This window comes from Buteo buteo, chromosome 6 (assembly GCF_964188355.1).
Source record: "Buteo buteo chromosome 6, bButBut1.hap1.1, whole genome shotgun sequence".
Classification (NCBI taxonomy): Eukaryota; Metazoa; Chordata; class Aves; order Accipitriformes; family Accipitridae; genus Buteo; species Buteo buteo.
In genome coordinates, this window is record NC_134176.1 from 4912534 (window position 1) to 5053629 (window position 141096).

The 141096-nt window shown below is 43.9% G+C and overlaps 6 protein-coding genes and 1 non-coding gene across 19 annotated transcripts; 4 read left to right on the forward strand and 3 right to left on the reverse strand.

The window, feature by feature from the left end:
• The first annotated feature begins 724 nt into the window (after positions 1 to 724).
• On the forward strand, positions 725 to 13619 carry MAPK1IP1L (mitogen-activated protein kinase 1 interacting protein 1 like). Its single transcript, XM_075029514.1, has 4 exons — positions 725 to 836; positions 9227 to 9254; positions 9798 to 10511; positions 10972 to 13619. Exons 2-4 carry the CDS (start codon positions 9231 to 9233, stop codon positions 10981 to 10983), a joined length of 750 nt encoding a protein of 249 aa, XP_074885615.1. The 5' UTR covers positions 725 to 836; positions 9227 to 9230; the 3' UTR covers positions 10984 to 13619.
• Positions 13620 to 22074: 8455 nt separating this feature from the next.
• Positions 22075 to 28600, forward strand: LGALS3 (galectin 3). Its single transcript, XM_075029513.1, has 8 exons — positions 22075 to 22128; positions 22867 to 23436; positions 26026 to 26079; positions 26175 to 26197; positions 26533 to 26862; positions 27058 to 27146; positions 27466 to 27634; positions 28317 to 28600. Exons 4-8 carry the CDS (start codon positions 26180 to 26182, stop codon positions 28470 to 28472), a joined length of 762 nt encoding a protein of 253 aa, XP_074885614.1. The 5' UTR covers positions 22075 to 22128; positions 22867 to 23436; positions 26026 to 26079; positions 26175 to 26179; the 3' UTR covers positions 28473 to 28600.
• A 113-nt stretch (positions 28601 to 28713) lies between these two features.
• On the reverse strand, positions 28714 to 53977 carry DLGAP5 (DLG associated protein 5). 6 transcript variants are annotated; one of them, XM_075029508.1, is made up of 20 exons: positions 53904 to 53965; positions 52045 to 52163; positions 50687 to 50937; positions 49149 to 49357; positions 48586 to 48678; positions 47514 to 47598; positions 44732 to 44839; positions 43494 to 43564; positions 41514 to 41809; positions 40980 to 41101; positions 40767 to 40896; positions 40287 to 40372; positions 39509 to 39669; positions 37870 to 37962; positions 36444 to 36663; positions 35040 to 35289; positions 34633 to 34690; positions 33136 to 33304; positions 32669 to 32718; positions 28714 to 31032 (listed from the first exon to the last, which is right to left on the reverse strand). In XM_075029508.1, the coding sequence occupies exons 3-20, from the start codon at positions 50925 to 50927 to the stop codon at positions 30910 to 30912; spliced, it is 2565 nt and encodes an 854-aa protein (XP_074885609.1). In that variant the 5' UTR covers positions 50928 to 50937; positions 52045 to 52163; positions 53904 to 53965; the 3' UTR covers positions 28714 to 30909. The 6 variants fall into 6 exon arrangements, with proteins under 6 accessions (XP_074885609.1, XP_074885610.1, XP_074885611.1 ...); XM_075029509.1 differs by having other exon boundaries at positions 52033 to 52163; positions 53904 to 53954; XM_075029510.1 differs by lacking the exon at positions 53904 to 53965 and adding an exon at positions 52651 to 52787.
• A 6162-nt stretch (positions 53978 to 60139) lies between these two features.
• FBXO34 (F-box protein 34) lies at positions 60140 to 100289 on the forward strand. 8 transcript variants are annotated; one of them, XM_075029515.1, is made up of 5 exons: positions 60140 to 60256; positions 74822 to 74900; positions 85861 to 85965; positions 88466 to 88662; positions 97503 to 100289. In XM_075029515.1, the coding sequence occupies exons 4-5, from the start codon at positions 88586 to 88588 to the stop codon at positions 99691 to 99693; spliced, it is 2268 nt and encodes a 755-aa protein (XP_074885616.1). In that variant the 5' UTR covers positions 60140 to 60256; positions 74822 to 74900; positions 85861 to 85965; positions 88466 to 88585; the 3' UTR covers positions 99694 to 100289. The 8 variants fall into 8 exon arrangements, with proteins under 8 accessions (XP_074885616.1, XP_074885618.1, XP_074885619.1 ...); XM_075029517.1 differs by lacking the exon at positions 85861 to 85965; XM_075029519.1 differs by lacking the exon at positions 74822 to 74900 and having other exon boundaries at positions 60172 to 60256.
• Positions 100290 to 103731: 3442 nt separating this feature from the next.
• Positions 103732 to 123575, reverse strand: ATG14 (autophagy related 14). The gene is made up of 10 exons (XM_075029523.1): positions 123292 to 123575; positions 117741 to 117803; positions 117559 to 117601; positions 117067 to 117148; positions 112318 to 112555; positions 111675 to 111904; positions 111101 to 111218; positions 109904 to 109994; positions 109708 to 109793; positions 103732 to 106882 (listed from the first exon to the last, which is right to left on the reverse strand). The coding sequence occupies exons 1-10, from the start codon at positions 123573 to 123575 to the stop codon at positions 106576 to 106578; spliced, it is 1542 nt and encodes a 513-aa protein (XP_074885624.1). The 3' UTR covers positions 103732 to 106575.
• A 2767-nt stretch (positions 123576 to 126342) lies between these two features.
• Positions 126343 to 137053, reverse strand: TBPL2 (TATA-box binding protein like 2). Its single transcript, XM_075031025.1, has 7 exons — positions 137003 to 137053; positions 133626 to 134029; positions 132526 to 132613; positions 131751 to 131842; positions 130708 to 130875; positions 129008 to 129102; positions 126343 to 126422 (listed from the first exon to the last, which is right to left on the reverse strand). The coding sequence occupies exons 1-7, from the start codon at positions 137051 to 137053 to the stop codon at positions 126343 to 126345; spliced, it is 978 nt and encodes a 325-aa protein (XP_074887126.1).
• On the forward strand, positions 136895 to 136966 carry TRNAG-UCC (transfer RNA glycine (anticodon UCC)). Its single transcript has one exon. It is a non-coding gene; the product is annotated as a tRNA-Gly (tRNA).
• Positions 137054 to 141096: the final 4043 nt, after the last annotated feature.

Genomic DNA, 141096 nt, shown 5'->3' on the forward strand with positions numbered 1-141096 from the left:
GCCATGCCCGCGTTTCTGCTGAGTTTAACGGAATTATCTGTGTATGCAAATGCTTGCAGGATTAGTGTCATAGCTCGGAGGGGCAGGGCAGGCAAACGATGCGATGTATTTAGTCCTCCTCACCACGAGGCTCTGAGGATATGAAGGTAGGCAGGGAGAGGTCATTATCTCGTGTGAGAAAACCTGCCAAGCGTTCAGGTGCGCCGTCCATCCTTTAGGTCCGAAATGTGCAAAGCAGACGTTTTGGCTAAGTTTAGGTACAATCCGGTGGGATTTTGTGCTAACTGAGGGGAAACCCGTCAGCCGAGACGGCAAAGGGCTACAGATCACCCTCCGCGCCGCTGAAAACACCCTTCGGCGGGCGGCGGAACGAACGTGGCCGAGTACTCCCGCCTCTGGGTGGGAGGCCTGGGCTCCGAGGCCGGGGAGAAAAGCCGCCCGTCCCGGTGGGGACCCCGACCCACGGCGGCCGGCAGCCGCCGGCCGAATCCTGTCAGCGCCTCAGCCGCCCCTGGGCGCGCGGGAGTCAGTGGGCGGGAAGGGACCACGTGACCGCGCGGCGGCGGCGGCGGCGGCGGCGGCGGGGAGGACGGGGGGGGGGGGGATTGTCACGTGCCCCGCAGCCGTGTGGGCGGGGAGTGGGCGCGACGCTCCTCGGGGGTGGGTGGGGCTAAGCGCGTGACCTTCCGGGCGTTGGGGAGGCGGGGTGCGTGACGCAGTTCCGCTTCCGCCTGGGCGTCGGGGGTGGCGGTGGTGCTGCGGGCCGCCGCCTGCTGCCTGGCTCCTGGCCTGCGCCGCGCTCCCGTTCCCGCTCCTGCTCCGCTCCTCCCGCCCAGGTACCCGCCGCCTGTAGGGCGGCCGGCGGGCCGGAACGGCGCTCTGCCGCCCGGCCGGCCCGTTAGCCAGCCAGCGGGAGGGAGGGAGGGCGGGCCTGACCGGGGTGGGGAGGGAAGGGAAGGGAGGGGGTTTCCACCCCACACCGCCCCCGGCGACCGCCGGGCCGCAGGTGGCTCTTCCCCCTTCAAACCCCCGGGAGAGGCGGGCCGGGAGGTGCCGCCGACTCGCTCAGCCTCGGCGAGCTGCGGAGGGGTGGTACCGGGGGTCGCTGGCCTCGAGTGAGTGGCAGAAACCGGCCTCCCCCCCCCCCCCGCCCGGAGACCCGCCGCCGGGGGAGGGCGTATTGGTTGGGGGTGCCGGTGGCGGCCTAATGGCTGCTGCCGCTTTCGGTTACGTGGGGCCGGCTTTGCTGATGTCGGCACAGCGAAGGAGGTTCGTTTGTAGCGGATCCCGGTTTACTTTGTGTAACGGTGGTAGCTGTTCATGTCTTGGTCGGGTAGAATGCTCTCTCGGCTCGTGTTTATGCTATATGGTCGTAATCTGTAAATGACTATATAAATGCTTGTGGATCGCGTGTCAGTGACTCTTTAACTCAAAGGTTCTTCGCCAAAGAAGGGCTCGGGCAAGTCAATTTCTTGCAGTTTATGATAAATTGATTCATTTTATCAAATGTTAACGAGGTAGCTGACTTACTGGGAAAGCTAGCACTGTGTGGTATCAAAGGGCACATTGCTTGGAGAGAGAACTACTTATCTGACAGGTTTCATCTCTGAGAGAGAACTTGCTTCTAGGTGATTTCTATGGAAAACAGCGTTGATCTGATGCTGTTCATTGTCAGTGGATGTTAGAACAAAGGTAGCTTTTTTTTTTTTAAGCAAAAATGACACACCCTGAAACTACCTTCCCCAAAACCTGTGGAGGCCAGTGGCTGATGCAAAAATTTGTGGTAAATATCAAGCCAGTCCTGGAAAGCACTTTTGATATTCCTGAAACTCGAGTTCATTCAAGTACGTTTTAACAGTGCCAAATCAAGATGTGAAAGATGCCAGCTGTATCCATGCAGCGAGATTGTATCCTGAAAAGCAGTTGTCCTGGAAAAGAGCTTATGTTAAGGAGCAGAAGGGTGTGTGGTTTGTTACTGTTGAGGCTAGAACTGGAATATGACACACAGTTTTGATTTTTGGGGGGGGGAGCAACGGGGACAACGCACCAAAAACCCTGCAGTGAAGAGATTTGATAATCACTCACACTCGGGGTGAGTATGTTTATTTCATCCAAAACAGACAAAAATAATTAAGCTGATAATTCCTGAGTATATAACTTTGGTAGGAGGAGAACACAGGTATTCTTTAAATAGCTTTTACAGCTAGTTTGGGAAGACTTCTGAAGAATTGATAATTGGAAGCTAAAGCTATAAATGGGAAATAAAGCACACTTTAAAAAATGAGGATAACATGCTGAGAATGGGCTCCACAGCTCTCAAGAAAGTTGAGAGGCGACTGTGGAAGATACGTTTTAATTATTTGGAGCTGCTGGACTAATACATCTTTTGAAGATTCACAGGATAGGATGGTGTGGACAGGAGTAATCTTTGGCAATGGAGACTCGCTGTTCTCCACTGATTTTGTATCACAGCTGGCACACAAACAAGCCACCTCAGAAGTGATAGATGTCTGCTGGTTTGGAACCATCTGCCTGTGATGTGGTTACCATCTGAAGTGATTAGGTCTGGTCTTGGTGGGGAGGCAGCTGTGAAAGTAAATGGCCTGTCATGGGTGGAAGACTGGAACAGAATACAGTTCCTTATGGCTTTATATTTTACAGGTTTTGGAAACTGGTAAGACCTCTATTTTGAAGAATTATTTTTTTCTGGTAGTTGATAATTTATAGCAAATGCAACATTTTGGTTGTCACTCTTAATTCAATCTGTCCGGAAAATCTGAAAACTAAAAGTCTGACTTCTCTCCTTTTTGTCAGTCAAAATGGATGTGGGAAGGGGCAGAAAGATTACCAAATCTCACGTAGCTACTAGTGATGTAACTGTTGTTTTTTTCCCTTCAGTCTGTTTACCAATTGTCTTTGTTCTCCCAATGAATAAACATGCAGGTCAGACTAAATGATTGCATGGTACATAAGTGCATCAGTGCAGCTGCTGAGAAGGCATTAAAGATAGGGAAAGGCCAGCTATAAAATGTTGACGCTTAATGCCTGAAGGTGGAAGCTGCAGAAATTTGCATATTTTAGAAAACATTTAGAAGCTGTCAAAGATTTGGTCTCTCTTCCATTTTATCGGTATAGCTATGTTGGGTAGTTATACTTATGTGGGCAGAAATCTTGTTGTAGATGAGGTTATGCTGGTAGGTATTAGTCATGTTACAGTGACAAAAGAACTTCTTTGCTGAGAGAGCCATGCCACCCAGTGGAAATGCAGCAGAGCCTGTTGCGTCTAGAAAGCATTTTTCTGTGTTTGAAAGATGATCTTGGAGACAGGAACTAAATCGGGCACATCAAGTGTTCGAAAAATGTCATACAACTCGAAAAAAAACCCAAAACAAAAAAAAACCACAACAGGCAGTTGATGCTTAGTTTTGGATAGCTTTAGTAAAAGAGAGAAAAACTGTTTTGGACAGCTCCTTCTAATGAGGGTCCCTGAGGACTGATGATGGATAAAAGCCAGGAAAGGCAAGAGCATGGGAAAAAATGCTGCTGCATCCATCAGTTTCAGTTGGGCTGGATGTGATCAGAGAGGGTTTAGAGCTTAAAAAACACTGTGGAAGCTGTTTAGTAGGACAGATTTAGTATGCCACATGTAGCATCACGCTTCCAGAAATGGGATTTTCACAGACCTCTCTGAAAATCGCCAGCTGGTCTTGAACGCTGTTGGTAGACCTAGCCTGCCAGTACCATGTCGGAGGAGTGCTTCCCAACCTTTCTCCAGCCTGTGGCACAGAGCCCAGCAGGCTTGCTTGTCTCGTCTACCTGCTGTTAATTTTTGGGAGCAGCTCATGGGTGTCCAGGAGGGCTTGGACTGTGGTCTGAAGATTTGGCTGTGTATCGTTTCTGGGTAGGTGCAGTGGAAGTCCTTCATGCCATCTCATCGCTCTTCAGGGTAAAAGATGAGGGAGATTCTGCTCTTAGATGCCTTTTTTGCAGATGTCAGTCTCTCTTTCCCTCACATCTGGCCAAATGTGTTCTCAGAGGTGGCTGAGAAATGGTGCCCTGACCAGCCGATCTGGAGCTGGCAGGCTCTGCGCTTCTGGAAAGCAGGGGATGTTTCCAGGGGCGGCGGCCTTCAGAAAACAAAGGAAATCTTATCTTACAGCACACTGGATGTGAGCAGGCCTTCAGTTTGAATGCTGCCAGTTCTGTAGTCTTTCTACTCCCTGCCAAATTACTTAAACTCCTGAATGCTCTTTCCACTCGCTCTTTCTTCCCCCCAAGTCCAGGAAAGAGTAGTTGGAAGTAGAGTTTAAATGTGGCAAACGGACGGCTATTACATGAATCGGCTTTTCTCTGCTCATGTCAGTGCTTGCGCAGTGCTCTTCTAGGAAAGCTTCAAGAGAAAATGAGAATCCATTTGTTAACTCTATCGACTCTAGAAATCTAGTCAAGGCACCATGCAGTACATTCTTCTAAAATCTTGAGCCCACACGTGACCAGTGGGGACTTTAAAATGGAGTTACGTGGAGGTCTTCTGTCTGACAGTGTCTCTGAGTCCAATTTGTGAGCATGTGAATGCCTTGGGCAATACAAATATAATTGATATTTCTGTAAGGTTTTGATTGAAGTGCTTTATGTGTTGAATGACTTGAATGGAATATGGGTTCTAGGTTTAAGTACAAATTAGTTCATATGTTCTCTGAATGCATCTAATGGTAATTTCAGTTTCTTTTTTATTAAATGAAGGTGGCAATACCCAGATTAAATGTATGTTTAAAAAATGTCCCTGAAGTAGGCCATCCTGTCTGCGAGAGGATCCTTGACATGCTTGGCATTGACTCAGTTATGCTAAATGTTGCCAACAAATGTTGCTCTTGTCTGCTTGCCAAAGTAAAAAAGCCACTAAATCTCATTATAAGCTATGCTTAACTACACTTTTTTATAAGTCATGCAGTAGAATTGTTTCCTTAATTTTCATGTCACAGAAGTATTTTGAAATTACCTACTGACAAATATTGGGGGTATTTGTTGATATTTTGTAAGCAGGCCTGTTTCAACTGTATTCATCCACTGCTTTGACTTGAATTTACTACTCTCTGTCGCTTTTGTGACAGATCATGGGATTTTCTTCTGAGTTCTCCTTCAGGTTTGTTTCCTTTCTTCCTTCTCTCCCTTGCGGCATATGTTCGAACTTCTTCTGTGAGCTTTTTTTCAGTCTCTTGTAGATCTGTTTTTCAGTTGGTCTTATTCCATCTCTCCATCTGCCTAAAAAAAGGATGATTCTTTTGGCCTGTTTTGGTGTTGCTTTTTGTTAACCTGGTTTTGTTTGGTTTTTTTTCTTATGAATACATTTACATGTGCACTTACGTAAAAAGTTATTTTTGTACTTGTCTGTACATTAATGATTGATTTCCTATATTTTACGGGTTATATTAAATAGCTTCTATGTCTATATAGGTAAATTGAACTACAATGCCAGTAAAAAGCACATATCAACCTCTGATTATTATTGAGCATGGTACATTGCAAAAAACTAATGAACTCTTTTAACATTAGGGGTATTTATTGAAGAGAAATTGAGCTTTTTCTGGTAGATGTCTCTTGAACAGCTCAGCTGTTAATAATGGGAGCAGAAACCACTTTCCTGATGTAATTCAGTTGGTTTCTCAACTTTAAACAAATAGTCATCTATCTGAACAGTCTACCTCATCTGATACAGATATTTGTACTTACTTGAAGGAACTACTGCTGTGTATTGGGTTTGTGTGGCAAGGTTTTGGTAGCGGGGGGGGCTAGAGGGGTGGCTTCTGTGGGAAGCTGCTAGAAGCTTCCCCCATGTCCAACAGAGCCAATGCCAGCCGGCTCTAAGGTGGACCCGCCCGTGGTCAAGGCCAAGCCCATCAGTGACAGTGGTAGCACCTCTAAGATAACAGATTTAAGAAAGGGGAAAAGTTGCTGTGCAACAGCAATTGCAGCCAGAGAGAGGAGTGAGAACATGTGAGAGCAACAACCCTTGGTGCAGACCCCCAGGTCAGTGCAGAAGGAGGGGAGGAGATGCTCCAGGTGCCGGAGCAAGGATTCCCCTGCAGCCCGTGGGGAAGACCATGGTGAGGCAGGCTGTCCCCTGCAGCCCAGGGAGGTCCACGGTGGAACAGATCTCCACCTGCAGCCTGTGGAGGACCCCACGCTGGAGCAGGGGGATGCCCAAAGGAGGCTGTGACCCCGTGGGAAGCCTGCACTGGAGCAGGCTCCTGGCAGGACCTGCAGACCCATGGAGGGAGGAACCCATGTTGGAGCAGGTTTTCTGGCAGGACTTGTGACCCCGTGGGGGACCCACGCTGGAGCAGTCTGTGCCTGAAGGACTGCAGCCTGTGGAAGGGACCCATGCTGGAGCAGTTCGTGAAGAACTGCAGCCTGTGGGAAGGACCCACGTTGGAGAAGTTTGTGGAGGACTGTCTCCCATGGGAGGGACCCCACGCTGGAGCAGGGGAAGAGTGTGAGGAGTCCTGCCCCTGAAGAGGACAAAGCGGCAGAGACAACGTGCAATGAACTGACCGTAACCCCCATCCCTGTCCCCTGTGCTGCGGGGCGGGTAGGTAGAGAATCTGGGAGTGAAGCTGTGCCCAGGAAGAAGGGAGGGGTGGAGGGAAGGTATTCTGAGATTTGGTTTTATTTCTTATTACCCTACTCTTGTTGATTGGTAATAAATTAAGTTAATTTTCCCCAAGTTGAGTCTGTTTTGCCTGTGATGGTAATTGCTTGAGTGATCTCTCCCTGTCCTTATCTTGACCCATGAGCCCTTTGTTATATTTTCTCTCCCCTGTTCAGGGGGGGGGGGGGGGGGGGGCGGGAATAGAACAGCTTTGGTGGGCACCTGGCGTTCAGCCAGGGATAACCCACCACATGCTGTTATAAGCTAATGCTGGAGCTTTAACAAACCTTTGGATTCATGCAATTAGGCACTGACTTCCAGGGTGCTAACTTTGTAGGTAGGTATTTCTTAAAAGGTTTATTTAAATTATGAGGTATTTCTTAAAAGGTTTATTTAAATTATTAGGTGTAACCCGAGAAGTTCACTGTGTTTCCACAGGGGTCTGGGTTGCTCAGAGTGGTCATAAATAACTTGGGAAATGAGATGAGCAGTGTCTTGTTGATATGAAACCATTCAGGAAAGAAAGGATTAGGTAATAAAATGGCAGATATAATTCAATGTTGATAAATCTGATGTAATTCAGAGTAGATAAATGTAGACTGGTGCACATAATTTCATATATAAAATGATGGGCTGACCCTTAACACTGAGGAATGAAATATTGCCACAATAGTGTCAGTTCCGTAGTGATCAAAAAGCAGATGAAACATTAAGAAGTATTAGGAAGGAAATAGAAGACAAACCAGAACATAATTATGAAACTGTATAAATCAATGGTTATCTCACATCTTGAATTCTGTGTGGTTCTTTCTTGTCATTCATCTCAAAAGATACAAAAGAATTGGAAAAGCCTCAAAGAGAAGCAGAGAGCGTAATCAAAGGTATGGAATAGCTGCTGCACAAGGGTCAATGAAATAAGCTAGAGCTCGCAGCCTGGAGAAGGAACAGCTACAAGAAAATGGTAAAAATCTGTAGAATAATGATCAGCATGGGTAGGGTGGATAAGAATAGACTTGCTGTTTTCCTCAGCTGCAAGAATGAAGGAGCAACAACTGAAACTAGTAAGATCCAGGTTTAGAACAAAAAAGAAGGGGCCTTTTTGTGTAACAAATAGCAGCCCTGTGGAGTTCCTTGCCAATGGATGTTGTAGGTACAAGCAGGGAAACCAGACGTGTTTGTGGAAAAGAAGTTATTTGAGGGCTGTTATTCCATAGAAATTGCCTACAACTTAGGAAGTCTCTGAGCTTGGTATCACTGAAGTATTGGGGTGAGTGTCATCCCTGTTCTTATTCTTCCCTGCTGGTCATTGTTGAAGATAAAATGGGATGCTGAGCTGAATGGCCCCTTGTTCTGATCCAGTACTGTTCTAAGATTAGGAATAGATAGTAATAAACTCACAATACAGTTTCAGAGATTACTCTAGTTTATATGAACATTATGTAGTTTATAATCTAATGGAGCATATAAAGCTATTTGTTACAGGCTCTCTGTACAGACCTCCATCCCTGAGACCAGTCTCTGTGTTAAAAGTCAGGTCTTCACCATCAACAAGGAAAACCAAGGATTGTTTTTCATGAGGGTCAACTTGGCAGTAGTATTTGTGCTCTTCACTTATATTTTGCATTTTTCCTCCTCTTATGTTCCTCTCTATCTCCTACAGTCTCCCCTAAAACCTTCTGGCTGTCCTGGGGCACATCTACCTATTTCACCAGCTTTTGGTCATCTTTTTAACAGTTATTCACCTCTAGTCTGTATTTGTTGTCAGTTAGTCAAACTGAGTGTAACTCAGCTGCCCTTTTGCATGGCTAATAAAGATTGACAAAGCCAGTTGGTGTTCATTGTGGTGAAGTTCTGGAAAGCTTTAAGTGCAGTAGTTGCCTTCATGAAAAGATAGCACATGACTCATTGGTCCCTGTTTTCAGTGCTTCTTGTAAGTGTTGAGAGGTTAGAAGTTAGATATGCATTAATGACACCTTTGCCATGTCTACATTCAGTTAAGGCTAGCTAGCTTAGAGTCAGTGAACATAAATAAGATCATCCACTACCTTTAGTGTGTTTTGAAATAATTGGGGGATAAAGCATCAGCAAACTGCAGTTCCTGTATTTCTGACAGTAAGATTTGCACGGGGATTTAATCTTGTTTTGGTTTAGATGCATTAACTTTACCTGCAAGCAGCCTGCCATACCTTTTCCGAGTCCTGGTTTAGAAAAGACCTTGAATACTTTACAGGCATTGCTGTCTGGGTAGGCTGCGTCCTCGGTATGAATACTTGAAATTTTTTTTTTCTTAGTGTAATGTGACACATTTAACCTTATGTGTCAGTCCTGTCTGAGATGAGACAGGTAGAGGCTGAAGACTTTCCTTTTCATGAGAACTTTCTCAAGAGGAAAGTATTTGGGTAGCGCGTATCTGTGTGGGCCAGAGTCATTAAAACAAAGCCAATGCTAAGAGGTGCTGCCAGTTCAACACTTACTGTGGTTTGAATGAGACAAATGTAGAGTTTGTCTCATGAACTCTTGCTTGAAATACTTTTATTATTTTCAACAAATTTCACTTTATCTTACCTTACTTTTCAGCAAAATGTCTGGAACTGATGATTTTTCGGTAAGTAACAGTTTTTCTTTCCTGAAGATCAGCCAGTTGTGTTACTTCATTCTAAAAGTTGACATACTTTTTCAAGAAGAAGGGGAGCTTACAGTTGAGAGGCGATTTCCTCTGTATTGCAGTTGTGGTGTTTTCCTTTTGGGTAGATGTAGCAATCTGTGGACTAAACATGAAGCTGCTAGGTGCCTTGTGGGTTCTCTTCTGCTGTGATATTAACAAGGGAGTTGTGCTTTAATAGTGTCAGAATAGCTGTAATGGAAACCTATGAAAATCTTTTCTTTTCGGATTTGTGCTGAAATTGCTTATTGCTATGTGTGGTAGGTCACCTTTTATCTTTGGTTTTCTAACTGCAGCATGTCAGAATGCCTCTTCTCCCTTAATGATAGAAGCTGCACAAAAATGAATGTAATCCTCTCTGTGCAGCAACAAAGAGCTCTTCTCCTCCTGTTTTGGCAACTGAAACGTATACACATAGTGGGTGAATGTCTGCAACCAGTAAGTCCAGTAGGCATTTTATGTTCTTACTGATGCTTTATCTTTTAGTTGGCAGATGCTTTACCAGATCAGTCGCCTGCTAAAACCTCCAAAGTGAGCAGTACAAAACCTGGTCAACAGCCTGGTCAGCCACCGCAGGGTTGGCCAACTTCGAATCCTTGGAACAACCCAAGTGCTCCCCCTACGGCGCCAGCCGGACTGCCACCAAATACGTCCGCTTCCAGCGTGCCATTCGGACCTCCACCAACAGGAATGTATCCTTCAATGCCCCCTGGACCGCCTGCTCCATTTCCTCCTCCTCCTACTGGACCCTCTTGCCCTCCTCCTGGTGGTCCATATCCACCCCCAACTGTGCCAGGTCCTGTCCCACCAGGGCAATATCCTCCACCAAATATGCCCTTTCCAGAGCTTCCAAGACCTTATGGTGGTCCAACAGAGCCAGCTGCACCTCCTGCTCCCGTTGGGCCATGGGGATCCATGCCCTCTGGAGCATGGGGACCAACAATGGGAGGGCAGTATCCTGCACCTAGCATGCCATATCCACCCCCAGGGCCATATTCCGCTCCTACCCAGACTCCAGGGGCTGCGCCAACAGTACCATGGGGTACGGTCCCACCTGGAACATGGGGACCTTCACCGCCAGGTCCATTTCCTCCACCCACAGGATCATATCCAGCTCCAGGACTATATCCTACGCCCCCTAATCCTTTTCAAGTGCCATCTGGTCCTGCTGGTGCTCCATCAATGCCTGGTGGTCCCCATGTGAGTATTTAATTTTGGTCTTGAATTACTCTAAAATGTTACACTTTTAAGCATGGAAATTGTGTTGCATAAGACCTGTTAGTGCAGGTAAGGAATTTCAGCACATCTGTCTTATTTCTGTAGTCAGCGGAATAATAGCCAACTTCTTAAACACTTAACTAAATATGCTAGGACAGTGAAATTATATCAAGTTGGAGTGCATTTAAGCATCACATTACAGTGGTCTTCTACTACTTGGAAAGCCTTCTCTAAAAGGCAAAAAAGGGGGGAAAGCCTTCTAATAATTTCTAAAAGAGAAAATATTCTAGTCTCTGTAATCTAGAGAGATTGCTTCTAGGGCACAGAGGGAGGGAATAACAAATTGTAAGGATGAATTTGTTTTTAATTAAGAATTTTTGTAACTGTGAATTAACTGCTTTGTGAAAAGCCTGTATTGACCATGAATTATTGTCTCTTGCAGCCTTACCGTTGAATACGTTCTGGGCAACAAAATACTGTAGCTTTCCACCTTCATCCACTACTTACAGAGATTTTTACGGTTTTTGTTTCAGTAATGTTTGGGGCTATGAAGAATACTTGCCTCTTGTACATGCATTTGAGGTATGAAGGAGCAGTTTGCATAAATTTACCTTGCTCGTATGCTGGCATAATTGATTTAATGAATTTCGAAGAGCAGAAATAAAACTAACATCTGTGGTTCTTATGTTGGCAAGTATTCCTTGGGAAAATGGGAGTTGCCAAGTAAGGATTATAAAGATTCAGGCCCAAGGACTTAAAAAAAAAAAAGTTAATTCTTAAATTTCCATGAATGCTTTAAGTCTTGTTGCCAGACTTGTGCTGGTCACCGAATGGATGGATAGTCATATTTTGTCGCTTTTCAGGTTATTCTAAAATGTCAATAAAAAGTGTTTCAAGATTTTTGTCAAGAAATCAAATTTTTGAACATGCTACAGTAATTCAAACTAAAGAGACAGAGCATGTGAACTTGAAGGTTTTCTCAGCATTTTGTATATACTCAAAACAATTGCTCAGTCTGGGACTACGGAAGAGAAGATGCGCATTCGAAATACTTGGTCTGACTTGTCAGCACACTGTTCGTGTTCACAAACAGGCATTTATGTGCAAATTAAATAACCTGGATGTGCAGTTAACTTTGAATCAACAAATGTGAGTTTTATGCATGCAAATGAGGACATCATTTTGCCAGTTCTCATTCTGTGGTGGTTGGAAGTTTGGCTTGGTCTATGTAAAGAGAAACTGATTCCCACTTAGGTAAGGTACTTCCCTATTTCTAACCTGGGTTCTAGTCATTTAAAATTTGACCTTGCTGCTGGGTTGTGTAGACTCGGCAGACTTTTTCAGAGTCCCTGAAACTGAACTTGAGCTTAAAAGATCAAAAAACTCAACCTGACAATTCCCTTCCCGGCAGTTCTTGGCTTGGCGTTTAGTTCTGTCAGCTACAGAGATCCTTATTGCCACAGTTGAGAACGAGGAGGTCTCATCGGGCCTCTGCCGAATATTGTAATGGGGCAAGTCCTCTGTTCTCAGCTCGGTGTCTGCATACCTCACTGAGTAAGTGTAATTTAGGAGTAATTGAATGTCTAGAAGCCTGTGCACTGCTGCGTAGCTGTCCCCCCTCTGAAGGGGCACTGCAGTAAGTTTTCATATTCCTGCCATATCTGTGCAAAGAGCATGCAAGGGGTTTGCTGCAATGCTAGTTTAGCATTACCAAGACACACAGCCATGTGTCAGTGAGGAGTTCTGGCACTCTTTGTGGTACTTCATAGCCTAGACTTTGACCATGGACAGTTTGTTTCATCCCCAGCTGGGGATATCCTAACTTAGCCTCTGTAGGTAGAATTAGGAACAAATTTTGCTTAACATGGTAGCTCATTAGGGAGTCTTTGTATCACAGAACTGTGAAAGCAAGTTAATTCTCTTCCAGTACCTTATCGTGGCTTCCTGCATGCATGTGATGGACTACTTAAAAAAACAAATGGGGTGACCTGGTGGTGATGCTTGTTAGTAGTCTTAGCCTTTATGGCAAAATCCTGCAATGTTTTTGCAGAAACAGTCAGCTCGGCTGTGGCTGTTTTAATCTAATGTCATGAAAGCTAATAGCAAAGGTATGTGTCTTTTTTGTTTTAGGAAGACAATACTGGAGCTGAACAAAAAACACTTAACATTTCAGCTTAAAACCTAGCATCTGTAAGCCTAGAATAGGAACCAAAAGTACAAGTCTTCACTAACCTTAAACAAGCCCCAGTTGTCCCCCAAACCAACTTGGCTTAGATCTTGGCAAGACTCATCAAAAACGTAAGAGAACACTGACTACATTTGCTCAAGTGCTTTTTTGATACCTGCAGCCTTAGATTATAAATCAATGTAATGAAAAAACATTTATTCCAAATGAATGGATCATGCAGTAGCAGCACTCCAGTTTGAAATTGCACTGGCCATATGTCTTTGCAGGGAATGGGAAGAGGTAGGAAAGGATGAAGCAAACGTAGCGAGTAATGATTTTTGGAAAGGGGATTTGTAAAAGTAACTAGACTTCTAGGTTCTTCCTGAAATAGGCAGGATTTATTACTGGAACATTTAGGCTAAAATTCAGTATATATGGGATGTTTTTCAATGTATATTCGTATTTCTTGAGGTCATGAAAACTGTTTCATAACCCCTTTGTTTTTGTGAGCAAAGTTCTTTGCATAGCAGTGAAAAGGGTATACCTGTTAATCTATTGTGTAAAAACTCAAGTTGTCACTATATACCGTGTAGTAACTTTATCACATGTTATGTCAAGTGTGAGCAACTTCTGGCCTGAAGCTTTTGCAATGGAATTTGTACATTTCTATGCATCATTTGAGTTAAATTGCTGAGAAGTTCGTTTTGACTTGTGCTTTGAGATTGACATACTGCATTTGTTTACAATATGAAATATAAGCAATCACATCTTTAAAGTATAGATTATCACCTGCTGCTGTATTTTCTTTAGATGAAACAAATATTGCTGTATGATAGTGAGAAGCTATAAATACAGGATTTGATATTTTTTTGAAAATGCTGTCACTTTTGTATAAGATTAGACATTAAACGTATTTTCAAGACTGTTGTGTTTACTGTTTTTCAATTACTGCTTTTGACATGCTTGTGTAGACTTTTGCCTTGATTGAATAGTAAAAATAGGACATCCTTGATTTGCAAAGACTGAATATAAAATCAGAATTACTTGACTTCTGTGAGTGTTTTTCCTCTTCCTTTTGTGATTTTTGCAGCCTGTGCATAAGGCATATTAAATGTGGATGTGACTATTGCTCTATTGTAGCATGTCAGCCTCAGGTATCGCTTGTTCACAAACTGCCTTGTTAATCAAGAGAAAAAAAGATCTGATCTTGTTCTAGAGGAGGAATGTGACTTATTTTTTTACCTGCGAAGAGAGTGTGGTGTGGATTTTTTCCTGGCTCTGAACAGTTCCTGTGCTAGATTGACAGATGTGGATGTGGTAAGTGGCCTGCAAACCAATGTTTTTATATGCTTCTCAGGAGTTTGGTAGGATAGGGTGGATAGTAATGTTTGAGAAACTCCAGGGCTTGGCAGTGGTGTGAACTACAAAGTCTGGGCATCACTCATCACTATGTTTACATTCTTCGTATATGGTGGCCCGCAGAATGGTTCACGCTGAGCTGGCCAATGCTGCTCCCTTTGTCCACACCTTCACCCTTTCAGGAAGGTAAAAATGGCAGCAGTGAGCAGTAAAGAGTGGAAAAAAAATATTTATCCACTTTAAGGCTTAGAAAACAAGCTCTTCTTAGACCGTGCACCGAGTGTAATCCTTACATCTGTTAACAGAACAACACAATGGGTGGCTAATGCTTCATTTTAAGAGTGTTTAGCTGTGGGATTGTCTGCTGCTCTGGATTCCTCAAATGAATTGTCTCTTGCAACTCTCTTGCACTGGTAGAGGTGAAGACGTGAGCATGATGATCCAATTATGTTAATTGCTTACTGCCCTGCAGGCCCCAAAAAATTTAATCAAAGTTTTGGGGAGCATCTGACAAGTGATACTTATCTACATAATTCTTAGGGGAGTAGTTAGTTTTGAAAAAAACTGTTCCAGGGGTCTTGCAAAGCGGTGAGTTTGTGCATGGTTAGATCCACAACGTAGGGTGCGTTAGTTCTGGTCTGGGGTTGTGAAGGCAGATGCCTGAACTCTCTCCAGGTGTTGATCCACTGACCAGCCTGTTGGAAACTGCCTCCACGCTGTCCAAAGGGTGGGACGTTGATAGGAAGGTTGTCCTTAACCTCTGTGTAGTAAGAGCCCTTAGGCACCTAAGTAAGGACAAAACTTTTCATACATATTTTTCTTAATAGAAGAATTTGTGAAGTTAAGAGCAAAATTCCAATTACTAGAATGCAGTTCTATACACTTCAAAGAGCCGTTACTCACCGGGCACATAATAGATTAGTATGTCAAGTGTCATCTGGCAAATCAAGAAATACAAGTTTTAACTTGCACTACAAGCTTCTAATCAACTAGTCCACACTGCATGATTAACTGTCACTGCATTGCACAGTGTAGTGTGCTTACCCCCGAGACATCTGGAGAAAGACCTCGAGTGGACTTGGATCTGGCCGGGCTCTGTGGCTGGATATTGGGATTCGTGACGCTGGGAGTCGTGCGCTCTGCGCTCGCTGTCTGGGCTGTGCCGGGGAGTCACCGATACCCGGGTGTGTGGGCGGCTGGTGCACGGGCAGGGCTTGCAGGACCGAAGGTTGTGGTCTGAAGAGGGATAAGGGCTATATAGACGTGACGTTTGCATACGTCACTTCGTATTGGCCCGGTTTGCCCAAATACATTTTCAAGGTAGTCATAGTGGGAGGATCAACTATAACTTTTCCTCTGCTCTCACAACTCAGCGGAATTTGAGTTAACTTGATCTAAAAATGTGCATGCGTGCACACACCCATTAAGCTGTTAATGGCAAGATAAAAGGTGGGTTTTTTTTGGTCACTCTTGCCTGCAGAATTTCTCGGGTATGTGGGAAATCCAACGTTAAAAGCTGTGTGCACCAAGGCAGTATGCTGTTGAAAGCAGGTACTTCTGTTCCAGTTGACTCATTTGATGGCAGTGAAGACAGAAGAGTGGGGACTTTGTATCCCCTGTGCAGCAGATCATAGAGCAGGGTAAAGTTAAATTACAAGTTACACCTAGATAAGTAAAAAGGGATAGTCAGTGTAAGAGTACAAGCACTTCAGTTCTGCGGTATCACTTTCCAAAGGTACCCTCCCTGTTAAATGAGAGAGAGGGAGAGATGAAATAGCAATACTTCTGTTTCTGTCGTCTTTCCAGCTTTCTCATGGCAGGGAAGGGCTGTGCTGAGAAGTCGCTTGGCACACCTTTGGGTTTAATCTCAGGTCCTGGTTCTGTTGTCTGCACAAGATCTTACCTGCTCTTGCAGATTCATATTCTTGTGATTAGGGGAGGGAATTCTTGTAGCAGTTAACCCTTAAACTCTTGCAACAAGCTGTGCCATCAATCACTGAATTTATTTCACTTGGCAGTAACGATGGCTTAATATACATCTCCCCATCTCTTCCCCCTCCGCCACCCCCCCAGTTATCTTTAACCCAGCTAACTTCTCTGATGCAGCCCCGCGTACATCCCACGAAGTGTTCTGCTGAATGGGGCAGAGTAAAAAGCCGGCGCTGCTGCAGAGGGCGGTGGAAATGGGACCGTGGCCTTGGTGAGGAGACACGCTTGTCTTAGGCTGTTTGTCCGTGGCAGGAAGCTCAGCCAGAAGAGGAGCTGGAGCATGTGTCTACCATAAGCATTTCAGTTCATGCTCTGCAGAGAAACTCGTTTCTCTGAGCTCTAGAGGGATCCTGGGGAGGGTGAGATACTTAATTAAAGCTTCAATCCTGGAGGGGAGGTTGGGTAGAAGTTGGATACCCTGCTGTGCCTTATCCTGTTCTAGCTGTTTCCGAGTGATGTTTAGGCTGGAGCTGGCATCCTCGGTGTGAAATGGGGGGAATTATTTATAGTTTAGGTTTAAAGAGGAAAAATTCCTGCTGGCACCAGCTTGTATGGCTGCAAAACTGGATGATGGCGTGAGTTTAAGTAAGAGAGTCAGACCAGCAACAAGGAGAAACTTTTACCATGCGGACAGCAGTTAGGCATTGGAGAGGGTTGCCCAAAGAGGTTGTGCAGTCTCCGTTCTTGGAGGTTTTGAAGGCTGGCCTGGGTAAAGCCCTGAGCAGCCCGGCTGACCTCGGAGCTCGCCCGGCTCCGAGTGGGGATTAGGAACCTCCCGATGTCCCTTCCCACCAGAATCACCCTATGACTCTCAAGAAATTCACACTGTTCCATGTCGGGTTAAAAGCAAACGTGGAATTTACCCGTTCCTGAACCAAACTCAGACGGTGACAAATGACTGCAGATTTTCTTTGTGACTTCTTGGGCTTACTCTGGCTAATTAACGCAGTGGTGTTCTGGGGTAGATCTATGGCTTCTGGTGGGGAGCCAGTGTGCTAACAAGGGGTGATCTGTCAGGATACTCCATTTTCCTAAGTTGTTAAAGGATAATGAAAAGTAAAACTGTATTATGGTGCCTTTTCACAAGAATGTACTTAATTTGCATGATGTGAAAAGCTTTATATAGTGCTTTGTACGATAGAAATTGTTCAAAGGGGTTTTCAATCCTGTGCTTTCGAATTTGCCTGTGTTCCCTTCAGGTATAGGGCAACACCCTCCAGCACAGAGAAGGTGGCAGAATATCCTATTTTTAAATTTGCTTAGAAGTGGGAAGAATTAATGCTTTAATACCCTGGAGCTTGTTCTCACGGCCTGTTGGGCTGTGCAAAGCTGGAGTTCGTTGGCGTTCCTCAAGGAGACACCGTCGGAGTTGATTATCTTGAAAGCTTTTTAATACAGGCACTTCGAAGTCTTAGCAGCTTCCACTTCACGCTTTCATGTTTGCGTTTCAACCTTGAGGCTGTCCCCGTTTTCCCGCTGGGAAAGCCGAGCGGGAGCAACACCGCGTCACCTGGGACACGGGGATGAAGGCACCAGTAGGTCGGAGCTGCCGCTGCCATCCTCTTCGTCTGGATGCTCTTCTCTTGGTCTGTACTGGCTGTCAGGGTAAGCAGTCGCTAAAAAGAGAGCGACACTGAGCCAAAAGTGCTCTGAGTGGTTCGGAGCAAAATCAGATGCTGGAAAAATGAGCTCATGATTTTTTTTTTTTTTTGCTCTCAGAGCTGGTAGCTGCGCATCCACCGTGCTGCTGCCATCAGCAGATGGCAGTGCTGGCCTGTCCTTGGCAAATCCTCCCTGGCAGAGAAGGCTGTACCTGATATCAATTATTTTTAACGTTGAACTTGATAACAAATGGGGAAAACCTAACAACATCCTAGTGACTTATAGTGCTGGTTGGGAGATGTCGTTGTAACTTGCATCTTTGCACAGATTTGTATTGCACTGCGTTAGGTTTGACTTCTCCAGGAAGAACACAGACACGCTGTATGTGAGATTTAAATCTGAGCCCTGTTTAGTGTAAGGTTTCATAGGAGAATGAATTTCTGTGCTCTGCAAAAATCTAGTATCAGAAGTGCAGCGAAGAAGTCTGCTAGCCTGCCAGGGACTCTTGCAAAGCTCTTCCCTTTCCCATCTCTTCTGGTTTCCTGAGCTATGGTAAAAGCTACCCATAGCGGTCGGACTCGATCTTCAAGATCTTTTCCAACCTAAATGATTCTATGGTTGCTGTTGTAATAAAGTTATTTTGAGGTAAACTCTTCAGCGTGGTTGGTGTTGCAGCTGCCTTTCTGCTGGCTCAGGCTGAACTCTCCTGTCTTTCCTTGGCCTTCGCGTTTTCTTTCCAACCCCTTATGTTCAGTGGGGTATCACACGGGGCTTTTACTCTCCTTATGGAGCATCTTGCCCATGGCAAAGCTGTGTCTGGGCCACCTGGAGGCAAGAAGCCCTCAGGACCAGGCTGACTGTGTGAGCCTGCCACCTGCCTCCTGGTTCTCCAGCTTCTGCCCCCCGAGGAGACACCGGGGGCTCACCCTGGCTTTGGTGGGGTAGGCTTGTACCGATTCCACCCCCTCTTGCATCACAGCACTGTTCCTTTCGGTATTTTAGGCTGGATTTGTTTTCTGTGAGGTTGAATGAGTTGGCAGCGTGTTTGGGCAAGCACAGAGCATGGCCAAGAAAAGCATCAGGACCTGGTCTTTTTGGTGGCAACAAGCCATGGGGGTCTTTCACCCCATCTGCACAGGCATTTGGGATCACTGTAGGGATTTCTCATCCAGTTATTTAATAACGTTAGGACGAAGGACCTTCCTTAAGGGCCAGCAGAGCCTGGTGCAGCAGAGGAGGAGTTGGTAGTGACTATTAAGTTTGAACCCGGCGGGGGATTTGAGGACTTCTGTAAATCTCTGTTGACATAAATTGCTACAAGACTCGTTTAACACTTGGAAGGCAACTTAGTGCTCAGATCGGCGTGTCAAGTGCAAAATGCTTCTCATTTATTCATCTTTAATAATATAAAAGCTTCAACCTGTTTTGCTCATCTACAGCATCCGCGTTAGAGACTGTGCGAAGCTTTCTGGGGGTGGACTTGCCATTCGCCTGGTGCTGTCAGAGCAAGAGGGAACTGGATGAGCTGCAGTTTTGCCCCGGTACTGTTTTCTGGGAGGAGGAAGCTGCAAAGGCAGGAGTTTTGCTTTGTGCTTTATAAAGAGAGGAAAAAAAAAGGGAGCTGCTACAGGAAAGAGAGCAAGTCCAGACTTGCTCGTACATGTGAGCAGCAGGGATGGTGCTGCGAGCATCGATGCTCTTTATCAGCTGCTTTTGCTTTCTTGGCCATCAAACTTGAGTTATTGAAGTTCTCAACCTTCCTCTGCGCTGAATTTTTCACTACACTAGAGCAAGGCGAAGTTTGGGGCGGGGGGGTGAGTAATGCAGCCGGGGAAGCTCTCGAATGAGCCATCTCCCCCCAAAAAGGGCTGTATGAGGAGGAACGGGGCTGTTCGATTCTCTGCAGGAGGCTGTTTTCAGAAGTCCTGGGAGGATCTCGCATAAGCCGGGCAAGCCACGGAGGAGAGTCTCGTTGCCCGCTTTTGCTGCAATGTCTTTTTTTTTTTTAATCGAGGCGGAGAGTCGGAGGCGACTCAGCCGCTGGCACGCAGGGCTGAAACTGAAGTGACGCCTCGGGGAGGTGCGGCGTGGGGCTCAGAACCTCATTCCCCTGCCTGAGAAAGGAGGCGACGTTGTCGCCCTTGTCCCGTTCCCCAGCCTGGGAGGTTGCGCGCGGGGAGGAAGGAGAGGTGAGGGTTGGATTTGGTACCTCGGGATTGCGCCGAGCGCGGCCTCGGTGGTAGATCCGCAGCCCAAATGTTGGCGCGTGACGGTCGCTGCCGACCCCACGCGCGAGTCAAGCCACAGAAATCACGAGATTTTATCAACCACGTGGACGTGCGTTGTTCTGCTCTGTAAAGGGGAGTGGATCTCGTGCCTTCGAGCTTCTTGCCCTCTAGGTTGATTTCCTGCCCCTTAATTTGTCATCAAGAAGACAAAAGAGAAGCAGCTTTCTGTTTATTAATTTCCGATAAGCAGTTTGAAATTCCTGCTTTAAAGTTATTTAACTTTACAGAGATAGATCGCCCATTGGGGTGGGATCTTTTGCCTCTGGGAGCCTCGGTGTCCACAAGAAGAGAAGATGCAGAAGACAGTAACTCCTGACATAAGTCAGTGTAGAGTAAAGGGTACTGTGACCAAGTTAAGGCTTGATAATTCTGAGTTGTAATTGCAAATTGTCATATATATATATTTTTTAATGTGTGTATGTATGCATTTTATGTATAAAAATTATAGGGGTTTTTTGGTTATTTTTCCCACAAGTCTCCTCCGGTCCCTGCCCCTGTGGTGGCACGAAGTGGCTGCTGCTCCAGCCCCCTGCTCACCTACCACCTCTGCTCCTGGCTTCTAGCATCCAGTCTCCTTTAATTTTTTTTTTTTGTCTATCATCTACTCAGTCTTGTGCAGTTCTTCAGCTTAAATGGCTTCTTTTAAACTACCATAGTATGTAGTTAATTAACCCAATGGTAAACCGCTGTGACGAGATGACAGGCAAGCCCACCAGTAAACAGCACTCAATAGACGGTGGCACTTTGCAACTATTGCAGAGCAGCCTGTGGAAGGTTATTGCTAGAGAAAGAGGTTTAATAATGTATGCTGCTGTATAGTGTAATGGTTCCTGAGTGTCTTGGGAACCCAGAGTTGGTGGGTGAGTTACTCCCAGTCCTGCACTGACCCTGAGCCCGTTCTCAATTGAGCTAATTAGCTCATCTCTAGCCTGGTTGCTGGACGGCCATTAAATATCACTTGGCTCTTGCGTGCTATCAGATAAATGCTGGGCATTTTAAAATGGGGAAAGTAAATTGTGTTTAGAGAATACGTTTGGCTGCAGCGAAGGGCACATCAGAGAGTACATCCCTAAGAAATGGTGCGATCTGACAGCCGAGCCGCCTGCCTGGGTCCCTCGTCTCTCCCACCCCTTGGGTTTGCAATTCGGGACTTTAAATTGTACATGGTGCCAAGCAGGGTTACATTTTACATTAAGAGTCTCTAAAGCAAACAGGATACCTATCCACGCCTTAAAAAAAAAAAAAAAACAACAAAAAAACCAAAAAAAACCCCAAGTATATGTCTACTTTTGAGAAACGACTATTTTTTTTAATCCACTTTTGCAAAGCAGCCAGCCCTGGGTTGCAAGGCCGTGCATCCCAAGGCGTCGCAACGCTGCGAGCGAGAGACGCGACCGCTCTGACTTACGTCTCCTGCGGAGCCGGTGCGTTTGTGCGCTGCCTTGCCTTGCTTAGTGCTCTGGCAATAAACCCAGCTGCTCTCTTTTCTCCATCCCGGGAGGCAAAGCTTGAACACCGCAGTCGCCGTACCTCCGTGTCCGACGACGTGAGTCACGGCGGGATGACTCAGAGGATGGGGAGCAAAGCGAAATGCGGATGTTTCATAGCTTTGCACGCAAATTGCTCTCAGCACCCACCCCGTGAATGGTGAAGGGATGCTCGCTCGTCCTCGCTGCTGCTTGGTTTATTTAAGCGAAGGAATTAGCTTCAGATTATGATTTGTGTTTTCACTTTTGGTCAAACATTTTTTTAACACTGTGTAGCTGGTGCATAACTGGAAGCACAAAGCTTATGGCATTGGAACTGGAAAAAACCAGGCAAACCTTTCTGGTAAATGTTTGGAGCCTTTGAGTGAAATCCTGAAAATAGCAATACGAATTTTTCATGAAAATATTTCTTGCCAAAGACATTTGAGGTGGTCTTAGGGAGGAAGGGGAAAAAAGCTGTGCACTAACGAGTTAATGCAGCCTTATCCAGCTAAGGAAGGCAAAAGTCACTAGTACGTGCTTAAAAACACTTGGTGCATGTCACTTTAATCAACTTTATGAACATGTGCTCTGCACATGTGCAACTCTTGATTACTGTACTCTCAGAAAGGCTGTGTTTTACACAGATGCTGGAGCAAGGACTTGAAGAGTTCTTCTGAACAGCAGTGATCTCCTTCTGCTTGTGTTACAGGTTCAGGAAGCTCCAGGTACTCATGCAACGTATCCGGGATCCTTCAACATTACTGGTTTAACTCCTCTCCAGGTCCCTTTGCCCTAAAACATTCCCAGAGATATCGCAGTGTCTATTTACTGCTGTGAGGTTTGGGTGCAAGTGAAGCAGCACTCCCTGTTTAATATTTCCCCGAGTGGAGCATCCCATTCCCACGGGCATCCCTGGCATCTCTCATCAGCCTACAGCATTTTTGCACGCTTAAGTTCGGCCTGAATCCCTGTGACAAGTATTATACAAAGCTGAAGGATGCTAAAATCCAGGCTGATGCCCCAGTAGAGAAGAGGCTGCCCTCTTTTAAAGCCCAATCTTTTAGAGGAGTCGAGGTGAACTAGAAGTTATACTAAAATTCATTAATGCCAAATGCAACAGGCTTTTGCCTTTTTTTTTTTTTTTTGGTGTCAGCTGCAGTATCAGCTAAGCCGTTTAGTTCAGCCACTGCCTTAAGGAAGTAGTTTCTATGTCTTTAATGACACCAGTTAAAGTGTGTGTCCCTTAATAACCTTTGGTCAGCCCTGAAGTGGTCAGGCAGTTGGACTAGATGATCACTGTAGGTCCCTTACAACTAAAATCTTCTCTTCTCCTTCCCTTCCCTTTCCTTTCCCTTTCCCTTCCCTTTCCCCACCCTTCCCTTCCCTCTTTCTCCCAGCAGTACCGTGCAGCAGATCAGAATTTCAGCATGAAAACATGCCTTTTTCTCTTCTATTGCTTTCAGCTGTGAAGCCCGTTGAACAAACCCGAGATGATTCACCCTCAACATGCAGTAAAATTGCGTTTGCTCAAATCATAGCTGCTGCTGACAGCTTTCCAGCGCCCGTCCTCTGCCGGTCTTGCTGCAGCGGCTGACAACTAAGGCTTTTTCTGCTTTTTTTCTTGGCCATCTCCAGAAAGAAACAGCAAACGCTCACAATTTAAGAGCAAATTTGTGTTTTACTGAGCTTTGGAGGAAAATGAAAACCTCAGAGGCGTGGAAATAGACCCACTCGAGACATAAAACACGAGAAAACCCGAATTTTGCCCCGTATAGTTTCGCCCCGTGGCGGTGTCCCCGCTTAATAAAGGGGAAATACGAAGATGTTCTGCTGCTGCCCGTGACTTTCCCAGCGTGGGGAGGGGACACGCGGGGGGGGGGGGGATGCTCCGCGAGCCCCGTGGGCGAGTCCCCGGGGTCCCCGCCCCGTCCCCGCCCCGAGCAGGCGGGGTCCCCACGGCCGTGCCCAGGGCCACCCAGTTACCCCAGTGATTCCCAGTCTGGGAGCCGGCACCGAGACCCATCGCACCGCAGGTGAGGGGATGCAACCACCCACGGGGGGTCCCGAGTGGGAGCCGGGGGGGGGGGGGCACCTATTGCCTTGCAAAGAAAGGGTTAAGGGTGTTTTTGTCCCCGTGGGAGTGGGGACACGCTGCCCCGGGTGCGGCTCTGCGGTTTAATAACAGCGGCCGGAGCGTATAGAAAGCACTCGTTGGCTTTAGGGGATGCTTGGGATAACTGTGGGGTGGTGAATATTAAGGGGCTGTAAAGCTGTCTGCAACCCTGGCCGTATCCCAAAAAACACAGGGAGGGGTGGGAGCGAGCGGCGGTGCGGGAGAGGCTGGAGAGATCCCGGAAAGACAGCCCAGAAAAATCCCTGTAGAAATAGCACTGAAAGGAAGAAAACTTCTGTTTCTTTCCCAAATAGAAGTTTTTCCGCTTCGCATGAATATAGGGTTGGGGTCCTTTATAGGTGTCTGCCCTGGGACGTTCCCCGCAGCCGAACCTCCGTCGGGTCGGTGAGAGCTCAGAGAGCTGCTGGGGAGAAATGGAGAGAGTTCAAGCTCGGCACCCCAAATAAATAGTGTTGGAAATTCACCTTTGAGGCACTGCCCGGTGCTGTGGGTGGAAGAAAAACCCCTTCCCACGCCTGCGACAGCCCCGCAGCGGGCAAATAACCCACTGGACCGTTTCCAGAGAAAGATATGTCCAAGAGCTACAAGGCTGCAGTGACAGAGAGAAGAGGGTGCCTGCCAGGCTCCGAGCTCGGCAGCACCGTTTGGTGGCAGAGGAATAGTGGGGTTTTTCAAGATTTTGGTTACAAATCGCAAATCAGCCATCCCAGTCCCGGTGGGGAGCCACGAGATTCCCGCTACGCCGTCCCACCGGGGCCGAAGCAATAAGAAATCAGTGCAAGGGAGCAAAATTGCTTCTCCCCGAGGTATTGTAGGGAGAAAAGGGGGGGGGAGGAAAGCAGGCGGGACCCCTTACCGGAGCAGCCCAAACCACCGGCAGCCACGTACCTGCGGTTCGACCAAATTCGACCCGGCTGGATGCGGCCCCTGGGCAGTCTGCAGGAGCTGTGTGTGCAACCTCGGCGTCACCCCGCGAACAAACGGCAAACCCAAGGGCTCAAAAACAAAACCCAGAAGGCAAACAAAAGCTTTGCAACGTAGGAGCTGTTCCAACGGTCCAGTCTTCTGGTTGAAAGGCTGGCTTAAAAAATCACACGGGCTCAGGGGTATGAATGTTTTAGCAGGGAAAGGGGTTATTTGTTGGTTGTGAAAGCTTGGGGGGGTTTGTTATTCCTAAGGCGGCCCAGCCAAATTTGCTGTGCCCTTCTTTCGAAGAGAATTTTCCTTCTCTGTTTTCAACCTGGAATTTTCCTTTTCTTTCCCCATTTCCTCCTCTCCCTTTCCTCCCCCCTCCCCTCCCTCTTCTTTTATGAATGCGCCCTTTGACGGGCGGAATCCAGCTCAGGCCACGGCTATTCCTGCACGCAGGCAGGTACGCGTTTGGCATTGCCACGGCAGAGCGGCTCGGCACGGACTCATAAAACTCGTAAAGCAGCTTTTATCCGCTGGCCCGGAGCGGCCGGTGGCACGTGTGTCCCTCCCGCGGTGCCCTGCGGCCGGCACGGGGATGCTTGGAGGGGGGGGAAAGGGGACCCCCACCCATGGGTGCCTGCTCTCCTCTCGCCTTTCCAGGCTTGCTGCAAGCGTCCGTCCCGCGTGTCGTGGGGTGGCTGCGTGTCCCCCGACACCCTGCGATGGTTTTGTAGCCCCCACCTCCCCATGCAGCTCATGTTTGCTGCTGCAGCCCCCCGCCTCAGGGACATTTGGGGTTTTTTTTTGTTTTTTTTTTATTTGTTTGGGGTTTTTTTTTGAGTAACACTGCGTGCAGGTGCCTTTGCCGGGGGGCAGAGAGTTGTCACCGGGCACCTTCCCCTCGTGCCGAGCCTGCGTGGGTGTAAGTGTCACCCAGAGTCCCCGCACAGACAACCGTGTCCCCCCCGTGCTGCCGTCACCCCCCCAGAAAAGGGTCTTTGCTGGCAGGGCCCTGCCTGCCTCCGGTGCTGCCGAACTAGCCGGGGTGGCAGCGGAGGGCTGGCTGCAGAATGGGTTTGCTGGAGGCAGAAAGAACAGCTCACCGCACTGCCCTTCTGGGGTTTGGGTTGTTTTGGGGTTTGTTTTTTTTTTCCCCTTTATAAAAAGTGTTTTGAGGCTGGAATAAATCTTCCTGACCTCCGAGCACAGCAGACCTGGCACGGGTATTTTTTTGGGTGGATCAAAATGCAGAGGTCCGCGTTGACCCGCGGTTCTCGGAGGAGGAGGGTGCTCACGGTTTGCGATGCCACACGATGCTTCCCGGTGAGCAAAAAGCCGGTGAAAAACCCATCGAGAGGCTGAAGGGAGCTGAGAACTCTCGGGACAGAGCAGCACCAGGTCCCCGTGGTCCGGTGTCCCCTCTCCGCTTGACACCGGCAGCGTTCGAAGGTCAACGATGGCGTTGCATTAACATCAACCCCGCAGCGGCCGATTTCATCCAGGGGGTGTTTGGGCTGGATTCAGCCCCGGAGCCGTTCAGGCTGCTCATGGTGGTGACCCTCGATTTTTCCCGCAGGTATCAGACGAGGGTTTGTTCTGCGGTACCGGAGCTGTGGGCTCTGCCTGGCAGGTATGCGACGGGGACTTACTCGTCTCAAAAATCTCTATTTTTTTGGATGGTGTATGTTAAAAATGACTTAAGCGTCCTTTGTCTTTTTGTTTTAGGAAAAATGTCAGACGGTTTCTCTGTAAGTATGGCTTGCTTTAAAAAAAAAAAAAAAAAGCAGGGGCTGTCATTTGTTTAATTGCCTTGAAGTGGGGACCTTCAGCAGGGGGTGGGAGCGCGGCTTTGCTAACCCAGCGTAACTCCCCAAATCCGCCCCCGTTACATCGGCATTTACTGGTTTTCTGGAAACCTCAGCCCAGACACTCAATTCCCCCCCCCTCCACACTTTTTGGGAGCAGTTGAGCGCTTGCCCTCGGCGCACGCTGTAGGCTACCAAAGCTGGGTGTCGGAAGACTCAACAAGACCCCAGGATTATCGTCCCCCGCCTAACCCTCCTCGTCTCCCCTCCGTCCCCAGTTATCCGACGCTTTGTCCACCGGCAACAACCCGACCCCCAGTGCCCCCCCACCCCAAGGCTGGCCCTCCTGGGGGAACCAGCCGCCGGCTCCTGGGGGGTTCCCGGCGTACCCCGGCTCTCCCGCCACCTATCCCGGAGCACCGGGAGCATATCCAGGAGCACCGGGACCGTATCCAGGAGGACCAGCAGGACAAGGACCATATCCAGGAGCACCTGGAGCATTCCCTGGAGCGCCAGCAGGACCAGGGCCGTATCCTGCCCCAGGACAACCGCCCAGTGGCCCTGGATTTGGACCCCCTCCTCCGCAGGGAGGACCGGCTCCTCCGATGGTAACGGTTCCGTCATATTATAAGGGTTTCTGTGTCTTCGCTGCTTGATTTTGCTCGGCCACGGGAGGGGTGGGATGGGTTGTCACTGTCACAGGGCTGCCCTGGTGTGTCGTCACACCGGGAGCCAGCCCGTGCCCGAGCATTTGGCTTTGGACCTGGTTTTCTGCTAACACCAAATCCCCGTTTTTCTCCCAGAAAGTCCCCTTTGAGCTGGCCCTGCAGGCAGGACTCGTCCCTCGGATGCTCATAACCATCACGGGGACCGTCAACCCCAACCCAAACAGGTACCGGGGGTGGGGGGTTTTCCATGGGGTGCTGCCGGACGGAGCAGGGGGGGGGCTGGAATTTGCTTTCCGTTCCTGAATAACACCTGCCTGGTGTAAAATCAAATATTACACAAAATAAATGTGTAAATGCCCCCTTATTGCCTAACAGGGTCTGTGGGGTGGTGTTTTTTGTTGGGTGTGGGTTTCTTTTTGTTTGTTTTTGTTTTGGTGTTTTGGGGGTTTTTTTTGTGCCCACTTGCTGCTTCTTTTGGCAAGCCCTGGAACAGAGCCCAGGGCTTTCGTAGAAAAAGCAGCAAATTTGTTATTGTCTTTGCAGGTTTTCACTGGATTTCAAGAGAGGGAATGACATTGCCTTCCACTTTAATCCCCGCTTCAAGGAAGACAACACGAAAGTCATCGTCTGTAATTCAATGTTCCAGAATAACTGGGGAAAGGAAGAGAGAACAGCTCCTAGGTTTCCATTTGAAGCCGGAAGACCCTTCAAGGTAACAAAAAACAGCCCCAAAACTCAGTCTCAGTGTGCCGACAGTGTGGGAGGGTTTCGTCAGGGCTGTGTAATGAGACTCACTGCAAGGATCTTGATGCTTTTGCAGAGGAATCAGCTCTCAGAGGTGCTTTTGGGGCAGCCGCCGGTGTTCTTCCCTGGCTGTCCCCCCACTCCTTACCCCCTCCTGCAGGTCCAGGTGCCCATAACTTCTCCCCACTTCTGTTATTCCCATTAATTATTAAATCCTCCTTAATTACACTGTCGTTCTGCAGCAGTTGTTGGGCAGGTTTCTATAAAGCGTTTTCCCCGCTAGCAACCAAGCTCTCTTCACGCGCTTCTTTGCTCCTGCAAAATAAGTTCACATTTGGTGAGAAGGCAGCTCTCACTGTGCGAATCGTAGGGTAGCGCTTCTTGAAAACACTGTTATAGTCATGAGGAGACAGAAACCGTGGGCTAAAACATGGAAGAGGAAGAGTACAGCCGGGTTTTGGGGAAGGCAAAGGTCAGCGGTGTTTTTGCAGCCGAGAGTTGCTGCACCAGCTCATCCACATGCCACCGGGCTGGACTCAGCTGGCAGCAGCCTTGAGCCGGTGCCAGCCTGCTCCAGTCCGTGGCTTAAAACTTCTTCCTAGAACAAATCCGATGGTTATCTTTTGGCTGATTTGGGGGTTTTATTTCAGCTCCAGATCCTTTGCGAGGTGGATCACTTCAAGGTAGCGGTCAACGATGCTCACTTGCTGCAGTACAGCTTCCGTGAGAAGAGGCTGAACGAGATCACCAAGCTCTGCATCGCTGGGGACATCACCCTCACGAGCGTCACGCCGACCATGATATAAGTACCGTGTCTAATTTCAATGCAAACTTAGTGCTCTTAATACGGCTGTAACAGAAGCGCCTTCTTACATGAATATTTTGAGGTAATAAAACATACTTTCACAAGTAAAATTTGTTTTCACTAAGATCTCAGATGACACGACATCCTCCAGCAAGCGGAGTTCAAATGTGGAAGTATCTGAATTCTGCTGTAGAGACAGAGAATCTCTTTGACAAAGGGTGACGACTAGGAGCAGTTTGATTTGTATGGAGAGGAGTACTTGGGAAAGCAACCTGTGGCGTACTGCCCCTGGTCCTGTGAACGAGGGCAGCAGTCTTCAACCCCATCTTCTCCAAGTACCAGACACCAGTCAGTAACTTGGTATTTTTAGCCTGTTTCTCTGCTAGGTAGAGCAGTTACTCCTTTTCCACTAAAGGAATCAAAACAGCCCAGCGAAGGATTTAAGTTCCCCCCCCCAGGGGAGGACGAGGTGCGTGATCAGGCTGCGAATGGGTTGCGTGTAATTCACAGAAGTGTTGCCTCACTGAGGTTTTCCACTAGGAAACACTGGAAAACGTGGAGAACTCGTAAGCCTCTGATCCTGACTAGAATGAGGTATTTCAGGAGGGGGTGCAGAGCTGGAGGAGGCAAAATCTCTCTCCTAGACAGCGGCTAGAAAAGTTACCCCTTTCCATTTCAAAGGCCCATTCTGTGGCCCAAATCAGCGTGTCCTGAACACGCGTCCCTCCCAGGGGAGCTCCAGTTTATGCAAGCGTTACATACTCCATGGAATGGGTCATGAGCCTTGTGCTTCTCTCCCCTCATCACTTGTGGGTGAGTCAGGGCCGGTTTTAAGGGTGGGGAAGTTTATTTGCAAATTCACCTCATGAGTCAGGCTGGTAAAAAAAAAAAAAAAAGTATGTTCCCTTTGCTGTGAGTCATTCTCCCGGTCTTGTCTGCAAAACAAGAACAGCACAATAGCCACTATGGAAGTTTTCAAGGATCTCTGACACGTCTCATACTCTTTTATAACAGTTGCTTCATTTGTACTTGGGAGATGCCAAGTTACAACCACTGTGTTGAAATTTTCAGTAGATGCAGTAGCCTAGACCAGCACACTGCTAACATCAGCTTATGGGTATATGTCAGATGTCAGAAATCCCCTGTCACCACTATTCATTGCACAGTGTTGATGACCGAACAGAGCAGGCAAGTCATTAAGAGCTATCTGTTCGAAACTATCTGTATAATTGGAGTTTAGTAACAATGAAAGTTGATGCCAGCACAGTAACACCAAGTCATGCTAGCTTCCTCTATTTATTTCAGTGTAATCAGTATACAGCTTCAGGTAAAACTTAAATCAGACAAGCTGCCCCAGCAGCACTGACAATGCTTTCTGCTGAGGGATTGTTTTTTAATAACAAAGAATGTGTGTATTACACTAAGGTCACCATTACAAGAAGAAGCCCAGTCAGATATTTGTTAAAAATAGAGTAACTGGAGGTACTTATATATACTGTATATTTGAGTAGTAGTATTAAACTGGCATGCTCCTTATGCATAAATACATTACAGTCTAGATAACAATACATAAGGAACAAGAGGCGAGAAGAGGCTGAGGTTAACATGTCAAGTGTTCAGAGAAAGAGGTTAAGAGATTTTCACATGAAAAAGTAAAGACAGAATATAGTTTGGCTTGACGGTACTTAAGCTACTCAATAGATAACAGTGTCCTTAAAAGAAATAATCATCAATGCCTATTTTAATACATTGCCAGGAAAAGATAGTGTCTGATTCTGAAATCCTTGCTCTGACATAATTTCTACTATTACAAAACAAGTGGTTGTTAACCACCAGGAAAACTCCCACAGGAAAGAATTACATGCAGCAAACCCTGCCACAGCTGCTGATCAGGCAGAGTTGTAAATGCACAGAATACCAGAGCCTAAGGGTGCAACAGCAGCCTCACAACAGCGACTGAGTATGAAACAATGCTTTGGGGGAGGCAGCAGGCTGAGTCTTACCCCCAGAAGATGCCCTCGCATCAGAAACAGGGCACAGGTACAGCTAGTCTGGTAGGCGTCTTATAAAAATAATTCATGAGGTATGTAAGGTCAGGACAGAAAAGCTTAAAGATGAATAGTTTTACAACTTAAAGTAGAGAGGAAATACATGAAATTACACAAAAATAAAAGTATTTTAGACTGTAATTAGAATATGCAATCATTGGATAGAGCAGGCATAACCAGAAAATGCCCCACTACTAATACACAGCAGTACTTACAGTGCATAATGACTGTACCATAAAATGTTACAAAGTATTTTAGTAAGTTCCACCACAAAATACAACATATTCATTCCCTCAGAATACAGTTCAAGGGTAGCAGACTGTATTCCAGGTATCTTCTGTGGTTTTTTTTATTAATATAATTTATATATTTTCAATTTCAAGTCAGTCTTCATTTCTCCCCAGAGGGAGGAAGGGGAGAAAATACAATAAGGTCACTGAGTGCTTCGGCTGTTGAAGACTTCTGGGCTTTGATCTTGACTGGAGTGAAGGGAAGCTCAGCATCCAGCATTGGCTGTGGGAGAAATCAGTGTGAAGTAAGTGTTCAAGGAACAGTTAGTTATCTGCTGTGCAAAACAGCACTGCAATGACACACAAAATAAGCCAATAGCAAATTCCCCTTTCTCTAATGACATCTGTATAAACACCAGACCAACCGTAATTAGTCAGGCAACTGCTTATCTATGTTAGGTACCTGCCTACTTCAGAGGCCACTTAAACCTCGTGGGACAAAAACTAGCAGAAAACACTTTTGACAAGGTGTCCTGGTTTTGGCTGGGATAGAGTTAATTTTCTTTCTAGTAGCTGGTACAGTGTTATGTTTTGGGTTCAGTATGAGAAGAATGTTGATAACACACTGATGTTTTCAGTTGTTGCTAAGCAGTGTTCATGCTAAGTCAAGGATTTTTCAGCTTCTGATGCCCAGCCAGCAAGAAGGCTGGAGGGGCACAAGAAGTTGGGAGGAGACACAGCCGGGACAGCTGAGCCAAACTGGCCAAAGGGGTATTCCATACTGTGTGAGGTCACATCCAGTATATAAACTGGGGGAGTTGGCCTGGGGGGGATCGCTGCTCGGGAACTGACTAAGTCAGCAAGTGGTGAGCAATTGCATTGTGCATCACTTGTTTTGTATATTCCAAATCTTTTATTATTATTGTCATTATTATCATTATTAGTTTCTTCCTTTAAGTTCTATTAAACTGTTCTTATCTTAACCCATGAATTTTACCTTCTTCCTTCTGATTCTCTCCCCCATCCCGCTGGCTGGCGGGTGAGTGAGTGAGTGAGCAGCTGCGTGGTGCTTAAGTTGCTGGCTGGGGTTAAACCACGACACAAGGGGACAGGAGAAGGATGCAGTTCTCTTGCCCCTCACTCAGTACTGTGGACACATTGCAGCTTTAGAATAAGCAAAGTGCCAATCTGTCAGGCAGAGCTGAAACTTGCAGCGATTCAGTAGATGTACTAAGTATACTAAAATGTGCTTGCTTATATATGATACTGTTTCAAAGCAACAGCCACAGTTCAAAAATCAGGTACCGCTGTAAGTACCATGACTTTCCTAAGAGAAATTTTGCAAGCTTACTTCCAAACATAAAATAAGAAGGGAATGTGGTCCACTTCAAGCAATAATCCAATTTTTAAAGAGGACTTGTCACATGAGACCAAGGAAACTGTACAGCCAATTTCTTCTAACAATTTGAAAGTTTTTGCACACCTGGTTTTTTTCCTGTTGAATCTTACTTCCAGCTCTAAAAGATAAAGCTACAAGAAAAAAGGGATGGGACAGACCTGGAAAACTCCAAGAAGAAACTGTAAGGAGAAGGCTAGGCCATTCATTATGTTAGTAAATATTTACAAGGAAATCCACAAGAAATATAATTTAAAGGCTCAATGTGATAAGAATCAGACATTCTTCTGTGACAAATGTCTCGATTCATCCTACACTCATCATGTGCAATAAGGAATAACAGCCTGAGTCCGAGCAGAGAGACAGGAATCGTGGCTTATATTTAGAGTAAGTTATATGCATTGGCTTGACAACGTCTTACAGAGTTTAATTTACTTTGTGCTGTAACTGGTTCCGTAGGAAAGGCTAACAGTACTGTAACATACAGATTGTCTTAGTCAAATAAACCTGAAGGTCAACTTACCATATCAAAAAGACTTCTGCCAATGAAAGTCAAATCACTACATGGAACATCTGAAAAATAAGAATATTTCATTTTTTTTTTTAACATTAGTCTGATGCTGCCAAGGCTGAAAAAACAGTATTGTTTTCTACATTTACTGAAAAAAAACCAAAAAAACCCCCCAAAAACCCAAACCAAACCATAAACAGCCTGTATTGACATCTACTTCAAGCCTCTTATATTAGCTTTCTCCTTCACGTATCACATGGAAACTATACAAAAGTCTGAGCGGCCCTGTTTGCTCACGTGCAATGCATGTATAAGTCATACTACCTAAAGGAGGTTGTGCTAACAGAATGCATAGATTAACCAAGCTACAGTGATGGTGATTTCAAAGAGTAATATTTAGACTATCATAAAACTTTAGAATAAGCGTAAGGCCCCAGCAATGCCACACAAACTATACTAAGCAGCTTTAGGATATACACCTGTTTGATGTGGTTTTGGTTCTCCAGACTGAGAAAAGTTAGTCTCTCTGCAGGTCTCCTTCTCTGGACTGCACATGACAATATCTTGTCCTTGTTGTTCTGCAGCAGATAGTTCCATCTCTTCCGTGTCATCCATTACTTTTAATTCACCGCTAGAATTTTCCAGCATCTGAAAGAGGAATTTTAACTGTTCCTCACCCTCTAAGAGGCTAAGATGTCTGCAGTAGCTATATTTGCTTCCCAGATTGCTGAAAGGAAAGCATCAGTGAAATCAGGCAGACAAGAGGCAGCACCTATGACACCAGGAAGCTTTCTTATTTTCTGTTTTGTCTGCAATAAAAGGAAGTTTGTCAGCTTTTGATGCCGAAAGCACAAAGGTGAAAAGGTAGCTAGGACATTCACGGGAGGCGCATTTACAGAAACCAGCATGTCCCTGTTATGTCAAACCAAGTCCATACATTTAATCTGCAGTTTTTAAGGACAATTCAGGAGAGACTAGGTTTTAACTCCAGACACTGTACAAAGCACAGGCAGGACAAGACTCACAGCTTAACACTGCGATCCATTTCACATGAACTATTTCCCAAACACCTTTGTAAGCTTGATAATCTCTTAGAGAGTGTAAAGGAAAGATATCATTCTTCCACATGAAAGAAGATTTTGACCTTCAACTGCCAAAAACATTCTGAGGATGTTCTCTCATGAGACTTTACCTCAAGAAAACCTATCAGCAATACTGAAAGTTAAAGATTACTACAGTTTTCCCCCAAAAGCGACATCACCAACAAGCAATTTCTCATTTGACAGGGAAAGGATGAAGTAAAAGGCCTGAGAACAAATTAGTAACCAAGTTTTGAGTTTGTTTTTTTTTTTTTTAAGTATATATTATATATACAGGAGGGTAACAACTGCTGTAGTGATGAACAGATCCAAGCAGTAACAAATAACAGTATCATCTAAACTATGGAGGCCATATTCCTATTTTCTTAAGGCTACTCAAACGTAGGCAAGTCACCAAGTTTTCAGACATTTCAGGGCACGGATTTCTGAACTCTGATACTTGTAACACTGCTCTTGCTATACCTTTAAACAGCGTTAACAGTCCAATGCTCTGCTATGGCAGCATGAGGACCCAGAGAGCTAAATACTTCTGTTGCCTGTAGTCATGGTCCCCAAATGCAAAAGCATTTAAAAAAATTCACACCAGAAAACAGGTAGCGGACTTTAAGGAACGTTGCTTGCCCAAGCAACAAGTGTCATCATATAGCAGCCAACAAAAGATAGCTCCCAAGGAGCTAGACAAGGTCCCCAAACTGCAGCACTTCCTATCTATGTCCACACTGAGAAAGAAAAAGCATGAGCCTGAGGAATACAGAAGATATCTTGATGAGGATTTGATCAGAAAACCAAGTGTCTGGGGCTATTAAAAAAAACCTTTTTTTTTTCCTAAAAATAATAAAATATTTAAACCACTTACCTGAACTATGCATGACTTACCTTAGTTGTCTCTGCTGTGCCAGCAACAGGACAGAGATCTTCCGCAACTATGGAAAAGCTAAAAGAGAAACCAAAATGTCTTCATTCTTACCAATCATCTTAATCAATCACCTTCAGTCACCTTTTGACATACCCAACTGATCTTACGATTTGCTCTGCAATTATGCTTGCTTGCTTGGCACTGGTCAGCTATCAAATTTTCTGGGCAAAAAATAAACTTCTACCCCAGCAGCAAAATTACATTTGGACAAAGCTCTTAATATTTGCTTGAGGGAAGGAAAAGACAAGGACTCTGCAACATTTATCACTGCCAAATTGAAAGGTAACATCCAATGGATATCAATTCTTTCTGTTAAAACTATAAAATTATTTGTACAGTTAATTAAAAGCTGCCCTAACATGTCTACCTGTGTTCAAGAACACCACCAAGGAGTTCTTCCAGTGGGGAAGTTTTTCCAGTGGGAAATTCGTGCATTTTCAGATTTTGTGCTGGGTGGAAGCCTTTGAGCACTGGTGGCGTTTGTTTTGTAGTTATATCCTCAGGGTTACCAAGAACAGAAGGAATGCTCTGAAACAAAGCTCTGCTGGGTGATCTTGGAGTTGCCAGTTCTTCAGAAGTCCGATGGGAAGATCTGCGAGGTGTCTTTGAAAGCAAGCCTGAAAAAGTGTGTTTAATGTTTCATTACTACAGCAGTTTGAGAAGATGAAATTAACTGTTTCCTTCGATTCTAGCTTGGAACACTATTGTTTTCTGCTTGCTGAATTGTCTTATACAAATATTATATTGAAATCTTATATACACTGCAAGGAGAAATTGAAAAAAGATGACAAGAGTAGGTCAATAAGTTACAAAACTACCTTAACACCAGCTAAGCAACTTAGTAATGACTTTCTCTTCACAAAGAACCTAAAATAACGAGACTTGCTGTTCTTATTAAAAAGTCCATCTGGTGAAAGCTGTCATCAATTTCCATCTTTCACATTAGATAATTTTAATAGAATTAAAGAGACACAGATTGAGAATTTATTCTTATAACAGATTCTTTGCTAGAGCTTGCTTAAACCCAGTGTTGCTCCAAACTTTTCACAATGTCCTAACAAGAGGCATATGAAAAAATTGCTAGTCTTGTGATGAGGAAAAAGATGTACACAAAAAATAAACTGTGAAATTCCAAGCAACTTATGAACTAGAAATGGGAGAGAAGCAGAATGACTCCTGAAGAATCAAGGATTACTGAAAATACTGGCTTCACATAGTATCAATAAGATAGATACTGAAAATAAAGTTATATTTTGAGCATCTGCTCAAAAACCCCTATTAAACAGGTTTTATAACAGACTGGAATATGTTACAATCTTGTTGAACATGAATACAGATTATAGCTATAATTTATTTGCAGCTTTGAAGACAGCACTGCAAGAGATTTAGTTAAAAAAAAAATCCAATTCTTGTCTTACAAATAGAGGACATTAGCCTGCATTGACTTTGATGAACAGGTTCGTCAGCTAAGTCTGGGAACACTCACATTAAAACTTCATTGTTAAATACATGCTGAAAAAACATGAACCAGCTGCTTTTACCTCTCTGCCTAAGCAGAGATTCCATGTTGCCATAATCACTCAAATCAGTACATTCATGTAGAACAGTTTACTTTGGATCCCTGATGTAATTAACCACTAGCTGAAATATTAACCGTGTCCAGTACTGGAGTTGTATCCATCAAAACAGCATAATTCCTCTTCCCAATGAGATTGGTTAAACTCTCTTCAGTACTTTCAGGTCACAGAAATCATAATTAAGCTTCACCCACCTGGAAAGGTTTTCACAGGGCTTTCAATTCTGAAAAATCCCGCTTCAAAAACCACTTTTTCTACTTCTGGTAGTTTCTCCTGATGCGTATGATCAACAGCTCCATCATGCTTCATTTTATCCCTCATAGCTGCTTTTACAGCAGCAAGCCGGTTTTGGGCAGCAGTTCTTGCAGCTGCTCCCAGCTTTGGTTTAGACACTCTATTTGGAATAGTCTTCTTCTGAAATGGTAAGAAAGTCTAGGTCACGTCTGGAAGCTTCGGACAGAAGCAATTGCACAAGAACATTTACGTAGCTGCTGGCCACACATAGAGACGGCAATAAGCAAGAGACATGCTGGAGACAAGGTCTCCATTCATCTCCAGAATGTCTTTGACTGCCATTCATCTATTAAGGTTAGTTTGCGATGACCATATTAAGGATTTTTCATATTGAGTCTGCGGTTCAGAAATACTCAGTACAACTGTTTTTTAACAACTCCAGTTAACATTTTTGATCACAGTGGGATACAGGGACTCCTAGTGGCAAGGAGATAAAGTGACCACAGGGCAGACACCAGTCAAGCCAGTGAAGTCTCTCCTGGCATTCAATTTTTCAAAGGAAGTTGTGCGTCTTGTACAATCTGTAGGGTTCTGACATTTATGGGCAGCTCATGCAGACTACATTCCCTCCAGTCTCCTGTGCCTGGAGTTTCTTATCAACCTTCATATCATTTTTATGATTAGTTGAGCAGTCTCAAGGAACTGGATGGAGTTCAGGCAATGTGAATATGACTTGATGTTCAGTCATTAGAAGCAATTATGTATTCCAAACCAAAGAGCAGATAAAATAGCTTACATTAAAGCTTATTTTGCAATAAGCAATAACTTACTTTGGATAGTGTCAGATCCATTTGTGCGTAGAGAACTAGTAGTTTAATGCTACCCATGGTGCTCTCTTAATGGGACACCATTATAATTTAGCACTCACTGCTCAAAACTGGCGGTCACTGCCAAATTCCTGTGTGGTTTCCTTTTCAGTTAAGTCCATGCCAACGCCAGTGGCCCAGATAAAGCGTTCTACATCTGAAGGGTAAATTTCTATTCTAAATTTAATAGATTTGTCTTACTAGCAAAGAGTCCAATGACTCCTAAAGAGTCATCGTTAATTCTTAGTTCTAATCTTCCCAGCCAAAAGAGGTAACTAGCATTACGAACACCAACTGATACAAGTGCACCTGGGAGATGCAAGGGAGAATGGTGCATCTTGAGACGAATTTCACTGAATTTTTAAACGTTAACATCTAAAGAAGCCAGATGAGTAGGGCTTTAGAAGGAACTTCCATTTAAGAAGAGTATTCATTACTGCAATAGCAGCTTACTAGTTATTTTAGATAACACAGTTGCATCTTCATGCCTTAGGAGTCATGCTTTAGGGGCTACTCATACCTTGACAATTACTTTGCTTGGGACATCAAGTGGTTGCCACTCATTGTCTTGAAGCTTCTTCAGATTATCAAATTTTTTATTCACATCTTCGATCTATTGGAAAGCCCAGAAAAGTCCAGGTTTAATTTACAAGATTATCAGATTCACAATAGAACAGTGTTTCATAAAATCAGATAATAAATTTAAGCACAGTTATGCATTTAAGTACTTTTGCTTTAAATGGAAAAGCAAATTAAACCACCAACCGATTATAATAAAGTATTAAATGTTCTCATACAGTTGACATGAAGGTTACATTAACATACACAAACTTCAGATTAGATGACAAGACTGGTCTCATTTCTGTAGTTTAAAGGTTAGTGGGGGAAGTATAGAATTGTTCAATAAGATCTAACATCCAAAATGAAGGAGCTGGTTTACAACCTGTTCTACTGAACTTAAGCACTTTGACAATGGTCGCATTTAAGGAATGCAAAAGAACACATTGCATAATTGTCTTTATCCAAACAAGCAAGAGCCTTCCATTATGTAGGAAACACGCCATGCAAGCTTGTTAGCTCTTTTAAACTGCTGGCCTGAATATCTTCCTGATGCAATCTGTGCTTGTTTGTGACGAACTAGCTCTGCAGCATTACCTCCTCCCTGACTGATACTCAATGCAACTGCCTTGTTCTCCTTAGGCTTTGTAATGAGACACTTGCCTCATTTGCTAGAAAGGCCATACAAGGCTTGTTTATGTCAGCAGACCAGTCACTGAAGTGACAAGTCCTTGACATCCTCCCTGAAACTCAGAAGACACAAATAAAAAAAGAATGCAAAAAGGGACAGAGCTAGCAATTCTGTTACTCCAAGTTTATCTATGGGAAAAGGTGAGGAGGCTCAGGAGAAACTTCAGCTGCTCCCAGATACATAGTAAGCATAGGTAAAATGCTGAACTGGTAAAAGTTACCGGTCCTAGCAAAGTTCCCCTCAAATATCTCTGAAGCAGCAGATCAAACCCTTACACTTTCTGGATGGATTTCAAGACCTATGATTTGGACCTTAACAATAAATCCATTTTTGCATTTAACTTAACTAGTTACAAGTTCCTTTGTTGAATCCTGATTACAAATACTGTTGAGAGCCCTTTTGATAATTTAGAATATTATATTTCATTCTGAAACTAAGGGAAGCAACAACAGAGAAAGAGAGATGAATGTTTTCTACCACCTAAGCTCACTCCTAAATAAGGTTATTGTAGTTTCTGCACTATTCTCATACTGAAGCATGGAACCCTACTTTTCAGGTGAGCTCCAGGAATTTTCCAAAAGCTCCCAGCTTTTGGTCCAGGTAGACATCATGACTGTATCCTCACTCCAAACCAGAATAAGACTTGGCTACACACCTTAATTCCAGAGAAAAACAAGATACACGGGCCACAAGAAGACACAACAAATGAACTGGTCCATGAATTAAAAATCATAGTATACCAATTGGTACTATTCACTATCAGAAAGTGTTAAAAAAGGACCTGCATTTTTTACATTAAAAAAAATAAATCAGAATCTGAATATTCAAAAACAAAAAATATAGTTTCAATCCATTGTTTGTAAATAACACCATCAACTTTACTCTAGTAGGTTAACATGCAAGTACATACCTGAAAATTAACCATATCCCAAAATCCATCTAAGTCTGTACACGTTGTTTCTTTTTCACCTCGTTTAAATTCACAATTATCCACCAGTCCTTCAAACTGTTTAAACCTTTCTGCTATCAGCAGTCTTGTCTGACCAATTGTGGTGCGAATAAGATCTTTAGCTGATAGCAACAAGAAAACAATAAAGAAAGTACAGCTTGGAATAATCCATCATTTCACAACTGATTTAAATAAGTATTTGAAAAGTCCGGAATTTGTTTATTGTTTGAACTACGTTCATCTATTGCAGACCTGCAATACAATTCAGATGGAGCATACCTATCCATTGAACTGCTCTAACCTTGCTTCTTTCAAAAAAAATGTTACTATCTCTTTAAGTCTTTAAGATTAGCATTGATGAGCCATCTTCATTTTCCCAGATAAGAACACTTACTCTACATTAAAACCTAATTTTATTTAAAAAAATCAACTTGGTTAAAGTTCATACATTTAAATACACTTAAAACTGACAAGAGAAAAACTATTTCAATATGCACTTTGTTCACTTTAGTGTCAACCACTGTCGCGTCAAGTATTACGCTTAAATTTTAGTATTGGGAAATAAAGCATGCCTTTTTTTTTTTTGAGGCAGATACAACTCTAAACTTTATCTAAGACAACTTTTACTAAATGCTGTAGACAGTGCTATTTTGTGAATATATTCGGATACATTTACTTCCCTCTGTCCCCTTCAGTTACCATAACAACCCTTCTAGTGCCTATTACAGATTAGTCTTACCATCCTCTGGAATATCCAACTCAAGTTTTCCATCCCACTGGAGGCACTGAGACATCAGCCTCTCTGTCTCAGACTGAAGAATGTTTCTAAAAATAAAAGGGACAGTGAAAAAATAAGGTTTTGGAGAATTTTCTAACTGCTGTCACTGCTTGTGACTGTTAATGGTCACTATCCTTTTGCTTCCAGAGAAGCTACACTGACTTTGAGCAGAAGCCATTAGATGGTTTTAGTTTGCTGACTGGCTGAGATGCAATTTCCTTTCTACTGCTTTTCAAGCTGGTGCTCCTTAGGACAAGGTCTCCAGAATTTTATATTCATTACTAGCACTAACAATACAAAAGGGAAGATAGGACTGTGTGCCTACTCAGGTCACTGCTGACAGATACCAACCACCATAAGCTAATCTTTACAAGATGTCTCGTTACTCATGCAAGGGACCTCTGAACGGACAACAGGGAAGTGAAACAAATGAACACAAACCTGAAATAGGGCACATCATGCCCTTGCTCTCTTATATCATCTGACTTCATTTCAAGCGCTGTTATATCTGTAGAGACAGGAATTGTTTCATTTGACCTTTGAATGGAAGTTTTCTCATCTGATTCACTTGCTAGAAAAATAGGAAAGGCATGTGTTCAGAATCCAGTGAAAACTAAAAACATTAGAACAATAAACTAAATGTGAACTTCCTACCTTTTTCTTCTTTCAAACTTGTAGCGGTTTGCTGTTCTTGAATGCCTTTACCAGTAGGTGAAACTTGACTTTTTAAATCAGGCTCTTGTACCTTAGTTTCACTGGATTTTTCAACTATATTACTGGAAACAAACAAAAAGTACATTTAGAGTTAAGACACATTGAGGAACTGACATTAAATATGGCCAAATACACAGAAATGCACAATTTAGAAGGCAATCCTACACACAACCCTAGAGAACTCAAGCAAATACTATTAAAATGAATAAATCTGTGCAGAGAGATATACGGCACAGTCCTCCGATATATGGAGCTGCTGTACTTCTAAAGCATAGACAGAATTATGGATTATATCACTTTCTTTGCTGTTGTATTAAGTCCACATTTAAGCAATGATAGCAACCACAATGATCAGGTGTTTCAACATCACAACAGTTTGTTACACAGGCAATCTCTCTATAGAAAGGTGATGTTGTCTCTATCATCACAGAGAAGTTCACTTGCATTTTAGGCCATTAGAAGAAAGAATCTTACACTGGAGATTTGGAAAAATCCCAGAAGGCATTAGGTGTCAAAAATGCATTTGCCCTAGAAGGAGTCATGGGTGTAACTTTGTAGGTCGCTAATCCATTTAATGGCTGAAACACAAAGTTTTGAGGTGCAAAAGAGCGTGTCCTGGGTCTCCCTGGAGCAGAATTGTTTTTGTTTCCTGCTGTGGTTTCTTCCTGTTGAAGTTCTACTGACACTGAATGTTTAGAATCAGCTGCAGAACCTTTAACTGCTGGATCCAGTTGAGCATTTTTATCCACTTCATGTTTAGAAGAAATTACCTATAACAGCACAAACAGACAAAGCGAATGCTACATTATCAAATCAATGAAGTGTTTACTATAGGCATGGGCTGAATCATAACATGGCTGGCTGAAAGCCATCGGGAAGGGAACAGTTTCAGGTAAGTTGCTTTCTACATTAGCATACGTGTACAGAAGTCATGATTTACCAATAGGCCCAAGTGGTTTTGACACCTGCAAATCATTCTAGCAACAGGGGTAGCACTTCCCTATGAGGAATGCAACAATCCACTGAAGGGGCTAAAGCAGAACACCTCACCTACCAAACCAGTAATTAAAATCAGCAAACGCTTGCTCCCACTGCTAGGAAAAAAAAAAAAGAAAAAGCTTTATTTAAGGTGATAAGCTCCTCAAGAGCAGAATTACTGGCTCCAAATCCAACTAGGCCTGTTGAATAATCACAATTTATAAACATACTCTAATTCAAAGACTGAAGAATGTGCTAAAATAAGCTGGTAGCTGAGGAATGCAGCCCAAGACAAGTGCAGTTAGGACCACAGAATGTCATTTAAAGAGGAGAAAAAGTTAGTCAATAAGTTGAATCCACATTCCTATGAGATGAGTGACCAGATAGTCATACAGAACGCATTTTTGAGATACCTATATTGAGATATTATTAGCTCAAACCAGCCAAAAGAGCTTAGATTGTTTTTCAAGAAAATATGCATCTTCAATCCACCAAAAGTCTTGTTATACTTTAGATAGCCCTGCTTGGAATGTAAGCCTTGAATTCAACTTTTAACACACTTCTTGTAACGAGATGACTGAGGTTACAGCAAGAGTTTACCAACTGGCAGCACAAAGCAACTCCTGCCTATGAAGAGGTACTTATCTAAGTGAAGATATAAGTGCCTCTTACCTCCTGTCAGTGTTTGTGTGTGATTGAACCAGTTTCAAGGCAATAGTAGAGCACAGCTGCAGTTATGGAAACAGGAGTGGAGGTGGGAGGCATGAGGGAGACACGAGGTGAGAGGGAATAGTGGAGTGCAAAGAAAGAGAAAAATCTCGCACAGGACTGTCAGCGCATGAATGCATATGCAAATTGTTTGAGGACCTGGGCTGGATGGCTATGATGAATTCATATACTGCTGTCTCTCTGTAGAGGCTGAAAAGCTTTGTTATAGCAGTGACACTAAACACCACAATGACTGCCTTTAATTATGATAAATCATGTATATCTTGCAGAGAATAACATTTCCAGCTTTATTTTTTGGTGGTTCAAAACCTAAAAATGCATTTATTTCTTAGCTTCTAGAGTCTCATATTATTACCTGAGCAGGAAAAGGATACATTCAGAGTATGTTTCAAAAAGTAATGAACTGCACAAAATTTACAAATGCTAAATAAAACCAGCAAAGCAGGCCCCCCCCCTTTTTTTTTAATAGTTAAAACATCAGACATGAGATGTGTCATGTAAGAACTTCTTTTCTAATTTAAATCATTGTCCAGATCTTGATTAGTGATCGTCATCCATATAAGCACTAAATTTGATCTTAATTTTATAAATATGACAACATAAATACAGCTTCTTCCCAAAATCTAGCTTATTATTGAACTTATTACTTCTATACTTGAGCTCAAGTATTTTTGAGCTACAATTACACTGTTATTGGCTCTTAAATCAGTTTTACTGGGTTTCCATTTCAAATATTAAATGTCCTACCTCCATGATGTCAGGTTTGACTGCTTTCTTCTGCTTTCCTACGTTTGCTGTCTTTCTCTGTGACTGGCTACCTAGAATGAGAGAAATTCCCAAAGGTCAAAAAGGCATCTGATTAAGATAACCTTTCACCAAAAGATTGCCATAAAAGTCCAGTGGCTAAAGACAGGGAGTGTTTTGTTTCTTGAGTGGGAGGTGGCTAGAGGGCAGACACCTAACTGCAAAAGTTCATTCAAAAGAAAACCTGGCCTAGGATTTAACAGCCTATTAAGAGATGTATCACCTAGAAAGGAAAACAGATCCATTAAGTTATTAGTCTTTCGATGTTGTCATATACTAAAAATAAAAGTCACCTTATTTCCTTAAAGGCTGAAGAGATAGAGTCAAGCCAATTCCAGTTCAGATTTTTAATTTCTATATGGCATAGGATTTCTGTTGGTGAATTGAAACTGATACTATCAAAGCTGTGCTTTCAGCCTAGGGGTTAACTCGTGTCATAATACAAGAGACACCGCAAAACATTTTAGACAATATCCCGAGAACAAGAATATATACTAAAAATTTCCCCTTCAGTAACCATTACGTTCCCCTATTCTAGTAAAAAGACAAACATGGACAAGGAGAAGTTCCTGACCTGAAGAACACAGGCTCTCATCTCTTCCAGAGGTATCTGCTCCTGATCACAGACTTACTAATCATATGTCCTTTAAACAGCGATACATCAAACTGGCAAATTTTTACCAGTTCTGGTTTGGTTCTTTCAGTTTGTAATTACCATATGATATTGATCCTCCACACTGATGGATTTTATGGGAAACTGTCCAATGTTGGTTTCAACATCTTGATTTAAATATTGCAATAGAGTTCCAGATGAAAGTCTAAGTGATACAGTATTTGGTCCTTTTCTTACATGACAATTTGGCATGATTTACATACAGTCTGTCTATTCAAAGGAGATAGTTACACAGCAGAACGTAGTGTGCTAAGACAGTTCAGAACAAGCTGACACATATCTCTACAGCACAGAGTGCCTGAGACATGAGCAAGATCCTAAAGACAACAGAGCTGTCTTAGCATATCATTTGACAATGAGTCTAACAGCAGCATATAAACGTACTTATGTTGTTTCCAGTGCTCGCTTATACAGTACTAGATGGTATCTCTTTACAGCACACTATTCCAAATACTTACATACCAGGTTTGAGCTACACAAGCAGGACTAGATTTGCTGCCTCACTTACCAGTAGTAGCAGCAGCAGCAGCGGTTGTTTTCAGCACCTGCCTAGCTGCAGAGGCGGCTGCTCTGGTGATTCTCACATTTGAGGCTGTCTGGACTGCGGTCTGCAACACTGTAAGAAACATTAATTCCAGAGATTTCAAGCTTAATAAGGAGCTGCACTCAAGTAATATAAATGAAAGTTTATGTTTTGTAGAAATCAGAAAAGTGCACTAGCAATTATCAGTTGCGTTAGTTTGCCAGAATCAACAGGGTTGGGGTGGTTTTTCAGTTCAGTGCAAGCAGCGCTAAACATGGAGAGCACAGCTCAGCCTTGGCATCAAGGCAATGCTCTGAAGGAACTTGAGTGAAAATGTTTTTGCTGTACAGTAGTACCTGCAGGACCATCAAGGTACCAGTGTGCTAGATGCCATGTACAAAGCTTAAGGAACCCTCCTCAATGTTCTCTGCAATCAGAGTCAACATCATCCCCATTTTACAGATTAAGCCTTCTAGAGTAATAACTTGCCATGGTTATTTGCGCAGCTGGAAGCTTAAGCAAACCATCTGTGTAACAAAGTGATGCCCTGATCATTATATGAAAGTATTCTAAGGTCTGAATTTAATGTAATCTAACAAAGTATTCTTAAGACTAATTGCCCCTGAAATATTTTATAAAATATGACAAATTCATGCACTGTATTACCCATCTTAATAATTTTCATCTTTGTATTTTACTACTGTTTCTAATATCCTTCAAAAATGACAGAATTCTCCTGCACAGAAAAAAAGGAGCTCTTTATTTCTTATCCTCCCTTTCCACATCTGTCTGAAATCTAGTAGCCCCACTTGGTTACTATTAATACTATTTGTGTTTTTAATGTTAAGCTGCAGTTCTGTGGAAGCTAGAATGACAAGTTGGGAAAAAAATTACTAGATAAATAACTATAACATTTGATTTATCCAAACATTCCCTACCCTAACATTTTTATACTAGTGTTTAAATACATATAATGCTTATTCTTGATTCAGCACAAAAGAAATAATCAAGTCTAGTGGATGACAATTTTTCAAAAATTACATGTTTTAATTGTTATATCAAACACTGATAATAGATCTTTTCAGCATTCACTGAAGGCAATATGAAAATTTATTTCAATAAAGGTCTGCTGCTTTCTGATTTAATTAAACTAGTGATGCGAAAGTCATTTCACTCTGAATTACTGAATAGCTTCCATTAACGTCAATATTCCACATGACTTAGCCTTATCTACTTAAGGCATGGACATCACTGTGCTATCAAGAAAAATTTCTAATCAAAAGTATTCTACTTACTTAAAGGTGGCATGGGATGGTTTTTGTTGTTGTTTTCTTAACAAATGTATGTAATTGTCACATAGAAAGTGACAGAAGGGGCTGCTGTAAAATATGAAAACGTAAGATTGTACTTGTCTTTTATTGAAAAAAGACAATTGCACATTTACTCAGTTGCACTAGTGTGCATCAGAAGTTTGGGCTCCTGTCTCCAACATTATATGCTGTCCCAGTTTCATCTGGGATAGAGTTAATTTTCTTTCTAGTAGCTGGTATAGTGTTATGTTTTGGGTTCAGTATGAGAAGAATGTTGATAACACACTGATGTTTTCAGTTGTTGCTAAGCAGTGTTCATACTAAGTCAAGGATTTTTCAGCTTCTGATGCCCAGCCAGCAAGAAGGCTGGAGGGGCACAAGAAGTTGGGAGGAGACACAGCCGGGACAGCTGAGCCAAACTGGCCAAAGGGGTATTCCATACTGTGTGACATCATGGCCAGTATATAAACTGGGGGGAGCTGGCCAGGAGGGGCAGACCACTGCTAGGGAACTGACTGGGCATCAGTCAGCGAGTGGTGAGCAATTGCATTGTGCATCACTTGTTTTGTATATTCCAATCCTTTTATTATTATTGTTATAATCATTATTAGTTTCTTCCTTTCTGTTCTATTAAACTGCTCTTATCTCAACCCACAAGTTTTAACCTCCCCCTCCGCTTCTCTCCCCCATCCCACTGGCTGGGGGGGGGGGGAAGTGAGTGAGCAGCTGCATGGTGCTTATTTGCTGGCTGGGTTTAAACGATGACATATGCTCATGTGCTTTACCAGTACACTATCCTTTTCCAAACCTTCTTCAATGCTGAGTTACACAAGCAGTTTAATTTAGAGACCACAGACAACAAATTATCTGCTGTATATACAGAAGAAAGACTTCGCTGAAAATATTTACAGCTCATTCAATCAGCTATTTTTCAGGCTACCCACAATACCAAGGAAAATTCATATTTTACTTATGTCAGTTATCCTTCATCTTTCCAGGTGAAGTTGCTTGCTCTTCTGTAATAGCAGCAGCTACTACATGTGATATTCTTAGAGACAAACAGAAAGCTCTGCACAACTCCAGATGCTACAGCAGCTAGCAGTCATGCAATTCTGCCTACTGACCTTTTTCTTTTCCCTCTCCTAGGGTGAATAATCAGTAATCAGGACAGCTAGTATCCTGCATTCCATTTCCCCCAGCCCACAGAGGCAACAAGTACATGCAATACCTAGAGCCACATGCTTGATAATCCACCAGCTGCTTGTCATAGTTGGTAGGAACAGCTGTCCTAAAAACTTCTCCTTATTTCCTACCCAAAAATGTGCCACCAATCTCTCCCAAAGATGTTCCTGGCCTCCCTCCCATAATGTCACAACTACTAACTCAGGAAAAAGAACCCCAAACAAAACAGCAGCATCCTTTCAGATTCAGATGTAGGGATCATACTATTTTCATACCTTTCTCTTTTTCAGCTGCTTTGTCTATACTTATCTGTTTACGTCCTGATTGTGTAGGGTGCGCACTATGCTCGCTGGCACAGACCTACAAGAAAAGATCATTTTTTGTGAAGTATCAGATTTCCAGAAATTAAGCAACCTAATGTTTTTTCTCATCTTTCTATCATAGGCTCCAGTAAAACAAATGGTCAAATAATTTGGCACAAAGGGTTTTAAAAAGTAAAGAGAAATTAAGGATAACTAAAATAGCTCGATTTAGACATGGGTTAACATGCATTATCGAACTAATCAAGAATTTGCCAGAAAAGAATGAAGAAAAATATTTAAAAAATAGTTTCAATTTACTATTAAGCTAGGTGCCAGTTAGTGCCACATCTTATACACATTACATGTTTTAAAAACCAGTTTTCAGAAAAAAAACCCAAACCCCAATATTAACTCAGTTGTCCCTTTGCAAAGTTATGATTGGAAATCCTTCAAATGCATTCAAGTTTTATAAGACAAGATTGCTAGATTCAAAATATATTTTTTTTTTTTAATACGGATTACTGCTGGTGAAATTCTTCAACAAAACCTACTTTTTTGTACAAGTAACAGCAGAAGGGACTGCCAAGATTCACAGTAATAATATGCCAACACTGAAGTGATTTTTGAGTGAAGAATGAACTGACTCTTTATAATCTGTATTCATGACAGTCTTTCTGCATTCAAGGGAGATGCACTGGCTCTCCAAGCCAAAACCAAAGTATGTAACTTCAGTCTCACTACTACCTCTACAGATATTTGCAGTCCTTGCTGACTACAATATTTTGTATTCAAAAACTGATTCAGAAGATCTGTGCACTTTTCTCTGTTTGTACTGACCTAATCAAACTCTCTGTAGTTCAGTTCAGCCCAATGCTGCCTACCAGCTCGCTGAAAGCTTTTCTGATCTAATTTGTCTTTCTCGCCAGGAAAACCTCCTTAGAGACAGCACTCAACTTGTAAGCATACAACCCTGAGTTATGGTCTGAAGGACAATTGCATCCTTTTCTCTAAATTTATTCACTGAAGTTTATATAAAAAAACAAACCGTAGAGTGCTTAGATGCAGTTGGTATCACAGTTTTTTCTTCCTGGTTCTTGGCCTTTGATCGAGTAATCCTCCCGGAGAAAGCAGGAGCTGCCTGGAAACATCCCCAAGGAAACAAGAGTTAACATACTCCTTTCCCGCCCCCTGTCACTGTTAAAGTGGACAAGAAGTCTAAGTGTGAAAAGCAACATGCCCATGCAAAATGGGTCAAGTGTGTAATTTGAAAAACTTTCAAAGTCAAGTGGACTAAATAGGAACAAGTTACCAGTTCTAAAATAACTTAGCTGTTTCACTTGTGGATAAATCATTCCAGTTTTTGAACTGAGAACATAGGCATAAATACAAAAATCAACACATCACTAGTACTATTTCCAGCTTTGTTTTAAAAAACATGAGCCAAATTACTCCCTTATTGTTCCTTATTATAAAATAAGTATTTATAAAGTATTCACAAAATAAACTGTTTATTTGGCATAACATACACATAATTTTGTATACAAATAGAAATTTTAATATAGTATACGACATATAATTCATTTAGATATTTAATAGTACTCTTACTACCTTCTCTCTTGGCTTCACTATCACTTGATCTTCAGGTACAAATGAAAGAAATCCAGGCGCAGGTGGTCTATATAAGCCAACTTTAAACACACCCTTTTTTGCTTTCTCTCTCTGCTCTTTCAGTTTTCGAAGTTCCTTTTCTTCTTTATAACGCTGGAGCATTTCCTTACGTTCATTAATCTTCTTGGTGGCTGCATTTGTAGATTCTTCTGAAGCAAAGATGGAAGATGGACATGTTACAAAATCTTGAAGACATTTTTGAGCCAACAATAAGCAAGTCAGAAAATTTCAAAAAACTTTTCCAAGATAGAAGAAGAACATACTAAGTCAAAGAGCAGAAGACTGTCTGGAATCTGTGCCTGCAAGTTTCAATTAAAGTCTTAAAATGCAAATACTTGTGATCTATTAGCTTGCTAAAAACTTAAATTCTCTTAATTGTTTTAACCCTTCCCACTAAAAGAGTATTCAATGTAATTGAATATTACATTGAATTTCAGGTTACAAATATACCTCCCCAAATCTGCACCTGAGGAATACTATAAATTCATATCCATTTTACAGTGTACAGGCTGTTCCTGCAAGGTTACTAGTATTAAAGTTAACACTTTAACTACTTGTTTAGTTTATTTGTATCAGTTTCTCTATTCAGACACTTGTAATCTCATTGAAAGCAGAAGTTTAGGTCAGCTTTAGATATCAAAGTCTGCCTCAGGCTGAGAATAAATGAGGCAGATGTTATAAGTAAGAATAAAACCTTGAGATTATGCCAAACTTGAAATACATGTCTATCTGAAAAATTAATATCTACTTAAAGTTAAAATTTATTGAAGATAATCAGGATACAAATTTCTTAAATTTCATATTTGACATGATTACACAGGGACCGCACTCTTTCCTCCAATAAACCTCTGCTATCAAAATACTGAAGGTGAAAATATCTCTAAAGAAATCTGTTAACATTTTTAAAGATTAACTTAATTCCTTAGACCATAAGCATCCAGGAGAGCCAGGGAGGCAGAATTCAGTATATATGCAGGCCCTATTTTCTCAGAGGAAAGATAAGTCATCAAAAACTAGCAAATTTTAAAATAAAATTATACTACACATTTATCCATTTATAATTATATATACCCAATTATAATATACAATTACCCATTTCTAAGCATACTTTAAGCACAGACATCTCTTAGATGAGATTTTAGATCGGGATTTTCACTTCCTGAACGACAAAGCAATCATTAAGAGACTTCCCATTGAATATTAATAGCAAAATGCATTCTTCTTTTAGCTGCTGCAGACAAATCAGAGCAAAGCTCCATTTATACGACCAGAGCAGTCAGGAGAATAAAGCTGTATTAAGACTTCATTTTCTTAATTTTCTTAACAGTTAGAAGAACTGGTAGTTGTCGGTTTTAAAATCTTAAACCTTTTCTTCAAATTAAAATGTTGACCACAACTAGGTTCCTGTGATAATGTTACTAAATCCACTTAAAGACATTTTACAATTTAAAAAAGCTTTAAAACAAGTCCTTACTTACTCTGTTTTACACTGCGGTTCTCTTGAAAGCATGTTTCACTTGTTTCATTTAGTTGAGAAATTCCCCTCTCTTTTGAGAGCTGAACATTGACATCTGCCAATCCAAACTGTCGGCCCTTTTCAAACAACTTGTGTCTGTTCTCCTTTTGAAGCATTGATTTTCTGCGTGCAACTTTTGTTCTGAGCGTTTCTGTACTCAAATCCCTCTTGTATTGACTGGCAAACCGGGAGGTAGCAGCCATCTTGATGACCCTAGACAAAAATCATAATGATTAGGGTAAAAGCTGTCATGTTTTGTTTTGCCCTTTTCATTAGAGTTTGCACGTTAGGAACAAAGCCCTAGGTTTTCGTTTCTGTATGTGTACCAGAGAAAAGGCAAAGGACAATTTCAGTAATGACTCCTCATTATTTCTCTTTATGCATTCAAGGGGCCAGTTTGTTTGTGAAGCAGTCAACAAGTCTGACACAGAATCAGTAAGGGACACTGCATCACTGCCAGGGGTTGGCCTGCCGGTCTGTTTTCAACACAGATGTTTTTCACGTTAAGGAGACAAGCAAGTAAATGACAAGGTTGTAGGACAATACTTGGAAGCAACGTTGCCACTGAGCATTTAGATTATACCCTATCTGATGGCAAGGCATTTTTGTCATGCATCAGAGTACTTGGCACCATTTCCCAACTGAGTTTCCAGGATGCAACTGCAATACAATAGCGTTTATTTCAAGCAGGATTCCTCCCTACTTTAACCTGAGGAAGACTTAATGCAAACTTCGGTTGGTCTGTACATGCTGTGCTAACAGCAATGTAAAAAGCTCCATCCCCTGCATCCCACTGAAGCCCGTCTTGTTGAGGGTTTTCATGCTTTCTTCCTGGAGAGAGGTCAGGATCAGTTCTCACAATTGGCCTTACTCTGCCACCTCAACCAGGGTCTTTCAGAAATCTCATCTTCTATTACTTATAGAAAACAGCTTTACAGTAAGGCGGGTGATAACAGCTAAACGAAATAGCCAACAGTTATTCATTTACCAGTAAATTGGTCATTTACTGAGGTTCTTCATTTCATGACAGCAAGCTTTGATCAAGCTAAAGGAATCATCAGTGAACTGGACTGAAAAGATTAGCCTTGACTATAGGTGTACAGGATTTCTTAAAGTCAATCCCCTCCCCCTCCATTTGCTACCAAAAGGCAAAAAAAACCATAAGCAGCCTAACTGAAAAACCCAAATGTCAAAAGAAAAAGAGTACCAAAATAAACAGAAAGAGTACAGAAATAAACTGCATATATTTATGGAAAAAGCAAGCAAGGAGAGAATCTGAGCTATTGTAAGAAGGAACACAGACAAAACCTGTTCAGATACCGTCACTGTTGGCAGTGGTAGCTCCTTGTGCTCCACTTCATGGCAATATTCACGTACCGAGCAACTTACATAGCACCAACAGTACCTGCACAACCATCTGGAAGTGCCTGGAATAGATACTGGAGATAACGTAGGAGTCAGAAATCTAAATGGGTATATTTTGCTTCTTTTTTTCCCCCCAATATGTTCAGTGCTGTAGGACACCAAAACGATCAATGGAAGTTAAATGAGCAAAGGGGAATAAAAATCAAAACTCAGCTTAAAGCACTCAAATCAGAGACTGGATTTCTTCCACATAATCCTGGAAGGGCTGGTGCATGTCAGTGCCACCTGATTTGTGAATATCATATGTTTTATCCTGCCTTTTACATTCCAACTTTCAGGAATTGATTAAAGATGCTAGTTAATTAATAATGATTGCAAATGATCAGACTAACTCTACTGTAGTTGATAGGTTGCATTTGCCTTGCTTTACATTTAAGTGATTAAGGAAGGTTAATTCATGAGCATCTCCAATAATCATCTCTGAACTGATCTTGTTAGTAATTCCCATGGTATTACAGAAAGCCATGAAGAAAACAGTGGGAATATATCTCTACTACCTACCTCCTAGAAGAAGCAGGCTTTTTGAGTCCAGTGGATGAAAATCATTCCTAAAAGCAGCAGCTAGCATCAAGTCTCTACACCCATCTTTTGTGGGCTTTCAGGACAAATTCCCTAAATTTACCTTAAACATGTTCTTTAACTACAACAACAGTCCCCCAAAGTGCATGCACAATTTTAAATTCGGTGCCCGGATGGAAGGTAACATAATCTATATCCACAGAATATGTACACTGTTATGTATCAGGAAAGCTTACAAAAAGCTGCATATGCCTTAAACACTGATAAACAGTTAATGCATTTAAAGGATTTTTATGTTCTACCTTCTACTTTGAACAATATTTTCCTAGTTATTGTAGTATAAGTCCACTTAAGGCCTTCTCCCATAAATAAGCCTCAAAACCAAGTGATCTGCGTTTCAGTAAGTAATCCTGCAGAACAATTCATCTGAAACTTGAAGAAGGCAAATACAATACACGCAGAAATACACAGAGATCTTCCCACAAACGTATTAACAACTCACATCCCAGGTCAGCAAAAGCACTACAAGAGATTACCCGTGATCTTTTTGGGCTCATAAAAAAACGTGTTGCATGCTCAATGTCCAAAACATATCTTTAGGACAAAAATACCTGTCTCCTTTTCTTTCCAGATTACAGCTTCTGAGTAGTATCTTGCCCAAACAAGAGTCTGGAAGATTAATTGGAATTTAAATGGGCATAAATTAAAGACTAGTAGCAGGAAAGGGACAAAGGGTTTATACAAAAGAAAAGATTTGTGACTGGCAAGCATATACTACCAAAATTAAAGTTGAAAATTTAGAGGGTTGATTTTTATAAAAAACAACCTGATGGAAAAGAACCACTTTTGACCTGCAACACCACAAGACCCAAAGGAGCAATACGGACATGAAAAACATTTCGGTGCACAGTTAGCGGTTTTAGCCTGAGCCGCGACAAAGCAGAGCAGGAAGAGCAAACATCGCTACTTTTAAAGCGGGAACCCGGCAAGTTTAGGGACCGAATAAGGTCTAGACTCAATGCTTGCGAGACGGGGCCCGGGGGTCACGATGAACTGAACGCCATCTTCCAGCCCCCTGCTTCCCACCGCGGCTCCGAAGGGTCGCCGCAGGGTTTTCCCCTCAGCCCCTGCTCCGTCACCGCCTCGCCGTGCTTTCAGGCCGGCTCAGAGAGGAGGCACGGCTGCCCCGGGACCCACTACAAGGCCCGCTCCCCCCCGCCCCGGCGCCGCCATACCTGTGCCGACCCCCGACACTACACTCCCCACAGCGCGGCCCGCCTCGGCTCACTTTCAAATCTCACCTGACAACGCTCATTGGCCGATCCCGGCCCGCCCGCAGGCTCTCATTGGCCCGCTCGCCGCCGTCCGTTGACGGGCTGAGCCGAACTCCCGGAGCGGGCTGCTTATTGGTCGCTACGCTTGATCCTCATTGGTTGCGCTGAGCATTTCCCCCCCCGCCCTTGCCGCTCATTGGCCGGCGCGGCGCGGGAGGCGAGGCTTGCCGTGAGGGGGCGAGCCCTTCCCCTGGCGTCCCGCCCGCCGCGGGGTCGCCGTTCTAAGATGGCGGAGGGGGTTAGCTGGCGGCCCAGGGAGTAGCGGCAGCAGCAGCTGAGGCCGCGGCGCGGGGTGCGGTGCCCTCCCGCCCCACGGGGACGCGGGGGCAGGGTGAGGGGCCCGCGGGCCTCGTAACCGCCCTCCCGGCGGCCAGGCAGGCCTGTGTCCGTACCTCAGTGCTGCCTCCTGAGGAACCGAAAGCCGGGTTTACACAGGCTTGAAAGGGCCTGGGGTTGTGCCGAGCCTTTGCTGCCCCTGTATTCTCTCCTGTATTTGCATCGTACCGGTCCTCCTGGGGTGGGCTGTGTTTAATGCGATTCGCAGCTGCAAGGCAATTTGTTCTGGGTTCGTTCATAAAAATCGGCAAAATCGAAATGCAGAAATGCTAATGAAGAGACCAGCCACTTGGTGGCACTGCAAAAATGTGGACGGCATTTGAGAAAAGTGTTGCTAACGAGGAAACCGCTGAGCCACAGGCGTGAGGGTAAACGACGGAGGACAACCATACCTTGCAAACGGCCTAAAAATGCAGGACCTCCATACGGCATGACAGTAAAACGTCAGTAAATTTTTATAGAAACGCGATTAGAGTGAAAAAAGACAGCAGTAAATGGATTAAAGACCATTCGGTCTGAGCGCAGAGCTGTTCACCACAGTAGCGATCGGTCTTGGCATCACTGGAGAGTTGGGTTGGAGTAGTCAGAGAAGTGTCACCCCCAGTTCCCTCTATGGACTGCCAGGGGTTACAGCAAAGATTCACAGACTTCAAACATCTGGACTTAATCCTACAATCATTGATTTACTATAGGAAAAAAAAGATTAGTATGAAGGTTATTGACTGCTGCCAGGTTCCCCAATGGTATGTAAAAGATCCAATTAAACAACAACTACAGGAGTTCATATTTGTAGACTCTGCCCACAGAGTCCAATCCGATGCAGTCTTTGGTGTTTGCTGATTTTTGTTACTCCCCTTTTTCTCCCAAATAGTGGAATTTGAAGGCATTCAGCAGTTCCACCTTATGATATCAGGATATAGTCCAATGATGTCAGCCATGCTGAACCACAAGTTTTAGGGAAAAAATTAGGAGTGTCTTCCTTCCAACCAAAAATCATTTTTTCTCACTGCATACCTGCATCTGAAGGATTCCTTCATGCTGAAACAATACTTGTTTGCTCCTCGGAGCACCTAAACCGGCACATTTGCTAATTTCCACTCATGGATGTTGATACTGAATTTAGGAAGCGTGGCTGCGCTACAGCTGGGGCTTTAATCTCACTAACTCAAATAACAACATCAGCGATAATGCAGCGGTACGCACTTCAAGGCAGACTGGTAACCCAAGTACCTAACTTGGGTCCTTGGCAGGCTCAGGCTCTGCCGTGCAGCTTTGCTGGTTGTTACCTGAGCTAGCTAGGTTAAAGCCAGAATGGGTTTCCTTAACACGCTGCAGTGACGCCTTCCACTGACAGCATCTAGGTCACCACAAGGGTCTTGATGTATTTGAATAATGCCATGATTTTAAAGTATTGCAGTGTCACTTTAAGACAAAACACGGTAATCACGTGTTTGTCAACCAAATTCCTGATTGCTACTGATTTTATTGTGTTAAGAGCAATAAACATATTACCATTTAATAGAGATAAGCAATATGAATATATAAACTCATGATACTGTACAGATATTATATGTGCCTGAAAGGTTAAACCTGCCATTCTCATACAGTCCTGATGATTTTACGATAATGTGCCTACATTTTAGCCATTGAAGCTTTGAGAACCAATTTGAATTTATCTATTTCTTGATAATATAACTGTCGTTATTAGATACATATTGTACTGAGGAGATCATTATGTGGAAATCTGCTAACTTGCTCTTTCTACTCTTCATTCATTCACATGGGGTATTGTTCTTTGTGAGGGTGATTCTTCCCAGCCTTGCATAAATGCACCTTACTGAAGAGCAATATGGAGCATGTAGGGAAACCATCTCCAAATTTAGCCCTGAAATAATTCCAATTTCTAAACATATTTTTGGTGAAAGTTCAGGCAAATGGAATTATAAAGCCGTAGCCCACAGCGCCACATACTTGCCACTTGCGTGGAGTCAAAGAAAAGCCTCTGTAGGCAAACTACTGTACGTGGAGCACAGCACAATGCTGCAGAGGGCACAGAATAGTCCTCCTGCCAAATTTAATTGATAACCTCTTAATCAAGTGTTGTGCAGCAAAACCATTACGGTGCATTGGCTGTTCCCATTTCTGCTTATGCTTTTCATCTGAAGTGGTTGGTAGTTTAAAAACCAGAACAAATTCTAGGAGCAGCAAACAGAAGCTAAATTCCTGTCTTACAACAACTAGGAAACACAGTTAAGCCTTCTGCTGCATTTTCTTGCTCTGTTCTTTGGGTTTCATTTTGCAAAGTAGCACGTTTTCAACAGGAGTGTGAGATAGCTACCCACCAAACCCCTAATGCCTCAGCCTGTAGCCTGGGAGGAGGGTATGGTCCAAGCAGGTAGGAGAGAGAGACATTTGGACTCTCACCAGGATGAGCTTGGAGAGCGTCTTGCCTTTCCTGGGTATTTGCTCTATCAACTAGATTAGCACATAAAACAAACGACATGAAATGCAACCCCTACAGCCCACAGTGTTAAAAAGAAACCGGTAACCTTGCTCTGTTCCTTCAAAGAGCACTTGCAGACTCCTGAACCCCAGATGCATGGGCCCAGGATCCCGAGCTGATGGAAATGCCTACACGCTGGCTATGTAAAGCAAGTCTAATACATCCCTGGTTTGATCTTTCCTGCAACCAGGTCTCTGCTTGGGAGGTGGGAGTTTCCACTCGCCCTTGGGAGGTGTCTAACACTCTCCAGGCTATAAATAGAAAGATGAGGTACCCAACTCTGGGTATTATATTGCACTCTGGCAGCCTGATACCTAATAGCTAGATGTTGTAGCACATTTATAAGCTCCCAGCTTTCACTGGAGCTAGCCTAAAACGCAAACTAGCAATCTTACAATGCAAAGTAGAGTTGGAAACAAAGCCTGGGTAGTTTTTATCTCAGCATATCTTTACATCCTCTGTTAATTTACGGTGCGTTTACACCGAATGTTCCCTGCTGTTACAGGTTTTGGTCAAAAACCCGCTCTAGCATTACAGGTGAAAGCATCCTGCAGCTGGTTTCATCCTCCAAGGCCTAAAGCCACATTCTTAAGGAAATCACATTTCTTTCCAAACAGGCTTGAACCTTCTTGGTATTCTTCCATGGGGAAGAGAGGAGCTGGAATTAACCAAAGAAAAAATGCTGTATTCAACCATAGGCCACTGCTGAGTTGAGACCAAACTTTTTGTCATTTCCACTTTCATTGGAGTGGGTTACTTTGGATGAATTGTACTTTTATCCCCTTTAGCAAAGGCAGATAAAGAAACCGCTTAGTGCGGTGGTATTAGATGATGTTTCAACAGCGTGAAGTAGGTTTCTAATTGAGTTAGGCCAAGACCATTGAGTTTTCATTTGAAAAGAACATCTTTTTCCCTAGCTTAGACAAGACTTCTAGGTTTTTTTTTTTATTTTGGCTTAAAACCTCTATGTATTTTTTCTCAGCACACGCCGCCTCTGTGTCTCCATTGCCCAGAAACAGAACATCTCGTATGGAAGCTGGATGCGACTGCTGGAGTTACAAAGGCGGTAAGGAACAGCTTGGTTTAGAGAGTACAACAACACAAAGCTTTGAGGAATATGACCGTTAATTAAGATGGAAACAATAAGAGAGCTGTAATGACTTGGTTAGTCCTATGTACTCTGACAGAGTTAAACTTCTCCAGGTCTCCGATAAGATAGGACTGGTTTTCTTTATCTATTGTTTTTTTAATGTTCAAGGCTACTGAAATGCAAAAGTGCCAGATGGCCATGTAAGCTAAACAATGTGCAAAATCTTTCTTATATTATCACTAAATGCCCCGGGGGGGGGGTGGGAGAAAGTTTATTTAATCATTAGAAGTCACTTAGCAGCAAATGGCATTTAGCTGTCTTTATCAACTTACAACAAAAGATTGGCTCTGTACTGTTGGGGGGCCTTTTTCTAATATGACAGGGCACATATTTCATTCTCCTTTAAGTCATCTGGTGATATCTTGTGTGTCAGTGTATGTCACTGAACTATGGCACCGTGCTAGTAAATAGTTTTTTTTCCATGTGCACAAACAAATCACCATGGTCCTATACCAAAATACAGAATCTTCCCCTGGAACACATGAAGCTACTGTGTCAGCAGCAGCTAAATCCCGTTGTTGTTCTGGGGTTTTGTTACAGTTCAGAGGAGAAAGTACTGGAGGGATGAGGAACTGTAGGTTCTGTTTTCCGTACTGTCACTGATCTAATATTTGACTTTCAGCAACTCATTTTACCTCTATCTTCCCTCCCATCCTCACTTTGTATATAGCGGCCGTAGTCAACAGGGACTCCAGAGACTTTGGGAGATTCATCTCAGCCATCTGAGATGCCATGTTAATGTGATCCTGTGCCTTGGCTAATTAGCTCTGCCCCTCGTCAGGACTACTGTGGCACAGTGCTGTGCTGACACACTTACACTGCTTTTTAGCTTAAGAACGGTCTCAAGGATCTTTTCACAGTATTGCATTACACAGAATAAGTAGTGTCTCCATGGCTGCTCTCCTGCAGGTCAGAGAAACCAGGCCTTTTAGGTTTGCTTAGCCATGCTCTCACCCTGGGTCATCTGTGGTCCTCCACAGGGACCTGCCTCCCTCCCCGCTTCCCTCTAAGCAGAAACAAACTGCTGAAATCTTCTTTTGAAGAGGGGGAAGGCTCCTTCTTGCAGGAACCCCTTTAGGCTCAAGCTACCATCTGGTGCCACCGCTTAATTCCCCTTTTCCCAATGCCTTCCCTTTGCATTTCACTCTTGTTTTCAATACCTTTGGTTTTGGAGGATTTCTCTGGTGCCTGTCTCTTTCTCCCTGCAGGCTGAGGGCTTTGCGAGGATGGCATAGAGAAGATGGCTGGAGTGATGCTTGCGTGAAGAACCGCTGCCTGGTGTCTGTGCAGCCATGCCTCCTAGGACACATCTACACCAAGTGGAGCAGCTCATGTTTTTCCTCTGCTGAGGGCAGCAACCGCACAAATGACAGCGAAGGGTATTTAGTGATTGTGCCGGGGAGGCAACGTTGGCAAAATACGCTGGCTGGCAAGATGCTGGTGGGGTTCCAGTACCCTGAAGGAGCTTCACGCTCCCAGTGACCTCTTAGCAGCTCTTTTGGCTTTGCAGTCAGGAGTTAAGTAGATTTTAAAGCCGAAAAGGTCTACCAAACGAGTTTCTTTGGCCTCTTGCAGAGGACTATACCGATTTTTAGCCTGTTATCCCCATACTAAACCCACTCGTAGGCTGCCGGTGCCACGCAGGGGGGGTGGGAGCTGGCACCCCCATCGCCTTCAGTGCCACGTTGGTCGCTGAACCTCACGGCACACGGGCAGCAAGGGTCCGAGCCTGGAGACACCAGGACGAGCAAGGCTGCGGGGGCCCCACGCCTGCCAGCGCTAGGGACTCCGGCAAGGCCTCGACCAGTTCGGGGTCTGCCCTGAAAACGTCCCTGGCCCTTGGGCCCGGCCCTGCTCTGAGGAGACCGCTGCGGCCCTTTGAGGCGAGCTCCGGGCCCGCCAAAGGGCCGCGGCGGAGAGCCTGGGCGCCGTGACGAGACCCCGAGGGAGGGAGACCCGAGAGGCCCCGAGTCGCCCCCCCCGGTCGGCGCTGCCCGCCCCGACGGGTGCCTGGCGCGGCGGGACGGCCGGTGCCTGGCACGACGCGGGGGCGGTCGGCGGGGCCGCGGCCCTCCCCGGCGGGTCCGGGCCCGTCCCGGTGCCGCCCCGCCCCGGGCGCGGATTGGCGCGGCCGTGCGCGGCCCCTCCCGCCGCCGCGGCTGGGAGCGGGGGGGGGGGGGGGAAGAATCCGACCGCGCCGAGCCCAGCCTGGCGGTTCCGCGCAGCTTCGCCGCCGCCGGGACGTTCCCTTCCTCCCCGTTCCGGGTAGGCTTCTGGCGGTGCGGTGCGGCGGGGCCGGGAGCGGGGGGGGGCCGGCGGTTCGGCTCGGTTCGGGGCCGCGGGCCGGGGCGGGCAGGTGGGCGGCGAGCAGGCCCCGCACGCACCGCCCGTTCTCCCGGCCGGCCATGGCGGCTTCGGGGGCCGCCGAGGGGCCGCTGGCCGCTCGCCGGACGGAGCTGCGCGGCGCCGGGCCCCGTGGAGAGGGTACCGGGCCTCCTCGTTCCTCCGGTGCGGCGAGACGGCCGCCCCCCTCTCGGGTTTATTTGATTTGATTTGATTCCCGGTGCTCCCCTCGGCGCCGGCACCCTTCTGCCGTGCCGGGGGCACCGCGCTGTCGGAGGCGGCCGCCTTCCCGGGAGGGGGTTTTATTACGGTTTCCCCGTTGTGCCCCTTCCCCGGCTCCGCTGGCAGCGCTCCCGTGGCCTTCCCGCCTGACAGCGTGAGCCCGCGGCGGCGGTGGGAGGGAGGGAGGGAGGGGGGGGGCCTCGGGGAAAAGATCCCTCCGTGGGTGCCGGGTCCCGTTTCCTCCTCACGGCTGGGGTCAGGCGTGGGGGTCGCAGAGCATCTCTCCTTCCCAGCGGTTGCATAACGCGGCCGACCCACGCGTGACTGCGGGCAGCGCGACGGGGTCGTGGGGGGTGTCCGGAGCTGCCCTGCTTTCTTGCAGGTCGCGGTCTCTTCGCGGGCTTGCAGGCAAGCATGCAGGGTTTTTCTTTATTAAAAAAACCCAACCAAACAAAAAACCAGCAAGCCAAAAAAAATCTGTGTATTTTTCCCCAAATTTTGATCTTCTGAGTACTGTCACTTCCTGATCGTGTTTTTCTGTACGGCTTACCCCGTGCTTCATACATCTATCAGCCTTTTAGGGGGAAGGATTGTGAAGCTCAGTAAACATAAACAGTGATCCAAAAAGAAAGCCTTAATTGTTACGAGATATTGTAGATAACATTTCTAATAATGCGTTCACGTGGGGATGGTGTAAGAACCTAAGGAAAGGTTAAAAGTACAATTACAGTGGAAGTGATTTCTTCTCAAAATTACTTCCTCCAAGGCCTTACTTGAAACAATAAGAGTAGCTTTTAATTTCTTCAGTAAACTGAGGTTATTGAGTTGCACCATGTGGCTTCCAGTTGGAAAATATCACCCTTTATCAGCCAGAGAAGTGGGTCTAACGCTTGTCCTGCGAGGTGCTTTGTACAACGCCCAACAGCAGTGTACGTCTCTCTGCTCTGCTTTTAAATAACCGGCTTGGATGGGGCTGTAAAGCACAGCCGCAGCGGCTCGGGGTTCGTTGTGGGCTGTAGAACCCGCCTGCGAAGCTGTGTAAATACTCAAGCGGTTAACCCTGCTGCGCTGCATGCTATCTTGGCTATGCCATTGCTCTCGGTATCCAGTTTTGGTAGCTTGAGATATCCAGGCTAGCTTTGAACCGGCTAAGCGCCCAGCGCAGACTCGAGTCGCGAGTCTTAATGAGTGTTTGCGTAGTGCTTCGTGTTTTCTCGGATGAAAGGTTTTACATAATTGGCCATTATAATTGTCTGTCACCCCTAGAGAAGAGCCAAAAAATAAAAAAAAGCATGGAGGTAGGCAGTTGTTTTGGAAGTCCAAAGTCTAAATCTGTAGATGCCTGTAGGTTGTTAATGTTGTTATTGCTTAACGCGGAGGCAGCAGAATGACTGACTAAAAAAAATAATCTAGTTCTGTTCTCCTTTTGAGCCATTTCATCAGCATTGTCCAGACAAATGACATCCTGCTTACGTTTGAGCTACTTGTTCTTCAGTGCCCAGAAGAATTTCTAATGCCACTCCACTTGCACCAGTGTTGCATTTTTTTTGTTTGTTGTTTTTTTTTTTTTCTTTCTTGAAATCTTAACTGGAAGCTTTTTACAGTGTTTTGATTCCTTTTTAATAAATGGCTAATCCCTTGCTGCAGGGGATGGGAGTGTTTTGAATGCAGCGTTTTTGGGTCCTGCAGGGAGGGGGAAGGGAGTGCCTTGTATTGCTTTCCAGCAGCCACCCTCCTTCCCTGGGCCTGAGTGAAAGAGCCTTATTGACTGGTTTTGAAGGTAATATGCCCAATTCTCCTCTTACATGCTAAAAACCATAAATTTGCTGTAGCACAGACCCTTTGAGGGAAAGAAATGGAATGTCAAGGAGCCTGGGCTTCATCACGAGCAGCCTGGTAACAAAGGCGGTGTCTGTTAATTGCATTGCGCTTATCAAAATCCCCCCTTCTAATGACAAAGTTCCATTTTAATAGGTGTGAAAAGTTGTGGGATTTGATTTAATAGCAGTGTCTTAAAATCATCTTGCACGCTCCGTATGACTAAGTTGTCTCTTTCATACTTAATTGGAGAATGAGCAGAGGTTGAGGAGGAAGCTCTGTACATTTCACTTGCACTAAATGCTCTCTCGAATCTTTTCTCCATTTAGGTAAGGATCGTGAAGAAGCATGAATGACTTGTCAAGCACTAAGCTGCAACTAATTTTCTTATAGGCATATAAAACATCTTTCTGTGTCCCTTAAAATTGGAAGCTCGTCTTGTAGCGTGCTGTGGACGTGCACCACGGCATTGGTGAGCTCTCTGCTAGCTTGAATAGCAGCTAGCAGCGAGAGTGTGTGCTCATAGAGACTGGCCTGTAGTTCCCATGCCAGGAGGGGCTGTGGTTTTGGGGCACAGAGGTGCCAAGGTGGATTTCTGGTGCTGTGAAGTTGAATACTGTGTTGTAGACGCACAATGCTACCTAGGTACTAACTGTCCCTGAGGTTCCAGGTGTCAACACATTCATCATAATGTGTTATTTTCACTTCTTGCTGCCCTGTAGCATAACAAAACAAGCAATTCAATATAATCCTCAAACACCGGTTGCTTTATTACCAGCAGATAGGGTATATTTCAGTATTCCCATTGCAGGTTTGATACCTGGTTTCAGAGAAGATAGCAGCTTATCTTGTACCCAGTAGTTGAGTCTGTAAGGAAAACATAGGACTGGTCCTAAGCCTATGATTAAAGATAATGTAGCTTTGGAAGCATGCATGTCTGTCATCCCTGTATGCTGCTTTTTTTTGGCTTTTGTGGATTATTGGGTCATTGGATGTATTACTAGATGTTCCTATCCATCCATATAAGCTTTTGAAGGAGGTCTTAGTTTAGTGAAAGTTGCTGGTTAGAGATCAACTTCCCAGCTTTGTAAGCTCTGCAGTAAGGAGGGCACAGGAATGCTGCTTTGGTATGTGTGGCTGCTCGTTTTTTAATTTGTACCATATTTTACTGGTTTTGTTTCCTAAGCTATTTTGAATCTATTAATTTATTAAAGTAGAATCTATTAAAGCCAGTGTGACAAACTTTTTTTTTATTAATGTCATTTTTTCCCCCACTTGTATGAATCGGGATAATTGCTCATAGTGCAGAGTCTGGGTATAGTTGTCGGATTTGTATTTGGAATTTGTGTTGATTCCCCAAATAACTTTTCCTTTTTGTCTTGTGGAAGGGGAGTATCTGCTGTATCACTTGCTAATCCTGCTGTTGCTGTCTCATGCCTAGAGCATAACTGGAGATGTATTTACCACTGTAGGCATGGTGGTTGGTTTTAATCTAGCTATTTTGGGTATCAAACACAGAGAAACCACAGCAGGACTGGCTGGTATAGGTATGGGGTGGGCTTGTGCAACTCACATTAATGGTACTTGCTTGGACAGCCAGTTCAGGGTAAAAGCTAGGTGTCTGCAGTGTCATTGCAATGGGTATCAGAGGCAGATAGATTAAATATATCTCAGGTATGCCTAAACATGTTGCAGTTGCATGTCTTGCTGTAGTACAGAGGTAATATGAATGTTTACATAGATCACCTTCCTACACATTGGAGGTTGAACTACCTCTTTTGTAGTGAGTTGCTGCTGGGCAGCCACATGACTACATAATGCTGTTTTGAGAGTAAAAATACACTACGGAGGGATGCATGAATGGCTGGTAAGAAAATGTCTGTCAGCTGTTTAAAAAAAAATTACTCAGAAATGGCTGACTGGTATCTTGGGGTGCAGAAAATAGTGCTCTTTTCCATGTGATTAAAAAAAAAAAAGCTCCTTTAGAAGCTGCTATGTTTGCAGTTCATAGCAAAGTAATGGCATTTAGGTAGCACAGAGGCTGAATTTCTGCCAGTTAAAATCTTGCTGTCCTAATGTGCCATTCTGTACAGTGCTTGGAAGCTAATATACAATGTTCTTCTGCCTTGCAGCAAAACAACTAGTGATTAAAAATTCAGCAGATGTTGTGGTTCACTTAACTACTTGTTCTTGCATCATTCAGGTCATATCACACAATTAATGTTGCTAATGTTCAATCTAGCTTTTTTTTGTTCTAAGAATGGAAATTATCTGAACTACCATGGGATTTACAGAACTGTTTTGGCAGGAACTGGGCTATGCAAAGTAAATTATTCAGAACTGTTTTCATTCTTCCCCTAACTTGGAGAATCTCCTTTTGATTTCTCAACTATTACTTGTTCGTGCCAGACAGGGCTTTCATTTCTGCAGCTTTTCTCACTTTAAAAATCGAAGTGTTTTCTTTTGATTGCTCTGAGATAAATGAGACTCCCTAGTTGAGAAGGGGGGGGAGGGGGGTGGGGAAGAGCACGATAGGTGTGAGTGCTTGCTTTCTTACTTAAACTCAGTATTTCATTTGGCCATAGAAATATTTTTGTATGAGAATTCTCATTGTGTTTCGGGCAGGGTTTCTACTGCTTTCAGTATATCTACTTTTAATTTGCACAATTTTCATTAATAGTATTCAATCAAGTGTGTCATTTACTTGACTTTTAAATGAGAGTTAAACTTTACTTTCCCTTCCCTATGTTCCTTTAATTATGTAAGTTTGGGGTTCTTTTTGTAGCACACACAGGTTCTAGAAACCTTTCCTGGGCTACCTGGAGCTACAAAGCAATGTTTGTGTAGTGAAACTTGTAGCTTGTTTTCACTTCTTTCACCACTTTTCTGTTTGGAAGCTGGTGCCCGTACTGCACAAGAAGCAGCCTGTCCTTTCTCTTCACAATCAGTGCAGTAACCGTGCTTTTGGTTGACCTCCCTGCACCTTCTCAAGACTTATCTGCTGATACTAGCAGTAGGAGACGGAATGGTCCTAGGTGGGTGCCCCCTAAACTAGATGCACGCGTTGACATACATCTTTATGGATCACACTTCTTCTATAAGCACAATATAAATATCAAGGTTAAGGCAGGCAAACAACTGAGAAAAGCTGCCGGGTCTTTCAATGTCTTTGAGAGTAACTTGCTATACTGGGGCAGCTCTTGGCTCGAGTGCTTAAGAAAAACTAAATTCAGAATGTGGAACGCAGGTGGAGTATTTTGGTCAAGGGCACATGTGAGGTTCAGCCATTGCTCAGCGCATTGCTGCAGGTAGCTTGAGAATTGCAGGGCTTGGGAGAAGACTATATCTTTTTAAGCATGAAGTAAGTGTCAAATCAGTAATAGGAATGGAAAAAGTGGATTTGTGCGTTACAGTATACAATACACAATGTATGATGTATACGCCTGTAAACCAGGGTTTGGAGGAGTAATGGGCAAAAACTGGAGACTTTCAGTTTGTGCACATTGTTTGAACTTGCAATTTGGATGACTTTTTGTAATCTTGTCAATTAGCACATCAAGAGGATGTATTTTCAGTCAAGGCAGACATTTTTCTTTGGAAAAACCTGTTTGGACTATTAACGCTAATGTACTTTGAGAGAACTTGTTTCAGCTAAATTGTCGGCAGATAGTCGATAGGTTTGAAAAATGGAGTCTTAAATGTGTACCCCTCCCCCCAGCCTCATTAATGTCCTATTTAGAATGATGGAAAAGAAGGATTTGGATTGGGTTTTGCATATTCCTGATACCTTGTATGCATGTATCCAATATGCTATATTTGCAGAATTGATATTCAGGATAATATGTTTAATCTCTGATTGCAAAAAATAACTTTACACACAGCTAGTTCCATCTGCTGGAAAAATAAGAGCGAGACTAACTTCATCACTTACTTGGGACCTGCTTTTTGCTGTGCTAATTACTATGTATGAACTTTGGAAATTTGCATAATTTTTTGGCAAACCTAAGCGGCAGCCATTTAATTTAGGATTTTATTAACTTTAAACATCCCTAGCAATTCCTAAGCTACTTCTAGTTAATTTTGTTGTTTTGGTCTTTTACAAGCTTTGATTTAGTAAGCTTCAGTAACATTTTTTTTTTTCCTCCTTGCAATGACTTTATATATATATGTATAAACAGGAGCTTGCTGCCATTTCCAATAACTTTCAACCTACAATCTAACAGAAAATTCCTTCTGTCATTCAAATAAAAAAGTGTTGAAATTGACTTCTGGTAAAATGAATGCTAAAACAGTAAAGTTAGAAGTTAGCTTTTGGTTGCTCTTCTGCAGTGTGAGAAGAGCACTTGAAATATTTTAAGTGTAGATGGTTTTCAGAAAGTAACCTTGGGGAAACTGGGGCATGTCAAGTCTGGTCCTAGTTCTGCTAAAAGCTGGTCTCATGATGTGAATTCATAAGCTCCAAAGAGTTTGGATATAAAATCATCATTGCAGATAGCTGCTAAATGTTCTCCCTTACTAAAAGGCTGGGTTTTGACATATTTTCAGCTTCTTGAGGTGTCTAGCAATGTCTTTTCCACTTGGTTTGCTTTTGTTCTTGTGACCTCCTCCCTTTACTGATTTCGCTGGTTGGCAGTCAGTGAAGACGTATAATCTGTAAAATATTATAACAGTTGGAATTTTACAGTAAAAAAATACTGTCTGCTTTATTGGAATGCTGTTATTTACTGGCTAATTTTCTTTTGGATGCAATAGACTGGATTAATTTTAAAATCTGAACTATTCTTTCTGCATTACAGTCTTAGCCCGCTTTCTGTCTCGGTACCATCAGAAACTTCCTATCTTGGTACGTGCAACTGCAGTCCTATGTCTTTGTCCCTCTTTCCTCCTCCCTCTTATTCCGTTGATCACTTAAGAATGCAGTTTCTTCCTTGGGATGAACGGGGTTATATTGCTAGGCTCTTTAATTCCTCTCTAATTGGCAGAAAGCCAAGCATAAAATCTTGTTCATAAGTCACTCTAGAGATTTCTTTGTACATGCTATTATTTTCTTTGCATGCTAACATCACTGAAAAGATTCCCCCCCGCGCCTCCCCCCCCAAGTCTAGACCAGGCATAATTATGTTCATGTGTATGTGTAGGCTTGGGTGTTGCCACTCTGCAGCCCAGCAAGCAATTAGAAGTGTTTGGGCAGTTTAAGACCAAAATTTCTTGTAGCATCAAAGGCAGCAGCTATCCCTCTGCATCTAGGTAGGTGAAATAATTTTCTGTTGTATCTAAACTTCAAAGACTAACTCATGGCTTGTGCCTGTGGTTTGGCTTTCTGCAATGTGTCATACTGGAGGCTATATTTTAAAGAAGAGTTTGGACATTGAGTTCAAACAGGACTTGCTGTGTATCGAGTGATAGAAGCTAGTGTTGAATTGGGGTTTGTGTTCACCAGCTCACGTGCTTCCAGAGGCAACCCAGTTCCCTTTTGATTTATAAAGCTCTTCATTGAGGTTTTTGTTCTGAACTTTGCCTTACCTAAGTCTTTAATGCAAAGCATAAAAAGCCTTTCCACCGTGAATCCTCCACTCTGGGAGTGCGGGACTGCGGTCTTAATGTATTTATGTTTTCAAACCTTTTGTGCTTCTGCCTGTCCTGACTCCTGAGGTTGAGAGAAGCTCTCTGTAAACATATATGCAAAACTGCCCCTTATTCTCCTGCCGTTAGGCTGTTCTTGGTTTGGTATCGTGCTGCCTGTCACTCTCACTGCGGTGTTCTCATTCATTTGCCTGCCTGACTGCCTGCACATGTCCTCGTCCTGGGGAGAGGAGGGCTGTCCCTGCACAGGGTGTTTGCACCCTGGGCAATCCACTGCTGAACAGTCAGGGCGTGCAAGGCATGGTAGCTTGAGACGAATGTCAGGGTACGTGAACTCTAAAAAAAAAAACCAACCCCCCCCCCCCCCAAAAAAAAAAAAAAACCAACAAAACAAAAAACCAAAAACCTTTAAGGAAAGCCTGTCCTCTGGAAATGGGTTTCTAGACCTCGATTTAACCATCAGCTCACCAGAGCTTGCTATCGAGTGTGGGACAGACTGTTGGTTTCTTGCCTTTTTTTTCCCTTTTAATTTCCTTTCTAAAGAAGGATGGCACTCTACTGTCTTTTTTTAAATGAGGTAACTTTATATTGATAAACACATGAATGAAGTGATGCAAAGAGTGCTTGTTTATGCGTCTGAAATCTAAGTAAATCTGCTACCACTTCTGAGATTTGGGCTGTGGGAGGATTACTGATAGCAATGAATCCATCTTCCATGGTGTTAGAAAAAAATCCCTGTGTTTCTCTTAGAATGCTTATGGATTTTTTTAGATGCAGTAGGACTGCAGATGTAGTCATCTTAAAATGTATAATAACTTGCTTTGAATAGGTCTTGCAGCAGAAGCAGTTGGAGACATCGCTTTGGTACAAGTTACTGAGAATTCTCTTTTAATGCAGCTTTACAGCCTGTGCTGCAAACGGGAGCTCAGAGCAGTTTGAGTCATGCTCCCTCCACGGATGGTGCATGGGATGCCACCAACAGTGGACTAAACCAGTTTTCCTAATGATTGCTTTGTTAGGCTTTAACAGCTTATGGGATTGTTAAAATGGTGTCCGCTGATGTGTCAGCTGTAGGGTTTAGGGTAAATTGTAGGATAAATAGTAGTAGTTTGCATACCTTTGTAGCAAATGTTTCTGCAGCATTCTGCATACTCTTCTCACCTTAAAAGTTTGGGGTTTTTTTTTCCCCTTTTTTCCTCTTTTGGATGAGTAGATGAAGCCAGCAGGGAAAGGGTTGTGTATGTATTTTGTCAAGTTAACACAGCTTCATCCCTGGCCTCACTGAATCCAAGGAAGTGAATGCACCAGAGTGTCCTGCAGGGATGGCCCAGTCATCTTTGGGAAAACATTTTTAAGAGGTTGGGAAGAACTTAACTTGGAAAAAAGTCAAGGAACATAATCTGAGTGTAAAATTGCTGCATCCGTAATGGAGCTATACAGAGCAAGTTCATTGATGTTGCTAGTTGCATTAATAATGGTTGTACGGTTTTTGTTGTTTTTTTTTTTTTTTTTTAAATTCTTTTTTTTAGGGCTGAACTAGTCCCCCCTGTCCCCCAGCCCTCCTCCCTTGTGTTACTTGGGTCATAGCAGACCAGCAAGGAATTATTTTTCATCAGGTGGCTGTCCAGGCTGAACAAAGGTAGTTAAGGACTGAGGAGTCTGTCAGGCTGCTTTCCATATGAAGAAGCCCAGAGATCTTAAAAAACAAAACAAACAAACATACAAAAGGTAAATGTAGAAGTTGGTGATCACAGGTAGAGAAACTTTACTGGGGTATACGTGAGGCAGAGGCTGTTGGGGGAAGGCATGTCTTTAATTAGACCAACTGCTATCGTTGGGGTGGAGGGGAGGATGAGTGAGCTTTTGAGCATGAATAAATGTCAACATGTATTTTATCAGAATTGCAGTTTGGAAGCAGGGATGCACTGTGAGTTGCCCTTCGGCTTTGGGGTGTCTGGGGCCTTTCTGCGTCTTCCATACATTAGCTGCAGTTATGGAAGGAGCTGTGTATACCACTTTACAAACATAAAGCACAACTCTTTAAGGGAAGGTAGGGTGCCAATTGTTAAGGTAAAATGAGCCAGCGTTTTCAGGCTGGAGTCAGTAAAGCTAGACAGAGCGCCAGCAAGTGATACCTGTGTCCTCAGTTTAATATATTCACTTCACAGTGGTGGTGCCCAGGAGGATTGGAGGATTAGTGAGAGATGCTTTAACTGAAAGCTAGTAGGAACAGCAGTGCTTTTTTCCTCTGAAAAGTGGTGTGCTTTTACTGGAATAGCTAAATGCAGGCATGTTAAGCTTAATATATGCATGTGTGGGTACCTGAGAAAACATCCCATTAAGTAAACCAGTAACTTTCTTCTCGGGAAATGCTGAGAATATCACCTTTGCTGCCAGTCAGGGCCAAGCCAGGCTTGTTAGCAGCTTGTAAGTGACAGCCCTACTTTGCTTTGTAGGTATTTTAAGTGATGAGGGTAGCAGAGCTAGAGATAGAGGTGATAACGTCTGTGCTGTGTGGGGTTTTTTTTGGTGGTTTGTTTTTTTTTTTTTTTTTCTTTTTGAGGAGGGGAGGAGGAGGAGATGGGACTAATTGCATACCTTCCAATTCCAGTTACTTCATTACTGGATAATCATTGGAGCAGCCCTGCAATCTGCTCTGATAGCAGATAAGTGGCACGGCTTGCAGCACTTTAATCTAAACAAAACTTAAGTGCTTTTTCCTTTTTCCCTGGAGTGAAACTGTAATTTCATTATGTGAATGTTAGCCAGGACAAAGTTGTTTTTGCAGCTGTCATGATGCTTCTCTGGGCTTTGTGCATGTTAGAGGTGTGTCCCCAGTGTATGTAGCAAAAATATCCTAAAATACTGCATTCCCTTACCTGGCAGCTTCAGCTGAAGGCTCTCCAAGTAGTTTGCCAGGTGAAGATCTGTTTAGCTTTGACGTTAGAAGTCTCAAAGGGTTTAGATATAAACCAATGAACATTTAGATTATATTTCCTTCCCATAGTGATACGTGTTAATTAGTTTCTCTGTCTGCATTAGGCCCTGAATAGTCAAGTAAAACAGCCTGAGCATCCTCTGCTACCAAGCTTGCTGCTTCAGAATATGAGTCCCTCCGGTGAGAGTGGTCATGTTGATGAGGCTGTAGCAGAACTGTGTGTTTCGGTTCCCCAGTGTAGAAATGGCGTTGTATGCAACCTGTATGATGCAAAAGAGAATTATTGGGCAGAGCTTTGGAGAGGGTTTTTGTCTTTCTTTGAAATGGGATAAAAGTGCATTTGTGCATCAGGCTGAATCCTGATAAAATACCTTCTTGGAACTGATGTTGATCATGATAATGATTTTTGAGGTACCGGCTTAAGGCCGTGAGAGCACCGCAGACGAGTGCCTGGATTTTGCATAGTGTAGTACTCGGCAAAGCTTGAACTCTTGTCAGGCTAACTTTTTCTGGACTGCCATAGAACTGTTAAATCTAATCTATTCCTAAAAAGACAGCTAGCTGACTGTGCAGTCTGAGCTACATACAATTCTTTGTCTCTGCTTTTGACTTGAATGGAAAAGTAGTTTGTTTTTGCATTAAATGGAACTCAACTGCTGCTGCCCCAAAGGGGGTCTGTTCTTGCAAGCTCTGCTTGGACTCCAGGCAGAGTGCTTTTGGCTCTCGCTGCTTTTTGCTGTAAGCAGGGTAACTCAAGTCAGGGTGATGGGAGGATGGTAACCCACGAAGGCAGATACTTGTTGACAGGTAAAACATCTTGGGGAAAGAAAATACAATATGCTTTTTTAATGTTTATAGTTTTTGTAAGTTTGGGCTTGGTTGTAACTGGGCTGATGGGGTTCATCATGTAGAGTGACTCAGTATGGATCCAACTGCAGTATTAAGCTCTGGGAATAACTTAAGGTGAAGTGATGGTGAATTTCAAAGAATTAAGGAGTACAAAGCCCCTTAGCTGGGTCTTGCATTTATAGAGTGGCTTTCAGAGGGAAAGACCCAAACATGCTTTGCAGGCTGGCCTGTGCATTGTGTCCTGGAATGGATCCATGCTTTGATAAGAACAATATAGGTTCTTCTAATGAGATGAACTGCATCACCTTTTTTTTAAGAAGGTATTTATTTATTTGTATAGGGGGAAAATATTATTTATTTTTTTTTTTCCCTGTGAAAATCTGTAGCCGATCAGATTCCTGCATCTGTTTTTAGCCACTGATACTGCAGGGACAGGAGGCTGGCAGGCTGGATTGGGTATTGCCTAAGTAAAAACTAGGTTCAAGCCTGTTATCTGGCAGCAGGGCTGCCTGAACCCTAGCCCGCTGGGCAAGTTGACCCACCATGTTCTTTGCCACAGTTTCCTCGGCAGAAGGTTGTAGGCCATGTGAGTCTTGTGTGGTAAGCCGGGTGCCCAGCTGCCTTTTAAAAAGAGGTCAGGGACCTTGCATTTGTAGGGAAAAGAAGCTAAAGGATGGGCTGCAATAACTTTCTCTCATGCTGCCAACCTGCTCTGAGGGTAATGTAGGTGGAAAGGGACTCACCTATGGACAGGAGGTTCGGCTGGGTAGTGAGGAAGGGTCCACAAAGCACAGCTCCTTCCTATGAGTGGGTGAAGGTCCTCCACCTGTATGCTTATAATGAGGGTAAACACCATTGCTTAGAGCAAGAGCTTGGCATCTTTTGTGCTGAGGTGGACTGCTGGCTGATGAAATGGTGTCTCTCACAGATGTCTCAAACCCACAGTGCTGGATTCTGCTTTGCTGTTGAACGGTTGTATGCAGTTGTGTTCCCTTCCTCTAGTAAAAAAGCTAATTCTGCGTCTCAAAATGGTCTGTTTGCCTACCCAGTGCTGTGCTTAGTATTTTTGGCATTGCCCTTGGGTCTGTGCAAGTTGACAAGGCTCTTGTGACCATTTGGATGGTGAGTCGCCTTCCCCATGCTCCGCTTTTCTTGAAGTTTGCTAATGAAGCTTCCACGGCAGCCACCCAGCCTTGGCTCTTCTCCGACCTTTGTTTACCGCTGAATGGTTGAGTGTGCCTCGGTACTTCCTTCCTCTTTCTTGTGTTTGGCTTGGGTGTTTGATCGCTCCTCTGAAGCAATGTATGGTTGCTTGAATCAACACATGTGACTGGGAGGGTAGGTGATGAGTGTCCACAGGTTTTTGCATTTGTGTGTTCATGAGCTGGGATGGGTGCACTGGGGCTACTTGTGTGCTTCAATATCCAGTACTTAGTTATGATCCATCTTGACTGCAGAAAATCAATTGGAGGCAAATTATCCAGTACTGGAGACTTTTCTGGGGGAAAAGTTTAATGAGTACCTGAAGGGCTGCAGTCCTGTAGATTGTGTGTGGTGTCATGTAGCTGTGAGCAAGTTTTCCTTCTTACGGAAGCTGGATTGATTTGGATAGCATCTGTTCTTTATGCGAGGTCCGCATAAAGCTGTCTGACTTTAATCTGAATTTACTAGGCCGTTAATAAGAATGACCTCTGCCCTGAGTAACTTGTTCAGCCTATGTTATGTTGCAGGAGCACCATGGAGATGAAGCCTGCTGGCTTTATTTTCCTCCGAAATCCATTTGGCTTAAAGTTGCCTTCAGAATCTCAGCCTCCATGGTACTTCAGACTTGCAACTGGGTAACCTGCCAGGTGTTTAAGTAGACTGAGGTTGGGGCAAAGCCTGGATGTTTTGGTGGCTGAGCGGTGACATTGGCATGTGGAACTTGTCATTCAGGTGTCCTCATGCTGAGAGCAGTGTGCCTCTTGCCTGTCTCTTCTTCCCTTTATAATTTGCAATTTGTATTTAAAAGTAGAGGGATTTAAATTTTGTTTTCTCTGCAGTTGTGGTCTATAGGAGCAATTAGCTGTCGTGATGTTTGGCACTGGAACTGCCTATGGTGGCTGATTGCGTAAGCGAGCAGGGAGCAAGTGAAGGTATTTGCACCAGTCCTTTAGAAACTGGTGTAATTCAGGCCTGAATCAAGTTCAGGCTCAAACAGGTTGTGGAATTTATTTATACAACACCACTGGGGTGTGTGGCATTGCAGAGACAAATAAACAATGGTTCCCAGCCCCGAGGCATGTGTTCGGTATTAGATAATGAGGCATGGGGTAATTATAGTCAAGGACCTGGGAGGAGGGGTTAGGAGAGGGTGAGGGTTACATGTAGAGAGCATGAAATGTTCCTTGTTGCGCCTGCAACTTCTTAATGTCACTGTTAAGAAATTGTGGGTGCGTCTGAGGTTATAGGAAGGATGGAGGTCAGCTTTGCAGAAGGAAATATTGAGTGAGTTACAAGAGACGCGTGGATTAATAAGAGAAAGCGGAAGGAGGTGGACTGGAACCAGTCAAGTATATGGGGAGTGGCTGGGTTTACCCAGAGGCTGAACATGCAAAAGCAGTGGTACTCAAGGGTCTTGAGGAATTTGGGTGTTAAAGCAGTGAGTGGGAATCCACACCCAGACCTCTAAACGCTTGTGCATGATGAGAATGGAGGAACACGTAAAGAAAGGGGTCCGGCGTGAGAGCTACTGAGAGCTTTGTGTTCTCTTCTCTTTGCTGTCCTTGCAGCCTGGGCTCCCATGATGCCAAAGCAGCTTCTGCCCTGCCACCCAGCGGGACTTCTCCTTGTGGCAGGGCTGCTGCCTTCGACTGTAGACGCTGAACTTGAACTCTTTTTGGGGTGTACTCAGTCAGTCGGCACTGAAGACCTGCTCGAACTGGTGGTGCTCCACATGTCAGCAGTGCATTGATTGTTGTTCCCACATGCCCTTTGCACTGGGCAAACCGGATCTTTCGGGTTTTAAGAGCTGGATAGTAGTTGTAACACCATTACCGTGTCACTAATTTCCTTTTTCCTTCCCTTTTGCTCTTCAGAAATGCCATTCTCATGAGTGTGCAAGGAACCCACAGAACTGTAATGTCTAACCCTACATGGAATAGCAACTCTTTGAAGGTACCACCCTTTTTTAACTACATGGCTTTGTTACAGGTTGGGTTAATGATGCACTGATCTTTACTTCGAAGCTTGAAATTGAAGAACCATGTCTTATGTAATGCTATCTCTTCCAAAGAGGTAACAGTGCTGTGACACTCTGGTATGATTTCGAAAAACTGCGTGCAACCCAGCACTTGTTCCGGGGTGCCAAGGGGCCATCCCTGCTTCTCTGTGAACAATCTCTTTAGGCAGGTCTGGTGTTGCCTTAGGAACAGATGGTGGTTTCTATTCAGAGAGCTGAACTAAGCTTTCTTCATACTTGATGGCCATCCTTGGAAACATATTGCCCTTCTTTTTAGTGACGCATGATGGCTTGCCTGTTTGTCTTCAACTTAATGACCTTCTGGATCGTCTTTCTTGACGAGAGGCTTCTAGCCATATTTATGAAGAATATAATGATAAAGTGCAGTTACACTTTAACATTTAGATTTAAATGTCTTAGCTGTTTGTGCTGCATTAACCAGCTCTCAGGCGTTGGCTTGCTCTGCTGTCTGATCCTGCAGTGATGCCATAATACTGAATTTTGGACTGCCCTGTACGTTACCATGGCAACAGACTGATGTCACAGACTCAAGGACATGACTTCAGTGTATGATCATGCAGAGGCACGATCAGATTTGTGAAGGAGAAAGCTGACTAATGCATATCTCAAAAGCAAACAAGGGGAATGCAGGTTACAGCTGACCAAGCAAGGTGCTTCAGTATGAAAATTCCCCTCTTAGACAGAGGAGGGGCTGATCATGTCTTTAAGACAGGAACAGTCGTCTTGATGAGCTTCTCTTTACCGTGGATAAGCAGACATCTTGCAGGTATCCTATATCTTTTAAACAGGTGGTGTTCTGGGGTGGGGAACCTTGCTCTCTGGTTTCAGAGCTTTGAAAGGGCACTTTTTTGTTTTAATTTTAAAGAACTTCTCAGTGGTCTTGCAAGCACACTGAGAACACTTCGACTTGCTTAATGTTGTTCAAAGAGTTTTAATTGGTTTTCCAAAGCTTTTATTTTATCCATAACATTGGAAGGTGAAAGGGGAACTCTGCATCTGCATTATGGTCACATTTTCCTATATCCTATTAGCAGATTCCAAGATTGTTTAATGTGATCTCCACCCATTTCATTTGGCTGCAACCTTTGCTCCCATGAAAACAAGGCTGATTGTTCTGAATTGCTGTGTGTATGTGCTTTGGCACAGCATGAAGGTACCTATAATAACACAGCCATTGTCTGGAAAAAAAAGCAGTTTGCAGTAATAACTACAAATAAAAGGGTGCAGTACTGGGGCAAGACAGATAATGGTCGTTTTCCCACCCATTATGTACAGCAGATTCTCAACATGGTCACCCCTCGGCATGACAGGGATGTGGGCTTTAGTGTAGTATGTGAATATTGGGAATAAGGGACTGAAATATTTGCATGTTGTTCCAAGTTTCTCTTTCCTGGATGCGGTTCCATTGCTCATATCTACGGATGGGGAGACTGAATGACTTTTGCACAATGCGGTATTTTATTTGCATGCTGTGAGCAGTTTAACAAGTGTGTGTGCTAAATGAAGCATTCCCACTTTCAGTTAGCAGCTGACGCACCCTTAAAATAAAAAAAGTGCCTTTAGGTTGAACAGTGGGGTTTTGAGGGGTGACATTGTGCTGTGTGTTTGAGCGGATGGTTGGTCGTGCCAAGCCTGAATGTTAACTTGAAATGCTGTGGGATTCAGCAAACAACCAACTAAAACTCCTTCATGCTGAAGTAATTTTGCTCATCTCTACATTTTGTGGAATAAAAGCTGTTATAGCGCAAGATTTGGGAGCAACGTAATTGTTTTAAATGTTCAGTGTCACACGAATTGAGGGTATTTAACAGAAACTGGCATTTCTTATAGCATTTTTGTTGCCTCCCAGGACAGGAAGCTGTAGAGTGTTAAAAAAAGAGGCAGGGAAGGAGTTTTAACAGCCCTCTCTCTAAATCAGGATGCTTGAATTCGGTGCCTGGCCTTTAGCTAAAAGGACTGGAAGCTCTGCAAGATTCAGTGATTCATGCAGCTCTGCAGTGAACAAGAAGATAATAGTGATGGACTATCAAGAAGGCAGCCTTGCTAAAAAAAGAGGCTTTGTGATATGGTAAAGGGGAAGGAAGTCTGGAGAACTTAGAAAAGGAACAAATGTTTTTGGAGGTGGGGAAAAACTTAAGTATCCATGTAGTTTGCTCTTGCAGTGGAGCCAGCAGAAGGAACTTGATACCAAACAAAAGTAGGCACACCCAGTATTTAGCACAGGGATCCTGGAAAGCTGCTCTTCAGTGCTGCTATGCCTTTCTGTTTGACAAATACCTTGTACAGTCACATCTTGCAGAGGCAGAAGTGAATAATACAAGCACCTGTGAGTTTGTGCAAAGGTGTGTGTGAGAGTTTGGAGGTGCTTGATGCTTCTCTAACAACAATAAAAAAAAATTTAATGGATATATAAAATGATACTCAAAGCAGGAAGCCAAGAGGGCTGCTGTTCCCTGAGAAGGAAATAATGACAGAAGATGCATTAAAAAAGAGGGAGAGGTTGCTTGTAGGGTGTGTTTATGGACTGTGATGATTGGAAATGTGATAAAACAGATTGCCACTCATACTTTGATACACAGGATCAGCAATGATTTTTCAAGTTGTTGAAACTTGCATTCAAAAAAAATAATATATTTTGCTCTTACTAATAGGTTAATCCACTGTAATTGACTGTGAAATAAACCTGGGGGAATTTACCCGTCTGCATGTGATGCACAGCCTCTTTGCTGTCTACTTGGAAACTGTACCTTCAGATAATTAAAAGCTGTTTTTTAAATCCATTCTTCTTTCAACTCTTATTTTTTTGCACCTTGGTACTTCTCTGTGAGCTATCAGTCACTCCTCTGGCTAAGGTGTAGAAACCAAGATAATGTGCTTTTAGGAAAGGAAAACTGGAGATGAATCTTTTTACTTTTTAAAAAAAAACACAAACCACAAATACTGCAAAACTAGGTGAATGCGTGAGGCTTTTTAACATGCTGCTGCATTTCTAAAAAGAATTTAACTTTCCCAGTCCAGTATGGAAAACTCTTAAGTTCAGTTTGACTTTTTAAGATCTCATGCCACTTGCCCCTCTAAAATCAATAACCAAACCTCCATGGCTGCCTTTGCTTAGGAAGCAGTTGTAATTACCCAGAAATTACAGGAGTTGTTCAGCACAGGGATCCTCTGGTTTCAGCACATAGTTTCATTGCTCTGTAGTGTTTTGAGAGGCCGAAGGGTGGGATGCAGCTACAATGAGTTTCCAGATTCCTAACAGTGTGAGGGACTGTTTTTAATAGTGATGATAAAAACAGTTATTCCCAGTTGGAGGTTAGTCAGTGGTACAATTATCAGAGCTATGAAATAGTGCAGGGATGGCTCAGAATGGAAAAACTAAGGCTCGAAACTCACTTTCTTGAGGGAGCTGTTTGAAACTATTTCCTGCAAGGTCATAGAGAATTAGTACGAGATGTTAAATGGTGAGAGATCAAGCTGATGAGGCTTGGTGATTACTTCAGTAATTTAGTTTTCAGGCTAGCAAGCTTCAGCTGGCTTTCGGGAGAGGGATTTGGTAGCAATTTGTTGACGAAAGCCAGTGTGGTGAGTAGGAGCTCTGGAGCTGGCATGTTTGATTTGTAAGGTTATGGTCTTCTGCTCTATGGTGTGCTCACACCAGCTGCTCCACTGGGGAGCCTGAAAATGTGCTGAGTATTTTCACAGTAAAGTAACAATCCCCAACTCAAAATCTGGTTCACTTAAACCATCCTTTTTAAAACACACTTGTGGGTATCTTATTTTCTGCTTAGTGTCTTGGTGATTTGGTGGTTCTTATTCATATTTGCTGTTTTGCCCAAGAGGAGGAAACCCTAAAAAAAAACCCCAAAACAATTGTACTGGAGGGGAGTAGTAGGGAATACTGAGTTAGATAGCAATACATGTATTTTTTCCTTTTCTGTCTTGCTTATAAAGCTATTTTTGCAATACTAAGTCTAAAAGTCTTCTGAAATAAACCAGAATCTGATGTTTTCAGGTGAACTCTTCTAAAAGTTCATACTTCTAAAATGGTTGTTAACCTGGAAAGAATTGCACCAGAATTATTTCTGGTGTCCTGTAGTAGGTCTGTGTTACTGAATTTTGAAGATGAGACATGAAAGGGGAAAGATTTGCAGCAAAAATTCTCACAGTTAACAAGGCACTTGAGTATGCAGAAGCTATCCTTTACTGAAATTTAGATGCTATTTTGGGGCCTTTCTTTTCTTTAAAAAATGAATTATGGTAGAATTTGTGCTATGCTTGGAATTTCTGAAAATTTGTGTTAGTTGCTAGGCGTATCAACTACAAAGCTCTGAAAATATAAAACTATTTTTTACTTCAAGTAACTCTTGAGTTATTGATGGAAAAAAAAATCTTTAAAAATGTAGCCAAAAAAAGATTAAAGATCCACAGAATTGGTAGGTTTCAAAATTAGCTTAGATTTTAAGCAGTCTTTTAAAACGGTCATGCAAAAAGATACTGTATTTAATGCTGGTCTCTACTGCAGTTTACTTGCCAACCCCCCAAGTTTATCTGTAGCTGAGTTAGTTCAGCAGAATATGTTGTGTGTATATTCTTCTTTTAAGTATCTGTATAAAACCAAGCAGATTCTTTGGCTGAGAAGTATTTTTAGTGTGTAGCCTTGCCTGCCTTCTGTCTTCATCTTAAGCAATTTAGCCATAGTGTGTCACTAGTCTCACGCCAGTGCTTTTGAGCGTTCCAAAGTCTCTCTGGTCTCTTTGAGCAGGTTCTGTGGTTTGCAAGCTGCAAAGCAGTTTAGTGGTGAGAAACGTCCTCTGCATCCAGATGCTGTTTCCTGGATCGTTCACCTGCATTTGTGTGGCCCTAGCTCCACTCACTGATGGACTGTTTCTTCCCTGTGCCTGCTCCTGCTGAGCTTGGACGAGCTTTGCTGTGTGATGGCTGCAAGTGCCTAGTTTCGTATGACAGATAACTAGGGGGTCTGCTTTGATTGCGGCGTTGCCAAGTGCTGTTGTGAGTCTCATCTGCATTGCTGTGTTATTCCTTCTGTCACTGGTTTGGATTACATCTTTATTTTGCTGGCTTTGACACCCTGCTGTCCCGTTTCCTTGCCATGCACGTGTATGACTTCATGCTGCAGGCCTAGAGCTGTTGGAGAGATGCTAGCACAATGCACGACGGTAGGCAAAAAATAAGCTGCTGGATTGAAATGATGGGGCCTCATCCTGCCTGTAGTGAGCAAATGTCTCCGGCACCATGACAGATTAATCTTCTAATGAAGAGTGAAGATTGGCAGCCTTTGATGTGCAGCCTAATTGAAAATGTATGATTCTTGTGTGTGGTGTCAGTTAAACAGCACCAGCACTTAACAGCAGAGTCAGAATAACTTTAATTTCTTTAGATTTTGTTGAAAAGTTGTGTGGTGAGTTAGCCTTGGCCAACAGCCAAATGCCCACCCAGCTGCTCGCTTGCTCCCCCTGCCTAGCAGCACTGGGGGGACTAGGCTTAGAGAGCTTAAAGGTTGAGATAAAGTCAGGGAGATTACTGATTACTGTTGTGGACAACACAAGAAAAAATAACTTATTTCTAGTTAAAATAGATTTGAGTACTGAGAAGCAAAGATAAGCATTAAACCACCACCTTTTCTCTCCCATCTCGCTGCAGGGGATTACCTGCCCTGCTACAGAGCACCTCCTCTCTATCCTTCTCTGACCTTGGTGGGTTTTTTCCCCTTTCTCTCTCTCTCAGGTATTTTTTTGCTCTTTCTTAAATATGTTTCTGCAACGGTGCCAGTTGCTTGGCTGATGGGCTCAGCTGTGTCCTGTGGTGGGTCATGGTGGAGCCAACTGGAAAGGGTCTGGGGCAGCCATGACCTCCTCCTGCAGAGGCCATGTTACAACCTGACACTAATTAGTGATTTTTTTTTAATTTTTTTTTTTTTGGTCTTAGATTGTAGCCTGTTCTTTGGGAGCTTTCTGTTTTGTTTTATAAGATACCACTGGAAAGACCAGTGAATTCAAAGCTTGTTGAGAGGGTGTGGGTGGTGGTGTGTCTTATTTGTGGGTGAGTGGGTTGTTTTTAGATGCTCCTAATGAATCTGTTCTGTTGGAAGTTTTCTGTCCTCAGCAGATGTAATGATGCACTTTGTTACAAAATGTTCTGTGAAAAATAGTTTGAGCTTCCTTTTTACATGAAATCTGTCCTGAAGTTGGTTATACTTAGTATAACTGTTTTCTTAAGTTTGCAGAGCAGAATTTTTTTGTAAACTGCTGACATATAAATTTGAAATTTCAGAGTTCAGCATTCTTACGTTATCCTCACAAGATGAAAGATGGTTTTCTCTGAAAGCGTGAAGTCGGGGCATCAGCAGTGTCCCAGTTTAAACAAAAATTTGAAAGGATTTAAGATTTCATGACAAGTCATGAGACATGGATGCAAGAAATTGTGGAAGATGCTAGTAAGTGAAAACAGGGTGGATTCAGGAGTATGATAGAAAAATTTGGGCATTTTGAATTACAGAAATACTTGTGACTGATGGCACAGTTACTTCCTAACCTTTTTTTTTTTTTTGAGTACTGTTATATTTAGTGTTTGTGTTGCTGAGCAAGGCTTCTGGTTGTTGAATTTGGGTTTGGAGACCCCCAGGAAAAATTTGAATGCTTTAGAGATGCCTAGTGAATGTTGCAACCTCTCAACTCTGCAATGGATTGGTGGAATGAATCCATGTGGACAAAATTGGGTTTTTCTGCTTTGAGTCTTGGATTTTTTGGTGCCTGGGTTTTGTTGGGAAGGTATTCACAGTGGTATAGGACAGAGAAATCCACAATATAACTTTTTGGTTAAAGGGTAGGATGCCACAAAAATAAACAAAAATTAATTGCCCCTTATTCTGCTAAACTATTTAGGGCTGGACCTGTGATCAGCATATATGGTGCTGTCTGTGTGAAAGGAGAACTGTCATCCCAAAGGCTGGTCCAAACCAGTTAGAGCCATATAAACCAGTTAAAGCCATATTTAATTCAGTGAATGAAGTTTCAAAGCTGATAAATTTAGTGTTTAACATCGGGTCACTTGCTGTAGGGTTTTCCTTATTAGCAAAGTTCTAAAGAAGGAACTGTATTTATTTACTGGATATTTAGAAGTTAGCTGTAGGCTTGCTCTTTTACTTTAGAAGCCATTTAACAACCCACAGAGAGATGTACAGAAGCAATTATTACTGTGCATTTTGTGCCATGGTGCAGGGGGACTTCTTGCCTATATAGTATCAAGTATGAGAGTTTTTGGTTTCCTACTGACATTTTATTTTGTCTACATATGCCAGTAAAATGGCCAGTCCTATGCTGGAGTACATAAAGATATGCTTGTAATCAGATGAGTATCACAAATGGGTTTATTTTCACTGGGTTCTGAGAGCTGCCACAAAACAGGCAAAGGAAACTTTAATTTTAAGCGTTAGAGTAGGTCGTTATGCTGTCCTATTGGATCACTAACAAACTATTACCGGCGAACTAGTGAGTAATTACTGTCAGGCAGGCCATGTGATGGTCAATTTATTAGCTGTTGCAGCAAAAACGAATCTACCAAATGTGTGCCAAAATGAGTCAAGTGGACCGCTCCAGCCAGGATCCCTAACACCCACAGGCGAAACAGGGTGATGAAATTATTGTTGACAATCCTAATCTGCCACGTCAGTGTTGTAATAGTAATCAGGATCTTCTTTAGCAAACTAACGTTGCATTCTTGAAAAAGATGGGATTCTTCTTGCTGGTTTTAACTGGCTTTCTCTAAAGGGGGACAGGTTGGATCTCTGTTGGCATTCAAGCTGATCTCTTTCATGTAGGGTGTCTGGATTTCTGTCTCTGGTGTTTGTCCTAAAACTCCTTTAATGTCAATTCTGCATCTTGCAGTCGTTCTTACCGTTTTTTGCATGTACAGGAGCAATCCAGTGAGACCTCAGCTTTACAAAACGAGGGCACAACGTCTCCAGAGCTCTGGGAGTGCTTCTTTACTATTTTTGGAACCAGCTCTATTGCTTCTATAATAGGAAGGCTTCTGGAAGCTTTCTCCTTCCCCTCGCCCCAAGAAAGTAGCCTTTCAGCTGAGCTTTCATTAATTCAGGATCTGCATGGCAAAACAAATCTGGTTTTATACGCTAAATAATTCAGACGTGGCTCATGGATCACATGGCCTCAAATGCACAGCGTTACAGTGAGTATCTTTACCCATACCCCATAACCTGAGGATGCAGCAGCTGTGACCCTGCTCAGGGGTGTTTAGCTACCCCCTGTTTATCATTCAGGGCACACCATAGGTTATGTGGTGACAAGGAGTGCCAAAGTAAGTGGTAGCTTTCTAGAAAGCAGAGTAATGTGTGATCTGGGTGCGTTTGTTGCCAGTGCTGCAGCAGCATTGGCAAGTAAGGGATTTATTGGTTTTGTTTTCCTCTTGGATCAAGCAGAACAAATCTAATGAGCCAGTTCTTAACTTCTTCCCACTTGAGCAACAGATGATGTCCTTACCCAAATTGTGCAATGCAGCTAAAACCTTTCAGGAATAGTTGAACAGGGGAAAACCTTGTGATAGATTCTCCACCCCACCTCCCTGCCCCATTAAAATACAGGGTTAACAAGGTGCAGCAGAGCTTACCTTTATTTTATTTTCTTTTTCCCTTCTGAGATTTTCTTTTTGAGAAGAGAGGGGCTGACTTAGTCCTTCTGATGCTAGCCATACCTGGAGGAGAAGAAAGCATGAGAGCTACAAATTTAAAGCCTTTCATTCTTTATTGACATGATCTTGGAAGGAAGATAGGTTCTCCCTGTAGTGCTTCATTAGAATAAGCATTTCATACGCTTATCAGTGCAGCAAGTAGCCCTGTTTGACAGCAGTGAAGAGTCAAACGTTGTCTTGAAGCCCTGCACGCTCATTTCCCTGCTTCTGAAACACTCTATTTTGCACACTGTGCATTCAAAAGTGTTCTTTTCCACTGACATGAAAGAAGCTAAAAAACCACTTTGTGGCAGACACCTTTCCTGGCATGATTCAAGGCATGGATTTGAGACACCTGAGTCCAGTCTGAGTTGCTGAGAACCTCGTCCTGCTGGGTTTTGCTAGTGCCTGCTAGGTCTGGGGGTAAGTAGTATGGATGGGAGCTTGGTGGAGCTTTGAGAAGGGCTGCAGTGAATTTGGTGGGGAAATGAGCCAAGAGCAATGGTAAGGAGGTCCTGTTGCTTGGCCAGCTCTGATTGCCAGTACCTAGAAGAAGTGGTATCGGCAGGTTTTGGTGTGTAAGTAGACAGGGGAGGCTCTCTCTGTTTATTGCAGCTGGAGCCTCTGTGGCAGCTTTATTGCTTTTAGATTAGATAACATCAGATCTATGTAAAGTTACAACTTTTGACTATCAAACGGAGAGGAAGCTGAGCACACAAGGTTTCACAAGGCAAACGGTGTTTATGATGGCTTCTGTAGCTTCCTGCTGCAGGTGAAGAGGCCAAACTGCAGTTCAGGAGGACTCAAGAGAATCTCATCTGATTGTAGTTGTTAATCTTTGCATCTCTTAATGCTCGTAAGTTGGATACGGTGTCTTTACTAAATACCTACTTTGATGCGAGGGTTTGTTGCCAGCTGCGGATGGATGGAAGCACAAGCGTGAGGTCACTCTGAAACTCTTTGCGAGATAGCTTTAGTTAAAACGTGCTTGTTTTGTCTTATTTTGCCTGAGGCTGTTCTAGTAAAGAAGTGAAACCTAGCTAGTGAACTTAGTGTTAAAAGGTAGTTCTTTAAGATGTTTTAAATAGGTAGATACTACACAAAGAACAGTTAAAAAGAGAGGGTTGCATTCCTATGGGTGTCTGAGAGGCTGACTATGAGGACCTGGTGTATCATCTTGCTGTCTGAACTAGTCTGGGAGCTGCTGCGGATCGCTGGTGGTTACCATGGAGTGTGAACGTTGGGACTAGGGAAAGCTTTCTGTTTGGGGAGGGAGGGAGGGTGGGCTGGAGAGATGGCTAGGCTGGGAAACGGCAGGATTGCACGTCTGGTGAAATCTGCTTTTAGAGACAAGTATCATGTAACAACCTAAACTTGAGCTGAGTGGTAGGGGAATGAACATGCAACCCTGTTCTTGCAAGAAAACAAAAACCCTTGTGGAGATCTCTACTATAAGGCCTCGATGCTGGCTTTTTTTTTTTTTTTAAAGGATTACCTGTCCCTCATAATGACTTTTTTGGTGTTAACTCTTCTGAGTTCCCCTCCAAAATACTCGCCATTGCTTTCTTCTGCGTCCTGAGTGTGCTGATGCTCTTTGCCCAGCTGATACAGGGCGATGCGGAGCATCCTAAAGCTAGCCCTGCGTGGAGGTGGGGTGGTCAAGTCTGTTTTGACCGACAGTGTGATTGTTGCTGAGAACGAGTCCTGGACCCAGGGCCTCCTTCCTAGAAAGCAAATATTCTGAAAGGATATGCCCATCCTTTGAACTCATTTGTTGATCAGTTACTGTTGCTACTGTTTAAAATGCACTTGCTCTTGCAGTAGAGCTTTAGCTATCAAGATATCAAAAGCTTTAGTGTATTGCTGCACAGATGAAGAGACCTTGACCCCCCCCCCCCCCGCCCATCCACGCTAGTTGAGTTAATACTTTAGTTTTCCTAAACTGCAGCAGTGTTCAAAACCGATGATAAGATGGGGAGTTCTGTGGGACCATTCAGCGAATTGCTGTCCGTTGCTGGGAGGACGTGATGCTTACTGCTGCCAAAATCTGAGTCCTTCCCACATCTTATGCATAAAGGCATATGTTTGGGGGTGGTTTCAGAAAGGGAGAACAACACGACTAGGTTTTTAACTTCCTCTTCTGTTTTGTTTCTCTGTGCATCTGTATTTCAGTTTTTGGGCTGTACCCAACTGTGTGCAAAACTAACAAATCAGCTGAAGCACCTACTGATAAGGATCAGCCTTGGTAAAGAAACACACTGTGGTAGTTAAAAGGCAGTAAGTATCTCTGTGCTAGCTTGGATGCTGATTTTTTTTTTTTCTTTTTTCTTTCTTTTTTTTTTTTTAATTCACAAGCACAGCGTTTTACTACTTACACAGTAGGAATTTGTCAGTAGCTTGCTGGCATTAATAGTCTATTTCAGCTCTTTTCTATAGCCCAGCAGCTAGAGGAGGGGAAAAAGCAGGCTTTGTATGGAGTTGTGTTTGGATCTGTGCTGCAGTGCCCATCTGAACTTGTCTGTGTCTATTTTGTCAGCTTTTGCTTCCCTCTAGTAGGTGCTAGTACCTTCTTAAAACGCATGACATCCCACCATACAATGCCTGTGCTTGGAGCAGGGTTGTGACTGCCCCTGACCTGAACCAGTTCTCATGATGGTTTTGCTTCTCCAGCTTTTTACTGCAAACAAGATACCTTTTGGTTTTGATTTCTTTGTCTGGCTTTTTATCGTTTACTTCTCAATTGATCTGCAAAGGAGTAGGGCTGGGACAAAACATCTGGTATTCCTAACTAGGAATACATGGAGAGAGTTTTAGCTATTGAAAAAGTGACTGGCATTCTTGAAATGGTATGGTTGCATTTATTTGGGTGTGGATATAATCATGTTTCTGTGATACAGTTCCTGCTGAGTCTGAAATGCTAGTGTCAGTAAAGCCAGAAGGAAAGCCAGACAAAAGCTTGGATAAAAGTCAGAATTTCAGTGCCTCTTACTGATGGTTCATGGGAAAGTAATGATTTTGTGTTTAACTTCTGATTTTCATAAGGCGCTAGGCATATGCTTTTTTCTCTGTGAATTACTGTTTGTATATATATATTTTGCAGCCCACAAAACATCAGAAATGGCTGATTTTTGTGCCTAGGTTTCACTCTTGCAGGTAGTCCTTGTTAGAGGCTCTGGGTAGTCTAATGAAAATGGTGTTTAACTACCAAGCTTCAATTTATGCTGCTGTTAACCACAGCAGCCTAACTCCTTGCCTTTCTGAATTTATGGAGTAGAGGGCATACTCTCATCCTCCTGCTCTGCTAGTGCAATGCCTCTGGCTTCTCCATCTGACATGTTTCTTTGCCTTGTGTAGAGCTCAGCAGAGGTTTCTTCATGGAGACTCAAATGTGTTTATATAATATTTTATATATTATTTTAGGCTCCTGCTTACTCAAATGTAGGCAAATGATTAACCTCTCATTCACCATCACTAGAGGAATCGTGAAATTGCTATAGCAGACATCAAATCAGAGGGATCTAAACCAGTTTCTGTTTTCCCTGTCTGGACAGTCATCCTTCATCACTTTCTTGGCGAGTGTGGCTGCCAAGTTAGAGCAGGCTTTCCAGGCCAGGAGTGTTTAGTGGCAGCGTTGAGTTGTAAACCAAATTGGTCAAGCACTGATTAACTGAGCCATGCATAGGTAGGTGGTCTTCTGCGTGGGAGTTTTTTCTCTCTGGTAGGTGTTGGGAAAGGGGTGATGTGAGAGGCTCCATCTCTGCGAGAGCTCTGCTGCCAGCAAGCACAAACCTCCAGCGAGTGCTGTACTGTGGAAATGCCGCTGTAGGAATAGGGCAGCAGTAGGAGCACTGGGCAAAGCTGCTGAAAACGAGAGAGCAACCTGCTGCACTAAATCACAAATCCCCTGGGGACACAGATCTATAGTTAGCATTTTCAAATGGCATTCCTTTATTACGGCATCATTGTGCATGGTCCTCTAGAGAGGAAGCAAATGATCTTTAAAACAATCTGCTGGCAACTCAGGCTTGAGTATTTGAGTTTTTCCAGGGCTCTTTTGCTGTGTCACTTTTTCCTTTTATGTTCCAGCTCGAAGGTTGTTGTTCTTTCACTGTCAAAGTACGTTAAAGCGCCGGTAATGGTGTCTACTCCAAGGACAAGACGTAGAAGGCAGCAACCTAGTGCGAACGAGAGATACTGCAGAACAGTTTTGTTTTGGTGAAATCTGCTGTCTTATCTGTGTGTGATGCAAAGACGGGGCAGTTTTCACAAGGCTTGGAGGCTGCATGGTGGCATGTTTTTTGTCCTTTATGAAATCTGCCACGTTATTTTGATTAGAACGCTAACGTAACTCCTGGCACCGTCAAATCTTAACTGCTAGCACCGATTTCCCTCCAAAGCTTGATGCGGTGTTAACAAGCAGAAATATCTTGTGCGTCCTGTTTTCGTGGAGCTTGGAAGACAGCGTGTTCCATGGGAGGTGCCAAGGTGGTGCTGCAGTTGTATATAAGGTGAAGCAGCATTGTTCGTGCAGACAGGCTGTTGTGGGGGGCATTAATTTGTATTTTAATGGTGTTCAGAAACTCCAGCTGCAATAATGGCATGACGATGTTAAGTTCTTTTATATTTTTATATATATGTTATATGTATGTGTATGCATGTATGTGTGTGCGTATGTATTTTCTCTCTCTCTTGGGAAAGAGTCCTTGTCCTGATCATCTGTGCTTCAATCACTGCTGTACTGGAATGTGATCTTCTTATATACGTCTTGTTTGTTCAGTTTCTAGGTGGCAGAGACACGGTGAAGCTCTCTGTGGAGCAAGGAACGCTGATGGGGGAGCCTTGCGCGTAACCCAGGATGGACTGGCTGTGACGTGCCTTAGCTGGAGAGGTAGTTACGATGAAGAGTTCCTGCAGAGCTGGCCTCCACAGGGAACCGCTGAATTCCACATCCTCCACCTTCCATCAAGTGAAACGGTATGAACAGACTGGCTGGTCTGCCTATAGTTAAGTATTTAGCATCCATTTAGTTAGCCTTCTCCTTACTTTCCTATTGTCTTGCGTGTCACTCAAATGTTTGGTCTAAATTCTTACTTTCGGGTAGTGTTTAAGTGAAATGTTGTAATGGCTTAAGGGCAGAAATGTTCTTTGACATTTTTATTTGATAATGACAACTGCAGATTCACTACAGCTGGTACTGTACTTGGAGAACCCTTTGGGTTTTCTAGCAACGGCTGTAAATCAATTTGGGAACATGGCTTTGAAGTAGAAGTTAATTGGAGAATGGCTTGTCATAGTAGGCTTTAAAACATGCAGTCAGCTTAAAGCAAGTGGAAATACTGGCAATCGTTGTGGTTTGTCTTACTATGGAGTAAGTAATTAGATTAGTTTAAGCTCAGATTTTGTATTGCTCACTCTCCTGTGTCTCTTATTAAGAAGAAATGCACGATTGATTTCAAACACTTGTGCTTATGTGACAATTAAGTGAACGCCTCTCACTGTGTCTCGTTATAGGAACACCATACAGAACAACTTGTCCTTATGCAAATGCAAGAACATGCCAGTTTGAGTTCAAGCTACTTGAAAATATATGTATCATTTATTTTTTTTCTTTTTCTGAAACCAAGACTCTTAAACTTCCTCAATCTGGAGGAAGAGAACCAGCTTTCTGGTTTCCAAAAGCCATGTGGGTTTTAAAGCAAACTTCAGCCTTCGTTCTTTGTGGTTGTGTACACAGCATATACTTGCTATGTTAGTCTCTTGGTAATTTAGTGCTGCAAAAGACTTCCTGGGTCACCCAGCTCCTTGCTCTCCCAAGCAGTATCTCATAATCCCTTTTGTAAATTTAGAAGTCTAGCCTTAAAAACAATTACATCTTTTCTTCTCTCCTCCTGTAGATTAAGCCATTACTGAAGATGACAGATCTAGCTGTGCAATTAGGAGCCTTCATTTGATTCCCAGACTGAACATTCATGCCAGCTTATATACTCATTTGAGCTTGTGTTGCTTTTTTTTTCTTTTGCGTAAGGCCTGCTTCTTCTTTTTAGTGGTTTACCTCTTCTGCTGTATTCTGTAAAATGTGGTGGTATACCTTCACCTGTGGTTTTGCTGTGCTGAATGACCCAAGTGTTATCTAGTAGCTTCTTGAACAACAGCTGTCGTCATTGTTCTCTGTGTGGATGAATCTCCTCTGAGTCATGTCAAAAAGTGTATGCTGTACTCCAGAGCAGATCTGGTGGGAGGGCTTTTCACTGCTGCCTTGAATATATCACATAATCACCTCCACTTGCCTCTGTTTCATAGATATGTCTATGGCGGCCAATGCACCTTTCTTAGTTACCTCCAAAACTTCTTGGTGTGTAGCTTTCTGGTGCATCACCAGCTGGATTTCAAAACTCTCTTCCATTTCTGTTACTTGGTGCTTTGTGCCTCTGCTGTATTGGTAGTGGCTTTCATTTCTGTGGGTGCACCTGTAGTACTTGTGCTGAGGTCATTCCTAACAAAATCAGTGCGTTCCCAAGGCTGATTCTTGAGGCATGTCTTTGGTTTCCAGGCTGGTATTTTCTTATCCAGCACCACCTGGGGCTGTCTGCTGCAAGCCAGCTCCTTGGTCTGTTTTCCCATTCCTCTGCCAATCTGTCTTAACCAGTAAATCTCGTGTGCCTTCTGAAGTCCATGTGAATAAGAGATAGTTCATTTCTCTAAAAAGATCACTGTTTTGAGAACCTTCAGGTTAGTCTGGCATATCGAACTATTCCCTCTTCCCCCTTTTACTCTGTGTTGCCTTAATCCTCACTTGCAAAATACCTTTATATTGAACTCAGAGTACCAGACCTGGAGAGGCTGCAATTTCTCTCCCTGCTCTTTCTCCCCTGCAGTGCCACCTTCAATGTGCCATATGTTTTATTAACTCATATTGTTGCCTTTCAAGAGGTTTATAAATCTTGCTTCTTGGCCTGCAGTTCATGAGTCTGTCTATTTTGGATTCTAAAACTGAGATGAGCCACTCCTTGCAATTTTCATGAAGCTTTTTAATCTTCCCCCTGCCAATGTTCTTGTTCAAATTAACCTCTGGGCTTTTGCCCTTGTGATCACCCTTATCACCCCTGTTTAAAAATGATGCAAAGGCAAATTTAGTATTTTGTGTTGTACCTAGAATACTCTTAATCTCTGCCTTGACCTTGCTTGCAGCCCTGTTTCTCTCCCTGTCCTTTCTAACAAACTGAAGAACCTTTTACTATTTCTTTAAGTATCTTTGCAGTGGCTTAACACTGCACCAGGTTTTCATGTTTATTCCTAGACTTTTTGATCTCTAAGATAGAAGTTTCCAAGTGATGTGACCTGGTGACTTGAAACCTGTGTCTGCTTCTTGTATCCTTCCCGAAGAAGGAATGTGTTCAGTTGGAGTTTCTTCTGTTCTTGTTTGGGATGTGTTCTTGGTAATGAAAACACCTTTTGACTCCTGGAGAATGCCTGCTGGGTTGTGCTGTCTGCAGTGAAATCCTCTGCACCACAGTGCAGCTGACTTCATGAAGCAGTTCCTTTTGGCCTAGAGTTTCAAAAGAACAACCTGATGACTTGCCTTCAGATGTACTTTTCCTTATTCTTTCTTTTGAACTCTAATAATAGTGTGGTCCAAGGTTAATTTCTACAACCTTTCATGTGTTCTTATTATGTATGCACAAAAATGAAGACTAAATAGCATCACTTTTTTGTTGGTTCGTTAACTGTTTGAAGAAATTTGTTGCGCCATGATGTTAAGAAAGGTCTTGGTCCTCTTGCAGTTAATAGATTAGAAAACAAATGTTAAATCAAGATATATTTCCTTCCAGAAATGTTTTATCTGTCACTTACCTGTGCTGCTCTGGGCAGCTTTCAGCAGAAGACCTATAAAACCACCATTTCTTTTTTTTCTTACTGTCCTTTTGTGATTTCTTCTCATCTTGGCCTCTTCCACCACAGGCATGTGTGCTATCCCATCATCTTTGAGCTACAGGTTTCTGGAGCAGCTTATAACCTTGAATACCAAATCTTTAAGTTTATTTTGTTCCTATCTGCTTTACATCATCTCTGTGACATCTGTAGTATGGTTGGGAAGCAGGGAGCATGGGTTTGAGCTTCCTCAGGCTCAACAAAGAATTGCTTCTACATCACTCGCTTCACGGTAAGTGCTTTTACACAAAAGACTGGCAAAGCAATGGCACTTCTTCCTGTGTAAAATTTAGAAAGTAGCTGAGGCTGCTGTGCTTCATGGTGAAGGGTGTATATGTGTGTGCATTTACTTCAAAATGTGTTCAAAACTTATTAAAGGGTGGGAGGCCTCAAACGGAGTAGTCTGTGTGTTGGGCTTGGATGTGCAATCTGTCACCTGAAACCTCTGCTTGTTGAAGATGGTGCATTTTACACATGATAGATTTTATAGCTGCTCCTGTGTGCAGCTGTATTTGGGTGTCGTCTCCCTCAAAGTCGGGTTATTTGACCACCTGACATGGGTGAACAAGCAGTGGGGGAATCCAACGTTAAGTTAGGTGCCTACTTTGCAGGTAGCTCCTTAGCTTTTTTGGGCCAGCTCTGTCTCACATTTGGCTTGCTCCCGCTTCCCCCAGGCTGGCCACTCAAGTGGAGAGTGCTGCTTCAGCAGTCAGATACCTTCTGTTTACCTTCAAAGCCTGTGATAATCCTCACTTGCTCTCCAGCTGATGCAAGAGGCAGTTTCACAGGCATTAGAAGGTGGGTCTTGCTTTAATTTGAAGTTACTGCTGCAAGGGAGTGGGTTTTCTAGAAATCGGATGCCTCCGCAGCTGCTGAAGTCGAACCCACCCCTGGTCTGGAGCATCGTGCCTCCCAGCCCGCCTTTCTCTGAGCTTGGACACTTGCCACACACCAGAACAAGCTCCAGTGAGTAGCAGAGCGTCTTCCATCCCGGCTGCTCGGCTGGGACTTTCCCGCCCCGGCAGAATCCGTGGAATGCCTTTGAAGCAGCTCTCTGTCTGCTTTGCCTTGCCCCGGCAGTGCAAAGGGGATGGAAATGGTACTGGAGATTGAGCCCAAAGGACCTACCAAGTCCTTCCAGAAATAACAAGTGGCTGACCATAGTTTAACTTGTATTCAGTACTCAGTCCTTCATAATTGTCAGTGTCCTTTACAGAGGAACTAAGCTCTATAGACAGAGAAATGGGATGCCAGGGAAGAGAAATGCCTTGCCAGAGGTTATGCTTGGTGTGGGTTTTTATTGTTGTTGGGGTTTGGGTTTTTTTTTTTTTTTGGCTTCTGCCTTGTGTTAGTATGTCCTGAGGGTTTTTTCGGAGTTGTAGTTGGCACTGCCTGTGTAGTCAGCAACGCTAGGAACTTTTGTCGACTGGAGTTAGTGTTTACAAAAAGAAATCCACAGGAAACTTGGGAGTTTTGATTGAAATTTTCGCCTTTAATAAAACCTTCCATGCTTTGTGCAGAAAACTTGCAGTGTGAATATGCTGTTTGAGCAGATTACGCTTTTTTTTTTTGTTTTTCTTGATGGCCAGAGGAAATCTTTTGGCTTCACAGGGCATCATGAGAGTCCCTGACCCAGGTGCAGTGAGGGGCATCTAGGTTCTCTGTGGACCTTAGAAGGTAGTTGTGAAAATTCAGCCTTTCCTACCAGTTTTTCCTCCAATTTGGAGCTTCCACTAAAGCGACTCTGTTTTTTTTTTTAGGCTGCTATGATTTAGAAGATATATAAATACAAAAGGATGCAGAAAGATTCTGGCTGGCTTGGCACAGTAGCTGATGGGCCTTCCCTTCAGTAGGGAGAGGAGGGGTGTGTGTGTGTCTGCGTGTGTAGAAAGGCATATATTTCTATATCAATCCTGTGTAGTAACTAACTTGATAAAACCGTAGTGGAAACAAGCTGTAGTTACTACTTGTAAAAACAGCAGTGTCATTCCAGAAGTTTTAAGTATCCTGTTTTTCAGACACGGCTGATTAGAAATAGAAAAACTGGCCTTTTTATTTGATCAGCTTAAGGATGGAATAGCAGTATAAAGGCAGCACTGCTAGTTGTTTCAATGCTGATCATTCCTGGCAGAATTATCTCTTATCAGCAATTCAAAACTGCACATTTGGGATTGAAAACCTTTTATGCTTACTCCATGAACTTCTGAAGAGTCGTTGTCTCTAAAGATAAAATTAGAAACTCGATATCTTAAAGGGTGGAGGAAAGCAAACAGAATTATTCTGGAATTAAGGATCATAGGGAATTGTCAGTGACTTCACCTTTTAACAACTATTTTTGGCGTTTTTAAATATTTAAAAACTTACCTGCAGCTGCCACAATTCTCAGCTTGCCAGTGCTGAAATGTTGCAGAAATAAGGTAGTCTGTGGGTGGGGACTGGGCTCTGGTTCATCTTCAAAGCAATTTCTGCTGGGAAGCCTTGTTCTAATTCTAGGAGCTAGAAATGAAATGTGCTGCTGACGTGCAGGGAAGAAGCTATGTTTGCCTAAAAGTTTGTTTGTCTTAATGTTCACAGCAAAGTGTGTGTGGGGTGGGGGCTTGTTTTTTCCAAGTGACACTTTCAGGTAAGGTCCATTACTAACATCCCTTTCAAAATGGAAGTTCTCTTCCCTGCTGCCCAAAAACTGGGAAGCAGATGACACTGCGATTGAGCTGGTCAGATGAAGTTAGCAGTATTCTTTATAGCTGTCTGAAGTTATTAAATGAAGGTTTTCTTTAAATCTGGATCCATTAAAACAGTGCAATGAACTGAATGCTGAATTCAAATGAGGCAATTATTCTGGCAGTAAAACTTCTGACTAAGGCATAATTTTGTTATGTAAATTATAACTTTTCAACCTTAAATGGTATTGTTGGCTGAGCCAGAGGCTAACTGAAACATAGGAGGAAATATAACCTTAAACGAGAAATCTGTAATAGGTGAGGCATAACTCTACCCTTTGTCTTTCTCCATAGACCAGAAATAGCTGGGAGCAGCTGAACGAACTTTGCTGGCTAAACATGTCCTCTAAGCATGTTGGGGTAACCAGTTTGGTCCTGTTTTCATTCGTATAATACCTCGTCTCACCTTCGTTTGCAGTTTCACTTAATGAAGGGTGTTGAACCAATTGTCTCGCTGGATTCCTGAAAACTGCTTGAAGAAAGCCTTTTAAAAACACATTCAGCTCATCTTTCAGACACCCTGGCATGAAAACTCATGAATGAAATTTGATCTGCTCCTAGCTCATGAGATTTCAACGTGCAAAGTCGTGTATTTAATTGTATTCACCTCTTCTCCCCAGGGTACGGTGGCGGCCAGCCATCGGAGCTTCTCTCTCTCTCTACTCTGAAAAAGCACAGCTCCAAAATGCCCTTCTGGATGGGGGAGGGAGGGCTGCAGGCACTGTTCTCTGCAGCAGCTTGCTGCAGTGGTTCACCTGCTGCCCTTCTGGGCTGGGCACTGGCCTGAGCACATGGTGGCCTGATCCTGTTTAGCTATAAAGTGCCACCGAGCTAAGGCAGACGCTGTGGAAAATGAGGCTGAAGTAAACTACAGCAGCCTTGCTTTCCCATTCTCTTCTATTCATCTATTTCAGCACCCTGAAGTTCTATTTTTATCAGATTATTTTAGTTTTTAGCATCCAACTGAGAAGGCAAACAAAATAGCTCGTTTGCATTTTGCAGAGGAGACTAAACTGGGAGGTGACCCAACTCCAACAAGAGCTGGAATTAGCACGCAGAAGGCATGGGGAGAGAATTAACCCAGAGACTAGGTAGGTTTATCTGCAGTAACGGGAGCTCTCTTACCCCGCCAGTCTGTAGGTGAACTGCAGATGGGTTTGGCACTGTCTGGTTGCTAGAGTGAGGTGATGATCTTTCTGTAAAATCGGGAGGGGAGAGAACATAACAGCATCCTTTCCCATGTCTGCCTCCTGGCCTTCAAAGCACTGCACAGGACCAAAGGGTTCTCCTAGGTTTTGTGCACACTCGTAGAAAGGTGAACTAAGCCCTTCCTCTTGATGTACCTCCCCAAAACCTCTCTGCCTGCACTTGTCATCTGTCCCCTCGCTATTTATCACTAGGGCCAGAAGGAAGAACCAAAACCTCAGGGGAAAGCAATGGTTAAGCAGCACGGCTCCTTCTAGTGCAGGAGGTTTCCTCTGCTTGGAGAGGTGCAGGCGGTGCCTGGCCGAGTTGCTGCCCTGGTGCTCTCAGGTGTGTTGTGTTAGCACACAAGTGGAGCGCCTTGCTTTGAAAGCCTTCCCTTGGCTGGCTCCGCTGCTGTCTGGCTCAGCTCTCCCTTCTGCAACTCTGGAGGGTCCGTAGCCCTGGCTGATCTGTGGGGCAGCGCTGCCTGGAAGGTCCCCACACTGCGCTCCAGGTTGCTCGTACGGCACGTCCGTGTGTGTTCTTGGTCAGCATCTGCTGTTACGACTTGCCTCTTACAGCCATCCTGCGTGCTCTGGCGGGTCTGCTCGAGGGGTGGGTGAGCTGGGTTCCTTCCTCCTTGTGTGCTGACCCCACGGGTACCCTGCGTAGCATCCACAGGGGTGTCTCAAGGTAGGTGTGTGTCCTGATCGCGCTGCGGCGTGGCAGGGCAGAGCCTGGCTGCGTCTGATACAAACCTGCTGTGTGTGAACCGCAGGTGTTAAAACTATAAATCCATCTGCCTTTGTAGATGTTACGGCTTGAGGTTTTTAATTAAAAGCTGTTTTTAGGCTAGAAATGCAATACCAAAGCAACTGTTTTGGTGGTGGCTGTCAAGGGAAACGTTCAGTGTCTGAATGTGTCCGTATCAGCTCGTGATAAATGTGGCATTGAACCTGCTGTTCTTAAACTAGCAAGCATGGATTATCCCCGTTTCAAAAAGGAGGCCTTTTAGTGTAACAATTCAAAGATTACCATGGAAACATAATCTATACTTAGTTCTGTAATATGCTTATGTGATACTCCTGGGAGAAGAGCCTGAAGTCTCCTGATAATTGCATCCTATGTGGCAGTGCCCTGGGCTTTTGTGTTTTTGAGCTTTGAATTGAAGATTACTGCAAAGGTGGAACAGAAAAGAGGAGTTGAGTGCCTGGGACTGTTGCAGGACTGGTGCTGCTGCTGTAATGTCAGCAGCATCCAAGTGTCTCCTTCACAGCTCTTAAATTCTTAACCATAAAAACACATACTTGAAAGCGGTTCTATTCAGCTGTATATGATGCTTTGTCACTTTTGGGTGGGGCATCTGATGTATAGCATAAAAACCCTTATGGGAAAGTACACTAAATTTGGCACTATTGATATACCAAGGGATAGATTGCATTTTGGTTGGAATTAGGAGATTAGATATCTGCTGGGATCCCTGATGAATGTAGTTACACTTGCTAATTTCCCTTTTCAGCTTTAACTGTACTTTATCTACTGAAAATAAAATATATATATATATAAAAAAATACATCTGGTAGCTAATATCAAGACAAACCCTTTGACCCACATGTGCCTTACAACAGGATTAAGAAATGAATGGACAGAAGGATGGTTCTAACTCTAGAATGAACCTCTAGCTATGTTTGCACAACAGATAGAACTTAAATGTTAGGATTTCTCCTTGCATCTCCCTGGAAACAGATTTCTCTAACAGGAAGATCTCTGCTATCCTTAAGATTATAATCCTATTGCAAGAAGTTCTCCAAGGGTGGATGTTGTAGCCTGGTTGCTGCTTTTCCTTTCTTGTGTGGTTCCTTTTGAGGTGTGGGCTGCTATTCTAATAGGAGGCATGCTGGTGCCTACTCTGGGCCACCTTCTCTAATTCCAGGCAGGCATATTTTGCAACTATAACTTCTTCCCTTTCTGTTTTTCTAGGGTTTCTGGTATGCACTTAAAGCCATATCTCAAGTTACAGAAAAAAGAGCGATCTCCAGAAATAAGCCAGGATTCCCTGAGAGGCCCACCTATGAGCCATCAGAGATCAGCACAAGAAGAAAAATACACGAACAACTGCACCAAACTGAGCGTTTTCCCAAAACCCTCCCTTGTGACTCCATCCCAAAAGCTTCTGGGGATTATTTATCCAAATACTATGTGCAATATGAATGGGAAAGGTCCAGCGGATGGTCCGAGTGCAAGGGAAAAGAAGAACGCCCTGTCTGCAACGATCCACCAGGGAGAAGAAGGGGAAGGGCCTCTGGATGTCTGGGCTGTAGTGAAACCTGGCAATACAAAGGAGAAGATTGCGTTCTTTGCAGCCCAGCAATGCAGCAGTAACAACCGGCTAGGCTCCATGAAAATTAAAAGCACGTGGGATATCGACGGAAGAACAGCTAAACGCAGGAAAAAATCGGTAGATCTTAAAAAAGCCAAAATTCAACTGGAAAGAATGAGGGAGGCGAATGTCAGGTGCTCCCAGCCGGAGCCTTTTGCCTGTGGCATCGAGCACTGTTCGGTGCATTACGTGAACGACAACGGTGAGGGTGTGTTCCCAGGCCGGTCCCTCTCGGTGATAGAGATGGTAGCCTTTCTGGAGCAACGAGCAAGTGCTTTACTGGTAGACTGTGCGAAAACCTGCACGCATGCTTCTACTACAAGGCTGAACGCTCAGCCTAAAGGTGCACTTCCCAGCTCAGACCCTTTCTCCTCCGCCGGGGCGTGCGAGGTACATGTGGAGAGGGGACCTTGCGGCAATAGCGAGCAGCAGCAGAGCGAGCCTGTGCGTGTGCTGGACATGGTGGCCAAGCTGGAGTCGGAGTGCCTGAGACGCCAGAGCGAGCGGGAGGCCGGGAGCCTCTCGCGGAACAACAGCTTCCGCAGAAATGTCGGGAGGGTGCTCCTGGCGAACGGCATCCAGCCCGAGGGAGAGGCGGGGAAGGTCTCCTCGGGGGTCCTGGCTCCGGGGGATGGCTTGGAGGAGGCAGGTGTAGCAGAGGCCGGCTACGGAGGACGGTGCGGTCCTCTGGGTGACGCAGAGTTGTGGGATGGCGCTGCCTCTGCTCGGCAGCCTTTTCCTTCTGGGCTGGATACTCGGATGGGGAATGTGAACTCGGGACTTGCTCATGCAGTGTTGGCGATAACCGCTGGCAGGAGCGATACTGAAACGCGAATTGAGCCTCCCAGACCTCTGCCGTCTGCATGTCCGGCTGCTGCCAGGTTGCCACCGGATTCCTTGCAGAGCAAGAGTGCGACTGTTGATTGTACGTCGAAAGAGCCTGTAATTTTGCCAAAGCAGAGTCTGCATCCTGCTAGGAAGGAGCCCTTATGCATCAGTATATCGGTCACCAAGACTGAGAAAGGATGCAGGAAAGAGAAGCTCTCTAACGCCAGTGGTAGTGAAGATCCACTCCCAGGGAGGCTGTTTTTCCTCCAGGCTGACCAGCCTGCTGCTCACGAGCAACAGCCGCTACGGGAAAGTACCCAAGAAAAGCCAGGAGAAGTAGCCCAAAATGAGGATGAGGATGCTTTGGCATCTGACAGATCATGCGTCAGAAACAGTGTCCCTACAGAGCCATCTGCCCTTTCTGTTCCTCCGACAGAAGGGGCTTTGCAAGTACTTGATGCTTCCTGCTTAAAAAGGCAGGTTTCGCATGACTTTTTGGAGACCAGGTTTAAAATTCAGCAGCTTTTGGAGCCTCAGCAGTATATGGCCTTCTTGCCTCACCACATCATAGTGAAGATCTTTGGATTGCTTCCTACTAGGAGTCTGGTTGCCCTAAAATGCACTTGCTACTACTTCAAATTCATCATTGAATATTACAACATCAGGCCAGCAGACTCCCGCTGGGTCCGCGATCCCCGCTACAGAGAAGACCCTTGCAAGCAGTGCAAGAAGAAATACGTGAAAGGGGACGTATCGCTGTGCCGGTGGCATCCCAAACCATACTGTCAAGCTTTACCGTACGGGCCTGGGTACTGGATGTGCTGTCACCGGTCTCAGAAGGGCATCCCGGGCTGTAAGTTAGGTCTTCATGACAATCATTGGGTTCCTGCCTGCCACAGCTTTAACCGTGCTATTCATAAGAAAACCAGAGGAGCGGGAGCCGAAGTGGAGGAAGAATATTAGTGCACATACACTTTCCTGTGAGATTGTTTGGGGTAGGAGGAGATTCTCATGCCTTGTGCTGTTTACAGTGTATATAATTGTTGTGTTTTTTTTTCACAGGGCTATGAAACTGCACATACTTAAACACAAGAGCCTTTACCTTTTAGATTAAAGATAGCTTTTAGTCCATCTATGTAAATAACACTATAAAAACTAATTGTACATACAGAGTCTACAGCTGGCTGAACAACGTAATCACTACAATGCAGCTATGATAGTGTTGCGGCTATAGTTGTGTGTGTTTTTAAGTGTCTTGTTTCAAAAATCTGTATATCCTGTATAATATATGAATGTTTCTGAGAAGAAACTCTAAATAGGTAAAGGTCAACTTGTTTAAAGAATCTTCAGACAACTTAACTGGACAACCTTAAAATTAGACTAGAACAGATCCATTATAGTAGTGTGGCAGTGGATAAAAAGAGAGGTATATTATTGTATAGTCAGAATATAAAAAAAGTTCTTGTCTACCCTACCCATCTTGTCTGTTTGGTTTTTTTTGTTTTTGTTTGTTTGTTTGGTTGGTTTTTTTTTTTTACTTAAATAAAACATGCATTCTAGATCTGCCTTACCAGCCTTTCTCTTGTAAGACTTTTGCCCCAAACTAAAACCACTGTAAAACACGTAGCAGAAACTTGGTACTGTGATGTTGCTCAGCTGTGCAGTGTGCTTCCTGTAGAAAGCTAGTCCTCCTACTAAAAAAGAAACAAACAAACCCCTCTATATTACTTGGAGAACTCCCTGCTGTAACATTCACAAATTCCAGCTTTTCCTTTCCCTCCCATCAGCTGTGTCTGCAGCCGAGGCTCAAGAGAGGCTCCTGGTGTCCAGAAGCTGGTGCTAGGTGTAGTAAAATTTGCAAAAAATGGGGACTCTTTGGTTTAAGTCCTGCTTCTCAACTCTTGCGTCCGCCCCTCACCTGTGCCCCAGATGCTGGCGGACGGAGTGTGGGTCCAGCAGGATGAAAGTGGAGTTGCCTTGGCTCAGTGATGTGCTGGAAGCTTTGCTGTCTGCTGTATATGGAATTTTTCCCTTGTAAGAGGAATCCTTGCAGTGCTTCGCTCAGCTCTGCTACAGCTTCTGGCATCGTGTTTCTGAGGTGTGAGTTGGTGCTTTCAAAGGAGAGTTGTGAACGTTTGTGTCAGAAATGCAGATGAACGGGTGATTCCTCAAACTCTTACTGGGAGCTGAACATGGCATCTCTTTTGAGTATTTCCTCAAATACATTCCTCTCCTGCAGTGCTGTGTTCCAGATTCCAGCCTCCAGTTACAGCCCTCCTCTTGCCCAGCTCCCTGCCTGAGGGTGAACAGCGTGGAAGTCTGGGAATGGACCTCGGATAATGCAGCAGCCAGCAGCCTCGTTCAGTTCCTGGGACTAAAAGTGGAGCAGCGCCCATTTAGCAGGGAGCCAAACGGAGAGCGGCGGTTGTGCCTTTGCGTTGTCCGAGTCCCTTCTCTCCCCGCACGTTGTGCCGTGGCTGTTTCTCTGCCCCCGCTTTGGACAAGGATGGACTCCTGGCAATTGCGCTGGTAGCTGGAGCGGATGAAATCTCTGATGGGGTGCAAGAAGAGCTGGTGCCGCCTTCCCAGGGGAAGGGAGAGAAAGAAAACTGAGCCCTTACAGCCTGAAATGCGGGTTTGGTAAGCTCAGGATGTTCACGGTAGATTTAAAAGAGATGCTGGGTTTTTTTCCCAGTCGCTGCTGTACCTGCTGCCTGACACCCTGGGCGTCAGGCACCCCTCCCCGGTGCTGCTCAGCCATCTCTGCAATGCAGCAGACATTATGACAACCGGGAGGAATGAAATTAGAAAGCTAAAAGAAGGGTGCGGCTGTCTTGTAATCAGCTGTGAAAAGGGAGAGGAAAAGCAGGATCCCTTGTTAATTTGTGACTTCATTCTCTAACGGGGCGCAGGCTTCACCCAAGCTTCGATCTGCTCTGCCGGCTGCACTGGGATGAGCAGCAAAACAACTTTCTGGAAGGAGTTGTCTTGCCAAAGCCATCAGCATCTTCAGCTTAATTTCAATTAAGGAAGAGGGGGAAGAAACTGCTTTCCTGCCCCCAAGACTCCTGGAAAACTTGAGATAACCCACGCCAGGCTGACAGCAGTGAGGAAAGTCCCTGCGAGGCTGAAATAGAAGCAGCCGAGGAAAATATTTTGTAACTAGATAAGGGGCCAGTGAGGTCATTTTTTTTGGAACAGGGTGTGAGATTTTGGTCACCTTCGTTGAACAAGGGGAAAAAATGAGAATAAAATAATAGCATTGGGCTGTTTTGTTCCTTGGAGCAGTTAAATACGGAGGACAGTTTGCTCTCTACCCTACCCCATCCCCACCCTCCCCCCCAAGCTGGCTGAGGAACGCGGGCTGTTTTATACATTATTTATTATGTTGTTTGCCGGAACAAGCCCTGTTGCGCAGCACTGCTGTTAAAAATTGTTTTACAGAACAAACTTTTGCATCCAGAAGTGGGTTGGTTCTCCATGCAGCCATGCTGACCTGCCTGCAAGTTGTTTTTTTCCCATAAAGTTGTAAAGTGCAGATTTCTGTTTCCTTAAGGGCCAGTTCAGGGAGAACCCAAGGTCCGATGAACTTTTTTTTCCTAAGAGGCAATGAAAAAAAAAAAAAATCCAGTGTTGGATTTACAAAATTCAGTGTTCAGAAGAACTATGGACTAAAGGCTGTGCTGTGTGCTTGACTTCCCTGCTTAGGAGCAGTTGGAGCGTCTGGACTGAATTTCCAGATATGCCTGTGAAGAAATTGTACTAACATTTCCATTGTTTTTAAGCTTCCAGTTTTCATCAAGCTCTGGGGGTCTCCTGGCATGGACACCACTGAAAAAGCCACCCGAGGCTGAAACTTGTGGTTGAGCTCTTGCTCCATCCTGCCTGTTGCTACAGCAGCTTTTCTCCTTTGCTGCATCTCCGCTGCCTGTAACGAGGCTCTGCAGTGCTTTTATCAGAGTTCAGCTCCTTGCACTGGCCCCAATTTACTTTCTGCAGCATCTGCAGCATCTGCCGCCCCCCCCCCAGCCCCCGGAAGGTTTTTGTGCAAAACCTGCACAAAACTGCACTGATGCACTCTTGTCTTGAGTCCCGCTTCTTGCAAGGTGGGCATGGTGCTGAAGCCTCACCCTGGGCTGTTTCTCCTCCCCAGCCTGCGTTTGGCTGGTCCGGCCAACCCCGGAGTAGGGACAGGACACGGGAGCCTTATGGGGCTGCTCTCCTGCCCCAAATCAGCGTTGGCAGAGGACGAAAGCTCCTGCTGACAGCACTGCTTAAGCAAAAGTGACCTAAGCAAGGCTTGGCTTTGCGCACAGGCTGCTTTCCTGCGCAGCTACCACTGACCAACGCTGCGACCGAGGCAGCAAACTGCCGCAGCTCCACGCGCAGGAGCCCCAGGCTGCTGCTGCTCCTCAGGGCGCAGCAGAGAGGAATCACAGGGCATCGGTTCTCCCCATCAGGTCATTTTCTCTTCCATCATTCAGCAGGCAGTAAAGCACAGCCTGCCAGGCCACCGGGTCCCGCAGGCAGAGCTTGCTTCTTGCTGACAAACGTGGCCCTTTCCCAGCCCCGTTGCTCAGACACACACAACAGTTCACTTTAATAGTTGCCTCCTTCACAAGACACACGCTTGTGTCCTTCTGCAATGACTGTGTAAAGAGGAGCGTCTTCCCTTGCATGCAGAAGTAATTCAGGCTGAGCCCCTGCAGAAAATAGTCACCCATCAAAGGAGCAGTTCAAAGCCAGGCTTACACAAGAGATTTATCCGTTTACACGTACATATAGGGATGTGTATGCGTGTGTGTGTGTGTTTTGCAGGACTCCTCTACCTGCTCCAAATAGAGATGCAGTTATTTTATGTAAGAGTATTTTTTTAGAATCAGTATTGCTTATTCCACCGCTGTATGATTGCACTGTAACAGGTCTGGTCCCTGTGATGCTTTGAAGGCTGGAAAGTGTTGTGTACTTCCCCAGCACGGTTAAAAACAAACCACACAGAAGTAACAATTATAAATATACAACTTTAAAAAATTACTGTTAAAGATTTATTGCAATAATACAATAAAATTTAGAAAAAAAAAAACCAAAAAACATTTGTGTTGAGTTACATCTAGTTCAGAAGTTGCAGAGAGAGGCCCCGAGTTTTTGCAGGTGACAAGCAACCCTTGGGTGTCCCACCTGAGACCCTTCAAAGGCACCTGATTTTCAGCAGAGGGCTGGGCTCTCAAAATCAGGCTCTTCCTTGGCAGCTCAGATCAGCCACCCCAGATCACTGGTCACGGACAAAAGCCACGGCCTAAACTAAAATTCCCGCGTTCATGCTACCCAAAGTGTTTTGTAAACTCTCAGCTGGCTGTCTTCAAATATCTATAATTACAGATATTCCTGCCCTCCCTCCCCCACCCCCAAAACAACCTGGAAAACTAATCCTGGCAATTGCACTCAAGGTTTGGACACACACAGTTCTTCCTTAGCTACACATGTGCAAAACACTTTAAAAAAAAAAACCAAAACAACCACAATCTGTATTGTGTTACAAAAAAGTTTCATGAAAAGACCGATCCCAATGCATTTTAACACCCTCACAGTGCCGTTGTGCACTTTCAGAATATGACATGGTTGCAAATGAATTGCTTGGAAAACATGATGGTTATGAAGTATATGGCTTAAAAAGGTTTTTTTGTGTAGGTTTTTCTTTCCCTAAGTAAGTAAATGATAGTGTACAGAGCTGAATCATGGCCTGACCTTTAGAGGTTCAAAGTAGCACAAAGGCAGCAATGAAAGAGTGACTGAAATGCGTATTAAAAACAAACAAACAAAAAAGATATTTATATGGCAGGGTCCAGTGCAAAATAAACGGGGAACTGACGCGAAGAGCCCAATATACAGTACTGGTGAGTACGTGCTGGTTGCTAAGAACTGCAAAGGATCCGATAGCTGCAAGTGAGTAAAGTGCTGTGAACTGAACAGTGACCCAACCCTCCCGGCCACGGCCAGGGCAGCGCTCGCTGCTGGGGGGGCTGAGGGGCACCGTCCCCGTTCAGGCTGCAGTAGTCAAGGGAGTCTTGGCTGTTCTCTTAAAACGAACCCAACTAGTGGATTTAGACCAAAAGAATGGTTAGGACCGAGGGTGTCTTCACCTAACAACGTGTGTGCTGTTAGTGCAGAGTTAAGGGTCTTTGGTTTAAAAAAAAAAAAAAAAGAAAAATTAAAAGATACTGCTGACAACAGATGCCCATCCCCAAGGCCAAAGAGAAAGAGCTGCCGTACAAGAGGGGCGGAGGGCTGGGAGACGCAATACTCGGCCGGTTCCCCTGGCGTGGAGCTCGCTGGGGTAGGCAGGCATCGGTACCAAAACTGCTTTTCCACCTGCTCCTTGGTGGAGGCAGGAGGCAGCGCTGGCTGGCCCGGAGAGGAACCACACGTCTCTTTGGTGGCCAGAGCAAAACCACCACAAAAAGACTCCGCAAGACGGCTGGGTAAGCCAGCCCCGGAGCCGGGGCTTCAAACACGCAGGAGGACGCTGCCCGATGGCAGGGACGTGGCTTGTGCATCCCTCCCTGCAGCCTCGCCGTGCCCCCGGTACGAGCTGCATCGCCACAGGGAACAGCGGCAGAAATCTTCCCTCTTGGAGGGGCGGGAGGATGCTTTTAGTTTAGTTTACCCTGTGGAGAAGTGCAATGTCCCAACTATATAAAATGTAAACCATACGTTGGAAGCCTCACTGAGCAAACCCATCTTTAAGTAATACATACCACAAGGCAGAGGAAGTGGAGGAGCACTTGTTAATGAACACATCTGTCAGTATCACACCTCCTGTAGTTTTACAAGGGAGCCAGCTGCGCTGTGAGCATTTCTGCAGTGAAATGAAATCAACTTCTTGGCATTCAGTAAACAAGAAAAAAAAACCCCACCATAAACATAAAATAGAATAAGGTTTAAAACGCATGTAGTGTAGAGACTGTGTGACTTCATTAAACTAGCTTGAAATGAGGTTTTTCTAATATTAAAAAGTGGCAACATGGTGTCATAACTGATGAATATTATTGCAACAATGCAATCCTGTATCAGCATCAAATGTGGGTCTAGCTAAGAGAACATCCAGTGTTTCTTTGGTGTATGATATTAAGAGTAAAGAGCCTGCGTGCTTTGGACAGCACAACATGAAACTTCTAGACTACCTACCAGTGGAAACAGCATGAAACAAGCCAGTTTTCTATGGCAAAACTGGGTAGAGATTCACAACCAAATCTAAAAGAAGAGCAATTTGCTGTGTGAATTCCTGTCCATGCTGATTCTTTGTATTAAAAATATGGCAACAGATATTAGAAAACATGTTAAAAATGCATAATTTTCATGTCCTGAATGAAAAAAATTTAGAAATACACATTTTTGCATTATGCAAGACAGATTTAAAACACACACAAACAAAAACCCTGTAAGGAGTTAAGAAAACATGAACTGCATTTGCACCACTGTCCAGACTGCACACTGAGCAGCCTTCTCTCTGTACTCATCCCAATTCAAATACTCCAAAATCTGTTTCTTCTTCAGAAAGTAGAGCTGGAGGCTGCCGTGTCCTTCTTCTTTGATACTCAACAATGCAGACAGAACCAAGACACAAAGTGCCATCACAGAATCCGTCAGAAGTACGTAGCTAGCTAATTTACAAAATGGTACCATCACAGTCATCTTGGGTAAATAAAAAGGTTTTTCTGGTTTACAAAATGAAAGTCTGACCTTTTCTTTGTTCCAGGCACTACTTAACTGAATATGTAAGGTTTACTACAGCATTGCCGGGGAGGGATTCCTTCCACAAATCCTATGGTCCTTTTCCCATGCTCTTTAGCGATGTCCAGTGTACGCCTTCAGCCACGAGGTCACCGAGGCAGCAGCGGACGAGATCATTCCACCGGCGCTGCTGCTGGCAATGGGCTGAGATACCTGCGTGCTCTGGCTCTGCAGCATCTCCACCTGCTGGGAGGGGATATCGCAGAACCTGGGGCTTGGCAGGTTCTCCCAGTCTGTCCCTAGGTCTGTCTCTTCATCACTGACGTGCTCGTCTCCGCTCTCGTCTGTTTCGCCGGTGGCACTGGGATCCACAAACTCCATGGAGTCTTCAAGATCAGCACTGATTTCAAAAGGCCCAGACCTGTGAACACGGACACAGTGCCGTCAGCCCGTTTGGTACCATGCAGGAGAGGGACTGTCACTTCGCTGGTGTGAGTCCTAGGCATGCCAAAGCACCCTGCTCTGTCATGTGTACAGCAGAGAAATTAAAACACCTCTGTGTTTATCAGTTGGCAGAGAGACACTTGCTGGCTGCAGAGATAACTGTATTATGACAATGGTGAAACGAAAACAGTTGGCCAGGGAAGCGATAGCTGGGTTCCAATCCACGAAGCAGGAACGGCGGAAGAGCTGTTCTGCTTTGGCATTGGATAGTGAAACGCGTACACATAAAAGAAAAGGCTATTGATAATAACTCACAGCTCCACTGGTGGAAATCTCAGCTTGATGCAGAACAGCTTTTATTTTTAACGCTAGCCCTCAGCAGGCCAAGACCGCTGACAGAGCTGCGGCCAGGGGAAGGGTGTAGTTTACAACTTAGAGAACTGGGTTGGCACAACTCACTAGTGGAGACTTCCCATAGCAGCACTTCACCCTGAGCAACATCTCAAGATCTTTTTTACTATGAGGCTGGTCAAACACTGGAACAGCTTGCTCAGAGAGGCCGTGGAGTTTCCATTGGAGATACCTAAAACCCCACCGGCCACTGGTCCTGGGTAACTTGCCCTAGCTGGCTCTGCTTTGAGTGGGGCGATGGGCTGGATGTCCAGAGGTCCTGGCCAAACCCACCTGCGTGTGACTCCGAGTTCCCGGCTGCCACTGCCTGGTGCGAGAAGCAATTGCATCCCACTGCTTTGCACTAGAGTACGGGCAGCCCAAATCTGAAACATCTTTACTGAGCCAAAGCGGGCAGTTTCACAGACCCTGTGACCCACGGTCAGAGAGCGCAAGGTTTTCAAGGAGGTGGTGAAAGGTGGATTCCCCACAGCAAGCAGCATCCCTGCCAAAGTTCATTCCAAAGCACAAAGCTGCTCAGTGAAACAGCAGCAAGAATTTAACATGGGTAAGAGCATTTGTGCAGCCTTAGCGGAAGAAGCCACCCGAAGCAGTGATTTAGCATGGAAAACTGTAATCCAAACAATTAAAGCTTGGTAAAATTATATGTATCTGAAAACAGTAGCTTATAAAGGAGACTGTCAGGCAACTATAGGCCTAGATATCTAAAGGAAAATAAAGAGAGCTGGTTGCTGCAAACTTTGCAGACAGCTGAGAAATTAAAGGTAAACACTCCTCTTTCATAATCCGGAAAGGAATGGGAGTGCTGCCTTCTGGCAAAGCATTTTGCTTAACAAGGCAACATAAGAAGAGAGTCATCAGGTTTAAGGCCAGAAGGGACCATTAGATCATCTCGAGTGACCTCCTCTGTAACAAAGGCCATTACGTTCCACCCATTCCCCCTGCCTAGTAACTTCTGCCTGATGAAAGCATCCATTCCAGAAACTCATCCAGCCTTGACAGGACAACATAAGGGAACAGAGAATCCCCACCTTCATTCTTGCAGGTAATTAATCGCTGTGTTAAGCGCATGTGCCTCCTTTCAACCTAGCTCAGACACTTTGCTTCCAGTGGCATCTATAAAGCCGTTCAGTAGCCTGTATTTTCTCCCCATAAAGGCGTGGAAATCAGGTCACCTCTCAATCTCCTCTCTAGTGAGCTAAGACAGTTTTATACAGACTAAACTATGCCCCTCACTGCTAGGTATTTTCTCCGACTCTTTCCTGTAACCTCTTCTTTTACTACGTGGACCCGACTGATGCGTGTGGAGCTCAGTAACATTTGCACAGAGAAGGGAGACCCACTGTGGCACCAGGACCTTCTACAGCAGCTGCTTTCCAGGACACAATTCTTCATTCTCTGGGTATTTCCTGCACTCTCCCTGTTTTCAGGCAAGCAGCAGCAAGTACATAATTTTTTCCAAACTGAGCTATGTTACAAAGATTTGGCTCCCCATATCTTTGGGCTGAATCAGCAGGGTTATACCCAGAGAACATAAGGTAAGTGGTTAGAGGCATGCATTCAGTTCCTCTTAGTGGCACTGCAGGTTTTTAAATAAAACTGGATCTGTACACGAGAATAAAGTGGAAAAGTAGATTTCAGAACATTACTGTGTTTAAAGGGGAATAAAGCACTTGTCAGATTAAACAAATATTTGCAGACTGTCTCAGGCACAAGTGACTTGTGACTGGATTATCCCAACAGGAAATCAATGTTGTTGGCTTTCTTATAGATTGAAAAAAAAATAAAAAAATTATTAAACCTGGTGCATGCAGCCCACAGGAACTGATGTTCTTTCCATCACGTACTGAGTTAACAGAAAACTTGTCTTTAATCTTAATTTACATATAAATGAATATTATTTGAAGTGTTGACTTTGGTCTAGGTTGTTCATTGACTGGAAGTATTTTGGGAAAGCTTTACCTAGTATTCGTTTTAGGGTTTATATTGCTGGATGTTCCTAGGTACTTACATGTTGGCAAGATATGGACAGGGTCATATCCGGAGTACCGTGAGACTGCCTGGCATATGTGCTGCTGTCCCCTGGAGGGAAAGAGTTCCTGCTTCTGGGCATAGGGGAAACAATTCCATAATCAGCTATGAAGCCTCCAGCTGAGCCTGCCATATGCAAAAGCACAGCATACACACATCTCTGAAGTCTAATTTCCTACTCAGGACCCCCTTTTTCTGTCCTCTCTCGTCTCCTCCTTGTAACTACCCTGATTTCTGATGTGCCAAGGACTGAGCTATAGGTACAGCAGAAGAGAAGAATTTCCCTCATAAGTAACAAGGCAAATGCATAACTTCAAAAGGGATTCAGTCACAGGTGAGTTGAGATACTGCTGTTCTTACCTGCCCAAGTTCTCAGTGTCTGGGCTGACCAGGTACATAAGGTTCCTGAGCGTATGCAGTGGGTGCAACAGATCTAAATTTACATGCTACCATGGGGAAGGTAAGAAAAAGACATGATCAGTTACTGGAGGAAACCTGCAGGCACAGTTGATATTTTAAAAGCTATTTAAAGAATCCCCATATATATTCCCCCTACCTGAGAGAAGCAAAGGTGAAGGATATTAGCATTCAGCTTCTTCACTGCCCGCGTGAACCTGTGTCTGCTGAGATTCTCTCCACAGAACTCGCTGTTGAAACACCATAAACACACATATATATACAGAAAGCAAAACGCTGTGAAAATACACCTACTGGAGACATCAGCATTCTGTGCCCTGGCTTCCTAACAAATCCCAGAGCAAACATCCTCACAGCAAGCACTTCTTTAAACTGTACAGCCAGTTTCAGAGTGCTCAGGAGATTAATTTTTCACCTAGCAAGACTGTTAGCATTTCATCAACAAGCATTGCTTGCCATAGTCTCACCAGTTTCAACAAGACAAGCGATGTAAACTGTATGAAACTCAAAGATCCCCTGTAGCCAAGCTATTTCAGCTCTCCTTTTACATCTTGCATCGTTTCCTGTTCCCAAGCTCTTCCTTCTGCAAAGACTGAGCATCCAAATAATAGTATAAAAAAAAAATGCAGAGACCCTATACAACTTTTGTGCCTTCACTTTGGCAACCGCTGTTTTTAAACACTTAAAAGAATCTCGGCAGCGTATTTGAGACCTCTGGAAGCCTGACCAGGTCTACACCTCCCTCAGTGCACTTCTGTACAGATCCCATCTGCTCCACACAGACATTAAAAACGTAACAGTGGTTTTCATCACAACTGAGGTTTACCCAATACACTCCTAGACGTCTGGCAGCCAGGTACATTCCCCCTTGGTGTTTTATCCTAAAGAGAATTACATTGCTGTCATGCCATATTATAAGGCCTTGTTCCACAGCACTTAATGTAGTGGAGCTATTCAAGATGACTACAAGTTGCTGAATTGGGCTGGGATTTTGTAAAGCACAGTAGGGTCTCATAAAATGAAAAGCGCTATTCATGGACTGTCATATTTCTTTTCTAATTTGAGGATGCTGAATATGCCAATTAGAAAGCTGTTATTTTCAACTATGATGGTTGGTCTACACTCTCAGGAGGTAAAAAAAGAGGGAGGGACTATTGACTGGTCTAAAATCCTACTAGCCCTCCACCCAAAATTAAACAGCACAAAAATCCATGAGCCATCAACCATCACCATAAAAGCTGTCCCAAGTAATGACTTCGTTCCCAAAACCAAACTGAATTAAGATCAGTCAAAACTGGTCACTGATTCACCTCCTCAGAGGCTTGCATTTACTTGCCTGTTGCAGAGCTTCTTGGGAAGATTTACATCAAGTATGAGAGACAAAGTGTTAACAAGCTGAGTTGCATAGCACAATGCAGCACTGATGGTATAAGCAGGGTTATTATGTTCCATATCTAGAAGAAATAAAAACATCATGAAAGTCTCATTTTAAATGAAGCCTCAGTGGGTGTGTTAATGCATTAGTGAAGTCTACTCTGGAAAATGTCATTTGTAAGTACTGAGAACAGCCTGAATCCAGCAATCATTTACAGTGAAATCTGTCAGAAGTTGGTAGAAAATAGTAATTCTTGGAATTCCTGTTAAAACGACGACATGTGAACCATGTCAAAACTGTGAATAATTAACTTTATCTCTCTATTACATTGTGCTGTGCCCCAGCGAGCATTTCCTGCAAAAGAGGATTTCAGTGGACTAATCCCTATATTGGTATTTATTTCTGACTCAGGTTGGTCTGGGTGAGAACAAATGGACCAGGCTACTGCTCCTCAGTGCCTTCTGTTGGCATCCAAGGCTGCAAGTTCTATGGCTTCTGGAGTATCCCAGATGCCTAATCAGACCTTGCTCCTTACCTGGTCCTTGTGTAGTCTTCTTCTCTTCCACCCAATTGTAATATGCTGAATAGTCTCCATTATTAGGAAGGGTTATCCAAGGCCCTGTGATACTGATGCTGGTGTCCCCGTTATGATCATCACACACCCATCTCCCAGAGAGATACGTGGTTCTCCTGGCTTCCGCGAGCTTGCTCACAGTGCTAGAGGTCATAGCATTGTCACTCTCAGAAGACACATCTGCAGGATCTCTGTAGCACCCAAAGAGGAACAGAGTGTTTTTAAAGAAATTTTAGAAATATAATCGGAGATGCACTTGGCAGGCACTTAGCCAGATTTCACAGAGAGTGAAATGCTTGTAGAAACACTCTTGCAAAACTCCTTGTTCCTCAAACTACTTTCCTTTGTTCTGGGATTTTTACTTATCTATTTTAAGAAAGTTTAGCATTGGATACATACCTCAGATCTCTCAGTGGGGAGATGCTAGCACCTCCAGATTCTTCTATTCTGGACCTCTATCTTTGGGTCAGATGCTTTGCCTTTGGGAAACACCTCCTCCCCACAGATGCTAAGGAAGCCAGAGCGCCTGGCTTAGACTTACATGACTCACTTCTGGGTGTCTAAAGCTAAGCAAAACGAGTCCAAAAGGATAAGCCTTCTGTACCTCATGCTTGTCTTTACTTCTTCAATGGGAAATATGACTGATGTTAGCTCCAGGATATGCGTGCGACGAAGATTTGCCAGATGCTCGTACTGGGTTTTCAAGTCATAGGTTTTTTTCTCTACCAAGTCTCCCAGCTTGCGGTTATGCCTCTGGATCTTCTCTTTCTTCTCCTGATGCCGCTGAGCCCTGCGATAATGCTTCTGGTTCTCTTCTTTAATTCTCAGAAGCCCCTCCGTGTCTGTGAAAACAGCAGCAGATGTTAGCCTTGGAAAAGGAGCTGTGAGGTACTTGTAGTAAGCTTGAGAAAAGCATTATTAGTATTTATAGAAAAAAAAGACCTGTAACAGCTTAAAACAGAAAACCCTGCTAAACTATTAACATTTTCCAGCTGCTAACTGGTACAACTTCTTAATCTTTTCTGAAGATCTCCAAAGAGACTGAAACTGGGATTAATCTTTCCCTATCTTTCACCCAGCTATTTTTGGATTTGGAGCAGAAAAGCCAAGATTTCACAGTTTAATTAAACTTCTGAGGTAATCATTATGACAGAAATAGCTTGACTGTACACGTTTGTGTGGTGCTGGCCAAAAAGACATGCATTACTTGCAGCCAAAATCAAGTGCAGATAGCATCTTCATTCACCATTTCTGGCACCACTGCTGCTATTAGTGTATGTTATTTGGGCTTTGCGCTTATGTATGTGCTCTTAAAGCACTTGGATCCCAACGGTGCAGACTTCTTGTTACCACAAGGGAACACTGACTACCTCCCTTTCCAGTCACAAAATGAGAAATGCACTTATGTACTCAAGTGCTGCAACTGCCTGAATTTACTCCATGCATCAAGCACACTGAGGCTTGGAAAAATATCCTTCAAGAGCATCTGCTGATTCTCCTATAAAATAACTGACTGCAGTAATGCTTCCAAAAACATATGGTGCTAAAGACAGTGAGTTAACCACTTCTGTCTTTCAAAAGCATAAGGAAGTATTTCTTATACACAGTCTCCAAATACATGTCTAAAACTCTTAAGGTACCCTAGTTTGAATGAGAGCCCCCATCTACTAGTCACTCACTTCCCATTTTTATGGCTGAAAAGAAACAGTGTTAGTCAGGTTCTCTTACAGCAAGGCATCGCTTCCCTGTAATCAAGAAGTGGGATAACTGTCCCTTGCACAGAAGGGAAGCACTAAGCCCTGACATCATTTTACTGATATATTTTGACTGCAAGGCACAGATGAGACCAGAGCTACAATAAGAATGCTCCGTGGCACTCAAAGCAGCTGCATTATGTACTACTAAAATCAAGAAAACTTCTAAGCAGCTACAGCTACCTCAAACTACCTCCTGCTAGTCCTGGTTTGCACCTGCGGAACTGGAACTGCACAGACATCTGGCTGGTCCATCGTCTGGCAGGGTGGGAGACCAGGACTGCTGGTACTCCTCAGAGTGTGCCTGCCCCAGCAGACACAGAGTGTGCTTTCTCCAAATGTCAGGAATTATTTCTAGTCATCTAACTGATCTGTGGCGATCCACGTGTTTGGTAGGAAGGAATACCTGATACATGGGAGATGCAAAGTCCCAAATTAAAGAAGGTGAGAATAGTTTCCCTGTGCAGATAAGTAGTAATAATTCTCAGGTTTGTAAAATAAATGACCCCTGTTAGAGGAAGCATAGAAAATTGACTTTTCTCTGAGTGATACCAAGAATCCCTATGTGACCGCTAGTAATTTAGTTTCCTTTAAGCATTCCTGTAACATCAATGGAAAAATCAATTAATGCTTGCATTCATATTCCCAAACTCTCCCTTTGCATAAAGAATAAGAGACAGAGGAGGAGTAAAACATCCATCTGCTCAATTTTCACATTCATATTGTACTTGAAAGGCTACTTTTTCAGAGAGTGAACTCCCTTTTCTGCAGGTCCAACAGCAATTATTTGAGAAGCAAGTGACAACACTGCACACACGTTTCCTCTTTAGCAGTCCCAGTGCAGAAACAACTATCCTTTTTTTTTGGCACAGCATCTCTGCTTTATGACCCAGTTTATGAGGTGATTAAAATTTGTCCCCAGAAGTATTTCAGGACACCACTGTGTCCCACACATCTACACTGCCTGATAAATGCAAGCACAGGCACGCTGATCTCTGCCCAACAGAGAGCTATGCCAGATATTTGCAAGATTGTCTCCTTGAACTGTTCTCCACAGACAGAAGACAAACACACATATTTGAAAACCTTATTTTAGGGAGCACCAATTATTGAGGTATCCAGTCAACTGCAAAAGCAGGACCCCAGCGTTCTAGAAATTGTTCTTATTTCAGAAAACTAAACTATGCCATATCCAAGAGAAGAGAAACAACCTATTTACGTTTTCTAATGTGGTCCAAGAGTGAACCAAGTTGGGTTCCTGATCTACTGGCTACTCATGGAAAGAGTTCATTTTGGGTCTATCTGCAAGAGCAATTGCGGGGTAATTGGTCAGCTGGGCAATAGTTAGGTCAGTTCACAGGTTAAATCTAATCAAGTTCACTGTGAATCAGAGAAGTTGCAAAATCTGCAGATAATACACTTCACACAACAGCAGAAAAGTGGAGGAACTCCACTCCCCAGTTAGTCCTAGCATTTTGCCACCTTCAGAGCTGCATTTTGAGAAAAGGTGACTAAGTTCCTCAAAGTCACATTGACCACCTCTTCTCCTTTCTTCATAGTTATTATCTCCCTCATAATAACCTTCTACCTACTGAAAAGCTTGCTTTTCTTCTCTTCTCTAAACCAAACCAAACATCATTTCTCTTAGCCATTCCTTGTGTTTTATTCCTAATACTCTCTTCCAGACTTTGAGCAATTAAAGATAGATACAAATCAACTGGAGAAATTGGACACCAGACTTCCACTGAGGCAATACCAATGCTGGGCACAGCAGGATAATTGCTTCCACCTTAAACACAGTGCTTATATTAGTATAACCCAGAATGAGGACTGAACCTTTCTGGAGCGGCATTAGATTGATAATTTTTATTTAATTTGCAACTCCCAGATCCGTTCCTGCCAAACCTCACCACTTACCCCCACTTCGGGTTTATGTTTCTCCTTCCAAAACAACGGATATCCTTTTCAGATAATACGTCAATTTATCTGCACGATTTTGAATTTGATCCTGTTCTCCACAGAAGTCCTATCGTCATCCACCTTGGCTTCCTCCATTCCACCTTCTATTCTACCATGCAAGCTATTACGGAAAATATTGAACAAAACTGGGCCAGGAACCGGCTCCCGCTGAGCTCCACCTGTCTCACCTCCTTGGTTTGACAAGTATCACTACTCTTTGAATGCAGCCTTTCTAGGCTTTTGTGTCAGCCTTACAGTGATTATGCCCAGAGCAAATGTCTTTGCTTGCTCGTGAGACAGGTTGGGGTAGTGCCCATGGGCAAGGTATGTTGCATCTTCTGCTTCATCCTCCACTAGACCACTTGATCCCCAGACAATGGGTTAATTGGACATGGCCTGTTCTTAACAAAGTGATGCCTATTTTTAACTACCTTATCTTCTAGCTACCTACAAAGTGGCCAGAGGTTTATAATAGGATGACTGTGTCAGCAGTTTAAGGTTCTCCCCTTCTCCACCCTTTGAAAACAGATACTGTTGTCATTCTGTTTCCTGGGCCATCCTCTCTCCCTCGTGTGTTCTCAAGTGCTCATGGACTACTTCAGCTTGTTCCTTAAGTTCCCTACAGTGAATCTCGTAAGGCCTTGCTGACATAATCAAAATATTCAGCTGGCTGTATTCTTCCCTTAGTCTGCAGTCCTCTCATGATGTAAAGTTTCAACTGGCTTAGCAGCTGATCACATTTTCTTTCAAGAAGACGAAGCAAAGAAAGCACCGAATGCTTCAGACTTCTTTGCACTATTTGCTCTCTTTCTTGTTAACCAACAGACTTGCCTACTCCATCTTTTTCTTAGTAACAGTAAGAAATGTACAAAATCCATCCTCCTTATTAATTAAAAATAATTTTGCATCTCAGCCTTTTTGACATTATCACCACAAGCTTGTGCTATTCCTTTATAACTAGTCTCAGGTATATGCCTCTGCTTCCACTCTCTGTACAGCTCCTCTTGAATTTCAAGTCATTAAAATGTTCCCGATTCAATCAATATGCTTCTGAATATGCTTCCTATCTTTCCCTTGCAAGTAGGTTGTAAGAAGTGCTGCATTTTCTCTTCTGAAAAATGACCCTACAAATCTCTCATGTATAAAAAATTTAATGAGTTTCAAAACTGAAGCTGCTGAACGGTAGCAACTCACCAGCCTGTGCCATATTTCAGTGACTCTTGCTCAAGTAGGATTTTAGGATTTCTAGACAGGCGTGGGTTAAAATTCATCAGTTACATGACATTGGTAACAGCTGCAGAACTGTTTGCTCCTCTTTATCAAGAGGAAGTGATCAGAAACACTACACTGAATAAAGCCATCTCTAGGGACAAAGCCAAAGTCATAGGCTGCTAAGCATTTACTTTTAAAGCTGTTGCAAAATGATCTCCATCCAGCTGAATAATGTCTACTGTTTGCTAATTAAACCCCAAGCATAAAAAGGCTAAAATCAACTCACTGATTTGCCTTCAAGTGGATTTAAGAAGTGACGGTTTGGAAATTTACCATTTTTAAAAACTAACACTCAAATTCACTTCAATTGATTTTTTCACTCTGAGGCACAGAGTTTTCCACATCACAAAAGCACAGGCATTACTCACGTCTTGTCATTTCATCATTTTCTTTGCAAATGGTCTGTTTCAGCTGCTCAATCCTCATCTTGCAAGACATTATTTTCCATCTCTGAAAAAGAACATTCAGCAACTCTAGGGCACAAACGACTTCAAACACACTGACTAATGATTAACAACAAAGCCAGCAGCTTTAGTGCAAAAGTAGCAGGATGTTCTTAATTGGATCAGATGAACAAATAAATATTTCATATACTGTTTTGCACACAGAAGAATGCCACAAACAAACCAAATGCCTAGTAAAAAGTCAATCAGTATAATAAGTTATTGAACAAATATCTAGTAAGAAATGAAAAATATTGATGGCTTGGAGCACTCTGCTTGCAGAGCCAATTTCAGTTTTGCTTACGACAGGCTTTTTGGGAAAGCCACACAATGCCCTTAAGGTAAATTGTAACTTTAAACTACAAGATCTAGGAATTCAGAGAGTTTAAAAACTATGGGACACTTTGAACAACTCACCAGCTGATCAGTTATCTCTTTCCCTTCCATGGCCTTCAAAACACTAGAGGAAAAAACATGATTGAAAGTTTTATGACTATCTGGACTATGTCTGTCTCCAGCAACAGTGCATTAGAGAGACTGGTTGTTTTTTTTTTCTGAGAGTTCTTATAGTTTATTTTCATTTAATAACTACAACTTACTGTTTTTGGAATTCTCTCTGTTTGGTTTTAAGATGCATCAGCCTTTCTTTCTTGTCTGAAAACCTGGAAGAGATTAAATGATTTCATTGATATTTTGCACAATATGGCATTGTAAGTTGTCTGAAAAGATAAAAAAGACTGAAGCTTGTGGGAGTCTCTAAACCTCAACTATCTGTCTTAATCTTGGGAAGTAATGACTAAATGTATAAAACTCTTGCAGAATTCTAGAGCATGTGTCTCTCAGGAATTGCAGCAGAACCTCTAAGCTCAGGAAACATCAGCTTGTCATATTATCGAACTTGTAAGCAATTTGCTTGCTTCTTCTAGAAGATCTATAGCTTAGTGATATCAATATTTTGTGTATTAAGAAAAACATATAGTACTCTAAAATCCTTTAGTCACTGGAGTAATTAACAGTACCACCTCAGATACTGTAGTGAGTCTGAACTGGGGTATTCTACAAGCTGGGATGGTATTAGCTGAGTCCACTCCAGCAGCTGGAAATACAGGTTTTCATACACTATGCATTGCATTTTCTCCCTTCTAATGTGGAAGTGCCTCGTTTTATTCATTAATGGGTCCAAATAGGACAGCACTCTCTCAAGACTTTTACATGACATCCAAATCTTTCTTGTGTTAGTAACAGCAATAAGTTGCATTGTCTTCTATTTATTTCTGCTAGGCACTTGTAGCCATCACAAGTCCATAACCCAAATGTCTGCTTGAGTTCAGCTTCACCGGATGTGTGAGGTATAGGAACTGCAAAGAACTGATCAGAAGGGAATTTTTTTTAGGATTCATCATCTGTGTTTTCACCCTTTGAATATGCAGCAGCCATGTTCTGGTCCCCTCCGTGTTCCACAATGTATTGAGAAACACATTTAAAGAAAATAGCATATGAACGATGCATATTGAGAAATTACAGTGAACCATGACGTGGCATAGCTGACAGTAAGAGCAAGCAGCAAGAGAAACAGCCAAGAGAGTTAGATGGCATAAAAAATAGCAAGTGTGCTTTGTCTTCTGCCAACACATAGCTTTCCAACTTTCCCTTGTGCTTCCCATGTTACAGCACCATCCTGATCCACACCTCAAAACTGTCTTGGGTTGAGTCCACATATGGAAAAACCATTAATTTCCCTCTGAAACACATAGAATTGACAATTTCACCCTAACAGAGGTCTAATACTTCACATACAACCCATCAAGTCCTTTATTTCAGGGATAGCTTTATTTAGAAAGAATTACACAGTAAGCCTTGACAGGGTGTCATCTTGGGCCTCTCTCTGCTCAGCTCTGTGGGTTTGATTTCAGGTAAAAATTTAAAATGCTTCATTTCTTTCCTTGAATTGCTGAAATCTGAAAGCTTGGTGACTAACTTTGGGTTCAGAAAGTGTGTAATCACCCTTCCAGATGACATTAGCATTAAAACAACAGCAAAACTACTGGCTGCTGCCTTCATAGTCAACCAAAAATATCTGTTTTCCTTCCAAAACAAACCAAAACCAAATGCGGGTGCTTGGCATAAAAAGCCAGAGGCCACGCGTGAGCCGGAGGAATGTGGTGCAACTGGAGCCTGGCTGCTCAACCCAGCGCATTCGTTCTTCCTGTGTGTCCTCACCCCACCAGTCATCGTGGAAATTACGAAAGTGCACCGTACTAGACTCCTGTTTACCCCAAGTAATGCGCACCTACTGTAGCCCTGACCTTTGGCTGCAACCAAAAATAACTTGGCCCAGAAACACACTGCTCGGCAGTCACAAAGGGAGAGGGAGCCGGGATAATTTGGCAATTCTTGTTTTCAAAGCTGGATTAATGGGCACAGAGTCTGACTGAGCAAAATTACCCAAATCGTGTCCATCACATCAGCAAAAAGTTGAATGATCTGTCAAGAATCTGGGACTAAATTAAGTTCTTACTGTGGAAGAAAGATAGAAATATTTGTGAAAGCCTGCAAAAATTACAGCTCACCACACACTTCAGCGACTATGTCAAACAGCTCCTACAAACTTCTTTAGCAGGTTTCTCCTAAGCAAACATTTCCAGTTCTTTATATAGCCCTAATTTTAATTGCATCACACCAAGTAACTAATATTTCTGTAAGTATCTACAGCCTTTCAATTTGGCAAAGAAACAAAACTTTGGATGAACTATTATAGGAACACCCATAAAACGTAAACTGAGAGAAGGAGAGAACTCAACATCTCAAATTATCCATTAAATGTTCCTCTTTCCTCAAGTCTTATCACATTAAGCTGAGATTTTCTAGTTACCTAGCTTATTTCCACATGTTCATAATTAAGAGAGAAGCAAGCAGAAACGAGGACTTCTTGATCTGTAGGAACTGATTAATGCTGAAGGATTTGAGAACAGCAACAGGGGCATCCACTACTGTACCTATTCACTATAATAAAACTCCATTGTTGCAAAAACTCACTATTCCCAATCATAACCCACAGCTTAGAGAAGTCAGACAGGCTTAGACATCTCAATTATATTGTCTTTGGCTTTTGCCATCTGCAGACACATAAAGCAAAGCAATTCAGTATGCCTGTAAAATACACTCTGAGAATTTATGCATATGACAGGCTGGAGTAAACTCCCAGGAGGAAGAAGAGTCTCCGAGCTGAAACCAACATAAAGATGCCAGCTTAGCTTTTGAATATACAACACATTACTAATGAAAAGGAGAACGTCAGTGATTATTTTACTGGAGGACTTCCGGACTACTCATCCTTAATTGTAGCTGTACTTCAATAATTAATCTTAACAGCTCCTCAATCTCTCCCCCTCACACATACAGGGTGTGATTTTTGCCAGACATATGAACAACTTCAGTCTTACTGTAGCTTTTATAAAAATTAGCACACAAAGCAGTCCAATGAAAAGAAATCTGAAATAATTCTTACTGTTAGAACATGAAATCATTTATCTTCTTCTAAGGAAAAATCACAAGAAAATTCTAAAAATAAAACACCACTGGATACAAGGGGTAATGCTCGCTTTCTTTACTTTTCACAAGAGAGAGAACAATCCTTTTTCCCCAGTCTGTAACACTTCAAAAAGACAAATGGGAGACCCAAGTGACCCCATACACTTCTACATTCTGTATTTCCCACACAGTGCTTATGACCAAGTCACACAGAAAAGCCCTTGTCATGACCCTGTCGGCCTCTTCCAGCACCAGCCATAACACTGATATCTAAAATTAACCCAGGTACTACTAGAAGACATAAAATAAACAAATAAATAATGATGACAGTAAACAACCTGAAATCCAGCCAGTTAGCCACACCTGTCCCTGCATGACTTTGCCATGGTGTGTGGTCACAGTTTAAAAAGTCGCTCCCTCTCTCCGTGCTCACATCACAAGAAACACATAGACACCCACTCACTGCTTACAATGAGGAAACAAAGGAAACTGACCTCTGAATTGACAAGCTCTCACTTTTATATCAGTCATTCCAAGTATTAATTATAGAATGCAGCCAAAATACTTAAAGCACAGTTTTAAAAATAAGTAATTCCATTATCTTCAAAAGAACAAGAAGAAACTTGAGCTTTATGGGGCTTTCCTGATGGAATCAAGCATGCTTGTGTTATTCACGCCATTATTCATATATGTTATGTTGTTCCTTTAATTCATTAATATGAAGTTGCTGTTTCAATGAATTGCACTACTGCTTGGGAAAGTTTTGAGCAGCAGGAGAAACAAAGCCTGGGGAAGTTGAGCATATAGGGAGGCCCCCCAGAACAGAGGCTCTAAGAGAATAGAACAGCAGTGATCCCCACAGATGGAACCATGATGTCCAGACAGACTTGGGAGGAAAGACAAAAAAAAAAAAAAGAAAAAAAGAAAAAAAGAAAAAAAGAGACTTACTTCCTGCAGTTAAGAAACACAGCGTAAACATACAGAAGATTTGCTAGCCACAGACAAATGGGAGAGTTAAAGCATCTTAGGAGGATGCAGTGAAAACTGTCAGACAGAAAAGCTGATCTTGCCTCACATGAGAAGGTATAAGGAAGATAAAGAGGTTGTTTTTTTTTTCCAACAAGCTATTGCTTCTGGTGCTTTGGTTAAGGCTGCTTCTTTATGGTTTCATTTTTCTGATGGGTAGAGAAACTACTTAAGCCTTGGTTAACACAGAATGACAGTGGTTCCACCGTAACGAAGGCTACAATTGAATTTCTATAATTATGCCTGAAGTTTAGCCAAAATCTTAAGGCTACAAAAAGGGCAGGAAAAAGATACTTGGTTTATGTTCTAAATTCCAAATCCAATTTTTTCCATGGAAGCTGCACATAACCCCATACAGTCTCAGACAAACACAAGTTTTCCATCTATTTTAGAAAGACTAAATACAGCTTGTGGTTCTATGACACAGTCTTTTATGTAAAAAAAAGAAAGCCTATCCAGTGGCAGACTAAGGTCTCAATTTTGCAAGCTGATTCACACCAGGTGACACCCCGTGCCCACTCCCACCAGCATTAATGGAAGAAAGACACTGCTGTCCCCTTGGCTGTTCTTGCGTTTGGCAGAAGGATGCAAAGAGCCTTTGGTGAGAGGACCATACCGCACCACGCGCTGCTTGCCACCTTCCCAAAATAGTTCAAGAAATCACTCTCAACAGCTGCTAATGAAGCTACAAATGAAGGACCAAGAACATGGCGTCAGCCAAAAATCAGAGCTATTCCAGAGATGGTGCTGGGCAGACTTTTTAAGAATCTGGGCTGGCCACGCTGTGAACGACAGCTACGGAGGGGCGATCTGCATCTGAGTCATATAATGAGAATATTTGCTTATTGACGTAACACTCATTCAGCCGCCCTCCCGTAGAGCCAATGCTTTGCAAAAAGGAGCAGGAAGGTGCGTGACTAACTCAAGCAGAGTATTTTTTTGTAATTCTAATTTTGTAATTTCATGATTAGGACTATTTATACCCCCAAGAAAACAAAAAAGAGGTGCCGTTTCCTCGCACACCTCCCTGATTTTGCTTAATGATTTAAAAGACTACCGGGTTTAAGGCGTGCTGCTGAAAACAGACACACATTTCAAATATCCTGCTGCACGGCTCTCTTTTTGCCCTGAACTGTCTGGAGCTCCCGTCAGCTACATCGACACGGGCGCGCCTGCCGACAGCTGCACCTAAGTGAAAGCCGGGGTGCTATTTATTTTTATTATTATTTTAAGCAACGCGTTGTGGGTCCTGCTCTGCCTGCCCGTGTGGGGCAGCCCCCCCTCCCAGCAGACAGCCCCACAGCGGGCCTGGCAGCGACAGGACCGTTCCCCCGCCCCACACCCAGAGCCCCCCGCCCCGGGACATCGGCTGAACGGCGGGGAAAGTGGGGGGGGAGGGCGGGACACACACCCCGTGTCGTGTCGTGTCCCCCCCCCACACCCGGCCCTGAGGGGAGCGGGGGAGGGGCAGCCCAACGGCCGCAGCGCGGGGCGAAGTGAGGCGGGGCGGCCCCCCCAGCCCCGGGTGGCGGGGCAGGGGAGGGAGAGGGTGTCCCGTTCCCCCCCGCCCCGTCCCCTCAGGGCCGCCGGTACCTCTCGGAGTCGCGGCCGTCGAAGAAGACGAAGTCGCCGCTCTGGACGCACTTGGCGCAGGTGAGGCGGCGGCGCGTGGTGTTGCAGAGCGGGCACCGCTCCACCGCCACGTACAACCCCTCGGCGTCCTCCTCGGCACCCCGCAGAACCGCCGGTCCGGCCCCGGCCCCGGTTTCGGCCCCGCCGCCCTGCCCGCCGGGCTGAGGCCGGCAGCCGCTGGGAGACGCCATGATGGGCTCCCCGCGCCGCCGGTCACGTGGGACTTTGTTTTCGGCCAGGGGCATTGTGGGAAGCGGGCGGAGGGGCGGCCCCGGGTCCTTCCGCCGGGCAGAGAAGTAACGGGGGCGGCTTTGGAAAGAAATAAAACATTTCCTTTTTCTTTCTCGGAGCCTGGCTGCCTGCAGCACCTGCGGAAGGAAGGCGGGCTGCCCCCCCTTCCCTGCTCCCGGAGGAGGAGAGGGTGGGTGAGCAGTGGGGCAGGGCCTGCCCCACAGCAGGCAGGGCGGCCAGCCCAGCTCCACGGCACCCCGCTGAGGAAATTGTGCATTTTTCTAAAAAAAAAACGCAGACAGCGTCCACCGCAGATCTGCTATCACGCTTACTAAAGTCTACAGTACGCAGCAGGGTTGTATTCTGCTTGCCAGGGTGCTGGGTGTTCGCGTGAACCTGCCACAGGCGCTGCTGGCTGTAGCTCAGGAGAGGCATCGTTCGACTTCCCAGTGCAAGACACCCTGACCAGTACCAGCGCACTACTGGTGGGGCTCCAGCTGCAGTTCCCCTCATTGCAGTTCCCCTCATTGCAGTCCCGAGGTGGCCATCTGCACCGGAGCCAGCCAGTAACACTGCTGCATGGGCCATGTATACTAATCAAAGTCAGTCCCTATGTGTACAATAATATCAAGAACAGTTTGGATAATAAAAGTGGCAAATATTGCTGTGCATCTTTAAGTGACAGACTAGTAGGTTTCCTCACCCCAGCCTCAAAGTTGAAGCCAGAATCGGGAGTTAAACAGATATGATCAATGAGTATGTAAAAGCAGAGAGCCAGTCCTCTGCATCAGGGTATAGTGCGAAACACCGGGCAAGTAAAAGAGAGTCCACACAAGCCAGAATAACTTAAAGCAATATCCCCCCCCCTTCCAAAAAAACCAAACCCAAACAAAAACATGTCCCAGTTTAAACAACAAACATAATCCCATCCTGTATTGTTTCCCCTTCCTAGTGTACTTACGTGCTACAAAACACTAGCATGAACAGCACTATGTAGGCAGAACAAAGACAGTTGTTTTTAAGACAAGAGTTACCATAGCAAACTAACTTAATCAGTAGATCTGTGAAAAGGCAGAGCCCATTTCTTATCTTTAAGACTTTATCCATAGTTTTAAAGAGCATTAACTTCACTGATGAAATTATGTAGCAAGCTCTTCAGTAAAATGCAATTTCTTAAAAGAGGGCTCATCTTAAATAATCTTTTTCCAGCATCCCAATAAAAGCAGGTTGTTTTTCATTTGCAAAAGATTATTGTAACTCAGGCTTATCAGCTATTACAGCTACAGTGCAAATAAAAGTCCAGCCCATAGCTGTGGAAAGTCTGCAGTGTTAGAAAACAAACAGAAAAGTAAGCCTCTGTTTAGAATAGATTTGAGTGTGGAAATCCACAGTTTGACTGTGACAAAGAATCCGATAACATAGTTAAGACAAGTTTATCATAAGGAAGTGCATGAAGTTTTTCAAACTTTTTCCAGAGGAGCAGAGAGACAGTTATAAAAGCACTTGTGAGACATATTGCAGACACAGAAGTTGAAATCACGTCCTCACCGAATCAGAAATAAAACTTGTGACAGCAAAGCTAAACCCTGCAAGACTATGACACCCTATTCTGTATTAAGCCATTGCGCGTATGGTGTATTTCCATCAATGACAGAGGTAGCTTTTGGCCTGGGTTGCACTTAAGTCATCTAACAGCAACCTCTAGTGGCTCAGGGAGTTTCCTGACAGATCTGTCCCATCTTCAGCAGGAAACAAGGGGAGGACATGACAAACCCCAGCAGCACCAAAGCCCTGTTCTGGAAAAAAAACCAACAAACTTGCTTCCAGAGAATCATAGGAGGTACCAGAACAGTCAAGGGACAGTCTTTGCACTGTTCCTAGTCACATCACCAGTCTGAGCAGGACACCTTTTGCAAATGACACCTTGAGTTCACTTGGAGATGAGACATAAAGTACAAGAACCCCACTGTATTTTCCTCAAGTCCATTTTAAAGGCAGTTCCTAACCGACATGTTTTTGTCTGGGCCAAGCAACAAACTCCCATCATCTGAGGGGACTTCAGTAATACAAGTGGGTACCATTTTATTAAAATCTAATTTGTGTCATAACAAATTAGATAATTTGCTTAGTTACCCCTCTACCCACAGACTTCCTACATATATTCCAGCACTGCCAGGGGCCTTGAATATCTTCTCTGTAAAAGGAGTACCAACACCATTACACACAAGTGTTTGTCCAACTGGTAGAATCAGAGGGACTCAACAGATGTCCTCTGCAATCACTGTCTTCAAAACACTGAAATCAAGTCATGCTGGATTTTGTAAGCTATACTGTAGACAAAAATATATTTTGAGTTTAAACATGACAATACAACATCACAGGAGCTAGGTTTCAGTACACTTAAAGCTGAGGATTTTGATAAAGCTAGTTTGAAGTACAGAGTTGATTCACCTGTTTAACAGGGGAAAAAAAGACACATGGTTTCTCTTACAAAATACTTAACTGACACCTTAATATGCATTCTATTAAAAGTACATCCATTTGGCAAATTTTTCAGCTTGACAGAAGTTGTCAGAACTCAAGTGGGTTACAGACAGCTAATCTGAAAGCAAAAAAACATTTCACAAACTATAGAAAGGCATCAGCATTTACAGCATTCAGAATGGCATCGTTTGCTTAATAAGCCACAACTGTTCAGTTGGGTCCAGGAATGTCCTTGCTTCTGATCCATGGATAGCAATACAAACTCATTTATTATTCTTAGTTGCTTCATGGGCCATGTTATGATGCTTTCTTGAAAGCTTTTAGAATGGGGTAGATGTTCTCAAATGCCTCATAGATTTCAGAACGCTCTTTTGCTCCTAGAAAAAGACATTAAGGAAAAAACAAGTTAAGAACTAACAGAGTGTTGGGAATAACTGAATGCAACTCAAACCTAAGATTACAAACCATGAAGAAACACAGGAGTTTAAAAGCAACTTACTATTAGTTAAAGGCAGAATTTTTATCCTACTTCCAACCCAAACCATTCTATGATTCTAGGTGGCAGAAGGAGCCTTAAAGACCATCCAGTTCCAACCCCTCTGCCATGGGCAGGGACACCTTCCACTAGACCAGGTTGCTCAAAGCCCCATCCAACCCAGCCTTGAACACTCCCAGGGATGGGGCATCCACAGCTCCTCTGGGCAACCTGTTCCAGTGTCTCACCACCCTCACAGTGAAGAACTTCTTCCTTACATCTAATCTAAATCTGCCCTCTTTCAGTTTAAAGCCATTACCCCTCATCCTATCACTACAGTCCCTGATAAAGAGTTCCTCCCCATCTTTCTTATAAGCCCCCTTTAAGTACTGAAAGGCTGCAATAAGGTCTCCCCTGAGCCTTCTCTTCTCCAGACTGAACCACCTCAACTCTCTCAGCCTGTCCTCATAGGAGAGGTGCTCCAGCCCTCTCATTATCTTTGTGGCCCTCCTCTGGACCTGCTCCAACAGGTCCATGTCCTTCTTATGTTGGGAATCCCAGAGCTGAACGCAGTACTGCAGGGGGGTGTCACCAGAGCAGAGGGGCAGAATCCCCTCCCTCGACCTGCTGGTCACGCTTCTTTTGATGCAGCCCAGGATACAGTTGGCTTTCTGGGCTGCGAGCATACGTTGCTCACTCATATTCAGTTTTTTCATCCACTAACACCCCCAAGTCCCTCTCCTCAGGGCTCCTCTCAATCCACTCATTGCCCAGCCTGTATTTGTGCTTGGGATTGCCCCAACCCATGTGCAGGACCTTGCACTTGGGCTTGTTGAACTTCACAAGGTTCACATGGTCCCACCTCTCAAGCCTGTCAAGGTCCCTCTGGAGGAACCTCAAAGAACAATTTTTATCTTGCTTTAAGACTAGACTAGTTTTGTTTAATCTGTGGAACCAAAACAGTTGGCCACACTTGACAGGTGCAAAACATTGGTTTTGGAAAAAAAAAGGCAACTGAAAAAAGCCATGGTGTTATCTGCTTAACAGTAACAGCTCTGCCTGTTGATAAGGTAAAGGGAAGATAGAAACAAGAAATGAAGGGCATTTATTCCAATACTGGAACTTGAGCCACAGTTTGAGAACTCCCCTCCTCCAGTTCTGAGAAGCTTTTTTTATTTTTAGGCTTTCTTACAGCACCTGTGATTTCAAAGCTAGCCTTTTCCATGTTACTGCAAACAAATCTTTAATAACAAGCCTTGTACACTAACTGTATTGCAGTAAGCAGGAACATTCCTCACCAGTGACACTATTATGCTAGTACAACATACACTAGCTACAAGAAAACTGTGTTTAAATGAACTAGCAGTTGCATTAAGTGCCACTCAGGATGAATGTGTAAACCTTTCCCTCAGAACACACTTGGACATGACTAACTCATCTGCATTATTACAACTTTTACTTTCAAAAGTAAAGTTACTTTCTTGATTAGGGAAAAAAACCTCACAGCTCAGCAAATGCAGTTTTGTCATTACAGTTGGGCCCAGTGTTCACAGATGAGGACTTACCTTAGTCCTTCTGGGCAGGCTGCACACTCAAGGGTGTTGCAATTAGTGTGCCCAAACCCACAAGTATCAGTGGAATGGAACTGGTCACTGTGATTTTACTGGACCCAAGAAGGTGGGGGGGGACACTGGAGGGGGAAGCATTTAAGCTTTGTACCGAATGCCTTGTTCTTCACTTAGGCAGAGCTCATTCATGATTACGAGAATCTCTGGCTAAGGCAGGCACTTCTCTTGTCTTTCACATACCTCAAAGCTGTGTTGCAAATATACATACAGCATTCAACTCCTCTGGGAACAAGTGCCATTTACCTTTCAGTACATCTGAATAAAAGTATTTTCACAAGCTTTACAAAGGAATCTGTTAGGAACATACACTCAGTAATTCAACTTTTTTGACATGGGATCTGTGGTACAGATACCTGCTGAGCACGCTTACTCAGCAAGGCTTTTGCCTCATGAGTGTTTTGCCAAACAGTCTGGAACAAGTTCTTCCATCTCCACCCTTTCCTGTAATAATCCCTGATGTTGTCAGTGAAGTGTTTTAAGGAGTTTGCTTCCTGACCAAGCAAATTTAAATTACTTATTGTGATATTTGTATTTAAGTGACTGTGTAGTTTCTAGCACATCAGCATCCTGTTAGGATTCTGTACATTGACATGGGGCATTATTCTTTATATAAAATAAAGGTACTCAAGTTTAACAACATGGAAAATCTGAGACGCTATATGAAGCAATATGAGATTCCAGTGCAACAATACTGATATTGTTATCTCTGGAAAACACAGATAAGCAGTAGCAGGCATTAAAAAGATCGCTGAGTGGCTTTACTGTGGCTAGATAGTAGTTTAGCTAATGTTCAATTTAAACGCTTTCTCAGAAGATATGGTAGCAGTTGATTACAGATATACAGAGGGAGACCACTTACCAGTCAGTACAACTTTTCCAGACACAAAGATAAGCAGCACTATCCTCGGTTTGACCATCCTATAAATAAGGCCAGGAAATAGTTCAGGTTCATAGCTGTTTCAAAGCAAGCAGGTAAGATCAGTAAAATGCAAATACTGTTTCAGTGTTGTATGCATAAAGTGCACTTTAGTTATATTAACAATAGCGTAATTAAACCCACAGACTTTAGCTAGCTACCCAGAGAAAGGCAGGTCAGGTTTTAGACATCTTCAAGAGAAACCTGGTAATCCTAGCTGGAGCTGGTAGGAGTTCTTCATGCTTACTTTTAAAGACCTCTGAGCCACTTCTGAATGCAATTTTCCATAGCACTGAAACCATTATTGTAATTTTCAAACCATACTCAAATACTTAGTCTGCAAAGAGCTCTTATCAGGAAGCATCTTGTGCAACAAAGACAAGATGACAGCCAAGTGAATCTTTAATATATATTTAGTCCCCAAATTAAATGCAAAATATTGAATGCAGTGCTAATAAAAGATAACTGAATTTTGATTTTGTCAGTGCTGAAATCATCCCTTCTTCCTCAGTGATGGCAATAACTAGTTCTGAACAAGCCCGTCTTGAGGGCACAGCATGCTCATCACTTGACTACAGGTTTACTTTAAATTGATGGCTAATAGACATCTAGACAGAAAGAACCAAAGCAATATCCCAGAAACACTGTATTTTCAGTTGTGTATTTTGCAGCTGCAGTCTGGCTTCACACCTGAAGGTTAGAAACCTTATCCTTGCAGATAGGCATTTGGCTGGACAGGATTTAAGAGGCCTGCTTACTATGAAAGGTTCACAATGGAGCAAGGGCATAGATCAGGTTCAAGTAGCTTAAGAGCTGCTCCAATTAAACCTGAAGTGTTTAATCAAGACTGGCTATTTTCCTATTGACATGGTCTGTAGTGAAGAAAAATACCCACTAAGGTTTGGTATTGCACTTGGCAATAACAGGAGACTAGTAAAATTCTGATCACCAACACCGCTCAGATTAATGACAGTCTCCGGTGCGCATTGCTGATATGCAGCAGCACCAAAGATTGCGTCAATATTCACTGTCAAAGAAAGCTTTTACAAAAGAGAGTATCTTCATTAACCAACTGAACAAAGAACCCAGGAGCTTCTTGCAGTTCTTCGGCTCTTCATCTTAACCAGGTCTAATGTGCATCTAATTTACCCCAGAAGTGACTTGTGACTTGAACACTTGTGTAGTAGGCTCACAGTTGCAAGGTTTCTAAAGCTGGTGTTTATGGTGTCCCTGCAAGGAGAAAGCAGCAAACACCACACAGGAGGGCAGTTTTAGAAGAGCCCTTCACTGTTGGATTGTGTCAGTCATGGTTTCAAGCACTGGAAGCTTTACTGCTAGCTGCTGTATGTCATCCTGGCAGTCAAGCGCAGGGTCATTTTGGCCTGTGCCCCACTCCGAAGGAGTTATTGCAGAAAATAAACCTTACTATCTTTATTGTAACACGTGGCATCTACAGCCACTTCATGCTGGCTGAACCAGCAAGCATGTCTTTTGGTGAGAAAAAGACATGCTTGATATTCAGTATCCAGTTAATTATTATGCTCTTCTGCTAGACTTGTACAGCCTCAGGATTTGAGTCTCTTCACAGCTTACAAAGACACTGCTCCAAGTTGCATGGGGTTGTAACCCTGACTTCCACATACCTGCTGAACTGCGGGTGAGTGAGAACCAAGCCTTCCAGCCGGATGGGGAACCTCACGTCACAGCTCCCAACCATATTCTGTATCTTGAAGTCCAGGAACTTGGCAGGGAACCCAAGTTTCTGCACCACACGTGCATACTTCCTGGCTGCAAGCCGCGATTGCTCTTCACTGAAGGAAGAGCAGAAAGGAAAAGCAGCTTCGATTAGTGCTTTCTTCTGCTCTCAAGATGGAAGTCAGTTTAGAGCCACCACCATGCTAATCTGTGCTCCAGAAAAAAAGATATGCTGCTGCTCAAAATAGCAAGCCTCTATCCCCAGAACCACATCAGTGAGCTAAAGGGAATAAAGCACTTTGTCATTCACTTTCCTGTGGTTTATTTGAACACATTGGAGCATACTGCATCACCCAGGAGTTCCCCTCTTCAGGGGTTTCTCAGTTCCTCACAACAGCTTCTCAGAAATGATCCAAGAGGTAGACTGCAGACACCGGTACAATCATCTAGCTAGTTGGGGTGGTGGTAGGGGTTGGAGAAGGTATCCTAAGCTGTAAGTTAATGCATTATCTCATTGACAGTTTAGGCACATAAAAACCAAGGCAGCTGCTGAACTTGAGGAAAAGAGCTTCGGAGTACAGAAATAAGCTTTGCCTTTCTCCAATTCCCATTTTCTTTAGAGGCAGATGTGTTGACTGGTGAACACAGACACTGAAGAGAGACTTGACAGACACAAGTTATGTCCTAACTCACTTTAAAGTCGGTGAGAAATGCAAATAACCCCTTAACAATTCCTGGGCACTTTAGCAGCTTTTCTGCTAGTGTCTGCTCAGCTCAATCTATATTCAGAGACAGAAGCAAGCAATTCAGTAATTACTAAACTGGCATCATGAAGAAAGCTAGGCATTTTTCAGCATCAGTGCTTCATTTTTTTCTTGCAATTATGACAGCCCTTTACTAGATAATTTAAACAAGATTTTCTGACATTTTTCATCAGAATATAGGCGTAGCTGCAAGACCCAGACCTTCAGAGGGAAGAAAACAAAAATACCTTTTTGCTCCTGTGCAGACAATTTTTCCTGAACTGAAGATGAGGGCTGTTGTTCGTGGTTCCCTGATTCTCATGATGACAGCAGCAAACCTCTACAAATACAGAAGACCTCACAGTCCAGCTGAGGGATTTAGCTGGTCTGTATTTCTGTTCATTCTTTCAAGAACTGTCACTTTCAAAGCTCAACACAGCATGCATTTGCTTTGTAAAAGCATTTATTTACCAGCCTGAAGTTATTTTCCACTCCCCTAGGACCAGGGGGCATAAGACTACAGTCACAGGACCACTGCCTTGTCCCTTACATTTTTTGTTGAGCAGTTTGGAGTCACTTACAGAAAGCCCATTATTCCCAGTGATATTCTAGTCTCGGCCACTTGCTAGTAGTATCGGGTAATACCAGTTTGACTCCAGTAATTATCTTTCCTTCAGCCACAAGTTTCAGGGCAGATCTTTCCTCCCCCCTAGCGAGGGCTGCTTGAGCTATTTCAGCTGGAGGTAGCTGGCCACAGGTGGGAGAGTTCATCTCCTTTCTTGAATAGCTTAGTAACATCTCATTGCTCTGGCTTTATTAAAAAAAAAAAATAAGAAAGAAAATCTCCTTGTGGTCCCCTGTATTTCTTTTAATTTAACAGGCCCAAATTGCAGATTTTTATGACTTTCCCCTGTGGGTCAAGACAGCACTATTAGAAAAAGTACAAAGCTCATGGTGTTTATTAGAATCCATCAGCACTGAGAAAGGGAAGTGAGGGTAAAGCTTTGAGTCCTTAAGATTTACCTTTGGGTTATACTCTGCATTTCTGGCACGCAGAGCTATGTTCTTCAGATCTAGTTTACAAGCCAAGTTTACAGTCGACACTATATTCCTGAGGAATGAGAAAGGAATTTTCTTACTGCAAGAGCAAACCACTGCAGAGCCAACCCCCAACATTATCAGCTTAATGTGAGGTCACACTCCAATTAATAATTGCCATCAACTAATTTCCTGCCTACCTCTTTCCCACTCTAGCATTAAGCTACTTTTGGCAAAACTTAAGTAATTCAATACCAAAATTACAGTTTGAGATATAACAAGGTACAAAATTATTAGTCCCTGAATACTGAGTTTGTGTGACTTCCAATAACTACATTACTGAAGTCTTTTACAGCTTTGAATGGAACCATTACTGAGTGTTTACAGAGTTACTACAGCACTCTTAAGGTAGGTAAGGGTATGTTATTCTCTACAGGTATAAACTACTCCATAGTTGCTCTAGCCTAGACAGGACAGGATCTTTTAATGAGGCCAGAATTTCTCACACTTCTTTTCATGCCCCTTTCCCTTGCTCAGAAACCTTCTCAGAAAAGCAGACTCACATCTTTAAACCCCTGGAGTCTGCTGTCATCCTTAACATTCTCCTTGCTGGAAGAAATCCTCCTTTTCAAGTATTTTTGTCTTTTCATCCTGCAGACTGAAGTAACTAGCAGTACATACTATATATAAATAATTTCTACCAAGCACTTCTCTCTGAGAGACTTCATCTCCTGTCTCCCAGAAGAGAGTTTTCCCCCTTAACAAGCCAGAGGCATTTCAGATACTTGCTCACCCAGCAGATTTATCAAGTCACTCTCCACTGTTTTGCTAAGCTGTGTATTGCTCTGTGCCATTTCCATTTTTGCATTGCACTGATCAGCACAGTATCCAGTTGCCTTCCAATATCATCAGTTCATTTGCTCCATATCTCCTCAGAGAGGAATAACTGCCTCCCTAGTTTTTTGGGTGGGCTTATTTAAGACCAAACCACACTTGCTGCATTCTCTGAGAAGTCAGAGCAGTACCTTGCAGTTTAAGCAAATCTATGGCTGTGTGATACATATATAATACATATATAAACTTACTGCAACTGAGGAACTATGCCAGAGCTTTCTGATGCAGGTGTTACTGGTGTCATAGGAGTCATTGGTGTCATTGGAGGACACATGCCAGATGCTTCAGGAGATGGTTGAGTTGCATCTAGATAGGACAAGCTGCTTTCATCCATGAAGATGCTGCTGTCCTCATCTCTTGATATTGACCCATCAAGCTCCTTTTGTGTTTCATGACCATATTCAGATAGATTTTGTTCCTTGTTATCTTGGGTAATATCTGGAAGAAAGCTGAGATCCACAGAGAAGTCTGTAGGAAGCTCTTTGGGCTGATTAAATTGAGAACCAAACAACACATCTTCAGTTGTTTGAATTGGAAGGTCTACACCATAAGGGCTCATGGGAGTAAACAGCTGAGGACTACTTGAGAGGTCATCCTTGAATTAAGAAAAAAGTGTCATTAAGGATCATGTATTAAAACATTTACTTTAACAGGGAGACTAAATTAAGATTAATCTTCTATTCAATGAAGAAGTTGAAATCATTTTCCCACACACACATTGTGGTAAAGAATAGTCTTCAGATTTGAAAGCATGTTGTTTGCTTGTCTATCAGCATATAAAAATCCAGATAACTCCTATAGTAGAGATATGCATTTTCCCACCACACTTCAGAGGCAGTCTAGAATACTGTAATACCACATATTGAGAAATACTATATACCTTCAGCAGTGACTGGAGGTACAATGTTGGCACTTTGCCCTTCACAGCCGCTGCCGTGCCTCAGTTATGCATATAACCAACATAATTGCTCACGAGTTTTTCCAAGGATGACAGCTGGCATTTTCTGGCTAGCTTTAACTCCCATTCAATCAGTATGTTACTATTTCCTCTCCCTGCTACCAGGGGACAGTGTCGGTGCTACGTTGGATTTATGCAACAGAGGGCAGCAGCTCACAGAATCACGAGCAGTTTATTCTTTCAGCTGCTGGGGGTCACCAGACTAATTTGAGACATAGTTAGCAAAGCCAGCATCCTTTCCTGGATCAAGCATGCAACATATCTGCAAGCAAGTTCTTGCATAACAACGTCCTTCTTTATCAGCTATTTATTATTATTAAAAGCTATTTAAGAGGCATCATAATATTGAGGAGGCAAGAGTTTAGAAAAGGATTTATTCCCTTCTCCATTAAGGCATAAGCTTCTAGTTAGCGGAAAGCTGCTTCCAAGAAGGTGGTTTCTGCCAATACCCACAGCAGGTGACAGCTAGGACAAGACAATCCGTACAAGAGGCTTTGTGTTCATTTCAGCATTTTTGGGCTTGAGAGCCAAAAGGACTTGAAAAGTCCAAGCACAAATCAGAACAGGGAACAGTGCACAAGTCTGAGGCCCTCGAGTTGGCAGCAACTGCCTGAGCTCCAGTGGGAGCGGGGTTTCCAGATCACTGATTTTTCAGCCCTGAGCTAGTGCTGCTCTATGCTCTGTGCTAATCAGCTCACTTAGCAATGCAACCATGCACACGGGGAGATCTCTGCTCCCACTTTGCAGTATATTTGCCTGTAGACACCTGGAAATCTTTTACTAAGTGAGAAATCCACCCAGTGAACCCTTACTGTCTTGAATACCAGTGTGATCAGGTCTAGCTCTGAAAGCATCATGAGCACCTGGGTTCAAAACTGTTTCTAAAACTGACTTTGAGTGCAGAGCCCCATGAGATCAGCTGGGGCAGAGTGCTGCTGACTAAGACTAGGCACTCCTTAACCCCTTGGCTCTTTGGAAAACAGGATCCAAGAGCACTATCTGAGAATTAAGAGGTCAGATACAAATGTATTAACAGTTACAAGTAACAATATACTATGGAGTAACTAAAATACCTCCATTTTAAATAGATATTTTTCAAGTTAGCAACAGGGGGAGGAAGGCACAGTCTCTGCAAGACCTTCACCGGGTGGGTGATCAAGGTTTAGCTGTACAGGAGCTAATTAAGGAAGTTTTGTATGAACCACAATGCAGAGAAGATGGTTCAAAAAAAGCCTCATCACCACGAGCCTGTAGGACTACTCACACATCAGAGAACACAATAAATGTAACAGTCAAAAAACCCCCCACAGTCTGTGGTGTAGCTTAAATAAAGAAGCCGATGGAGTGGTATATGAGGCTGGAAGTATTAAATAGCTGTAAAACAAGTAAAAAAAAGTAACAAAGTAAACTGCATAGGGTAGGTAGAAACAGAAAGGAAATCTTCCTTTCTCATTGGGTTTCCATACAACTGGTCTGAGAAAAAGCCCTTATAGGGTTAAGCGCTGGGGAAGATTGCCTTCTTGTTAGGCAGATGCTCAGAGGCTGTGAAAGGGGGCACAAGACCATGTTTATATTGGGCTGGCTGCCAAGGGTTATTGCTATAGACTCTAGGTTAATTAACTTTACTGAAGGCCCCCATCAACTTCATAGCTTTGGACATCTCCCAGCAGCTCCAGGAAGGAGATTTCACACATAGATCCTGTCTGAGATCACCAAGTTTGGGGCAGCTTGAGGGGAAACAGCCCTTTTCACTTCCACTGCAGGAATCCCTGTAACCCAGGTATACATAAATCAAATCCAGCTGCTCTAAGCAACAGACTTGGATTTTTTTTTTTCCTCTTTCTGCAGTGATATCTCACATATCTGCTGTTATCAAGTATCCCAGCAAGTCTGAAGTAGAAAAAGCTCAGTAGCATTTGTAAAGCCGTGGTTACACCTCACCACGTTGTATACTTTATAGGGCCATATTCGGAGGGCCTGACTGACTGCCACTAGGAGGTCTCTGGATTTAAACAGCCTGTGCTAAACCCATTTTCTAAGCTGAAAATTAGTTTACAGGATGCGTGTAAAGAAGTTGTGTTCCCTGGGTGAAGGTGATGCTCAGCAGTGGAGTCCAGCCCTCTCCTGGTCCCTCACTCTGTTGTCTCTGCAACTACCTGAGACCAGGAAGGCTATTCCAAATAGCAAAAAAAAAAAGAATTTTTGCAAGCATTTACCAACCAGCTTGAAGAGATCCAAGCCTCCTGGCCCCTCAGTACCAACACCCCCCCAGTCCACAGGCTGGTCCTCGCAAACAGCACTGCTATAGCCAGACTTTAAAGGCAGCAGCGTTCCTCTTACAACGGATGAGAGCGACCTCCCCCCGCAGAAAGCCCCTCCAGGGCTCCTCCGTGCTCCCAGCAGCTCTGGATCACCACAACTCGCTACTCCTCCACACAGAACCGAAGATGGAGGCGGTTGATGCCAGAGTTGAGGCGCAGGCGGGAAAATCTTATCGCCGCGGCGTTGGTGGTATAGTGGTGAGCATAGCTGCCTTCCAAGCAGTTGACCCGGGTTCGATTCCCGGCCAACGCAACACACTTTTTTTTCCTTTTTTCCCCCCTCTCTTACCTGCCCTCCGCACTGCTCCAGGTACTGCTCCAGCGGCGACACACGATCCATGGGTATAGCCACCCACCCCACCCGGGCTCCCCAAAACCCCGCCCGGGCCCGGTTTTAACCCTGAGGGTCGGCACCGGGGGCAGGTGGGTCTCGTTAGGGAGCAAAGCCCAGCGCAGCTGATCCCCGCCGGGTATGATTTTTACCCCCATCAAACAGCCTTATGAGCTTTTCACCTGCCCTTGTCAGGGTTTGCTCCATCTTGTGCAAGGGCTGGAGAAATCAGGGTGGTCTCATGTGCTTTACGTGAGCCTACGAGCACAACCTGCTCCCCTCTGCGGGGCTGAAGATAAATGGGGAGTCGGGGCTGCGGCTTAAACCTTGCAAAGATAATGCTTCACTTCCAGCTGGTGCTTTTTAGCGAGCAAGTGTAATGTGCCCTTAATTTCTCCCACCTTCCTCATTGACTGCAATAAGGCACACCTGGTCCTTTGAGAGCAGCCCCAGCCCAAAATTATAAACCTCAAACTTAAGGGCCTTGCAAAATGGCCTGTTCTCAGCTGGGTCAGCATTGCTAACGCTGCTTTAAATTGCTAACACTGCTTTAAATTGCTAACACTGCTTTAACTCCTTACATTTGCTGCTGTTCTCCCCTTGCGGACATTTTCCCCGGCTGGTGTCTGTGTTTCTGCCCCTCACGAGTGATGATTTAAGGCCATTCCCTCCTTGAAAGACTCAGGCGCGGAGAGTCCGAGCGCGCGGCAGCGTGTTCCCGGAGGGACTTCGCGCTGTGCCTCGCTGATTGATGCTGCGGGAGTCTCACGCTGCCGAGGCGGCTCGGCTTGGGCGCTGCTTGTCTTGATGCCAGCGGTCGCTGCCTGACTTGTTCCTTCTCTCCCGTCCTGTCACTGCACGGTGACCGATGGATGGGTTTTTGTGAAGTCACAGCTGGGGACGCGTCCCTGTCTGGGCTGGTGGATGTGCTGACTGCTGTGATCAATGCACCTGCTAGACAGGACTCTGCTTTCTGCTGTGAGATTTGTTTGCAAACAGCTAGCTGAGCTGAAGAAACCCTTTGGAAGAAGATGTCAAAGCCCAGGCACGCAGCAGGTCTTTGGAAAGCGCTGCCAGGCTCTTCTCACTGCCCCAGAGGTGCAAAGGTTTAGATTAGTATCCTTTATCCGTGGGGCAGAGTGTACGTGGCTGACGAGCATCCTTCCCTCCTGAAGGAGGAGTCACTGAATTCAACGCAGGGATGGCGCTGAGTTTGGTTTGTCCTCGCTGCGACATCTCACGGGGACAGGAGATTTGCCCTCCGCCAGTGTGTGAACGCTATTGCTGTGCTTAAGTTGGGAAGCTGGAGTGTTGTGGTGGCCATGGTGTTTCCCTGGTGTGGCCCTGTCTGTAGCATTGCAGCTGTAGTGCTACGAGTTTCCTCAACTAATGAATCCTTTGTTGCAATGCAGAACCCGCTGGAGACGAGATATATTCATCCTGTAGCTCCTGGGGACTGATTTGTCTGCATTTTGGGAGCCTGAGATGGAGAGGTCAAACCATGGTGTTTAAGTGAGAGAGGCTACAACAGAGATGAACATAAAATACAAATCTCTCAATATTGGCACTGCTTCTTGCCTTGGATAGGGGCATCCTGCAAATGGCATGGGCACCAGGGGGGAAGCAATGTGATTTTGGGCAAATCGCGGAGTTTGGTGCCTCTTCTGTTAAATGGGTGTAAGATTGTTTACCCATCCTGAGGCAGAGAAGAAAGGAAGATGTTTAGAAAGCTGAGAGAAGGTGTCAAGAGTCACATCGTGTGGGCGATTCCAGTTCTCAGGGTTGCTTTCATGTCAGGGAAGGGTCTTCTGGATGCTGCCCAAGGGAGGGGAGGCACGGCTGTGCCTCCGGAGGGCTCCGTGCCCACAGCCTCCTCCTCGAGGCTGAGCATCCACTCGTGGTGGATGATGGGGATCCCCGATGATGGGGAGGCCCAGCTAGTGGGAGGTCCAGAGAGCGGCAATCCAGCGAGCAGGAGGCTCCGAGTCCCTGGGCTTCCCCCTCCCTGAGTCTCCCAGTCTTTGGGTCTCCCCTTCTTAGTCATCAGAAGCGTCATCCTCTCTCTGCTGCGAGGTCGTGTTCTTCTTTCCTTCTTCAGCAGGGGACTGCGACCCACGTCATCAGTTGGACAGTTGTTAATTTAAAATGTGTCACTTGGAACTCCTGAGGCTTACCTGCTTGGTTTCTGATCATCCAGGTCAAATAACATTAGAAAGAGCAACTATTTTTCCCCTTCGCAACTTAAAAAAGATTATTTCCGTCTCAAGCTGCCTTTTTTTTTTTCTTTTCATTTTTTTATTCCCTTTGGAAAGCAGCAGCTGCCCGGAGCCAGGCCAAGGTGACTCATGAGCAGGACTGCTCAGAGCAGGGAAGGAGCTACGCTCCCTCCTGCACGCTGGAGGCAGCCATTACGCACATCCCCGAGCTGCAGGAGCCAGTTATGGGTTGATGAGTCATCCAAAGTGCATAGTTACTGTAATGATGAATTGTCATGAGTCTTAATTAGCAAATTAGTTAATTTTACTAAGAAAGTTGATGATTAGTACAACAATGAGTGCTTTGTGTGTTCTTTGTAACAGTCATTCAATATTGTTCATCCTTGGATAACTAATTGGAGAAGACTATTCCACAGAGCTTCTACTAGCATTCCTGTATCTGTCTCTTAAACATTTCTGTAGCAGATATTCCTGCATTACCTGGATGCTGTGATCTGGTCATGGGATGGGACTAATCACAGGAGACTTCCAAAAGCCTGGAAAGGACAAGGAGCAAGTCAGTAAGGAAGCTCTACCCGTTTTATTCATTAGTGCTCTCAACAGCTGCCTTCTATTATAGCATGCCGTAAATGCCTTGCTGCTTGCTTTGAAGTTGGTTAATCTGGTCTGGCTTTATCTTATCTTTTTCAGGAGCCAGTTTGGGAATTAAAAACTCGTGACTGACAACATTCTGCTTTCTGCTCTCCTGAGCTTTATGCTAAACTTTTATAGCTGTAATTGTCTCAGAAGAGTGTAGCTTGTCTCAGGTGTAGCTTGCATCTCCCGGTGCCCTCACTGCCTGCAGCGTTAAAGCCCTGCCTTTGGAGGAGCTAGAAGAGCAACTGAGAGCAGGATCGTGTTCCAAGAAAAGAGCAATATATTATGCACAAGATGTCTCTGATTGCAGCACCTTCCAATTACGCCAGGACTCTACACTTCTCTATCGACAGCAGAATCCAAGTCTTATGGTGAAGGTGATTCCTTCCGTTTGGTTTAGCCCTGTTTTGGTCCCTGTGCCTTAATTCCCTTCTTGCCAGGGATGTAAATAGAGTGAGGTGCTGAGGAGGACCCCAAAGTGGGGTCAGAGAGAGGAGCAGATGAGCTGTAGCGAGGTCGGTGGGCTCTGCAGGAGTGAAGGACCTGCATGGAGCTGGCAAGGCTTTCGAGAAGCAGCTGCAGCCCAAAAGGCAACGTGGAGGTAGGTGCTGGAGTACCTTCGGTCTGACAAGTGAGACCATCGCTCTCTCATACTTATTTATCCCATAATACTCCATTCTAGATGTGATCACTGCTTGTCAGTGTCAGTAGGTACTAGATTTATTGCCAGGGAAGGAAAGAAGCCACCATGACTACTCACTGAGTAATAGTGAGTAATTTGACTTTTAATTGTGGATCATTAGGTGTATCATCATTAAGTTATGGTGCTGTAAATACGAACAGAATCGGGTCCATTAGATTTGATATTTGGTTCTAACCTGCCCCTGTGTAAATCAGGAGTAACCCTCTTACAGAAGTGAGGTTACAATGACTTGAAATTGGGTCAGAATCTAGTTTAATTTTCCAAGTTTACTGGGTGATGGGAAGAAGGGCTGTAACTTCCCATTTACCCCCTAGTGCCATGTGTCCTTCCCTGTATCGGACGATGCAGCCTGGGTCACACAGTGGTAAGGCTGCCTCTTCTTTGTCCCAGTTAAACTGGGGCTCTCTTATTCCCTAAAAAGGACAGTAATGGGGGTTCGGCACTCTTTGTAAACATTAGTGGACTCCTAGCATTTGTTTGCTAATGCATGCGCCTTC

Bases quoted from the DNA above. Each gene is read 5' to 3' on its own strand.
- MAPK1IP1L (XM_075029514.1), top strand. From the start codon at position 9,231: ATGTCTGGAACTGATGATTTTTCG. The intron at 9,255-9,797 runs GTAAGTAACAGT...TTTATCTTTTAG, and splicing joins CTGGAACTGATGATTTTTCG to TTGGCAGATGCTTTACCAGA.
- LGALS3 (XM_075029513.1), top strand. The intron at 27,147-27,465 runs GTACCGGGGGTG...TTGTCTTTGCAG, and splicing joins GTCAACCCCAACCCAAACAG to GTTTTCACTGGATTTCAAGA. The intron at 27,635-28,316 runs GTAACAAAAAAC...GTTTTATTTCAG, and splicing joins AAGCCGGAAGACCCTTCAAG to CTCCAGATCCTTTGCGAGGT.
- DLGAP5 (XM_075029507.1), bottom strand. From the start codon at position 50,927: ATGGCTGCTACCTCCCGGTTTGCCAGTCAATACAAGAGGGATTTGAGT. The intron at 41,102-41,513 runs GTAAGATTCTTT...GTTTGTTTCCAG, and splicing joins GATTTTTCCAAATCTCCAGT to TAATATAGTTGAAAAATCCA. The intron at 33,305-34,632 runs GTAAGTCATGCA...TTCCTCTTTCAG, and splicing joins GCACAGCAGAGACAACTAAG to ATGCTGGAAAATTCTAGCGG.
- FBXO34 (XM_075029522.1), top strand. From the start codon at position 91,792: ATGGGTTTGAGCTTCCTCAGGCTCAACAAAGAATTGCTTCTACATCAC. The intron at 91,850-92,291 runs GTAAGTGCTTTT...CGCTTCCCCCAG, and splicing joins TCTACATCACTCGCTTCACG to GCTGGCCACTCAAGTGGAGA. The intron at 92,416-97,502 runs GTGGGTCTTGCT...CTGTTTTTCTAG, and splicing joins AGTTTCACAGGCATTAGAAG to GGTTTCTGGTATGCACTTAA.
- ATG14 (XM_075029523.1), bottom strand. From the start codon at position 123,575: ATGCCCCTGGCCGAAAACAAAGTCCCACGTGACCGGCGGCGCGGGGAG. The intron at 117,602-117,740 runs GTAAGTTGTAGT...TTTTTCCTCTAG, and splicing joins CAGAGAGAATTCCAAAAACA to TGTTTTGAAGGCCATGGAAG. The intron at 109,794-109,903 runs GTAGGGGGAATA...TCCCCATGGTAG, and splicing joins TTCACCTTTGCTTCTCTCAG to CATGTAAATTTAGATCTGTT.
- TBPL2 (XM_075031025.1), bottom strand. From the start codon at position 137,053: ATGGATCGTGTGTCGCCGCTGGAGCAGTACCTGGAGCAGTGCGGAGGG. The intron at 134,030-137,002 runs GTAAGAGAGGGG...TCTTAATTCAAG, and splicing joins TGGAGCAGTGCGGAGGGCAG to GATGACCTCTCAAGTAGTCC. The intron at 129,103-130,707 runs GTATGTGGAAGT...GCTTTGAAACAG, and splicing joins ACTCACCCGCAGTTCAGCAG to CTATGAACCTGAACTATTTC.